The sequence below is a fragment of the Scleropages formosus genome, chromosome 2 (assembly GCF_900964775.1).
Source record: "Scleropages formosus chromosome 2, fSclFor1.1, whole genome shotgun sequence".
Classification (NCBI taxonomy): Eukaryota; Metazoa; Chordata; class Actinopteri; order Osteoglossiformes; family Osteoglossidae; genus Scleropages; species Scleropages formosus.
Window position 1 is genome coordinate 18,149,041 of NC_041807.1, and position 122,572 is coordinate 18,271,612.

The window sequence follows — 122,572 nt, forward strand, 5'->3', positions numbered from 1 at the left end:
TGTCGGCACATTAGCGCGGAGCCTCAGGCACATTGCGGGGATTAGGGTCAGATTAATGCGGGATTGTACCAAATCCACGGATTGCAGCGCCAGGCTTTGTCCATAATGTGACTTTACAAGTGCAGTGTGTGTGTGTACGTACACACGCTTCCAAATTTAAACTAAAGAAGCTGTCACTCCCTGAACCGTTCGCATTTAAGCAGGCGGCGCCGTTCCGACGCAGTTTAAATCGCTGTCGCAAGCATCACGCACAGTACTAAGGACGGTTACAATTTATACGATTCTGCACTGACAACTACATGCGCTTTCTCGAGGTCTGCGACCTGCCGGCGTGCCGCGCGCCAGTGGTATTCCTTACCGAGAATTCGGCCGCGCGAGGCTGGGAGGCGGGGCTCTCCGCGCATGCGCGCCGGGCGGTGGAGCCGCACGCGGCTCGAGCCCTGCGGTTTATCCGCTGGATGCGCAGCGTTAGCTGCACACACACATACACACACACAGCGAGCGGAGGAGTGCCGTAAACACTCCTCGTTCCGCCGCGTTTCCGTGCGCTCGGCGCGGGCTCTACTAGCTGAAGATGGGTTAGAGAGGCGCAGGAGGAGGACGAGCATGCCGGGATTTACAGTGTTCAGCCCCGTCGCGAGGACGGGGAATCGGACTCGCTGCTTTTGACAGCGGCTGAGGGATAAAATAGAGAGGGGGAACTGCGCGATCGGCCCTTTCTTTCTTTGTGTTTTGTAAATTTGTTTGTTTGCTTTTGTTTGTTTGCGGTTTTGAGAGATGATCGCAGAGCTGGTGTCCGGCGCCGTGGCTCTGCTCCTCCATCTCAACACGCTGGGCGCCGATTTCTGCTACGATGACAGGTAGGATTCCCACGCGTGTCGCCGTCCACACCTTTTGTTCGCATGCCCGCTGCCGGCGCACCCCGCGCCACCGACCCGTCCACATCTCTCTCCACGTGCGGCGCGTCTTCCTTCCTCGGACGCGCTCATCTCCGTCTCCTCGCGCATCGACCGTCACGAGGAAAGTTGTCCGAGGAGCTGCGCGGGACTCCTGTCACCTCTCGCGCTGCGGGTGGTCCCCGTGGCATCGCGCGCGCGCGCGGGCGTCTCTCCAGAGCACCGTCCGCGTGACCCGTCGCTGTCGCACGTGCACTTTCGCCGATTTTTCGCCTCTTTTCGCAGGTGGAATGAATAAACAGAAAAAAAACGGCTATCGGAGCGAGACAATTTAAAGAGGTTTTTTTTTTTTTTTCCCCCCGCGCTGTGCTTTAGCCTAGGATCCGGAGGAGATGAGGACATCGTTTTCACGGTTCCTCGCCAGTGGAACATTTCTTCGAAACGCGTCTGTGTTCAGTTTGCATTTTTTCCTGAGCTAACACGACCTGTCGGTGTAAAGATTTACTGGAAAGTCGATTTTTTTTTTTTTTGTACAAGCGTTATAATACTGAATCAGATCAGAATGCATGCAGAGCAGGTGATATTGTGCACAAAAGCCGTATTCGATGTGAGTTTAAAAAGACAAAAATCACAAAAAAACACCATTCTCCATCTAATAAATGCTAATTAACGCGCATTTTCCCTTAACATCCGATGAGTCTATAATATTTATTATATATAATATGTGTATATAGATATTGATATCAAAGAGGACGGATCCGTAAGTCATCAGCCAATCAGTAAGCGCTTCCTGTGAATAAAAAGTATAAATTGACCTGCACACATTCAGCTGTACATTTCTGTTGACTTTTCCCTGCAGTGGGCGGATGAGGAGCAGATCCTGGATCATTGTATATTGTTCTTAAAAAGAACAAATATTAACAGGAAAAAACGTTGATTTCCATATTGTGTTTATATAGACACATAGATCTATAACGCTTTGCTTGATTACTGTTGGTAGATGACATTTTAATTGATTTCTACAGTGGTTAACTTCTTTATCTTTACCAACATTTTTAATGGCTATTTGGTAAATAAATATTTGGCTTCATAAACCATAAAATAATGTTATTGGTTTTTGTAGCCATTAAGAGTACACTATATTGTTCCATATATACATGAAATATTGTATTTTTCTATAAAATATTGTGTATTCTGTAACATGGATGAACCTGGAAAAATGCCATGTAAATGTCATACACGTAAGTTTAAAGGTATAAATAACTTGAACAGTCATTTATGACTCCAAAAATGTGTTAATTCTGTACTGACTTGCAAAAAATGTAAACACTTTACTTTTGATGGCTGTCGATAAATTGGATATTTTGGGGAAACGGTGTAAAACAGAGGTACGGCTGGACTGGATTCTGCGTTCTTAGGTATCAAAGAGCAGTCCTCATCATTTGATTTGCTTGAAGAATAGCAGGTGGGGTAGCGGTTAAGGAGCCACATAATGCTGTGAAGAACCTGTCTCTGTCCACTCTTTTTCACTCTGTGTTAAGGTATTTTTATATGTAAAGAGACGCCTAGGGTAGCAGTGACAGAGGTAGATACTATGGCCTTGCTCCCGAAATATCTGGAGTACGTAGAAAGCCTTCAGTAATGCCACTGAACAGTGAAAAATATTCCCCCCCGATTTTAACCTTTAAGTTATCTGATTTATAAAACTCTCCTGTTGGATTAATCCCATTAAACCAAAAAAAAGAGTTAGAAAATCAAAAATATTTAATGGGAATTTAAAGCACAATTGAGTGCTTCTTTATAATTGACATCATTATGCAGCTTTAAATTTAGAAATTTTAAAATACACTGAAATATACAAATATAAAATGAAATATTTAGTGCATTTCACAAATTTTTCATGTGGTGCCTTGACACCCCAACTGCGGCTGTTGCAGCGCAGTTGCCGAGATGATCTGAAGATGCGTCATTCTCCCAGTGTATCGAAGACATGTATAATAATTGAGACTCTATGAACCGGTATGGGTTGATGCACTTTTTGCAGTGTTTTTAGTAGGAAGACTTGTTCAGGCCTGTAATTAGCAGGAGAAGTTTGAGTTCAGAAGGAGTTGCATTTCCTCAAGGGTGGAAAAAGTGAGCCTCAGGGGAGAAGACGTGTCAAAGGAGCCCCGTCCGTCGTGTTCGAGCGTTCAAGCTTGTTAAATTTGCATTGAAAAAGAGCAGATGTGACACTAAGCAGGGAAAGAAAAATGCTTGTATTTTTGTTGGATCGCTGATGCCGTACCCTGTTTTAAAACATGTCTCAATGTCATGACACTGATGACAGTTATGCTGCAGTAACACCAGCTGACAACTGGAAAAGTCATATGGAAAAAAGTAACGTACATTAAAATATACTGTATTTTGGAAAATGCCTCGACGCTGTATTGCGTGTACTAGAGAAATATAGAATAGTCGCTATTGCAAATATTTTAACACTCGGGCTTTCCTTTAAAACTTCACTAAGTGCGAATGGTCTGCGTTCAAATTACATCAAATTTATCAAATTGTCCAGCTTTCCTAATGCGGTGCAGGTTCACGGCAGTCGGTGTGAACCATAAGGGCATGCAAATCTTATCAGGATTAAAAAAGCGAGCCCCAGCACATTGGAATTATCGAAATGTATGGTCAGCGTTAGGGCTGCATCGTGAAAGTGCATGAAGGGATCGCAGCTTGTTCCAATTTGGACCGACGTTCTGCGCTCTTCTGTCTTTGCATCTCAAATTGAAGTCAAACTGCACTGTTGGTGTATTTGTGTCTATGCTACTGCTGCTCTGCGGTAAATAAGTGCCTTCAGATGTTTGCGTAACTCCTCCGTCTGTAACTAACTAACCTCGTTTCGGCATATCCCTGGGTTTGTGTGTGTCCTTTAAATGTGTGTGTATTAGTGTGAGTGGGCTGTGCATTGTCTATCCAGAGAGCTTTTTTGACTGACATTACCTTTTCTGATAGGGGGTGTAATTTGTTTATTATTTTTTATGATGCTTTCATAATTTGCAGCGAAAGCCTAAAATGCCACTGTGGGGAATATCTAACCCGGGTTTGCGTTACCTTTTTGCAGATTTCTTAGGGACGGGGATTTGTTTGGCTGTTCTGGACCGCGGCCTTATTTCCGCCTGCTTTAGTGAAACATTTGGCGGTTTATCGATCTCACGATTGAATATAATGCTGACCCTACCCTACAGATGTGAGGCACCCTCATCTGTCACGCTACTGAGAGCCACTTTGATATGCGGGAAAGCGCAGCTCCATCTGCACTCCTCCAGTGTGATGTTAAACATCTCCTGGAACAACAAGCCTATCAAGTGTCAATCTGGGGCGCATGACTGCTGTCCTTCCATCACCACACCTGTTTATATGACCCCTTTGACTTGTTGATCTGTCAGCAGTCCTGGCGCAAATATGAAGATGTGCTTTCCACTGCGTAATTTTTCTGAATAATCCACTAGAATTTGCCAAAATTAGGACCTATGAATTGTCATGAATAATTTACTACGAAGAGAAATGCCTTCAAAAATAAAATGTGTGCTCAGGATGGAATATTTTAAAGAGATTAAGTTCAGCACTGGGGACAGTAATTTAGAGACGTTTTCATTGTGCTCCGAGTGAATCGGAACCGGTGTGCGTAGGAAGAGGCTGACTGTAGACACACGTTTGTGTAAATTACACTGAGTCCAGGGAATTTTCCTGACTTTAGCAAACATGGCCTTTTCTGCATATAGCAATTTTAATCTTCAGACTTAAATATCAGACTTTAAATCTTGTGACTTAAACCCTTAAATCTCGCAGATGGATCTTGCCCTTTAATTTGCCAAATGTCTGCCTTTGTAGAAATCAGAAGGAGATTAATCACTGTGGCTTCTGGTCCAGCCTTTAGTCTCACAGCCTGATTTAGACTTTAATGTGATTGTGCAGGAGAAAATCAGACATATAAAGCACCACCAGTAGGTTTGTGTGGAAAAGCAAATGTAATTATGAATATCTTCTGGGATATCTCTTTAATTTAATGGTCATGATATCTATATAGTGTGGTAAATAACCACTAATGCAAACAAATTATCAATAAGAAATTGCACTTCGTGACACTTTTTTCCTATTTGTTTTTCTATCCTTGAGTCTGACAGCAGTGATTCCAGATTTTTCTCATAGACTAGACAGTCAAAAAGAAATTGCTCATCGCTGAAGACAATTGGCTTGGATGTCCTACTACCCCAAAGATGATTTTCATGCGGGTCAATGATCAGTTTTGACTGCATCCTGATTTTTTTTTTCCCCTCATTTCTCCCAGTTTCAGATGCTTTGTACGCACCCGGGTCGTGTCCATTGATTATGAATAATCGGATCATGTAGCAAAGATGATGTGTGTCACTATGTTGCATGGCTGCATTATTAGATGGAGCAAAGTGAATTTTGGGGGCTTTACGACGGCCAGTTTATCTGCAGACCTCGATTAGGGCCTCCTGATGTATAATTGACCTTTACTTTGCAGTAAGTGTCATCACATCGCGAGACTCTGCCTCAAGGCCTCGCGGGGCATCTGTCTGAAGAGGGCTGCTGTAAATAGACAGTGGGTTTCCTGCCCGATGTGCTTGGGTTGATGTGCCCCCGTGCGTGTGACCCACCCACTGGAAAGCGAAAGCCCCGGGTGTGCGGTGCGCTCGGAGTCAGGGGCGGCCTTGCGGTGTCTGGGTGCCCTGTTTGAGACTCCCATCCTGCCCTGTAATTACCCTTGTGGGAAGATGTACTGCAGGCTCTCTGCAGGCATGTAAGTGGTTCGCTCCTTGAGGCTGAACCTGATGGCCATTTTTCTTTTTTTTCCCCCTTTTGTCCAAATCACTCTGTATCATTCTGTATACATCAGCAGAGCTTTAAATATCTCTGTGTGCTGACAAATACTGGCAGCTCTATTACTGAGGTTTTTATTTGATATATGTTTTTAAATTTTTTATCACAACAACGGCAACACTGGGTCAGAGTGAAATACAGAGACGAAGGTAACAGCACAGAGTAGTATTAGAAACAGTTGCCAGCATGAAAATTCATCAATAAAATCCGCCCATGAATGAAGGGGAATACAATTCTACACCACACCTGCAAAAAAATGAATGAATGAATGAATAAGTAAATAAATAAAAAACTGACACAGGACTTTGAAAGATTTCAATGGAATTATGAACACACTGATTTTTCACTGCATATACTACTTCAATGTATTAAACTCCTCCAAGCTATAATTATATTAATATCCCAAGTGGTAGTTTTAGTTTTAAAACACTCGTGATTAACTTCAAGTACGAAGTAGGAATACATATAGGAAGTAGTTATCATCAGTGTTCTTTGCCACGGGAACATGACTAAAGGTTGATGCAGTTGACGTGCTCATTGTCAGCTGAATTTGAGTACTGCTTTTAAGGCCAGTGTCAGCGGTGGCATCGCACGGTATGCCTCCCTTGACTTTGGAATCTGACTCATATCTAAAACGCTGTGCCTTTGTTCGTTTACATCCTAACTGCAGGCCTCAGAGATCTGTATGTTTCCACCCACATGGTCCCACTTGACAGACGATGCTCCCCGTCTCTTTAGCTACACTTCGCATGAGATACGGGCGCCCCCCAATTGTATGTTATTTTCGCGCCGCAGAAGTACGATAGCGGAGGCGGAGGAGAAGCTCGCCTGCTACTAAAAATACTATTAATGAGAGGTTCTCATACGTGGTTCGCCGAGGCACTCCATCTACCGCAGGCCCCAGATTAGCTGGAGGCGCTTCAGTCCCAGACGCGGTCGGTTCATCTCTCGGTCACACTGGATGTTGAAGCAGAAGTAGTGCGCCGTTTTTCTTCCCTTTAAGATCACCTTCATCCCCGGAGAACGAGAAGGTTTGTATGAACTGGTGCTCCACCACCCATCTGTACTTGTCAGCTTTTATTTCCAATCATCCTTTGCTGCATTTGGCTGCTTTTTTATGATATCGTATACGCTGTAAGATTTTAGCCGTGATTACAGTGGGACCTGCTTAAGAACTGCTCTAGCGATACAATGAGTGCCCGCGTATTTTTCTGACCGACCGTGTTTGATCCTAATCCATTCTGACTGACTGCACCACACAGCAGAGTTAAGATTCAGGGTATATATCCAGAAGGGAGCACAGCTGTAAGCAGGCCTGGGGTTATTCTAGTTGCTAAGTCTTCTGAGTCATTAAATTCCTCCAAGTACATATTAGCTCCATGCTTTGCAAGTTGAATGAAGTACGTTAAGAAGCGGACTTCTTGAGCTGTTGTATATGAGATCTGCTTATAGGGATGACAAAATGACATTCCAGCCATGTGCAAGTGTTCTTGGGTATCGTAATTATGCAGATTTCAAAGAGTTGGAACCGTAGAAGAGAAATTCCGCATTGTCTCACGTTATTATTAAACACCTTTGAAGTGCTTGTATACGTATCACTGCGAACTATGGATTTTTCATGTTAAAACGTAGCAGACGTCAAGATAGCTACAACTTACTGTATTCCAGATGGCGTCTAGACAAAAGTTCTAGGTTGGGGAAAATACCTTTTTTTTTTTTTTTTGCCCACTTCCATCATCCCCACAGAAGGCGGCATAAACCTCAGGAAGTCCTGTTCACGGGACCAGTTAGAAAACTCCTGGGAGATCCTGCCCTCAAAGGCTCTGGTTTCAAGGAGAAGGAAACGCAATATGTCCACCAGCACTGGAAGGGAGGTGCTGTGAACGCCGTGGAAGTGACTGCATAAATTGGTGGGGTTTACTTCACTGTGCCTTCAGTGTGGAGAACCTTTATGGGAATGGAAGGCAGTGTGCATTGCTTGAGATGACTCACCTTCTGCTATTCACCATTCCACTTCCCTCCATGCTGTTAATTAAAACCAACAGATTACCGCTCTGCATTCATCCTCAAGTGCGTGTTTTTAATACGTAATCACCTGTGAAGCGGATAAGATTACTGAATTACTCTACTGCTGCCACAGATCCAGCATATGGTTGTCATGGGGTTTCAGCCTCTACCATGGCAGTGCCATTTGACGTGACACGGAGCCTTCATCTGCAAATAACAAATGAGCCTTCACTGAGCTCAGAAGTGATCCGAGCTGTCTTAAGTGGTGACGTGATGTCATTGCTGCTGTGGTCTCTCCAAATACTTTGAAACTGTGCCTCAAAGGATCGGGTGTAACGATTTAACATGCTAGTCTGGAGATGTTTTATTCCATTTTGGTAAACCAGTAATGGCTCTAGACAAGGTGCCTGATTTAGAGGGCTAATAATTGCTGATGGATTTAATCCCATGTCCATTCCTGTATCTCAGCTCTGTTAGCTAATGGGATTAACAGGGTTATGGATGAAGAAATGGAGGGTGAGGGTAGAATACAGCCCTTAGCGGGAACTTTCTTGCCATCAGTTCTGAATAAAAAGGATGGATACTGCATGTCCAATAAGCCAGGCCCTTTGTTCTCCTGACAATCAACGCTGAGATGACGTGTACCAGGACGTTGCCTTTGTCCACCGAGGAGGACTGTGTGGTTCCGCCATTATCCTCAGACCTGCAAAAGGAGCTTTATTCCCTCGCGGATGGAAAAGAAGGCCCTGTCTGTGCGGGCTGTTGGGGGGTGAAGAAAGGGCCGTCTGTGTGTGTGGGGAACAGGGATACAGTGTCAGAATCCATCCAGTGAGCTCTTTGTTTAGCGTGTGTGTGTGATCGTGCAGAAGTGAGCACTCAGAAGGTGGACAGACAGCAAAGTGTAGGGCTCTCTACCATGTGGGCTCGTGATCTCTGAGCTCAACGGTTTGTGGATGGTTCGCCCACCTTCGGTCATATCTATCTGTTAACTCTCCATATGTGCAAAGATAAAATCTATTCAAAACAGGCCATGGTCTTCAGAAGTCACTACGAAGTCACTAAAGTCATTAGTGTTGAAAATAACAACTGCCTTCTCTGGTTCATCGTACTTGACTAGAGGAAATGTTGTGTGTCCCCAGCAGGCGGACTACAGGAAACCTGTCGTAATCTGTCACTTTTTGGCTCCACGGCCATGAACGCTCCCCGAGGTGCTCTTTGCATGTCCCTCAGAGCGTGCGACCTTTTGTGTTTATTAGCAGTCTGCTCATTACTCAAAGCTGGAGGCACTGTCTTGTGCGCCAAAGTGAATATTGACTTCCAGCAGGGTTTTACTCATCAACATTTTGTCAAATTGCTGCTTTAAGAAAAGAGTGAAGTTGAATTTGCTCAAACACTACAAACTTATCCCTTGTTATGTAGTCCTCATTTGTTCCAGAAAATGGACAGAATGTCAAAAAAGGGTAGTGAAATTATTGATTCCATTATTTCTTGTTGGGGCAAAATCAAGTTGGTCCAAGCCCCTCCCAGCTTCACCCTGAAACCACCCAAAATTATTCAAAATATTATAAGGAAAAAACTGTGTAACATATTAAAATATAAGAGAGTGTGGTGGTGTGGCGGGTTCAGCCGGTGTCCGCTGTGTGGCAGGTCTGGGGTTTGAGCCCTGCTTGGGGTGCCTTGCGACGGACTGGCGTCCCGTCCTGGGTGTGTCCCCTTCCCCTTCGGCCTTGCACCCTGCGTTGCCGGGTTATGCTCTGGCTCGCCGCAACCCTGCTTGGGACAAGCTGTTGTTGACGATGGATGGATGGATGGATTAAAATATAATGAAAACAATTAATAATCTTATATATAATACATTTTAATGTAATTTCATGAAAGTTCTGTGATATTGTACCTGGTCTGGCTTAAGGAAGACAACAGCTGTGACTCATTTTTAAATGAATAATCTGAAAATGAAAGCGCAATGGTAGAAGATAGAAAGTTGAAGCAAAAACACTCGAGTATGCAGGCAAAGACTATAGAATGCCAGAACGCAACTGAGAGAATGGGTACACAGTTCCCACAATGCATTGCATCTTGCAGTCTCTCTCACCCGGCTGGGTGGCAGAGTTGTCAAATGTGGTCCGGTTTGTTGTGCCGGACTGAATCTTGCGGACCGGATAAATGAAAATCTTACATTACAGTAAGTGGCATTAATAATCATCAAGTGGATATGTGAGAAGCTGCACACTGGGAGCCAGAACACCAGGATGAGTAAAGTGATCTTTCTGATTGTGGGGAAATTTGAGGGGAAAGAGCAGTTTCCAACTAAAATCGGTGCTGTTGGTGCAATATCTGAACAATATAACAGTCTGTCTTAATGTTCTGTTGCAATGACAAGAATGCGTTTCTGCTTTTTGTCATGAAGTCAAGGTAACATGCTGTCCTGAGTAGAGAATAGCTTGCGTGTAATTTATACAGTCTATAATATTAAAGAGAAATTCCTGTGAATCTGGATGAGAGAAAGTGTTTTCCCAGTATTCTCATATCTCTTATAAGTCTGTCTTTGGCCTTCTGTTTACAAACGTTTAGCGCACAAAGAGATGCACATCATCCAGTGAAAATTGTGCAGGCCTGTCGTGTTTAATACATTTCAGAAATTTGCTTTTGACTTTTCATATTTCTTATGGGAGAAGCTCTCAGGTGTCTCTCTTATGCTTACAAGCATTTTCAACAATGTTGAGTAAATAAACTGCGTAAAAAGTTTACTAAACTTCTGGGCTCTCTTCATTATGTACACATTTCAGGCATCCCTCTCAAGTTGTGTTTATTCATATTCTCTTCGCATGCAGAATTTGGCATTGATTTTAGGTGTTTGGTAAACTGTAAAACCAACTCATTTTAACGTTGCGTGGGAGTCGGGTTTATATTTGTAGTCTGAAGGAGTTCGGCTGCCCAAAGTGCTGCACAGATGAGAGATGTCCAGACAGACTCGGTACACAATGAAATAAATATAGATGTGTCATTCGGGGGGTGTTTATGAAGCAGCGTGTGAACCGGGTGGTCTCGATAGCCTACTTATTGATGAATAAAATGGAATTTCCATGTTGGCTGTCAGACCTCGCAGGGAACGAAAGCCCTGGAGAAAACACTTACGAAACAATGTTCCATTCACTGTGAATCTGTAACTTGCTTGATAACGCTTGGTTTTCTCAAGTCACATTCAACAGTAGTGTCCTACAGTAGCGTGACTCATCTTCTGAAGAAGCAGTGTGTTGTCTGTCATATAGGTCCTTGCTGGAGGCGGCCTTTCTGCGATGACTGAATCAGGTGTTCTTTCTGAGAGTCTCCGGGTAATGACCGTTCAGCGTTCTCCTGCCGAAGAGTATTGAATGCAGACACTCCTCTCGCTGATGGGCCATGTGATGATTAGACAGTCACATTTTGATGAGATTGGAGATGCCATCTAGATTGCGTGATCTGTGACAAGTTGGAAGTCCTGTCCTTTTTCATCACTTGGTGTGAAGCCTCCTTTCCTGCAGTTCAACTATATTTGTACTGCCACTTTGTGTTAGCAGCCACTTGAAAGAGTTTTTAAAATGTTTTCCTAGCTGTTGGAATTTATTGTCTTATGATTTTTATAATTTTGCTTTTTGGAAGAGAGTTCTGTCACGCATCTTACTCAGGATGGTGAGCTAGAGAGTTCTCTCTTGCAGGTGCGTGTCGCTCAGTTTGAAAGTACCTGCTGTGATTCTGACTGGATGTTCTATATGGTTGTGTGTGAGAAAATAATTGAAAGTTTATGAGCTACTTGTTAATAGGAATGAGATGGTCTTTCTTGACTTTTGGACTCCTTCAACAAAGCCCATCATCATCATTTATGATTTTCAGACAGCTGGGGCAGAGAAGGTGACCTTGGACAGATATCAGTTTTGTGAAATGAATGCGAATGATTGTGAATAAGGGTCACCTGTCTATGGCCAGCTGGGACAAACCATTATCAGTCTCAGAAATCTGGAGTGACAAAAACCGAATTTACATTTAAATTTAAATTCATTCATTTAGCAGACTCTTTTGTCCAAAGTGACTTATATCTCAGTAAAAGTACAATTTATGCATTACATTAAGACATAGCTGCAGATATGAAAGTCTCAAGAAACCTAGTTTGTTACCTACCACTTGCTGCACGGAGGTTCATCGTTCGATTAGGTGCATAACACACAGGATAGACAAGTCCTGATATCCTCCCACCAATTTTTTTTTTTTTTTTTTTTTTTTTAGTATTGTAAGATATACAAACAAGCAAATACAATGCCAGAGTAGTGGCTGAATAAAGGCTATAAGAAAGTTACCAATACCATAAACACAAAACATACCCAGCAGGATCTTATGAAAGATTGACTACATTCACTGAATGCCAGTATATTGTGGACTTTTAAGGCACGCATGAAGACTATGTCTCAGTAAAGAGAAAACACTGTGTCCATTTATGTGGGCACATAATAATCTATCTAGAATACAGAAAAGATGTGTCTACAGATCACATTTAATGCTTCACATTATACTGTACTACAGATGCTTTCTTTAAAGCTGAAATGAACCTTAATGAGTCATAAATGTTTATAACTGTGATGGTGGGTGTAAAGAGCAGAAACACGGGAATATGCTATCATTCATCCACAAGGACTCTATTAAAAGTGTTCAGTTATAAGTATGATGTCTGTATGATTGATATTCTATGAATGAGCTTAATTTTGTGCAGGTCCCATGAATGTGGTGGGGTATGCTGAGTGGTACCGTGGGTACAGAAGGATATTTCCAGTTACGAGCAGACATTTCACAGCACACCGGACTCTGAAAGTGCTGACTCTTTTACATAAAGCCCCAGTGATGGATGGGAAAGGAAGTCCAGTTAGGGCATTGTTGAGCTGAGGTCAAGTTTATATTTCCCAAGTCCTCCCTGGAAAGGGACAAAGGAACTTCCATTGCTAAAGGGGGGCAATTTGTTGAACTGTTTCTCAGATATCAATCCCAGTTGTACCATTATGTTTTCACATTTTTTTTCTGATCCCTTAAGTGAAAAATTCCTCCGTACTTCCAGAACTGGTCTGAATGCCAGACAAAAAGGCCAGAGCGTTGTGTTTAAAATTTAACTCATTTAAAAAACTGCAATGCAAGGAGATGCTTACATAGTACAAATCCTGTGAATGAGCTGGTGGGTTATTCCCTTGGCACAGTTTCAGGCAATGGTGTTGCATTTAATGAGTATCTCCTTGTGAATGAAGAAGTCATGCCAAAGAGCAGTGCAGGCGTAGATGGAGCTGTGCTGCTTGTTGAATGGAGGGCTTCACTTCGATGGGCTCAGCTGTGTTGGTGCTCAGGCCAGAGGGACGGCTGAGATTGGGGCTCTGATGGGGAGCCAGGCAGGGTCTGTCCTAGAAAGACCCAGAAAAATGCTACTAATTAGCGTTGGACGTTGTGCGCAGAAGTCCGTCTGATGTAAGAGAGACTGATCCTCAGCGTTGCATGGAAGAGGAACATTAAAGCTGGAAGCCAACGGTGGCTTGGTTTAAAATGCACCATCTGGAAATTACTTGCCCGGAATTTAACATTCATCAACGGAAACAGTTCATTCTTCATGTTTGACAGTTGTTTTATGAAATGCTTTGTCTAAAACATTTGGCTGTTTTTACAAAGCATGAGAAGTAAAATTGGATGTAAAACATTCACCTTTTGTGATGTACACACTTACACCTATTTTGGATGATTAACCACCCACTAATTTACTTTGCAGCTCTTTGAGCTTTATTTTCCTGTGTTACATGACACTGAAGTGTGTGCAAAGAGTCATTGTTTCCTTCTTATAAAATAGTGACAAATAGTACACTCATCTCACTGTTACTCTGTATCCCAATATCATTGATTAGTGTAGATTTTCGTTTATCCAGTCTGCAACGTGGCCCATAACGGAGAACACATTTGAACACTGCGCTAAGCAGCTTTGTGAGAGAGACTGAGATGCACTGCATTGTGGGAAGGGTGTACCCATGCTCTCAGTTGTGGTCTGGCTCTCTCTAGTTCTGCTTCTCTACTTATGTGTTTCTGTTTGCATTGTCTTTTGCACAATTGTGCTTTAACTTTATCATTAAAACTGACATCATACACATTTTTCTTATGTTGACCACAATATTTTTTGCCCTCTGAAATATTTTTCTCATCAATCTATTTTTATAGAGTGCTCTTCTTGACAGGGTGATGCAGAACACTGTTTCCTTAATGGAAGATCAGGAGAGGCACGATCAATAAAACAATCTGATTGAAGCTTTAAGTATTTGCAGATTTCCAGACCTCATGGGATTGTAAGCAGCTTCCACTGTGGATCAAGCAGATGTTTCCTGACTGGGACGTTATTTGAGCAGATTAAGTGTTTAGACCTTGATGGTCTTAAACTCCAGTATTACATGATTTGTGTTGATGCTTAACATAACTTTTAGGGGTGTTATGATACTTTTTTGCAACGTGGAAATTTCTGTTGTTGTTACCCATCTTTGCGGATCCGTCCGCTTTGGTTGCATCATTAACAATGAGTGTTTCTCTTCTCCACAATATTTAATTAGGTATTTTCTTGCATCGGTACCACAAAACGGTGCGCAATTTTAAGTAGAAAGGTTCTTGGTGCTCAGAAGAAAGATGATCAAAACCCATTTGTTTGTCTTGCCGACACTCTCTGTACAGGAGTAGCTTTTTATATCTGGAGCTTTGCAGTTCTCAGACTATAAATATCAGCATTTTATTTCACACCATAGTCATTAGTGTAATTAGTTTAAAGCAGGAAATATAGAAGTAAACAGCATTGCTCCTTGCCAAGTCTCTCCCAGTGTGGGACTCAGAAGCTGTTAATGGAAAGACTCACAACCTGCCAATGGACGTCACAAAGATGCGGAGAGCCTCGCAAGTTGTTTGTAAGCTTTTGTTTTGTTTCATTGCTCATTATGGTGTATTCGCACCGATTCCTTTCTGCAGGCACACTGTAGTCGGGTTACTGTGATTACTGTGTTACACATCTTCTTTCTGTCATGAATTTTCCTCCAGCTGGAAGGTAGCAGGGTTCAGACGTTTATTTTGCACACAGTCTGTCTTGGTGCAAAAGCAAATATTTATCCTCGCTGTCCAGATCTGTTTGGGATGTCAGAGAACGCATGTAATCACGGACCGCTTCAGAGCGATTAAAAAAAGGTCTTATTTACTGTGGAGTGCTTCTGTGAGATATGCACAGCATATAGTAAATAGATAATGAGGGGAAACTTGTTAAGAAGATGTACACCAAACCAGTTTAGTAAGTGGTGATTTGGAATCTAGAGAAGCATTCTATTATTAGGGTGAGCTATGTGTGACCATAATCAACTAATTTCCCTGGTTAAATTGAAGTATATAATCTGTGCATCAGTCTCAACCATCCAGTCTAATAATTAGCCCAAAGGCTTCAAATGAAATGTATTTCATCCATTCTTGGCACAATGTCTCATTATTGTCCCCGGCTGTTGCCTTGCTCTGCCAGACACATTGGAAAGGACATGTCTCGAGATCTCCTAGTTGGAGACTAATGACATTTTGATGGTTGTGGTCATTCGACAGGAGCTGAATATCTGAAGGGGTTCATGTCATTTTTAGAACTCAATGGTCACAGCCACATTTTTGGCTGCTTGGTTTAGATTTTTCCCTAATGTAGAAAGACGCTGTAGGGTAAACCATATAATCTGTAGAGAACAGATACCGGGCAGGAAGGGAATGACAGAAAACAGACCCAAAAACACACTATCTCTATGTGGATGTTCTCCAATCAGCAGCCATGACAAGACCGATGTTTAACTGTGTCCTTCATCTTCTTTTCTGTGTGATTGAAGCTTCGCCTTCACATGCTGCTGAAGGTAAATGAATTCCACCCAGAGTGGATAATTTCTGAAATATGGAGGCTTTCTGTCCCTGCAGTATAAAAACAATGGAATAATTGAGTTGTATATTAATATTGTCTTGTAGACAGATTAACAAGGAGGTGGTCTGTGATAAGTCATCAGTTTGATGTCTGAAGATTACAGAAGTGATCCATTGTGCAATATTTGCAGAGAAGTGAAGATTGTTCAGTTGTGGCTCGTGGAAACACCAGAGAGCTTTGTTTTAGGGTTCTTTACACTGGGGCATATAGACTTGACACGCAGAAGTATGACATGATACCCTTCATGTGTTCGAGATTGTAGTAGGTGTCAAGCTAGGGAATGCATGATGAATCCCCGTCACTGACCATTAATACTATGAGGCTAGAGAACCATGTCAGAGAGGATTTCTGGATTATTGAACCGGGTGTGATGTGTTCTGACATGCTGATGTTATTCAGTTTCTCTTTTTTTGGTCACTACACAAAAACCCCACGTCACAAACAATTTCGCTCAGCAAGGATAGGTTGTGTAAGCAAGCAGTTTATATTCAAAGGGATTATGGAGCAAATTGAGGAAATATTTTATGCAGGCAAATAATTTTTGTCATAGTCCTGCAGAGATAATCCCATAAAGTGTCCAGTTTTCAAGGAGCCATTACTTAACAGTCATTATCATACTGTCAGGCACTTTCTTGATGATGTAAATGCACTTAGCAATTAATTTGTGTCCACGTGTGTGTATATGTCACAACTCGCATCTCGGTGTGCGGTAAATGTTCTACCTCTGGGTTTTTCTTCAACAGTTGGTAAGTGCCAACAATACTTGTTATTGCCAAAGCAAGTGAGGAAAAAGAATCTGTACAGAGCACTTTCAAAAATCCACAGCATTTCACATGTGCCGTTAGCTACATGAACATTACCCTCTTGCCAGAAAGCCAAATTAATCCTTCATGTAGCCTCCCTTCATTCTTGTGGGAACGACTGAACCATCCATCCATCCATCCATCCATCCATCCATCCATCCATCCATCCATCCATTTTCTTGCCTCCTTGTCCGGTGGCAACAGGGAGAGCAGAAAGGCCCAGCTGCCGCTGTCCCCCGCAACTTCCTCCAGCTCAGCCTGGGGGAGCCCCAGCCGTTCCCAGACCAACTGGGAGATATAATCTCTCCAGCAGGTCCTGGACCGACCTTGGGGCCTTGTCCCAGTTGGGTGTGCCTGGTACACCTCCAAAGGGAGGTGCCCAGGAGACATTCTTACTAGATGCCCGACCCACCTCAACTGGCTCCTCTCAATGTGGAGGAGTAGCGGCTCTACTCTGAGTTCCTCTCGGATGTCCGAACTCCTCACCCTATCACATAGAGCGAGTCCTAACACCCATCCGAGAGAACTCATTTCAGCTGCTTGTACCCGCGATCTTATTCTTTCGGTCATCACCCAGATATCATGACCATAGGTGAGGCTAGGGATGTAGATCGACCAGTAAATGGAGAACTTTGCCTTATGGCTCAGCTCCCCCTTCACCACTGCAGTCCAGTACAGCAACCGCATCACTGCTGCCGCTGCTCCCATTCTCCAGCCGATCTCACGTTCCCTTCTCCCCTCACTCGTGAACAAGACCTCAAAATACTTAAACTCCTCCACCTGGGGCAAAAACCTGGGTGTGATGCTTTTCAGGCAGGACTGAACCATTTACATCAAAAAGAGGTATCAATGATACAGGCATGAATGAAGGTGATACATTTGCTTTTACAGATATTAAGTCACAGTCAAGACCTTACAATAGGTTTGTGCATGAATATTATTTTCAGTTCCATAGCAATTCACCATTTTCGTGAGATACAGTAATTAATAAAAGCCAGTTCATTGCAAACTTCCTCAGCAATGAGTTTTCCCATTTATCCCTAACTGAGCATGTGCAACACTAAAACAGGCAATATTTAAGGCCACCAAAACGTCACTTTTGCTTTTTGCCAGAACTAAAAGCAAACAGTGCTGCTGGGTAAGTAACACAGTGAAATGAAACGACATTCATGCTTAACGGAAGCGTGGCTGGGGGAATGGAGTGCGTATGTGTTGAGTGTATGATGTGAAAATATATTGTGTGCACTCACTCAGTTGGCTTAACTGCGGAATGAATGAAAATGATTTTCCCCCCTGACAATAACCTGGGTCAGACCTGTTCTGTCACAGTGTGCTCGCAAGGTGCTCTTTATTTCTCCTCTCACTTTTCAACTTTTTCCTGAATGTTCAAAATTCTCTCGATTGTCCAAAATCCTTTCATCATCCATAGCCAGTTCTACAGTGTCGCGATGGTTCAGAGCCTAATGTGAAATCCTGACCAAGCCAAATAAAATTAAATAATTAGCAAAACTGTACAGTATCCGAGTGACTGTACTTCTGCGATGGTGATGGATGGTGTGATCGTTCTTCCCAGACACCGATGGCTCTGACATACCATATATTACACATGTGGCTCTCAGCTGGTCCTTCCCTTCCTGCTCTGGTGGCCTTGTCAGAAGGAGGGTGAATGGGTTTGGGGATGAACATCAGTTTGTACACAGGGGCGACCACGTGTCCGCTGTCCACCGAACCACTGTTACTGATATGCCAGGTATTTCGTGGAGAAATTATCCTCACCTCACCCCGGCCCAGGCTCAGCAAGCCGGCCGACTCGGCGCGTGTGCTGTGCGCTGTGCGCTGCCTTCAGTTAACCCCGGCTGCGTGACTTGCATTACGGGTACGGCTCCTAATCTCCCGGAATGCACTCGGTGAGAATCCCCACTCCCTCCCTGGGCAGTTTCATTATTCAGAGGTGGTGCAGACGCCCCAGCTGGTATTTACTGGCACTGACTGCTCGATTAGGGTTGCAGACGCAGAAATGTCAGCTGTTACGGCAAAGGGAGTACGATATGTGGTGGCCTGCTTGGACCCTGCAAAATGAACCCGGTGCTCTGTGTACTAATAGCACGAGTCTTTCGGTGTCCTTTCTGGTTTACCATTCGCTGCAGGGAATACAGCGTAATTCAAACCAGTTTAAAATCAACTGAGAGCTTCTTGTTTCACTTTGTTGTTTCCTGAATGTTCCAGTGTCCAGCTGTATAACTGTATAACAGCTAAAGTGTTCGTTGTTTCTCTTACTTTGGAGGCAAAGCATCTGGTAAGCAGATGAATAATAATGAAAAATCCTCTCCTAGTTGTTCCCTTTTCTCTTGATATGAAAATGATTTTACTAAGTAAACGCAGCAGAATTTTTCGATTTTTCCAAGAATCTGATATTCTGTTCTCTTTTGCAACTTGCTTATTTACTGTCGCATCAAAGTAGGTGATTTATTTACATTTGCATTTTTTTATTTAGCAGACGCTTTTTTCCAGAGCGACTTCCAATGAACTCTGTGTAGTGTTATAAGCCCACACACCTTATTCACCGCAGTGACTTACACTGCTGGATACACTACTTGCAATGGGCCACTCATCCATACATCAGTGGAACACGCTCTCTCTGTCACAGTATGTCTTTGGACTGTGGGAGGAAACCAGAGCACCCAAAGACTTTGCTAGATACACTACTTGCAATGGGCCACTCATCCATACATCAGTGGAACACACTCTCTCTGTCACAGTATGTCTTTGGACTGTGGGAGGAAACCAGAGCACCCAAAGACTTTGCTAGATACACTACTTGCAATGGGCCACTCATCCATACATCAGCGGAACACACTCTCTCTGTCACAGTATGTCTTTGGACTGTGGGAGGAAACCAGAGCACCCAAAGACTTTGCTAGATACACTACTTGCAATGGGCCACTCATCCATACATCAGCGGAACACACGCTCTCTTTGTCACTCACACACATTTACACAGAATCCTGTACCTGTTAAGTGTGCAAGATGCAAGGTAGAAAAATGAAAGCAGAAGTTCAAATGCAGCTTGCGTAACAAAAACTTTATTTGCTTTATTTATGTAAAATATTTAGCTTAGTATGCTTCTTAGCATCCTCCTTTTCAGAAAAACTACTGTAACTGGCTGGCAGTGAAAGCCCTCTGCGAGTGGTTTACTGCTTCTTAAGATCATACAGCACAACCACATCTTGGATATTGAAAGAATGTTTCCACCGTGTATAGTTTGTATATCATGCATCAGTGACTGGACTCAAAAGGCCCAGGTTTGAATCTTGTCTCCTGCTGTAGCACCCCAGAGCAAGACGCTTATCCTCAATGAATACAGTAAAAATTACCCGACTGTAACTGAAAGTAGTTTAACATTACGTTGCTTTGGAGAAAAGCGTCAGGTGAATGAATTGATGTAAATGTTAAGCTTTAAAGTGGAGAAATTAGCTTGTTTTGTTAGCTGGTCTGCATCTCATTAAATAAAAACACCTCTGGTTCAACCCAGTGCACACAATTATGTGACATTTATTGATAAAGGGATTATTTTTGTATTTGAAAATGCCCAGGTGGTAATAAGCAAATGGACTGAACACTCTTTTAAAGGGACTTTTTCTTATTTTTGATGATTGAGGTGAGTTAATGTATTCCCGCATGGTGGGCTTCCATGTCTTCCTACCATGCGTACGTGTTTGAAATGTTTTATCTCCGGCTAACTTACTTTCCTCTTTCCAGCAAACATTGTTTTGCCAATGTCCACAAAGAAAATGGAAAAAAAAAAATAATTTAATGTATTTTAAAAAATATTTTTAGATAGTAGTATATAAGTAGCTAATTGGTTAAATGCATTGTGCTTATGAGAATCATTTTCACTATAATTTGATATGTTGAGATCCCTAAGCGTGTGCAGAGTGCCTGTACATGGTTAGGAGTGAGAATAAATTCCCGCCGATGACATTTTTCCACAAGAATCGTTTTGAACAAACGGCAGAGACTCACAAATCTGCCATTTGCGGTCTCGTGAACCGAACTCTCGCTTTGGTGCATAAGTAATCATCCATTATATGGCATCTGCTGAAAACGGTTTAATTCATTATCGGGCGCTCCTCTCGTCCCTCCAGTTCTGCGGCTTAGTCGCCGAGGGCCTCAGATGGGGAAAATTCGGGGCATTCAGTTGTTGTAATCTCAGGTTCGTTTGTTTGGTTGGCCAGTGACATCGAGGAAGTCCGCGTGCCGTTGTTCGCGTTCTTGGGACTCGGGATCGATAAATGGTTCCGGAGGTCGCCGTCGCTCTAAGGAGGCGGTAGTGGATAGTGACAATCTGTTTGCCTGAGTGCGCTTTGATCACTTCTTATGTTTACTAGTCTGTGCGGTTGAAGATAAACAACCTCAAATGCCATGCAGCTACAGAGCAAAATAAAACAGGAACAGAAAATTCTCGATTGTATAATAGGAACAACAATTCTGGTTCGAGAAGTTAGTAGAGAATTAGCAGCGGCTGCAAGGAAATGGTTTTTCCTGACAAACGTTAAAACTTTAGTGTGTTGCTAGTTAGAATATTGTGTGTAATTAATGGATGTAACGGGGATTATTGCTTTCATCAGCTCAGTCATCATAAGAGGCTCCTTTAATTAGGGAAGCGGAGTGGTGGACTAGTGGTGGCGCCGCAGTGTTTACTGGGGTCCCCGGGCTGAGGACTTTGACGCGAACAGAGTTCATCGGCCTCCTGTTCTTGCGTTGTACCGAGTTGTGATTTCCGGCATTATAATATTATTCCATGTGCTGTCCAGTTTTAGCTTCTGTACTTAAATTTTTGACACAAGAATTATACAGGTGGTCCCCGATTTCCAATGGTTCGACTTTACGATGGTGAGTTGGCGATAGACATTCAGCAAAAGTCGTACTTCGAATTTTGATTTTTTCCTCGGCAAGCGATACGTGGAGCGATACTCTCTCGCGATGCTGGGCAGCGACAGTCATCCGCATTCCCCAGTCTGTCACTCAGAGGCGTGTATTAGGTGTATTAAATGCGTTTTCGACTAATGATATTTTCGACTTATGACGGGTTTCGGAGAACATAACCCCATCGTAAATCGGGGACCACCTGTATTTCTCTCGGCAGAATTCAGTTAAGTACACTGTGTCAGGCTTATACTGTTATGTTTAAGTTTGAAGAAGTGGATGACTGACCAGTATGTTTTATGTGTGTCTCAAATGGATTTTCAAATACTGTCAGACAGCGAACGAGAATACGCATTCTTAGTCTTCCAAAATTGTTGACGGCTTTTTATTATGCATTCTCTCAAGACTGGTTTTGCAAAATGTCCTGTAGGCCCGTTTGCCAAGAAAAACAGATGAGAACATATGTTTATGCTGTTAACACCCTTTCGCTTATTATTACTGATATACTTTTAAAAATATATTGGCCTGTTAAGTGTGCAGACAAATGTTAAAATAACTTTATGCATTTACGGTTGGTGCTCCTTTTTACTAAATGCAATTTCTGAGTGATTTACACACACACACGCACGCACGGACTGTCTGAAACCGCTTGTCCCGAGCGGGGTCGCGGTGAACCGGAGCCTAACCCGGCAACACGGAGCGTAAGGCCGAAAGGGGAGGGGACACACCCAGGACGAGACGCCGGTCCGCAGCAGGCGCCCCAAACGGGACTCGAACCCCAGACACACCGCAGAGCGGGCCCCGGCCAAACCCGCTGCACCGCTGCGCCACCGTGCCCCCCTTTTGAATGATTTAGACTTAATGATTTTTTTTTTTTTCTTTTTAAATGTGAGTGAAATACTCGTACAACTTGAAATACAATTCTTTGTCCAAATGAATTGATTTTTGCCCTGGAGCTGTAATTACTACTGGGATAAAATACTCCAAAGTGATACAGTATATGTAGGGGAGGGAAAAACAGTGAAAAATAGTGGCATATGCAAAAGAAACCAAGTGCTCCCGCTTTCCATCTGTCCTGTTGGCAGAGTGGGAATGCAGAGCGCGTGTCGGGGTTCGTCCCCGCGCTTTCCGCTCTTACCATTTCGCACGAGGTCACTCATATCTGTGTTCATAGCAAGTCTCGGGGAGCACCGGAGCAGCCGTTCGCTCCATCCCGAGTAACGTGAGTGATGGAACGTCCGTTGCCTCCGCCACTTAGTAAGCGAGAAGTGTGTGTCTGGTGTTGCGCCGTGCAATGTGATGTTTTAATTTTCGCCGTGCTGCTGACAAGCGTTACACAACTGAAGTTGAAGCCCTTCAAAGAAGTGGCCTGCCGGACAGCTGGTCACGCAGGCGTGCGGCCAAGCGCTGATTTCACACAGAATGTCTCCCTGATGGTGTCTGGAAAAAGGTGAAAACGGAGCTGTCACGGACATTCTTAAAAATGATGAATTGGATCAAGCTGTGTTTTTCCCTCCCGCGCCAGTGGCTTTTTTTTTTTTTTTTTTTTTTTTTTTCCAGGCTCGTTTTGTTTTCTGGTGTGCGGTTCCTGCTCTGCGAAACCGAGGCACGGCGACGACGGAACAAAACGCGCTATATCCTGCCCTCTTAAAAAGATCCTTTATTTAGACGGTCACCAGTGGAGAATTCCGCACCGTTCTTTGGCGCTGCGGTGTCTTGCTAAAAAAGAACCCCCAACCCCCAGCGATCTGATTAGAAACGTGGTGGATAATTTTCACAGGCCGCCGGATTTGTGGGTCAGTGTGCCGCACGCTTTGACTTTCGTAATGTGACGGGAGGCTAGGGGTGGAGTCGGAGCACGAGGCCGCTCGATATTCAGAGCTTTCGTCCGGCGTTTGGGGACAACGGAAGCCTATAATTCCACAGATTGAGCCGCAATGTCCCGCTTTCCTCAGTCACGGCAGCACGTGGTATAATCTGGATGAAAGAAAACAAGAAACACTTCACTGAACATTAGGCCGCTGTTGCCTATCAACTTATCAACGTAGGTTAGAATTCCGCACGTCGACGATGAAGAAGCGTTGATTTTGGGGACCGAAAGTCTATTCTTCACAACAAACATGTAATCTACTTCTCAAATGACAATAGGGATATATTTCTGTGGGACAGTAGGTCATTGGTCGTAAGAGTCAGAGGCAGGTTGTTATTTTATTAATCAATCTGTATTATATCTGTATTGTCATTGGGTTTTGTTCGTTTTTGAGTGGGGTGCAGTGGTGCAGTGGGTTGGACCGGGTCCTGCTCTCCGGTGGGTCTGGGGTTCGAATCCCGCTTGGGGTGCCTTGCGATGGACTGGCGTCCCGTCCTGGGTGTGTGTCCCCCTCCTCCAGCCCTACGCCCTGTGTTGCCGGGTTAGGCTCCGGTTCCCTGCGACCCCGTATGGGACAAGTGGTTCAGACAAAGTGCGCGTGCGTGTGTTTTTTATGATCAAACCCTGGTGGGAGCCATTTTTAGCATCAGCTAAAGAGTGTGTTCCAGTTCTGTGTGTGTGTGTGTGTGTGTGTGTGTGTGTGTGTGTGTGTGTGTGTGTGTGTGTGGCAGGATGTTGGTCCAGGCAAGGCTTTTATAAGCACTCTTAAATGACAATCACCCGCTCTGACCCTTATTCATCCACTCTAATGAGCACCTAAGACTGGCGACTTACTGAAAGTGGTCTGATGGACAGGATGACTCCCGGCGTACGGGCAGGGCCGGGGAGCGCGCGGTTCAGCTGTCCCTTCCGTTCCATCCCGGCAAATCCTTGCGGTCCCGGCCAGCTTACGTGATCTTTGCCTAAATCGTCACCTAGACCTGGTAAGATAAGCGGAGGCCGTTGTACAGTGGTGTGCAGGGACGGATGTTGTGAAAATTCCCTTGTCCTTTGTACAAGACAGTCTTTGTCCCAGTATTTGGATCTGTCTATTACGCAATGACCGTAGTGCCGTCATGTTAAAGGCGTCTTTGGTGAAAACAACATTACCGTCATACTAATTATCATATAAAGTGAATATGTAAAAGACGTGCAGATATTTTCTCGAGTACCTTGTGCCTGAATTAACATGATTTTACTTTATACCCAAGATGGGGATAAATGATAATAGCTTATGCCTCTGCTATTCCACTGTGCTCTTTTCCCTATTAAATGGGCATTTGTTGTGAAGCAATTTGTTTAACATAAATTCCTGTTATTGTTGTCTCTGCAGACCCTCTCTCAGCATGTTTCCTGTTGTAAACAGGCACCTTGACATCGCGACCCGTCTCTCTCCATCACAGCTGCACACCTGTCACTCACATTGTGTCCTCAAGAAAGTAAAACGCCTATGCATGGGGCCCTCGGAGGCCCTTGTTCCCATTTACTGTGACGGGGGCCACCTTTTGTCTTTGCAGCGAGGAGTGAGGGGGAATGCAGTGGCCCCACTAGCCGGGTGTGATAATGAACCCCACGTGGTTCTGCCCCAGCACGTTTGCGTCGGCAAACCACTGGCGCCGAACAAAGGTCATCTCCGCCCCCGAACGTCCCCTCGGCCGTTTCCCGTCCCTCCCCCTGGCGAGTCACAGTGCCGTATTCTCCGTTAGCTCTTTGTCTGAGCCGTGACTGGTCGGGGCTCCGGCGCCCAACCGCACGTCCCCGCCTGCGGTGCTCTGCCACTCCCAAGCATCTCAGAAATGCAGAGAACGTCTCAACCCCCTCAGCCATCCAGATCGACAAACGACACAGGAGGCCTGTGATTCCTTGTTGTTTCTGCTTTTCTTCTTGTCATTTCCAGACTAAGGAGGACTATGTGCATCCACACTAAATAGGAATGATATGAAAAAAACTGAGTTTCATGATCATTTTCATTTGTGGTGTGACACGACAGGCATACGTTCCAGAAAAGCAATGAAATATAATGCATCGCCCTTTAAAAGCCATTTGACTGTTGCAATATCCAAAATCTCAGAAATATTCCAACATGGCATATTTTGTATTGTCCTATCATTTTACTAGAAAATGCAAATCTGAGTGTGAGAATGGGTTCCAGTGTCTCAAGTGCAGAGGTAGTAGGTTTGGGTCCCTATTTACTGCCCCTCATAGTATGAAACACAGGAGAAGGGCCTCAGAAGTCTGGATACTGTAATAAACACGTCTCCTGTTTTGCAACGTAATATATATACCCGCTCGTTTCTTACTTTAATCATGGATTACATGGCGCCCATAAATCTGTGGACATGTGCAGGGCTCATAATGGGGCCTCTCTTTAGAAAGGAAAGCCATTTGATGTGTGCCCCACATGCAGGAGCTTTTTCCATGATGCTGGAGGCCACATTAATTTCTAAAACTGCTGTTGGGCTCTGCCGGCAGTACCTTTGTGTTATTTTTGTGAGAAACGTGTCTGCAGGAATGACTTGTGGCTGCAATGACAGCCGCAGGTCTCATTCGGTGTACTTTGTAGTAAAAATGTGGTTTGGGGGTCCCAAGGGCCTTAAAAGTCAGTGACTGACATTTTACCACGTTCAGCTTACTTGATACACTTTTCGAGAGTTGATCGGCTGCCGTTGATGTCAGGCTAACGTTTCGATATTTGCGATTCCCCACCTGGGTCTTATCAGGTGGACCATACGGTTACTGCAGAGCTTCCCAAACTGTTTTAGTGGTGACTCTAGATGCTAGATGCCGACCAATCATTTTGATGGATTGTGTTTATCGAATTAATTGCCAATACGATTTTCTCATTTACTTGGATAAAATGAAAAACGAATTTACATGAAAATGAAGACTTTATTCCACCTGTTCTCGGTGATTACCATGGCAGTGCTTCATTTTGTCACTGAATTCCTCCCTGTGTTTAAAATTATGCCATCGGTAATATGGTATTAACGGGCTCTTCACTGGTCTGCTTGATGCACAAGTTTTGGACATAGACTAATGGACTAAAACATTATTATACTGTATGATGGCTGTATGACTGTTATGTTGTCTACAGCTAATCTACATTAATTACTGTTTCAATAATCCTTCTCATTGTGCCAGTGAAGTGATCCACTTATAATGTTGCAATATTTGTTTTTCTGAGAGTGTCCCATGACCCTCATCTGGGAACCACCGGGCGGAGACCATGCAGGGAATTTGGGTCACATTTGTCGTGTGCTGTCAGTTTTGAAATTAAAGGCCACAAACACGTGCAGTAATTCATTTGCCGCCTCTCGAGGTCACAGCTTTACTGTTCACGCTTGCCTGCAGGGCTGCTGCTGTTCAGGAAACACATTCCGCGGGAACATCAAAGCGAGCGCCCTTCAACAACGGGAAGTGACGCGCGCGCTTCCGCCCGCTGCTGGTCATTCTGGAAGTCCTCTGCTGTGGGAAAGTGCTGAGATACCTTTTCCTGTTGCCGAGCCACGTCTCAAAAAATATGTACGAGGGGCAGGTGTTTATTTTCTTACGAACAAAGGAGATCTTGAGATCTTGGTCTCCAGCGTACATGGTCAAAACTGGAGGAAAGAGTTGACGTCTTCGTATTAACATATAAGGTATAGATTTTTTTTTGTGTGCTGATGGATTAATTTCTGTTTGCACTTTAGTTTTAGTGTCGTGGCTGTGTAATCTGCGTTGGCACTTGGCTTAATGGCAACGCACTGTAAATTATTGAAGGAAAAGCCTGCTGTATCCAAGCCTGCTATGGTGTGGGACCACGTCCGCTTTACACCATTTCCTCTATTTATATAGGGTTTCCCTGTTTACCTTAGCGGGAAGCCATCCTTGATATTGCCACTGGTAAATATTTCAAGTGGAAGGAAGGTTCCTTGGAGGATAGCAAACAGGGTACAGCTCAGTGTGTGTGTTTTTGTGTGTATGGCCGTGCATATAAGGGCAACGTCCAAATGGGTCAGCTACCATTGCAATCAAAAAAGTTACCAAACTTGGATCAGATCGCTTCGGATCACTTAATCACTGTGACATTTGTTCACTGTACTTTACCCTGCCTTGTACCCTTTGGCCAAGGACGGACAGTGGATTGTGGAAACATTGTATGTCTTTTGAATAGGGAGCTTTTTGCTGAGTTCCAGTGAGGGAGAGAAGTATGAGGACTTTATGGTTAGTTTTTGCTTTCTAAGTGGAGGGGAAATCCATTGCAGTCAATATATAAGTCACAACACGTGGTAAGAACTACAGTGACGGGTACCTGGATCCGGTGCCATTCTGACGAACCAGGTTCACTGTCCGCTTGAGCTTTCGGCATGTCAGAGGTTTAGTGGTTTGTTTACTGACAAAAGGCCAAAACACATTGAATGTTTAATGGCAGAAAAGTATTGGACAGTCGTACCAGGCCAGAATTATGGGGTCTCCGGTTGTGGTCTAGTTTATCACGTTTAATTTTCATAACAGCTCAATAGGGTGGCGTGCTTCAGGAACAATAAAAGAACCTGCAAGGATTTATGATTGGAAATGGACTCGTTCGGGACACAGGGTCCAAACCAGTGCAGTTCTGCTTAATGTAGAGATTGCAGAAGTTTTTGGTCTGTTGACACAGAGCCCTCTGTCATGGTTTGTTTGAAATTTGTGCTTCAGTAGCGGTTGGCCAGCAATATTAGAACCATATGAACTGGTTATAACGGAGCTGTAGGTAACGCCCTGTGTATTTTCTTTCCCAGTTACATGACATAATTTATTTGTATACAGACACCGTTATCTGTAATAACTCATGTAGGTTGTTGTTTTACACGTTTCACTTTAGTGTGTCTTCTGGAATGGTTTAAGTTAAGGACCTCCCTTAAATCTGGTGCTTAATTAGACTTATTTCCCCCCGGATGTGTTTTCATCCCCTTAATTCTCATACTTTACTTCTGGGTTTTTGGAAAAGGGACATATTGTTTTGGATTTTACAGAATTTCTTCCATTAAAAGTCAGATCGCTATGAAGTGTGTGTCTGCCCGAGTGTTTGTGTGTTTTTCTGTCTTAATGCTGGTACCTAAGTGCTCCTTAAGTTGTATTAGACATAAAACTCAACTGTTGAGTGTTAAAGTGATGTGGTTTTAGAGATCCGGGCACTGGTTTGACTTAAACTGCATTAATGAGATCCTTTCCAGAGACAGAAATGGAGGCAGTGGAGAAGACAAAGTGTTTAAAGATGGTTAAGTGATCTTTTTTTTGTTTACGAGGTTAGCATGGTTTTCCGTCTCACGCTACATGGCAGAGATAATGAGAAGATAATTTTGCTTGAGTGTTTTAAGCAGTGACTCTTCATTGAAGCCTATATTTAGTAGACATATTTGCTCTGCATGAGTGAGTCATGCTTTTAATTTTTTTATTTATTCCACACCTAATCTCATTTTCAGCACTGTAACTTTATATACTAAAACTACAATCCTCTATCACCGTATGAAGTTGATGTGTTCCTGAAAAACCCTTTGTCAAGTGAATTTTCATAAATAGTCTTATAAAATATATTTTTATAAATCAAAGACAAAATTAGAGCTCGTTTCAATGGTTGGTTTAAATTTTTTTTGTTCAGAACCCAAAATTGACACCTACTTAAGCAAAGTGCTCAGCTATCAGGAGGCACATGGGTTTTAAATTCAGTCTTTGAAAATGTTAATAAGAAATACCTTATTAATAGGTAGGTCCAAGGTGAGGTATTAAATGAAATACCCTGTAAATGTGAGTTCTTGTAATCTGAGTGGTTGTACAGGGTTAAGACTACGGTATATGTATAGAACAAAAATTAAGACCAAAACTTCTATTCGGCAGCAGGTACCATAGTAATTAGAGCTACCACTTCTGGACTTGGCAGTCATAGGATCAAATCCCACGTTTTTCTGTTGTACCATTCATCAAGATACATACCCTATAATTACTCCAGTAGAAATATCCTTGCTGTATAAATGTGGAAATCGCTGTAAATTGCTTTGGAGAAAAGTGTCAGTTAATAAGTGGATGTAACTGTTATTGAACTGTAGGTTGCGAGGAATAATATTTTGACTTTCAGTGCAGAACACAACACACAGAACAGGACCCTGTTTTTCCTGTCTCTTCTATTTAAAGATTTCATGCAACATTAAAAGACTCTGAAGCAATTTCAGTTACCACAGCTATTGCTTCCTTGGTTTGTTGTGCAAATCAGGATCCATCCCCCACCCTGATCGCCACACGACAAGCGGAGCATCGAGGAGGGCTTTGTACGATAGCAAGCGGGGGTCCTCCTCGCAGCAGGGTGGTGGCAGAAGTTTGCCCCAGCCCTGGCTGCATTTTCACCGAGTCTCCAGCTCGCAAAGAGTTAAGGCAGGAGGCCGAGACAGGCCGTGATGTGGTGGTACACGGCCGCAGTCCCAAACATTATTTGCGTTTTCACACGATGAAAGAATGTACGCAATAAAGACAAACACTTGATGTGGTGCAACAAATCCATGGGTCCAACAAAATAAAGTGATTTGTCTGGTATCTTTTACAAAATGCCCTTTTTGAAGCAGCGTAGCAGATGGTTTTCAAACCACTTGAAATGCTTCTATGTGAAATTTCTCGGATTTTACTGTATCATAGTTGATATATTCTCCACAAAATATTTTCACGTACGAATAAATTGTAAAATTAAATTTCTGGGAAACGGTCCATATTGCAACGTGGAATGAAATATGAAGTGTGGTAATGTACCAAGGACTACCGTGCTGTGTACCTTCTCCAGGGACAGATGCGACACATGAAAGTTTGATGTTGACCTCAAAACAGCAGAACGCGATGCATGAGGGCTGTGAATGAAGCTATGCTTTTAAAGAGCTTTAAAAATGTCATATTCCTGTGTTATGGATGTAATGTCCACACCTTTACCTTGTGATTTAATATTTCGCAAAGCCATGTATATTTTTTATTTTATTGTTTTATTTTTAAAAACCGTGCCTTACTCTTTCATTAAGAGAATGGGTCGATACTTGAACTTTTCGTCCTTTTTTAAAGCCTCATGTTGGATGCGATCTTTTTAGAAGGGTGATGTTTATGTTTAGTTGCCTTAGTTACATGTTGCAGTTCACCAATGGCATCGTGCACAGTTTTATACATAGTTTTCGTTTTCAACTATTTATTCACTTTGCTGACACTTATCTCCCAAGCGACTTACAATGATTTCCGTTTTTATACAGCTGGGTAATTTAATTTTCCTGGAGCAATTCAAGGTGTGTGCCTTGATGAAAGGTACTACAGTAGGAGGGGGTATTCAAAGGAGAGTTCTTTGCATGTAAGGCAGTAGCACTAACCACTGCACCACCTGCTGCCCTCACCTTCTCATAAAGCAAACTTCTTGTAAGGTGTGTCTTTAAGTGTTGGAGGTCTTGGGGAATGAATGTTTCTACAACACCTAGCCGTTCCTGTCCTGGTGGACCTTCCGCCTGGGGCTCGGGAGTCTTTTCAGGCCCCGTTCCACCCATCTGCTCCTTTCACAGAGCCCTACTGCCCCCTCGGCCCAGTGAAAGGCCACATTGACTCAACAGGGACCCAGAGGACATCTGCCATGTTCCGAGCCTGCGGGAGGGAGCCTAGCAAACAACGAGAGCACACTTGAACAAATCCACCATGTCCAGGAGGGTCACGGAGATGCACGGCCTACTCTGAGCACAAAAGGGAGGCTGTGAGAGCGGTGCGCCGTTCAAGGACGGACTTAAATAAATAAGGGGTAATCTTTTGCTGAAGGTTCTCGGTCTGTCAGCGATAATGTAGTTTGTCTATAACTATTAGGCTGATGTGTGCGATTGGTATAATCTTTTCCTCCTTTAAGCTTCCGTTAAGGATTATTTGATAAGTGATCTTTGAAGCGAGTAAGCTCTTAAGATTAATAATGCATGAAGTTGAATAATTCAGTTAATTTACTGTATTACAGATGTTTAAAATTTCAAGCATCTTTGGCTGTCTGCTCTTTCAGAAAGTAGTTTTCAGTTTCTTTAGAGAGTCCTTTGCCTGCACGATCACAGGACTGAGCAAACTTAATTTGCATTTGGGAGTTTATATGTTGTTTTTTTTTTTTTTTTTAAGCACATACATTTTCCTTTTTCCGGAATATTAATGCCCTTCCATCGCTTTGACGTGCTGTTAAAGGGAAACACTGAGTGCGTTAACCGTCCTCAGGAGAACACTGAGAGGCCACGAAAGGCGGCAGGAAGTCAGCTGACCTTTCCAGGGAAACAATCGAAGCCACAGCTGTGTGAATTGCTGACCCGCAGCTCCCCGGGGCGCTTTACCAGGAAAGGGGGGGTCGGGGTCGGGTGCCGCGGTAACTGCCCATGTACTCTACCAGCTACTGCCCTGTAGGCTTTCCTTCTTGACAACAAGTGCATAAAGCAGGGTGATCTCTGCATTATCCTGTTTTTTTTCGCCTGCTCTTGGAAATTACTAAACAAACACGAGCAATTAAAGCACAGATTTCAACACGATAAAGATCATACTTACAAGCTACAGTCCTGCTCACAGTGCTGTATCTGCGAAAGCTATTTCCATCGTTTCCAATTTAAAGACAGATTCAGATGAAGTTAAAAAAAAAAAAAAAAAGGTTGTCCTCCAAATTTCCATAATAAACACTGGGTTCAAGACTTTTCCTGCATCGCTCTGAACACTTTCGAGACAAATGGTATTTTCTTCGTGGCATCTTGAACAAGGGGGACACGTGGAGAGCAAGAAAGATGGCAAGTGAGGAGATCTACGAGACAGCTTAGGATGACTGAACCGATTCTCAGTTCAGTAACTCAACTGTCATTTTTTGGAAGTTATTTTAGCATCGCTGTCTTCCTTCCAACCACTATTTCTCTGTAAATTGCCCTGAATGCTGTTGGAGGGTCTCGGAGTGTTTTGATTTTGACTGGACAGAGGGGTTCTGGAAGAGATCCGGGCCTCTCCCAATCGATGAAACGATGCGTTGGATGGTTGCCCCTGGCAACGCTTCCTCATCACCTGCCTGTAAGGACTGATTTGAAGGACTCGAGCAATCTGGGCCTTTGCCGGAATACCAGTGTCCTGATGCCGATCGCATGTGTGGAGCTGTCCCACAATTTATTTTGCGGTTCTTGTGTGTTCTCTGCACTGTGGATGAAGTCTCACCTTCGCATGAAATAATGCAGTGTTACAGGCCTGTGGAAGGGAACCACACACGCTGGTGCTGTGTATGATTTGTGATGAGAGAGTTCAAAGAATCATCATTTATTTTAAAAGAATTGCGGACATTCATCATTTTTATTCGCTGTCCCCTTCGAAGTAGTCCGCCCAGATGATTTGCAATTGTCCCAACGCTCCCGCCGCTTTCGGAACCAGTTGGGATCAACGATGCGATTAAGTTCTGCCTTTTTTTGTTATCATGGGTGCTTGAATGTCATCATATTTACATTTTTGGGAACATAAAAATAATCATAATGGAGGGTGTGGTATCACCAGAATTATTTTATTTTTTTTTTTTTTCTTTCTGTGGGGAAAATTTGTCATTGGTTTCAACTCCAGAATAGTGCTTCTTCACAAGCTGCTGTCTCAAAGGAAGAATTTTTTGGCAAAAAAAAAGCATTGTTTCCACAAGTGTCGCAGTGCTGAGACAAATACATATCATCTGTGGCAGATCAGTTTGGAAGGAACAGCACATAAAAATGATTTATGTACACCGTTCTTTGAAATAAATGGTGCCTCTTCTTTTCCCATCGCACCTCGTACATGCAAACCGAAGCTAACGGCATCTGCGAGGGGGCAAGAGCTTCTCCTGTCGCCAGAATGTCATCAGGTTGGATCTCGGCCTCACCCGCTGCCTGGGACGTGGGTCGCGATCTGTTTCTGATTCGCTTCACGCGGGATAAAACTGGAGTAATTTGTCCCTGCAGAGATAACGTGGAATGTAGCTGCAGTGAATTTTTTTGGGGCCTCCTTCACTCGCAGGCTGATGAGATGTGATGTCTGAGGCGCTCTTATTGGATCAGTTAGGGAAAGTCGACGGTGTTTGTGTACAGACGGCGGAGCGCGATCCCACCACAGCGTGCCCACCCACCGCAGTCTTTACGTACGCAGCCGGTTAATTGGCTCGTTTGGCCTGACGCCTTGTTAATCACACGCGTCATCGGAGGGTAGGTGGTCTTCAGGGCGCTTCATCTGAGACGAGCATCTGAGGGTCAGCTCAGTTGCTCTTCCGCAGCAGGGAAGGCTAGGGCACATAATGTTAGCAGCCTCATGGCAGCATTTTAAACACAGATCATCATCGCTCATGCATTTCCATTTTTTAATTTAGCAGCTGTTTTTCTCTAAAGTGATGTGCAATGACTATTATGTTGTATTTGACACCTTTATCCAAGGTGAACTACAGTGGTAGATGCCCTGCAGTAAACGCCCTACCCTCATCCACCCATCCAGAGCAATATAACACACACTTGGGCGGTTTGTTTTGTATAAGTTTTATCAGCTGATCTGATGTAACATCTGTAAACATCTGCGGAAAGTTTCTGCTCCTTTCAGGGGTCTGATTCCTGAGGACTTTCGACTGTTTTTTAAGTTGAAACGAAAGCCGGTCTGCGAGGAGCTCGTAAAGATCAAGCGGGCTCATTGGCGGTGTTGGCGTGCGAGAGATCATGTGACATGGAGCCTGATAGTGTTGAAACGGTACGAATCCTCTGCAGCAACTCCTGATTTAAAAAAAAAAAAAGTTTCCTTACAATAAGCTTTTTCAGACTTTGCTGATTTTTTTTTTTTCCCCCCCCCCTTCTCCCTCTCCCTCCATAATATCATCTTCCAAGAAAGTAAAACTATTTTGTGACACCAGCAAAGCTATCTTTCTTGACAATATGTGCTTTTTAGCTGTGTATTGTGACTGTGCAGCTTTGGTCGCTGTGTTATACTTGTGATAAGAAGTCTTCCATTTCCCATGATTGTTTTACGGAGCTCAGCTTTTATTTCTTCAGGCTCTGACCTGGTCTTAGATGTATGTGAAGGAAGTTGGAATTTTCCTTTTTTTATTATTATTTCTGGTGTTTGAAATGCTTTACATCATTGTGTTTTGGATGTCTGGTTTGGGCGGCTCCTACTTTAGCAAGTCCCTCCATTGTATTTTTCGATGAAGTAATCTTTGAGGATGCTGCGGTCCCCATGGACAACCCCCTCCCCCCTGAGATTTGACAACCATTTCTCTTCATCTCTTGCTGATATAACTAATGAATAATAATGAATCAATGTAAATCAGCTTTTGACTTTTCAGTGAGGATTAGAGTCTAAAAAAAAAAAGGATTGAAAGACCCGACATCTTCATATTTTAATCACTCATGAAAATTTTTTCAATGAAGGTAATTATAAGCACACATATGTTGTGTGTAGGGTGCAAGTATTTATTCCACTCCAAAACATCTGCAGTCAAAATTAACAGTCGGGTGTGTGTGTGTGTGGTGTTCTTGTTCTTTCCCCAGTTATGTCCAAGTGAGTTAACGATACAGGAACAGTCCTAGTTGCAACTGTCCGTGAGAATTCATCTTCATCCTCCTGACCAGAAGATGACCCTGTCTGTTGTCAGCTCCATATTTACCTGGGTCTGGTAAGAATAAAGACAGGGAGTGGAATAAATTACAGTAAGACAGCAGCCTGGGGGGGTAACCTGAATTGAAATACCCTTGCAAACAGACACTTTGCGCCAAATGCAAAACGCTGAAAACAATCAATGAGTCCCACTTTCCTTGAAAAAGCCAAGGTATGGGGGGTGGGACTGCAAATGGGGAGGCCGTAACAGTGCGGAGTGGAAAGAGAGCCAAAAAGCCCCTCTTGAGGACGTGCTCACTCGCTACTGAGGAGAAGTACATGGCCAGAGGGTCGGAGGAAACGCTGACAGGACAAACCGAAGGTATTTTGAAAAATCCACACCAGCGGTTTTCAGACATTGAAGGCAAGCGATGACACATCCCTGGCGTGGCGAAAATCACGTCTCTCCTTCTGGCACCTCATTTTCCCTCCCTTTTCGCAAACTGGCATCAGTGATGGCCTGAATTATGATTTGTTTGACGCATCTGTTTTTTTTTTCTTTCTTTTTTCCCCAAGGCCTCCCCATGTGTACTGTCTGCTAGATGTAAACTGGCATGTACATAAATCATACATTATCTGCTTTTCTGAATAAACCGGGGATAGCTTGTTTAATCTCTGGAGCAAATCTTGTGTTTATAACCCTTAGATAAAGACTTTGGTGTTGACAGTTTCAGCTAGCCTCTTCAAGATTGCACCTTGGAAGAATATTTTCTTATTTGAAGGAGGTTCTTTGTGGTTGTGAATCACTCCTGTCCCCCTGTTATCCCCTTTTACATGTCAAATCTCTTTAGCAATAACCGTAGCGTTTCTGGGATTATACGTAAACCTGAGTAACTCTTCAGCAGATAGCAGCTAGGCGACGCGTTCTATCCTTTAATGTGCTGTGGCTGATACTGGAGTGTTTTCAGAGGTGCCAGTGAAGTTCCTGGTATCTCTGGGCCCAATAAATTGTAAGCAGCGCACACACACACGTTCTTCTGACTTTCCATAGCAACAGAGTTGTTGTTATTGCTAAACTGCATATTTGTTTGGGTTTTTTTTTTTTTTTTAACCTGAGCTTCCGCGATGGCCAGAAAACATGCAACGGATGGCAGCATTCCCGTAGCAGAAGGAGTACTTGCTTCGGGATGCCGTCTGGCAAAGCCTCGTGGCATGAAATATCTCTGGATGGGGGAAGATATTTGATGGGTTAACGCAGTGTGAAGATTCATACAGAATCAGAGCCGTTGTGCTGGGATCCAGATGTCCCTTTGCTGTCCACCCTGGGTGTTTGCAGCAAAAGAGAAATTTGTCACAACTCCTTCATAATATGATTTTAATTCTATTGTACCTACTTCAAAGCTAAATGTAGTGCTGATTGTATTGTTTTCTGGCTGCGGTTTCCTTGCTATGGTTACTCATCTCAACATGGAATTGGCCAGTGTTTCCTAGCACTAGCAAAGGTTCATTGCATCGTCCACAACCGCTCGTCCCAAGCGGGGTTGCGGCAAGCCGGAGCCTACCCGGCAATACAGGGCACGAGGTCGAAGGGGGAGGGGACACACCCTGGACAGGACGCCAGTCCACCGCAAGGCACCCTAAGTTGGGCTCGAACCCCAGACCTGCCAAACAGCGGGCATAGGCCATAGCCGGCACACCACCATGCCCCCCTAGCAAAGGTTCACTAACATTTTAAATGCTGCTTTAAAACATTGTGGGAAGACGTCATTGTTCTTGTATTTTCCGCTCTTACACTTGAATAATACCATATACTCTTCCAGTCTCTCTCAGTGCTCCTTGAAAACCAGGGCCCAGGACTTCGGATAGAGGGGTTGTTAGCCTGTTGGTTATGCATGGGGGATAAGGAAGAAGTGTGCTCCGTGGTTTGTTTTCTCCTAGGATGTCGTTACCCTGAGTATGCAAGCAGACATTTCAACAATGCAAATACAGCGGTACATAAATGCAGTATTATTCCCATCATATCTACATGGCAAATTTGTCATATGGTGCCAACTGTTGAAAGAAAGCAGTCGTTTTTGACAGATGGGTTTACGGTGTCATCTTCTCGGTTCACATAGTGGGTTTTTTCACCTGTTTGAAAACACATGACGCAGCTCTACCTGTTACATTATGCGAGTGGTGTGATGTGCAGGCTCAAACTAGAAGCAGATCTGTGTGTATTGGGTGCAAGGAGTCGTTTCCCGCCTGGTTGCGTTTACAGCTGTGCCAAGAAGCGAGTGAATAAGAGCGTTAACAAGAAGTCTGTTAGGCAGGTGTATCGTGATCAGCGTGCAATGTCTCTAATTGTAGCACCAAATGGAGTCAACTTGGGGTCCACCACAAGTTTCCTCCCCTTCCGTTTCCCATGAAGCCCAATCTTAGTGAAGGTCCCATCAACAAAACTCATGCAGTTACTGTATGAGAGGACAGAATCAGATGGGACCCTCTGGTGTGGACAAGGGGTTACATTTGCTACCAGGATTTTCCATTTTGCATTCATGACAAAACAGAAATGGTTTACAATGAGATTATAATGCAGTTTTATTGTCTGACCCTGAAAAATGATTCGAAATTACACTGTTCTAGAAAAGTTCTAGTTTCAGCTGTGCTCTGTATGGGAATTTTTTGAAGAAGTTCCCCCATCCCTGATCTAATGGGGTTAATTTGTTTTGCGAAATCACCTCATTCTGCAAATTCCCATAATTAGCACGTCACTCTGCCATTTTTTGTGGTAAGGAAACATGACTGGTTCCTAGACAAAAAATGTAAAATGTAAGGCTAAAGACTACACTGACTAGCAAAACCTCTCAAGATAGAAATATGCTTAGTAGATTTTGGTTTCACTTGTAACAACTCATTAACGCGCTTGTACACACCTGTGTTTCTCTTTAGTAACTCTTGTTAATTGCCCCGGGGACCAATCAGAGCCTCAAGTTCTCTGCATGACATCCATCGTGTCCTATGCATCATGGTTTTTTAATTAAATATCTGTATGTTATCCTACACCCTAGTGCCGTGGGCCTTAATTACAGCTGAGCTGTTTTCCCATTTCTGCTGTCACTCAGACCGCAAGGGGAAATAAGTGTCATGTCATCAGATCCTTGACAACTGTCTGACTGGACAATCTGTAGCTTCCCATGGGGGTGAATTTGCTTCAGCTACACATGGAAGTATTGTGCTTTTCAGAGAGTAACGCCCATCACAAAAAAAGTGGTGCAGCAATTTTGTGAGGAGCAAAAGGCATTAAGACCTTTCATGACCCTCGGATGTCGTTTGGTCTACTCACTCCTTGTCTGTTGGATCTGCAAACTTGCTCTTGCAGTATTAGGTCCCCACTGTTGCGCTGCATTGTAAAATGCAGTAAACGCAGCCTGAGAGCATGGCTTGGTCATTGTTGCGGCAGATGCACGCTGCCCCCTTTCACAAAGGAAACGGTCCGAGACTATGCTGTAAAGTAGCCTGCTTTTATATATTGGCTTCACAGGAAGTACTTTGACTCATTTGCACGCATACTGTGTGAAAAGAGTGATGGTTGACTTTTTACAGCATGGTGGTTCAAGGGCAGAAAAGAAAATTATATGCAATTTTTTAGTTGCGGGAAAGTCACAGTTTGCCAAGCACAAGCAGTACACTGCAGATATTAACTTTGGTCTCCTCTTTGGTTTTGTTTGCGGTAACAAGAGACCGTGTCTTAATTGGGACATTTCATCTAATGAAGTCAACGGTTGAAGTTTGCTTGCCACTGGCCCATATAAACCGTTAATGAGATGAATGCTCAGCTGGCCTCATCATGGCCGTTCTTTCCGTTTATGAGTTGCTGATGATCTCATGCAGTGTAGTGAATGGAAATGGGAAAACAAAGGTATCCCAAGTGTTTCTTGGCCATTTTCGTTTTGACAGGGAAGTGCTGGGCAGTGTTTACATTTCTATCTTCTCCTCCCACAGCCGTGCAATCAAAACCAACCAGGATCTTCTCCCCGAAACTCCTTGGGCCAACATCTTCTACGATGACTTCTGGGGAACCCTCCTCACTCACAGCGGCAGCCACAAGTCTTACCGGCCACTCTGCACCCTCTCCTTCCGCTTGAACCATGCTCTGGGTGGGCTGGACCCTTGGGGCTACCACCTGGTCAACGTGGTACTCCACTGTGCCGTCACCAGCCTGTTCGCCTACCTTTCCCGTCTTTTGCTGGGAGGAGGCTGCTGGAGCTTGCTGGCTGGTCTTCTCTTCGCCTCGCACCCGGTGCACACGGAAGCAGTAGCTGGAGTGGTGGGGCGGGCTGACGTGGGGGCTGCGCTCTTCTTCCTGCTGTCCCTACTGTGCTACACCCGCCACTGCACCTTGAGGCCTCACTCAGCCCGTCGCTGGCCCTGGTTTCTGGGCAGCCTGGCTTGTGCCGCCAGCAGCATGCTGTGGAAGGAGCAGGGCGTCACCGTGCTCGCTGTGTCTGCCGTGTACGACGTGTTCATCTTCCACCGCCTCAGGTTCCAGCAGATTGTCAGCCTCTTGTACAAGGTAAACCGTTTTTAATCCTCCCTTTTCCTGCTGCTTTCTTTTCCACGTTTCTAATTTCCTTCTCAGCCCCTCGGCAACCCATCAGCGAACCACGAAAAGAAATACATCCGTGCGGTTTTGCATGTATGAAAATAATGTGTTGTTTGCTTTTCATTAAGAATATAATTTGAAAAACATTAAAGTGTGTGTTCAGCTGTCTGAGGCTAAATGAACTGCTATTTATCCTAAATAGGAGGAGATATACAACTGGAATCGAGAACAATAGAACAGCCCTGCTCGCTCTATCCGTATGTGCAGAAATATGCTGCTGGAGTATGTATGTTCAAGCAAGCAGAGATCCAGTCCACAGGTTCATATATCATTAATGCTTGTTCAGTGTGTCTTTGAGGCAGCGCTGAGAGTACTGGACTAGACTTATTTTGATTTGAAAGTCACTGTTCATGTTATGTGTCTCATACACTGTAGCACATTTTAACTTAAAAACCCTAGTCCCTTTGTCTTATTATCTATTATATTAAATATATCTATTGTATATTTTAAATTTCCCGTTAAGGAAAAAAAATAACATGTGACTGAGAAACAGCTGTGTTGTTATATATTAATGAACTGTGGTGCGTTGTCCCCACATCAGTGCTATTGAGACAAATTATCCCCTTATGGTGCATAATGATGGGGCTGTATTGTTTTTTTTTTTTTTTTTCTTTCTTTCATTGAGCAGACACTAGAAGAAATCCATCCGGAGAAATCCGTTTTTGCTGCCAGTTCTGGAGCAGCGTGTGTGTGTGTGTGTGTGTGTGTGTGTGTGTGTGTGTGTGTGTGTGTGTGTGTGTGTGTGTGTGTGGGGGTGAGAGAGAGCGAGAGATAGGGAGAGAGAGAATGGGTTTAGCACACGCAGGATTCAGTTGGAAAGCCTTCGTCTGGATTTCCTGCATCCAGTGCGTGTCCACCGCTTGTAGAGCAAGTTAACAACTGAAGTTCCTCGGCATCTTCATCCGTCCAACAAAGTGTGGGGAGCAGTTGCATAAATGTACATAGCAGAGGAATGTAAAGGGTTTTCCAGGGTGCATTGTAGGGGTCCTGTGGCAAGAATTAAGGTGCGAAGAGCCATTAATTTACCTAGCGAGCTCATCAGCTGTCGAGCCCCAAACTCATTTTACCCCATCCCATCCTCATGCCACCCCAGTGGACCAACCTGCTCCTAATGCATTATCGTGAGAGGGGCAGCGCACCTGCCAAGCTTTCAATTCGCCGTCGCTGGAGCAGTTGAGCTCGTGGAGGTACCATTTCTCATATGTGAGATCCTCACATACTCACCGGAAGCCCAGCTCACAGATCCCCATGGCGACCCTCACCGCACTGATTGGTGACAGGATCAGAGAAGAGGATGCAAGGATTACAATGAACACGATGCTGCGGTTGACGAGCCACATTTCTCCAGGTCTTGCCCTTGTCGGTGTTGGGCTTTAGAAATTACGCCTCGGTCTGTGTTATCGCAGGCCTTCAGCTGTCTATAGAGGGGCTTACCGTAGTGACGGCTCCACGCCGATTGCGCCCATCCAGTTATCAAACATTTATGCTTTTGCTCCCCAGCAAAATGAAATTTTCATCCAGCAGAATTTCCAGCCTTCGGTCATGGTGCTGAATGTGGAGAGGCTTTCGAAGAGGAACGCTCGCCTGCTTCCAGCGCAACGTGGTACCACGGGCAACGTAAGGGAGAAACACACTGGTACGAATGATAAAAACAGCTCCGTACAGCGTGTCTGAGCTGGCAACCAGGGCAGCGATGAAAGGTGGACTGCTGACGTGAGAAGAAAGCAAGCCTTGGGTTTTACGTGGAAATACTTGCTGGCGGAAGAAGAGGAAGTCGGGCTAATTGGAGTGTGATTAAAGAAAAACAAGTTATGTAGGTGTTAAAGTGAAGCTGTCCCATTTAATAAATATCCAGATATCCCTTTTTAGACCAGCTGCGTTTCAGTGGGTTTTACAACCGCCTGTTTAAAGTAAGGAAAACCTTTGTGATCAAGTGGCATTTTAATGCGTCAGCAGTATTTCTGATTTTTTCTACATTTCGGGAACGGCACTATGATGAAGTGTATTCTTGCTCTCCGAAGTGATCCGGTCAGTTTAACTGCTTTTGTTTTCACAGTAAATATTTTACAGTAGGGCTCAGATCCATCACAGTTCCTTTGTCTGTGTGATTAATTTTGTGTTTTACGCGTTCTTCAGCCCGTCTCTGCTCTGCTCAGCTTGGTACCTGCAGGGTATAAAGAGAACGCGGCACAAGTCACCATGCCAGTGGTGTAAATTGCAAGAAGCAGCAGGAGAAGCAGTCTGTAGGCGATGTCTTGCGTGTCATGTTATCCTACCGCCAGAGAAAAATGCACGGGGCATTTCCTGAGCGCCAAAACTGACTCGCACTGATGCTAAAATATCACAAAATTCCATTAAAATAGACAGAGTTACCTAAGCGGTTGGCATTAGTTATTACCCAACATAACAAGGGAGTTTACCTTTAATTACACTATTATACTGTAGTGCTGTCTATCTGCACTTGTTCAGTTCTTTCATACCTGTTATATACTGTACACTTGGCACTCACAAGAAAGACACACACACACACTCACACTGTCCTCAGTGTCTATATGTTATTCAGTCTTTAATGAAGAAAGAAAAAAACAGAAGGGTAAGGATAAAATAAATCAATGACACAATGTAAATGAATTGACGCTCAGTGGACCTGGTTTGGACAGTCCAAATGGGGGCATGATCACTGACATTATAACAGGTGAAAGTAGCAAACAAGGGCTGATAGGGAGTGAAAACTGAACGCAACGCAACACAAACTATCATTGAGAAGAGGACTGCACGGTGGCTCTTGGTTCGTACCGCTCAGCTGCCAGGAGGTACGTGGAATCCGAATTCGGTCCCCGTTTCGTAAATTGAAACCGGATGCCATTCAGACCTGGTTTGTGTGAAACTTTGTGAAAATATTTGATGTTATAATGCATATATTTGATAACTGATACACACATAAGTTGCATTATAACCAGTATAAATTAGCAGTCAAGTGTAGTTGCCCCTACCCTTTAGAGGTAGGTTTGGGTGTGTGTGTGTGTGTGTGTGTGTGTGTGATGCACAGGCCTTAGTATGACTTTGAACTGTATGTGACAACGGTCACAGGTCTGAAAGGTTCTCCATACAGCCTGATTGTTACACTGCGACTGCACTCGTCTCTGTCCCTTTATCACTATCCCCCGAAAGTGAGAGCGCCACACATCACTATGCTTAACTTGCCAGCTTCTTATGTTTATTTGCCTTTTTAAAAGTGTTTCCTTTTCACTATCTGAGCCACTCCGGTGGCTGTCGGTTCACCAGCATTGGGCCTGTTTGCGGTTTCAGCCTGACAGCTTTATAAGCTTGGCTCTCCATTTCATGCCTCCAGCCAGAGCCCCTTTACCCCGAGCCTGTGTGTATGTGTGTGTGTGTTGGGGGACGCAGGTCAAAAGGTGGCCCACACATTCAGCTCTACTCAAACAGACCTGCCAAGGCCCCCCCCAAGACTGTCGAATTGAATCACACCTCCGTGTTCTGGCGATTTCCCTCTCAGTGTTATCGCGACGTGTAGATCTGAAATCGGATGTTTTTCGCGACATTTTGCTCATTGAATTTGTGATTTATTTTTTTTTTCTTTGTAACTCCCAACGGATCTGGCCTGCGCTCCCCAAATCCCCACTTTCGTTTCCCTTATTTGCCGGATCCCATATTCACATGCTAATGTTCCTTTTCAGCAGCAGCCATTGACGGCTGTGCCTTTCCATTTCTTCAGCACAATGAGCGCTAACCGCTGATTTCTGTTTTTATTATGCATTGTCAACAGCATCTGTTGTAAAGCTTGTTTCCCAATTGGAAACACGGTGGTCCGTCACGTTCTCTAATCACATGACAGTGAGAACTCTTCTATAGCCACATAGTTATTTTTAGCTAATTCTTTGTATGGTGAGTGAATGGCAAGTAGTGCGGAAGAAACATAATTGAAGGATTGAGAGCTCACTATTTTATAATTGTAAGCTAAGTTGTGTTCTAAATGTTTTCACCTGTCAGTGTAATTTAGCATTTACATTAATTCGTTTCTCTGAAGTGGCTTACAACGTTAAGATACTTACAATTATTTACCTGTTTATGGAGCTGGGTAATTTTTGCCGGAGCAGTTTAGGGTACGTACCTTGCACAGGGGTACTGCGGCAGGAGGTGGGATTCAAACCCGCAGCTTCTGAGTCCAAATGCAGCAGCTCGAACCACTGTGTTTTAGGTGTATATATGTGTGTATGCATTAGACATAAATGTGTAAATGATGTAAATGTAATGTGAAAAAAGCAAGTTGTATGTTAATGCATCATCTGTCCTGTGCTTTCATTCGAGCACCGCGATTCAGTGCACATCCCATTGAGTGAATGCTGGTAATTATTTTTTTTATTTTTAAATGTTTCCATTCATTATTATTTTTATAGTGTTTACTGAGACTAAAGTGAGTTTCCATTCCACCCATGTATACACCTAGATATTTTAGTGGAATAATTCTAGGGCAGCAGGTGGCCTTCAGAGTCCACCCCATGCTGTAATACCCTTGGGCAAGGTATTTACTCCAAAAATTGCTCCAGTAAAAATAACCCTGTAAAAATGAGTTTAGAGTTGTCAGTTGCTTTGGAGAGATGGCTCAACTAAGTGAATGAATGTGAATGTAATGCCAGGTAAATATCTGGCTCCGCAGCGTTACGGCAGGTCACGAGTGTGTGTGCCTTTAACCGCTCTGCCCCACACACTGGCTGCCCACGTACCTCTGCCAGCTTGTTCTCCGGCGCTAGTGAGGATTCCTGTGTGACTTTCCAACATTATTTGGTTCCAGTTCAGCATTTCGCCCTTCCTGTGCGTCACGTGGACCGAGCACGGTCACAGCTGACCCGTGACTTCTGATTCCCTCCCATCTGGGCTTGGCCTGCAGCTCTGTTATACTGTATTCGCTCGTCTCGTGACTGACTGTCTTGCGCTGCCAGGATGCTCTGGACTCGGCAACTTGCCTGGCAGTTCCCCTACATGTGCCAAGCACTACGATGGGAACGGCTCCTGTTATGGCTTATATTAATGTGTTAAATTACACACTCGGCGATTGTGTATTTATAAACGAGTTTGCATATATTTCCAGCTTTTTCATACCTCACTCTCTAGGAACACTCTAGGAACTCCCACAGTGTTTGTAAGCCTTTCCACGAGTTTCTGTTGTTGTTCATATTTATATTTTAATCACAGTCAGTCGAGAGGGAAAATTGAATTTAATTTTGTAACTGATTTATATTCATTCAGCATTGTTTTGTGAGGAGATAGTTTTAAATAAGTGCAAATATGAATAGATACTGACAGGTTCATTAGTGAAATACTGTATATATGTTTTGAAATTTGATTTTATCTATGGCAGTCAAACACATCTTGTTGCAGAGCTATAAATATTTATATAGCATATGGATATAACTACTGTATGTGAACATGCTGACAATGAGACCAGCAGAGGACATGTAGAACTCACACACAGCCTTTAAAAGAAATATGCAAACAGAAGATTGCCGACTTCTTGTCCGTTTGCGCTGTAGTTGGATTTCTCCCTACGTGAAAAATGCATTTTATGGGCAAATTTTTACTGTGGGTCGGGTTTACAGGCTCATTTCGAATAACAGTCCCCAAGTCAGATACAATTAATGCACCTCCGTTGGCAGGCTTGCTATTGTTTTTCCAATTAAGTTGGGGATGTTTTGTTCGTTAAGTTTGCAGTAAATGTCTAGTCCTGAGGAGTTGGCTTTCACTTGGATTTTCCACAACAAAATTTGTATTGTTGCTTGGTCATTAAAGAGAACATATGGACAAAACTGTGACAAATAATTTTTTCCAGAGGTTTGCGAAAGGGAGTGAAATTGGACGAACAAGGGGAATTTTTGTGCATGCTCAAAAGAACCGTTAAGGGAACGTCGGCCGCGTTTCAAGGCTGACATTAGTTTCATTTTCTGAACACTCACAAAACCTGTGTTGTGTGACAGTAGAAATCATAACAATGACATGTTCACTCCCTAAATTGTCCCCATCAGATGAATTTACATCCAGATCAGGTTGCGGTCATGGTGCTGTTTCCTTTCCGTATTCACTCAGCATTGAATGATGCTCTGTACAGAACAGTGAAGAACATCATCACCGTAAAAGGCTTCAGGATATGTGTGCATCAAATATGACGGAATATTATAAGGCATCACGTCAATACGGTTGAGATTTCAGGTTTTCTTTCTTCACCGAAAAATTCCTGTCTGATTTTAGCAAGATATTTAACTCAATTTAACTCATCCCGGACATGATGGATGTATCAGATGCATTTACAAAACGCTGAAACAGTTTCACATTATTGCTGCGTATTTAGAGACTTCATATCACTTTGAGTCTGTTTGGAAAGAATCTGCAGTGAAAAGTACCCTTTATTGACTGCGCGTTTCTTTGAAATGAGCCGAATCGCACGACACGGTCTTGTCAAAGGTTTCAGGTGTCTAGAGATGCTTCTTTGAGGATATTAAATACCAGCAATATTATGCCTTTTATAATCTGTCTGTAATGTCACTCTCTACTTTTAATTTCTTTTACTTTAAATGTGTTTATTGTATTTCCAAAGGAAAAGATATATTTATGACTTTTATAATCGTGGCCTTCATTTTCTAGAGGACTGGGCAGCAATTTATCATACAAATTAGAACTGGCAGTAATTTAATTAGCTTTTTACAATAGGCGTACTTAATGGATTCAGATTCGACCTTGACCGGTGGACAGATTAAAAAAAATAAATAAATAAATAATTTTTATTAAAAAAATCTACTGAAAGCTGTGAATGCATGTGAATAGGGAGTCTCTGTGTGAGGTTTTTTTTGTAAATTCTGTGGAGCCGAGGCAGGTTGTTAGATTGTGCACATGGTACAGTACTTGAGAGGCCACCTATTCAGTCTTTTCCTTTCTTACGCCTGTGAATTTTCCTCATTAAAGCACCTATTGTCAGTTCCTGTTAAAGGGGCCCTCGGTCTTTACATTTGCTGCATGTGGATAAAAGGCACTTTTAAAAGATGTCCTCCCCAACAGATGCTTTTGATGGGCTTTTGTGCCTCTGTGTGAGATGAAGTATGAAGCTCCTATCGGAACAAGCCTGAAGGCACTATGAAGATGTTATCGGAATGTGTCGACTGTTTGTATATTCTTGTCTGCTTCTGGGCGAGGTTGTTTGTGTCCGTAGACCTTGCTGGGAGGTCATGGTAGGTGGTAATCCTTCATGGTTGTTTTTTGGGTGTGCCTTAAACAGTTCAGCCTTTTTGAGTGCATTTTGTTTTCTCTGATGGATGGTGGCGAACTAGAAGAGGATGTGTAACAGTGGCTGTGCTAACAGAAGCAAATCCTTATACCAAATCTACACCTTTGAATTTATATGTCATTGAACAAAGAAGGTTCTTATTTTTCTTACCTTTTGGCTGTCAGCAAGATGTCTATGTCTTGTAGTTGGGGTTTAACTTATAAAGAAAGCCACTGCTACCATACTGAACCTCAGGGACAGCTGAGGCTGTTGGATTTTCCTCTCTATTTAGACCTCCTTTCTAAGTCATGGGATGATTATAAGATCTGGGTGTCTCTGTCAAGGGCCAGAGGTTTGCAAGTTCTTCGCCTTCTTCAAACCCAGCTCTCCTCGTGGAGACCTTGTTTTTATCCTTTCTGGACTCTCTCTTCATGGTGTTTTGATTTTCAGTCCATGATTAGGCCTGTTTCATTGGATTCTCTGATCCCACTTTTGACAGTTTAATCACCCCAGAGCTGCTAGGTTGCTGACCTGCTTCTTGACCGAGATCGTGATCAGACAGATGCATTGTCCTTCCCATTAACAGAGGCGTGAAATATCCCATGATGCCTTCCAGCTGTTTTCCCTAGTCTCGGAATGGTTTATTCATGGAACCTCCGTCCACGTCGTCTTACTCTTCCTAACGGGGAGAGATCATTGTCCCAGTGCTGTTAACCATTTACCCTGCAAGATGCCTTGCAGCAATTATCACAGCAGTGTAACAAAGCCACGTTGTGGGAGGTGCTAGTAAAACTTGAGAGGCGTCATTGTTTAGCACGGCTGGTCTGTGAGAACATTCTCCCCAAAGCCCCACTGCAGTGGAAATCTGGAAGCTGCAATATCAGCAGTATAGAGACCACTGTAATTAACAGTCTCCCATTTACAAAATTATACTGTATAATGTAATACTTGGGTGACTCCTATAAGGCAATTGTACAGTAAATGTTCATATTGGTGTGGGGGGGTTAATTGAGTTTGCCCCGTTGCTTCACTGGAACAATATATTATCACACACACAAGACCCATTATTTTATCATGTCAGTCCACTCACAGGTTTTCCAGTTGCTGCACCCTTCAGAACAATAAGGTGGCTCAGTGCAAGTGTAATCACTGACATTAATTACAAAGAGAGCATTAAAGGAACATTTTAATCAAGCAGCCTATAGTTGTTCAGCCATGCGAACTGTCAAGTGCTGTGAATTCAAACCCGTTCACTGGGCTTATTTATTCCTCTCTCCGCTGGATGTGTCTATTGGATAGAGGCTCGCTTCGTCGTGATGTGTCCTGCCCATCCCCAGAAACAACAAACTCCAGTAATTTACTCGAACGCTAGTGGGTTCACATGCCCAGTGCCTGGATCTCCTGCTGGAACATCTGGAAATCTCATAAGCTTTTAATATATTCCGGTCTTGTTTCATTCACTTAAAAACTTGAAGAATGTTGTGTTGCATGCAGGGACCACTGAGATGTTTTTTGCAGTCCAAAGTGAGTCCGTACAGGAGTTTTGAGGTACCAAGAGCCGGCAGGCGTTTCTCATTTTGTGGTGATCCATCTTTAAAGTTTTCTTGTCAGTCGTTGCTGTGACGTCTTGTTTGCGTACTGCGTTTATTAATCACGCCTTGGGGCAGCAAATTGTATCACTTATAAATGAACGATGTGTCAATTAATCCATTGCATCCAAAACTGAAATGCAGATGGTGAATGATTGATGACATTGATATTCCTTCAGGGCAGTAGGCAGCAAATGGAAGGTTTCTGTAATTTGATAATCTGACTTGAATTTAGACTGTTTGACCCCAATTTACCAGGATACTTCCTCAATGTAAGTGCAGAACAGCAGGTTTCAAAAGTTAGTGATTGAAATTTTAAATTGAATGGCAGTGGACAGCTATAGTAATAATGATGAAGGTCCCGGAATGAGTGATTCTATACAAGTGCTTCTGTTGAGCTCATTGCAGAGGGGACCCCCCAAGGGGCCATATGACTGACAGCCAATAAGCTACCACTCTTGGCTATACTACGGTACAATGTCCCTGGGCTTGCACCTTGCAATGCTGCAAGTAGGTTTTCTTCAGCTTTCTGACGAGGTTTGACAGCATTCCACAGAGTGCCTTAAAATTCATTTCTTTGGTTATTTGATATTTCAAAGGGCTGTGTACAACTTTCCCAAAAATCTTTGCTGTTTGGCTGCTGACTTACTCCTGTATTTCACTGCGGAGTTAAGCAGAGGGGCTGTTTTTCTTTTTTGTTGCCTAAAGTGGTAGGATCTTGTGTCCTCTTTAGATGCATTACTAGTGAATTTTCATTTATTATATTTTAGAACTTCTGCAATCAATAAAGGTCTTTTATTCGTTGGATTCAATTTATCCAATTTAACTGGCTTCCGGAGTTCCAAAAATTTACAGAAAAGTCCCATAAGCGCATTTGTGGGCTTTTTCTTGGCACCAGGCAACAACCTATTACAATTTGCTGCCGACTGTCGAAACCACAAAGTTGAGCGGTGGCAGAGGGCTCAAAGACCAAGGCGATCTTTCCCTCGATTTGAAAAGCTTTTGCTCAAAAAACAGTTTTATTTAATTTTCTCTCTGCTGGTTTTCCACCTCAGCTGCTCGGAAGAATGGACTTTGGAATCCTGAAAGCATCCATAATTGGTCCATTTGCAGCTCATCTTCAACGGTATTTTCCTCACATGCCTGCTTCATAAAGGCAAAGCCGTTTCAGGTCTGAAGTGAATTAGGTGGCAGGGAAAAAAGGCTTTGGCCTCCTGCTAGGTTCACATTAAACCGTTTATTAAGCTAAAATGGATTATAGACAAAGACACAAAGCTCGCATTCCTCAGCTTTGAGCTCAGACGTGTGCGGTCACCGAAGACCCCTCACCGATTCCTAATTAAACGTATACTTTTGAATGGCAGGCGTTTGGCCTCCAAGCATATTGGCATTGCATGTTTGTTTGCTTAGGAGATAATGGTGATGGTGTTGTGGATGTTCAAAGGTAGTAAATATCTTCCGTTAAAACAATAAATTGTGTCAAAGGTGTTTTGTTGAGATCGGTTTACCTCTACAGTTACCTTACCTGTTGGCCTAGAACACGTGGCAGCCATAGATCTTGTACAAATAGCATAATGTCATGAAAATGGTGTAAGAACAACTCTGTAAAGGAATCTGTTTCTCTTGCTGTCTATCCACTGAGGTAGAAGCCCACATGACAATGATGGGATGTAGATGTGAATAACAAGCTCAAGTAAACATTAGGGTACGTTTGATGTGCTGTTGGTGTAGAAGTTGGGGGAAGAACTCTTACTTTCATGGGCTTGGGGCTTCGATGTCACACTGAAGTTTTTGGTGTATTAAAGTGAGCCATCCCCAGGGAGGTGGAGTTGGTCTCAGGTTATCTTTATTATGCCTTTTACTGGCTTGGTTCTTGGGCTTGTCATCAAACAGTGGCTGCCGTTGCTTTTCTGATGTCAAGAAAAAATTTTAGACAGTACGTTGCAATCGATAATCTCTAGCTGTCTGTGGGTGAAGCTGAAGCTATTCAGAGACTAATAAAGATGTGGTAGAGGCACAGCATTCAGGTTGAATTACTGCAATATGTTTTGTTTGAATTCTGACTTCAAGATGGTCCTGAAGACTTATATTCATTCATTTAGCTGATACTTTTCTCCAAAGCAACTTATAGTGTTCAGCTACCTTGAACTATTTGCTCATCTGTACAGCTGGGTAATTTTACTGGAGCAATTCTAGGTAAGTACCTGGCTCAAGGCTACTAAAGCTGGAGGTGAGAATCAAACCAACAACCTTTGGATTCAAGGGCAGCAGCTCTCACCACTACACTACCAGATATCCCCCACTAGTTCATTGATGCTGCCCTGTCATACAACCATATGCAGCCAGGTGCTTTATTTATTTATTTATTTATTTATTTATTTATTTAATACATTCATCAGGTTGGGTTGTTTGTAGACCTGTCTCCTTCACTTTTTTCTGTCCATCTAACTTGAAAGCCAATTTGTTCGCTGGTGAATTTGATTGCGTGAATGTGCTCGGTACATCGATACTCCATTAATCTGATGGGTTGAAATGGATGCTGTCTCTCCATCGAGATTCCCCTCGAGAACGTGCCATTGGTCTTCACCGGATCCTCCCAGGATGATTAAAGATGGAGGGGAAAAAGATCAATACTGGAACTCCAGGCTGCAGTTATGAAGTATAAGTGCAGAGGCTCGAAGTAATCACTTTGTTGGGGATAGTTCAAATGTCAGTTCTAATGGAACTTAAGAAGAACCTTGAGTCCCAGCACAGATCTCAGCCAAAGCTTTTCATTTAGATGGTAAGGCATGACCGAAGGGCGCCACATTTGTCTGAGGAGATGGTGGAGGAGATTACGCTGACAGCAGCCTTTTGGGGTGGCTGTTTATCACTAACACCCTGCGCTTCTGAAGAACATTATATTGACTTAAAAAGAAAGGAGATGGCAAGTTTCACTTTTATCGACCTGCTGTCCTTGTTTGCAGACATAATTATTTCGCATTTCTTAGTGGTTTGGAAGCCATTGCCACTGTAGATGATTTTGATCAATAGATGAAATGAGCCTTTTAAGATTCTTTCCATAGATTCTTCCAGTCCATTCTTCTTTCCATTCTAGTTTTTAAGGACTTTTTTCAGCTTCTGTTGCAACCGCTATGTCTGGCCGCTCCAGATATGACAAGAAATATGTTTTTGCATACTGGTTAAAATGAATAAACGTGAGGGAGAAATGTTTCATGCTTCTGTAGATTTATCCGTAAATACCAAAGTTTTGTACCGTGACTGAAAGAAATTGCGTTTTTTAATGATCTGTTATTATCTGCTCATCAAACCTAAATCTAACTAATTGAGCAATTTTGCACTTGGCTGCTCAGCAGCCTCAGTGTAACGTCATTGTGCCATGAAGGCCGTTTCAACCGAACGCCGCGCACACGCATGAATAAACATGGTGTGTTTTCTATTTCTGTTTCCTATTTCTTGCTGTCACTGTGAAGGAAAGAGGATGCTCATTGTGTTTGGTTTCCAAAAGAGATCAATCCCGTAGAAAGCGAGGGGAATAGAGCAGGCGAGTTGTTTCCACTGTAATCACATGAATGTCTCAGCTACCTAAACACTACATAAATTATATTTATGTTCTCCTGTTCTGTTATTTAGTTTGGTTAATATCAGTCCTAAGATGTTATTTGAACACAGTTATATCCATAGATAAAAACAGTCTGCTGTAATCTGCCATTCTGTCATTTCCCAGTGTTGCAGAGCAGCTCCGACGGCCTGTGTGTTTATTTTTTCAATCGACTTGTTAATACTGCGTAACGTACTTGGCAGGCACGGTTGCACATGAATATGGGTTGAGTTACAAATGGCGCTAACGAACACTCCCATGTTTTCATTCTTCATTTACTAAACACAACTTTTTTTTCCAACCTTTTCTGATGCAGTACAGGTTCTGGACCAGAAATTGTCCTTAATTCTGGTGGCACAGTGAGTAGCGCTGCCACCTCACAGTACCTGGATGGTGCAAGAGGACGTAGGTCAAATCCTCACTCACTCAGCCTGTGTGGTTGAGCCTGCATGTCCTTCTCGTTTTTGCCTGGGTGTTCCCAGCTCGGCTTTCTGGCCAGTACTTCTGAGATAGGCTCTGGTTGAGGATGACCCTGCTTAAGACAAGTAGTTATTGCAAGTTGGTGGATGGGTAGTGGTAAAGGCATGACTTGGATTAAAACCCAGCTGAGAAGTCTTTGACTCATTGTCCTAAAGCCAAGTGAGGAAAGGAGGAACTTTAATATGAACCTGTTTTATCCTTGCAGAGAAAGAATCTCCACCTACTGTTGAGTGTGAGCTTGCTGGCCATCGGAGGTGCTGTTCTGCTGGCTGCTCGCCTCTACTGGATGGGCAACAAGCCACCCAACTTCTCGAACTCGGACAACCCAGCCGCTGACTCGTCAAGCCTCCTGACCAGAACACTGACCTTCTTGTACCTACCTGTGGTCAATGTATGGCTACTGCTGTGCCCGGACACGCTGAGTTTTGACTGGTCAATGGACGCTGTGCCGCTGCTTAGGAGCATCGCCGATTGGAGGAACCTGCACACGCTAGCGTTCTATGCGGGGTTACTGCTTCTAGCCTGGATTGGACTCCGCAGCCCTGCCAAGGTCAAGGAGACCAATGGGAAAGCACATGTAGTGGATGGGAGGTCCAGCATGAATGGGCACAGCTGTCACACCAACCCTGGGTACACAGACTTGGAGCTTGAGTCTCCAAGAACTTCAGAGAATGGTGCAAAGAACCAACACATCCCAAGGACTCAACTTCCAGCTACGGAGAATGTTGTGATATTTGCCCTGGGGCTCATGTCCATTCCCTTCCTTCCCGCCACCAACCTGTTCTTCTACGTGGGCTTTGTGGTAGCGGAGCGTGTGCTTTACATCCCCAGTATGGGCTTCTGTCTGCTAGTGCCGGCGGCAATGAGGGCCCTTCACCTCCGGCTGTGCAGGAGGCCATCCAGGACTCTAGTGCTCTACTGCGCCTTCAGTTTAGTCATCTTGTATGGGTTCAAGACCGTCCTAAGGAACCGGGACTGGCAGAACGAGGAGATGCTCTATAAATCAGGGATAAGGGTGAACCCTGCAAAAGGTACATTCCTACTTCCTTTTACTCCTTTGAATTTCACAACCTATTATTCACCATTGATTAGAAAAGGAAAAAAAAACATTCTTTTCTTCCTCAGTCTCTCATTGTAATCATTTCAGAAAGGAATGATTTGTTCTGTAGCTGAAATGAGTCATTATAATCATTTGAACTCTGCTGTTCGTTGCTTTGATATGGTACTAGGTGAAAAGACAAGTTTAAATGTTACACTATCTTGTATGCATATTTTTAACTGAATATTAATGTTTAACTATGGGTGGCTCAGTGGCGCAGTGGGTTGGACCGGGTCCTGCTCTCTGGTGGGTCTGGGGTTCAAGTCCCACTTGGGGTGCCTTGCGGCGGACTGGCGTCCCGTCCTGGGTGTGTCCCCTCCCCCTCTGGCCTTACGCCCTGCGTTGCCGGGTAGGTTCCGGTTCCCCGCGACCCCGTATGGGACGAGCGGTTCAGAACATGTGTGTGTGTGTATATGTGTGTGTGTTTAGCTATGTTTGAAGTTAGAAGTATGGTCTCCTCATACTTCTAGATGGATGGAGTTAATGTTAGCTGCAGAGTCCCTTTTAACTGATTCTAAAAAACCCGTGGTGTGCTCTTTGTCCACTGCTATTACAATCTAGGAGGCAACAGTAAAATCGGACTGACGTTTCTTAGTGATGCAGTTCCTTTATCTCTTGTGTTCTAGCCCCAGGGCTAGTAGGAATACAATTTTCATGACAATAAGAAAGATCATATAAGGAATCTTGGCAAACTGTCACAGGAGAGGGAACACCACCTTCATTTTCAGTTGTTGTGTTTGTTGCAGGAAATGTTTGCGAAGCGCATTTCTTTCCCTAAACCCAATTCACCACTGTCAACATGTCGAGAATAAATTTACACCGTTTTGACGTAAAGTACTTTAAACGGTACACAGCATTGTTCTCAATGCATTTATACTGTATATTTCTTTACAAGTCCAGTATTCACATGATCATATTCTAAGAGCTTTGTCTGCCACAGCAGTAATAAGTTCATTGAAAGCAGTTGCATAAGTCAGTTACTTTTGCATAAGTTAGTTAAATTCCCGAGTTGTAACTCAAAGTAGCTTAACACTAGAGTTGCTTTAGAAAAAAGCAACAGCTAAATGAAGAAATAATAATAATAATACTAATGAATGTGCTGTTTCAGTTGTGATATTAGAATCGATGGTTGTGATTAGTTCAGACTGTCAGTGTGTCTGTCTTTGTTCTCCCATGTTGCTTTACACGAACCATAATTGAGGTTCTGTACATACTGTAGGCGAATGAATTTATGGTGTTCTGTAATTTTCTTAAAAGTTCCTTTTGAGTGTTCATTCCATGTTTACTTCTGTCTGGTGGTGTTGAATGGGAGCTCTAAACCAATAACCATCAACAGGAGTTGTGCTGTCGGTGATCACCTATGGAGCGTTGACCACGTGGATGAGTGGTTCTGCCGTCTGCTGTGTTTTTGTCAGTATCAAACCAAGCACATTTATGGAAGGAGAATGACCACATAATGGTTGATAATGCCTCTGCACTGAAGATGTTAGACCAATATATGAAAAAACAGGTGTATGTTTTTCATTGGGTCGGACCCAAGCTTGTGTGGCATGAGCATACACACACACACACACACACACACACACACACACACACACATTTTCAGAACCGCTTGTCCCATACGGGGTCACGGGGAACCGGAGCCAACCCGGTAACACAGGGTGTAAGACCGGAGGGGGAGGGGACACACCCAGGACGGGACCCAAGTCCGTCGCAAGGCACCCCAAGCAGGACTCGAACCCCAGACCCACCGGAGAGCAGGACTGTGGTTCAACCCACTGCGCCACCGCACCCCCCATGAGCATACATTAATATGAAAACTTAATTCCGATTACTGAACTTAAAAAAAGGAAAAAGTTGTCTCCCCAACCTGCTATTCAGTCCTGATTTCTCAACGATTTGTCACATAAGCTTGTGGGTTGAGAGCTTCTGGCCACATTCATCTTATCTACACAATCAGTAAAACCTTAATAATATAGATATCCCTCAGTGTGTTTATGTGGAAAATTCTGTGAAGGTATTAAATAGTGATAAGGAAAATACTTTTAAAACTTTTCATTTTAACATTTTTATTAACTTTGAGCTACATTAAAATTAACAGTGACTGAGTAAAAATACCTTCTTTCCAAAAATTCCCTTTCAACACCAATTGTTGACCAGTTTATTCCATTAATGCACTGTGTTTTTTTTGCTATTGACCGTCAGCACTTGGGAACACTTGACATGAGCTGTAAACACTGTGGATGTAAGTTGAATCAAGTCCTGGATTCCTTCTCCAGGTGTGTTTCTCTGCTAAGTAAAGGCTCGATGTATATGTAGAATCCCCAAGAAGTCCTCCCACGAGCTACAGGGATCCTTGTTCAGTTGTCACAGAGCTACGGGTCATTTCCTCAACCGGCAGAATCAGCTGCTCCAGCTTTGAGCTTTTGCATGTCGAGGGATGGCTCTCCCCAGCCCCAAACTAATAAATACTTATGTGTTCATGCATAAACCCCCTTGGACGAGAGTCAGTCAATATATTTCAAAAACAGTCCAACCTGAATGACTCACTTCTCAACCCCCCCCCCCAACCCTGTTATTGCCGCTGAGAGAGCAAGAAGAAACATCTCGGAAGGAGAAGCAGGTCCCCATCTCAGAGACAGTACTGTGCAAGACTCCGGCACCATGGTGCGAGGGTTGTGACGCAGGGTTCGCAAGAGCAGGTGATCCGTGTGAAACGGTTGAGGATCCCATCTACGCATCTTAACCGCCTTTTGATTTCGTCACCTAGACAATATTCTGATCGCAGGCACAGCAACAAATCTTGTGGGTTATGGACCCATGGTTGGCTGTGGAATAACTCAATAATTCTCAACATGTTATCAGTACAGTTGCCTCACACACACATGCACACTAATTAGAAGAAGCTGAAGTAGCACAAAGATAATAAACATCTTATTTATGGAAAAGTGTTTTTTAAATTAATGTATCCAAGGTTTTTACATAACTTGACCCATAAATAAATCAAAGGACATCTGTTTCATTTGAATTTAATTTAAATAGCTAAGAAATGGGTCCAAACTGATAAACATTAGCTGCTCTTACGTGAAGTTATTGAATGGGTAGTTTTGGAAATTTTTTTTTTTTTTTATGAGTCATTTTAAAATGAGTTTTATACATTTATTTTTTTTTATAGTTTATAGGTAATAAGGGTTACACTGTGATGAACTGTCCAGGGTGTGCCTTTTTGCTTACCCTGTTTCTGGGCTATGACAACTCGCAGTGACTCTCAGCTGGACAAGTAGTTATTGATAATAGATGAATGGGGAATGTGCATAGTACTGAGTACTTTTTATTTATTATCTCTTTGTCTGAGATTATTACAGAACCTGACATGTTGATAAGTCAAATGACCCCTGTGTTATTCAGCAATTATTGGTTGTGACTCAATGGTAAAGGTGACTGTGGAGTTAAAAGCACTTAAAGCTACAAACAGACTTCCGGTCCCAGTTGCGTTCGTAAGTTGAGGACCCAAAGCTTTATTGCCGCTTTGTAATTGTTTCTCTTTAAACAAATCTTGATGATTTTTCTTCCTTCACAGAGGGATTGTTGGGTCTGTGTATGGCCTACAAAGCCCATGTTGATGTTGGTGAGAATGAAATGTTGTGAAAACTGCCTGACCTCACTTCCTTCCTCTCTGCCAGCATGGGGCAACCTTGGGAACGTCCTGAAGAACCAGGGAAAGATGGCGGAGGCTGAGCGCGCCTACCGAAACGCCTTGTACTACCGGCGGAACATGGCTGATATGCTGTACAACCTGTGAGTAGGATGGCCTGCTATCGATCGCTTCTGCTTTCGGGGGAGGGGGACAGATAATGGTGTTCCCGAGAGCCCTGTTTCCGTGGTGACACATGTATTAATCATGCTTTGGAAACAGCATGAAAAGTGCAGAACTTCTGATATCACATTAACCTCAGATGGCAAGGGTGCTGAACCATAAAACTGCCGCCTACTTAATTTTCATTAGTTTTTTCCCCCTTTTCTATAATGTGCTACATGCTGAATTTTTGTCCTTTTTTCATGCAGGTCAAAGTAATCTCATTGTGTGTTGGAAGCAATAGGATGAGCGTATGAAGATGATTCATTCTTTCCTGTAACACCTGGAGAAGTTCCAGATATCGGTGTTCGCAGCAGATCGTTGTCTCTAATTTTACGTATCTGATCCAACACTGATGTATTCTCATAACTCAGTGCTGGCAGTTGTCCATCAGAAATCCAGTATACATAACTCTGTATATTCCAATTACTTTACTGTCCTCTGAGGTGAAATTTTTAACAATGTTTTTCCTTGGCTGACACTTGTACACAGAGACTTACAGTATTTGACACCTTCATATATCTGGCTAAATACCTCATTCAGGGGGGTTACAAGTCCATGTTCTTACCTCTTACACTACCTGTGTCCCCAGTAATTGTGTCCAGTTATTCTATGAGAAAAGGCCATGTTATTCAGTATTAAAAATGGTCCTAAGTCATTTGTGTTCACGGTATTCTTCTATGGCTTTGAGATGAATACAGCATATTGTTTTTTTTCCCCTCATTCATGTGTGGGCAGTTTGGGCCTACCACCTTGACTCGCCACTGTGTGTGTGAACTCCCTCCCAGAAATCCTGTCCTTTTTTTTTTTTTTTTTCTTCTAGGGGTTTGCTGCTCCAGGAGAACAACAGGCTGTCTGAGGCTCTACATTACTACAAGCTGGCGATTGGGAGCCGGCCAACTCTGGCCTGTACGTATGGACAGGCCTTCTGTCCACAGGCTAAGGGGTGCTGGATAGCCGCAGGTCCGGAAGGCAGCTCTGACACATCACCGAGCAGAAAGCCTGCTGAAGCTTTGGGTTTCATTTAAAAGCCCCCTGCTATCCTAGTGGTTAACAGTTATGCATAATTTGACCCATAATGAATTGAGCCTAGAATTACTCCTTGTCTTGTTTCAAAGTCCAGTCATGCTCATTTCTGCCTTTCGAATTATTTTTACTTTCCTCGGGTCATGTGGTTAATCAGTTTGCATTGTTGAGTGTACTGGGCTTGAAGATGAAGCAAGCAAAGTAGGAATGTGTAGAAGGATACAGACAGATAAAGACTGAACATAAAACTTTGTTTAATTTGAGAGTTTTAGATTCCTGAAACAGACCTGGAAATAGATGTGCTTCAGTGTTTCCTGCTTCCCCCCCCCACAGCTGCATACTTGAACACGGGGATCATTCTCATGAACCAGGGTCACCTGGATGAGGCCAAGCGGGCATTCCTCACTTGCGCCGACATCCCGGATGAGAACCTGAAGGACCCCCACGCCCACCGCAGCTCAGTGACCAGCTGCCTGTACAACCTGGGCAAGCTGCTCCACGAACAGGGCCGCCAGGAGGTAGGTAGGGGGTATACCTCTTAAGGAACGGAATTAATGGTTTAAAGGCTGCCTTTTGAGTTTGAGAAGGAGCTGTACCCTTGAGCGAAGTCCTTAAGGTTATTTTTTTTTTATGTGTATGGATCACCTGTATGCTTTTTAGGTTTGTTCGGATAAAAGCTTCTGCTGAGCAACTACATAATAATTATGGCTGTGTGTGTATGGCTGTGTACCTACTCGAGCGATGAACATCGGTACATCAAGTGGATAGTAGCAAACAAGGTTTACTTAAGGTTCACACATCTTCAGCTACGTCTCTTTCTCTTAATGTAATGCACAGATTGTATTTTCGCTGAGACGTACGTCGATTTGGAGAAAAGCGTCTGCTAAATGAATAAATGTAAACGTAATGTAAATGTATGTGCCTAGATGCATATGTACACAGTGGCTGCAAAATCCCTAATATTAATTAAACTTTGTTATGGATTGTCTGTATTTTTAGAATATTTGTACAAATTTTACTCTCTTCCTGTGTTCTTCTGTAAATCTTCTTTCATAAAGCAAATGAAACATAAAACAAAAATAAAACAAAGAAATGGTCAACAAAGGACACAAACTCATGCATAAGGGATTTTGTGGCCATTCTGTATATGCATACAATACATACAATAGATACGTTACATACATGCATATAATCAGCTCCTCAGTCCTCAACTTCTCTGGACAAGTCTCCCACTCAATGTTACCGTGGTGACGGAGTGATCACCATGTCTCATTTACCAGCCTTAACAAGTGGCGAGAGCAGCAAATCACTGGCAATTCAAGACGAGGCCTCCATGGCCTTTCGATTGGCTGTTTCAGAGATGCCAGCTTCTTTTCTCCTTTTGTGGTGTAAACCATCACCTGCTTTGCCTTCACTCCTTTTCGCTGAATGGAAACAATGAAGCCTCAGGACAACAGCTTGTTACCGTTGGTTTTCCCTTCTCCTCTTGCTAATGCTGGAATCTTTTTATTTGCTTCCCTTTAGGAAGCCCTGCTGATGTATAAAGAAGCAATACAGAAAATGCCAAAACAATTTGCACCTCAAAGTCTGTACAATATGATGGGTAAGCGCAGCTGAACTTTAACAGTACAGTCACATGTTGCTAATGTTCCACACTTAATGAGCAGAGAGAAAACATTATGCAGGTAATTGTAGTGTTAGCAATTTCCCCAAGAGTGTTTTATAAATTACGAAGCTGTTAACATCTCAAAAAGATGCTTCTCACTGCTGAAAATGAAAGCTCATTTGTTCAGGTGGAAGAGAGCTTGAAGCCATGTGTGATGTTATGTGACATGTTCAGTATTTCAAGTATTAGTCGAGGCATCGACACCGTGGTTTTTCATCATCTTTCCTCCATCAGCTGCACTGGGGTCAGCAATCCTAACACCCGAACCCCTGAGGGGGATTAACTTGCTCTGATTAAACTGTGGTCGCAGCTGCCTTGTCTATCCCCACATCTGCGCACATACTGTACGTAGAATAACATGCGGTAATGTTCTCAAAATAATTATGCTGCTGTTATTGTGACACACTGTCTGTACAGCAATAAGGCTTCTCTTGGAGGTAGTCTTCTCTTTACTGCATGTGAACTTCAATCTTTGCAGTACTACACAATGCCCCTTCCCTCGCAGAACAAAGAAAAAGTGCTTATGGAAATATATACTGTTTCTTCATACAACGTCCTTAATATTCAGCACAGCAGCATTTTCCCCATTTAATCACGACCTACTATGTTTCACGGTGCAAAGCCTGCAGATGGTAGGAAAACCCAGGATACTACTGTATATGTTCTTCCAGCTTCCTGCTTGCTGTTACATGGACAGTGTCCACCAATCACAGTCTCGATTATGGAAAAACTAACTCACATAATACAAATTTTGAAAAATAACCTGTATAAACATTTCTCAATTGTTCAACTCATGCAAACAGCTTTCATAACACTAACACCCTTACAGTGTCATAAATGTTTGAGTCCAAAGGTGACACTGATGGTGTAAACGTTATTGATTCTCTTGCACAGTTCATGGTACGAATTTAAATAATTTGGATAACAAGTACTAGAATTCCATGTTATTTTATTACAGATGTAGTGAAATATATTGTTGTCACTGTTATGAAAACAACTTTTTATTTTCAAGACTCAGTGTTTCAAATGACCATTGTACCCATGAGATGACCAGTTTGCCATCAGTTTATTTTGCATTCTGCTTTTACCTTTTACATTTTTTACACTCCGTAGCAATAGAGTGTCCATCAGGCCTCCATTGCCAGGTAAATAACAGTTAAACTGAGGTATGCTGTTTTGTAACCCCTGACCTGACCTGACCTGACCCACTGCCTCCCCCCCTCCAGGGGAAGCCTACGTAAGGTTGAACAAGCTGCCTGAGGCAGAGCACTGGTATCGAGAATCCCTGAGGGCCAAGCCTGACCACATCCCCGCCCACCTGACCTATGGCAAGCTCCTCACCCTCATGGTAAGTCCCGCCTTAGCTGCTTTACTTATTAAAACGCGGAGGCAGTGACATCAGTTAAAAAATATACAAATTGGCAACTGTCGAATGTTAGCAGGAGAAGAAAGGATTTGATTTCCCCCTTTTGCTATTTCACCCTTGATCATGGTACCTACCCTTGAGTGTTACACTAAGAATACCCTGGTGAATAAATGGGCAATTCATTATGAGTAGTTTAATGTACAAGGTCCCGTAATGGTCAATAATATATTTTAATGTTGCCATCTCAATGTTTTTTTTTTTTTTTCTGTCTTCTACTTGAGCTGTCTTTCCTGGATGTTTGTTTTCTATACCACAGACATACACTCCAATATTTGTTTATGTAAAATATTAGCAAATCGCAGCTGTAATTACCATTCTGTCTCTTGGGTGTTTTGTTAGAGCCAAAGTAAGGAGCAGTGTACTCATAAGAAGCACTCTGAGACTGACGTCTGTTCACTGTAAACTGACTTTTGGCATGTTTTCTCCAACCTGACCTTCCAACTGTTAGAGCAGAAGAGCTGCGATAATTGTTCAGGGTCCCTGAGGTTCAAGGCCCACAAGAAGTTACATTAAGTGAACATAAATTATTTTCTAGTAGTTCTTTGTTCCATTATTTTCCTGTCTTCGTCTGGCTTGGTGCGCAGAATTAAGAAGCTGCACTGTTTGACCCAGAGTGTGCTTATTGAAATGCGCACAGTGAAAGCAGAACTCACTGGAAAATGTTGCTATGAAGGAGGAACTGAGAACATTTCAAGTCTGGGCTTGAAGCCCTGCTCATCTACTCAGGCAGGAATAAAAGAAAGTAGAGATGCCAAGTCTCTTGTTAGCCCTTGGGTGTAAAAGATAGCAGCTCTGAGGCAGCAAAGCGTGCAACTCCTTGACCTTGGTAAAATTCAAACATTTTATCTAAACGTGAGTGACAACAGATAGGAACTGAGTCTTGCCGAACTTTCCCTGCCCCGTGAGGCTCTGCTTCAAGGCTGTGACCACCTGCAGCTATGAAGATTGGAACCCCACTTGAGTTTTTTGTGAGGCTGGATGTCACAGTGACCTCCTGCTCACTCCCCCTCAGGGTTAAATGCCCTGGTGACACCGGATACGTCTACAGCTGGGTCACACACTTGCGAAGGACACCTGACTGTACCCCTCTTGAAGGGCTAAGCCTACGTAGCTTGTGTGTCTGAGTGTTTGGGGCACAGCCGTTGGAAATCTGTCTTGTCCTCTCATTCCCCAGAGTTACCCCGATACCCTTCTTCTTGAAACCTGATGGATGCGTTCCTAAATTCGTCATTTCCTCACTTAATCCCGTTTGAGTCTCACTCACAATTACCCAAGTGACACACACAGCTGTTGTGAGTCTGATGTCATAATGTAATGGATTTAGCAAGAAGAGTTGTAACAAGGTGCCTCTGAACAGGATATTGTGCCTCGGTAATGACCTGTGCTGAATCGACTCTTAATGAACAATTTGGTTTGTGCATCCTGACCGTGCTCTGTTAATGTCATAGAGAGGAGTACAATTTCTGACACACTTATTGGAAAGAAGGGCTTGAATAAATGCTCTGAAAATGAATTCGTTATAATGTATGTCTGGCCTTAAGGGAATGATGTCACCTTTTCATCCAGTGCATGGACTTCATATTTATAATTATGAATAACACTTTATATAGGTCTGATAAATTTACATTTACAAATCTATCTGGCACTTTTCTCCAAAGTTACTTTAGGCTCCCAACAATTTTTTTCCCCATTTATACATCTGGGTAATTTTACTGGGGCAATTTAGAGTAAGTATCTTGCTTAAGGGTACTGCAACAGTAGGTGAGATTCAAACCTATGACCTTTGGATCCAAAGGCAGCAGCTCTAACCACTACACTCTCAGCTGCCCCTGTTTGTGTTTTATTGCCTAAATTTGCCTTTATGGGGGAAAAAATCTAGATTATAAAGCATCCCTCCGTAGATTGTCCATACTTGTTTTATGCAAGGTTGCAGTGGTCTGGAGCATACGGCAGGGTGCAGATTAAAAATACCACTAAATAAAGTCTTTCCTGCTTAGCTGTTCTTGTAGTGTCCTTATCTTTGCTGAGGTCAGTGTTGGGGCGGAACGGCTTCTGGTCTCTTAATGAGTTGAAATGTTAAACAACCTCTGCACTTTATCTTGATGTTTCTGTGCTTGTTTGACTATCTTAATTAGAGGAACACCATGCATGTGTGTTTATTATGCTTTACTTGACTTCATTTTCTGTCTTCATTTGATTGGTGAAGGAGCTTGGAGGATGATGATGCTTTTTTCTAGTGTATATATACCTATATTTGTTTGACGGTTGCTTGAGGCACTGTACGACTTCCTATCTTTGTCTGCACAAAGTATTTACCAAATTGGCTACAAGAGTTGTTTTCTTCCACATTTCAATCATTTGCTTTTCAGTTTGATTGCCATGTACATTCTCAACATAATTGGGAATGTAATGCTCTTTTTGTTTTCCATCAGATGTGGAATGGCATTGCTTATGCTGCCGTCAGCCAACCATCCATGCCCAACCAATAAAAACCTGGATCAGCAGCAAAATGCACAAGCAGCATCTCAGGTTCTCATACATTTCTAATGCGGTGCACACTTTGAGTTTTTGTTTAAAGTTGTGGAAAAAGATTTTTTTCCCCTGTGCTTTATTGCTAGGCTGTTCCAGCTGGTTTTACAGCGGGGCTGAATCATGCTCCCATCTGTCTAGCGAAGCATGAAAACCTATAAAGACAATGCATCGCAGACACCAGCTATTGCAATTACCCTCATGCCCCAAGCTACGTTAAACATTTATTCTGTATTAGTAGAGCAGTCTGGAAAATCCTTACAAAATACGGCATGGTTTTAACAACTAAAAATTGTGCTGGAGATTAGCAAGGTTTTGGTAATAAAATTAGCAAAATCAACAGAATTTAATGCTGTATTGTAGTGCTCAGTGAGTGGTTTATTCTAAAAATGTCAGTGAATTTACATAAACCGGTTGGCTGGTGAATAATTGGACATTTTGGTCAATTAATAAGTCGACATTGGGACTAGTCGATGCAAGGACATTAGGGCAGTCCGTAAGTGGTCATTTGGGGGAGTTGGTAAGTAGACCTCGGGGCCATGTTTTGAATAAGCTTCAGGTTCGAACCCCGGAGGGAAAGCTTTTGTCCTTCAGCTCTACTTGTTTGCAGGCTGTATAAAGGGATGAATTTATAATGTGGGTCTAAACTGGTGAAGTGCGTTGCTCTGGGTAAATAGTCCAATGATGTATCTCCCTCGGAAAGCCGCCTGTCAGCACTTGTTCACTTCGGCCCCCGGGAACAATCTGTCGAGGCCAAAGCAGAGGTCTTCATCGTCTCAAGGAAACAGGGAATGATGGGCACCATGGTCACTATGGCCAGGGCTCTGGAGATGATGAGATGGCCTCTTTCTTATCAGATGACCAGGTGCAGGAGACCTGTTTCTCCACCAAAGTGGCCTTGTGACCCCTCCCACTGGCACCAGTGTGTGAATGGCAGTGAAGCATTTCCACTGACCTAATCCCTTGCACTTCCCACCCTTGCATCTCAGTATGGCCAGGAAGCACTGTTAGAGGTGAAAAATACATCTTCACTTATCCCTGGTTATCCAGTCCTAATATGTTCCTGAAAATAAACTAAATATTGAAAACCTATTAATGAAATTACATTTTCTTTTAATTTGCTTGAAGTCCATCCAAAATTTACCTCAAACTCAGCATAAACGATGCATAATATAACAAGAAAAAAAGCTGTGTAACATATCAAAATATAATAAATCACAATTTATAACTGGATTATATATTCAAAATAAATTTTCAAAAGCAATTACTTAATAAAATAAGTTCTGGTGTGCATGGACTGGCTTGAGAATAGAATAGAACAGAATAGAATAGAATAGAATATACTTTACTGTCCCTTCCAGGGAAATTTGTCTTGGACACCATGACATGGCCAGTGCACAACACTGGACTCACATAAAACAATACACACCCTAACATACAGTTTAAAAAATTAAATAAAAAAAATAAATAACAGTCAAAGTTTAAAATCTCTATATACCAGTCTAAAACCTCAGTTTTGGAATTCCCTGTTTAATAATTTCAAGTTCAAGTTAATTTAACTGCAGTTGGCACAAAAGAATTCTTATAACGATATAATTTACACATCAAGATTCTAAATCGTCTCCCTGAGGGTAACATGTTAAAGTTCTCATGTAAAATGTGTGTGTCATCAGCCACAATTTTTTAGCTTGTTTTAAAATAGATGCCTCGTACAATTCCTGTATGAGTCTTTCCTCTTCCCACCCAATAATTTTTAGGGCAATATGTACTAGTCATCGAAGTTTTGATTTTAATCTGACAGTCAAGTTTCCGTACCATGTTGTAATACCATATCTTATCAAGCTCTCAAAAACAGATTGGTAAAACAGAAATAGAACCTTCTGGTTTATCCCAAACACTTTCAACCTTTGCAAAAAATAGAGTCTCTGCTGCAATCTAGAACACAGACCGTTTATGTGAGCAGACCATCATAACAGATTATCAATATAAACACCCAAGTATTTATATGAAGAAACCTGTTCAATAGTCTTTCCATGTATTATTACAGGACTATGATCCCCCACAGATTTGGGGTTGAAGATCATTTCAACAGTCTAAATTTCCTTTAAAATCAAGGAGTTGTTGTCACACCACCCCACAAACCTGGCAACTTCAGAAAAGTACTGTGAACGTGCGGTGTTCCTGTCCAGTAAACTCAATATTGCAGTATCATCAGAAAATTTGATGAAGAAGGTATTATCCTGACTAGCAACACACTCATTAGTGTATAATGTAAATAAAACGGGTGAGCTAACACAGCCTTGCGGGACCCCCATATGAGTAGTTTTCACCTTGGAATAGGAATTATTGACCCTGACTTGCGTTCGATTTGTTAAAAATGAATAAAACCACTTAATGCAAAAAGGGGTCACTTTTAACTCTGTCAGCTTCCTAATTAGTAGCTGGGGTTGAAGTGTGTTAAAAGCCGAACTAAAATCTATAAAAAGTAGACGTGCATATGCTTGGGTATCTTCTAAATGCCTATTCACCAAATGAGTGATGCAATTAATGGCGTCCTCAGTGCCCCGTCCAGTCTTATAAGCGAACTGAAACGGGTCAAGGGATAATTTAACCTCGTCCTTTAGAACAGCTACTACAAATCTTTCAAAACATTTCATAACATTTGAAGTCAAAGCCACAGGTCTAAAATCACACTTCCCAACTGGGCGAGGATCAAGGATATTTGTCATTTAAATAAATCAATACTTAGAAAGTTTAAACTAAATGATGCAAAAGAGAGGATGTGAAGATAAACACACGAGTATGCGAGTGAAACTGTAGAGTGCCAGAATGCATCTGAGAGCATGGGTGCATGGTTCCCATAATTTACTGTCTCTCAGTCTCGCTCTCACAGCAGTTTGACACAATTTTAAAAAGAGGTCTCGGTTTGTCACACTGCACTGCATTGAATGATCCCGATTTTCATTTATCTGGTGTGTGACAATTAATGATAAGTCGAAGGCAAATACTGAAAGATCAAATAATGGGGATGGAGTTATTTGTTTCATAACAGCAGGAAGACGCACACACACACACACAGAGTCTGAAACCGCTTGCTGGGGTTACGGCGAGCCGGAGCCTAACCCGGTAACACAGGGCGCAAGGCTGGAGGGGGGGGGTCACACCCAGGATGGGACGCCAGTCCGTCCCAAGGCGCCCCAAGCAGGACCCGAACCCCAGACCCACCAGAGAGTGGGACCAGGCCAAGCCCACTGCACCATCTCACAGCAGGAAGGCGATAGATAGAATTCAAAAACACCAGAAGGGATTTTATTGGTCTATAAAAAGAAGTGTCCAGTTGGTGTATAGAATCCTTGTTGCTCCACCTGCCTCAGGTGCGCAGGTCTGTATAAGGTAGGCCACTGTCCAGGGTGCTGAAATCCCTCCGGGTGAAAAATATGCTGGATGGGCAGATAGTAACTGCTTCTCCGCCCTGTTCTCCAGGTCACATCGTACAGCCCCACTTAAAGTTGAAGAGGTGGTGGAAAATTTTGCTGTGTGTTCCGAATGTAAGAAGGACAGTACATGCTGTGTAAATGAACATTAACGAAGGTAAAATGGACAATTGAAGAATAAGCTGCTTTATTTGTGTTTAGGGGCAGAAGTCTGAAGCAGAGCGGTACTTTCTGAAAGCAATTCAGCTGGACCCCACAAAAGGAAACTGCTATATGCATTATGGTAAGGACATATTCAGTTTTCTTGCTCAAGTCTGAAAAATAGCAGATAGTCTAAGAGCTTGAACGTGCAACCTTTCGGTAACAAATGCAGTACTTTTCCTGGAATTTACCTACCTGTTACAGTGCCAAACCAGCGATGTGGACATTTAAGTTTCAGTAGAGATGACCTTCCTCCCAAGGAATAATGTGTGATTTGTTTTGAAAGCCTTAATACTGACATATTCTCATTCCTTTATCATACAGTTTGTTTTAAAAAATTAAATTAGAATTACAGGTGATGTATTAAACACACACCACCGTCTCCTTAAGTTATCAGTCTCTTAACTAAGTGGAAAAATCAGACAAAAATTATTCTTGTTTCTTGATGTAGCTTCCAGATTCAGCTGTTCTTCCACTGGTCTACAATGTAAGCAGCTTCATGATGTTGTCATCTCTAAGCTTGTGGTGACTGAAGTAAATGTGTAAGGGATTGCTGGTTGGTTCATTTTATTTCATCCATCCATCCATCCATCCATCCATCCATCCATCCATCCAAGCCAGCCATCCAAGCCAGCCAGAGTCAAAAGGAGATATGTTTTACTAACTCTAAAGTTCTGGAACTCTCCTTTTATACTGTTGCGCTCCTTCATTGGTGTGGTTTTGCAGGACAAGTTTGAGTGTAACAACCATTATTTCTCATCAGCTTTCCACTGGTAAAAATGTCTCCAGGTCTCAGTTTGTCCCTCTGCAGCAGGAGGAGCCGGTCAAAGACTTTGTGAGCGCAAGGGAAGACATTCTTGCCCCACATCATACAGTAAACACTCCCTTCATTTCCTCCGTGTAATTGACAGGCCAGTTCCTCCTGGAAGAAGGTCGCTTCACGGAGGCTGCTGAGATGGCAGAGACCGCTGCCCAGCTTGAGAGCGGGGACTTCGATGTGGTCTTCAATGCGGCTCACATGCTCAGGTAGGAGGGCAAAACACTGCACGAGAGTGAGAGTTTAAGGGGTGCAATAAAAGCAGAAAAAATATTCTCTCCAGGTTTGAATGTTGGTGCTATTGAGAAGCTCGTCATATAGTGCAGCTAACGATTTGTACATATACATGAAGTAAGCTCATTTCACTGAGTCCTGATTCCGTTGTTGGTATGAGCTCTGTGGTGCACAAAAATAGATGTAATTCAGCCACCAATATGAAATAGTGCTGTGTGATTTTCAGATCAAAACAATGTGCCAGTTCAATTTTAACAATGTTTAGCAATTTAACAATTTTGTTTTGGGTGGAAAAAAGTTTAGATTCATGTGTACTGCCAGTCGTTTTGAACATAGCAGATTTTTAACAAATCAGCAGTTAATTTAAACCTCATTTTGGAACTCTCATAAATGGGAAATTTGAATAAAAATTTGGTCAGTTTTACCTTTTAGTCCATACATCATTCCTATAGCCAGGGACATTAGTAACTATATGCACTGCAACAAAAATATGGCCTTCCTGATTAGCAGTACATTTAACAACAATACATTTTGAAAAATCATTTTTTTGCTGGATCACACCGCAGTAGCGTGAAATACTGCAGAAAGGGCAGTTTTCATGGAATTAGAATGCAAGGTAAATTCATCATAACCGATATGTTTTTATGTGTATGTGCTAATCAGTCAATGAGTCAGTCTTATTTTATTTGGTATAATGCCTTTTTTCAAGCAATCGTGCTGTTACAAAATTTCAAAGAGCACATTCTACACAGCAAATAAAGGAACTTCAATGAAAGCGTTAAGTGAAAAATTCTGATTGCCAGTGCACATCTACAAAAAGGCAGTCAATTAAGACAACATTTAATGTAGTGCCTCATCGCTATACACAAATCATAAATCTGTGTTTGAAGGCATATGCAGAGAATGACCATGTGTCCCTTGGCTGACCACTGGGTGAACTGATCAATAGTTCAGGTGCTGGACAAAGACAGAGTCGAATGCAGAACACTGTAAGTGTGAGTGTGTACGTTTCCCCGCTGAGAGTGCGCTCTGTCTCTACATCAGAATCTCCCCTCTATTCACAGCTGCTGTGTTACTCTACGAGCCGAGACAAGCGGAACACACAAACAAAACTGACTGTATCATACAGTCGGAGCTGCGTAAACATGCTTTCTGTTTCTTCCATCAGTTCTCTGACATTGAAAAAAAGGCAGTGAAGTGCAGGTAAAGGCTGTCAGTAAGCCTGCGCGTCAATCTGCGGTAGTTTTAGGCGGTTTATACTGTACGAGTTTATGAGTGTTGATGTAAGTATTTATGTGCAGATCAACAATTTGTGTTTTGTACTTCAAATGAAAACAGATTTAAATTAATTTGTTCTGGAATCAATTTACACTTGCCTTAATATTTTGTTTTGCTCTGTTAATAAAACTAGCTCTTAAACCAGATGCCAAGAAGGCAGTTTTTCTCCCCTCCATTGTGGGAGTTTGAGATGAAAATGATTTACAGGCAGCTGAATTCAAGGGCTGTTCCACATTGTTCACCTTGGCCCTGACTATTGCATGTGTGTGCTATCCTTGGAGTAGATGTCAAGGGCTGTACCTGGCAAGAATATGACCCTGCCCCTTCCTGCAACCCTACACCCAGGCCCATGAGACAAGTTTAATTAATCGCTACCCATTTCTGGTCTCTTTCATAACAATCAGCACCCTAGTGCAGGCATCAGCCTGGCCTATCAGTTACTGCCAGGGTAAAAAGGCAGAAATAGATGGTCATGCAGGAGGGCAGCACACACTCTGTGTTCTTTTTTCTGTTTTTGGTTTTATAAGCAGCACCAAGTCACAGCAACATCAACAGAAACACTACACAGAGGAATCCACACATATACATACTGTATGTATATATATATATATAAAACAAGGGCACAAGTTAGAGTTAGAGTTAGATTTCACAGGCATGATGACGTAACATTATATAAGTTCCACAGCGATATTCAGACATTCCAGAATTTATTTAAAATCTCATTTAGGTCATATGTTAATTATTGTAGACACACAAAGTTAAAACATTTTGGTCTTCCATTTATAGGGAACTTTAGGTGAAGACCATAGCATTAAAATACATTTTCTTGCCAAGTTTGTAAGACTTATCAACTTGCATTCCATAACACCCTACCTATTTTTAACACTTCAGACTGATCAGGTACAAGTGCGGCAGAGCATCCTGTACAGTGATTGCGGGGCATTATGTGATCCCGTTTGGTATGGCAGCAGCACCGCTGCTTGGCCTTGAGCATCACGTGACACACACATGCATTGGCTGAGACCGGGGAATGACCTCTAGTACTCTCAGACATATTTTTCAAACCATGGACTCTTTTATATCCTTTGCATTCCACACTAAATTTTCCGTTTAATAGTGCAGAGAATTGACAGAACAGCTGGTTGAAGGAAGAACCAAGAGATATATTCCCTTCTCCATAGGTCAAAACCAAGCCGGAATCCATAATAACGTTCATGTTTCCGAGGTGCGGCCAGAGAGAGGCCGCAGAGGGGCCTTGAACAGAGCGCAGAAGGGTCAGAGAGGGCTGTAGAGGACCAGTATTTTTATTGAACCCCTCTTTGTATCTCCTGTACAGAGACCTTTCCTCACAATGCACCACCCTGCACCTGTGTTTCTTCACTATTTACCCATGAGATGACCCTTAATACTGCTGTAGGTCAGACAGACACAGTGAGGCTAGACATACAGTAAGTGCACTTATCTACTCAGCAATAATAACAAACAGGGTGGAAACATGACTTTCCCTCACAGCTCTGCTTCAGATCCAAAATAGTCTTTACAGACCAGTCTCAGTTGGGGAAATGGTATAACACGGCTCACTGTTTTGCAAATAGAATCCACTTAGCAGCAGAGCTTCTTTGCTGTTTATTCTTTTGTAAAATGCTACCTCCAACATGGTATTCTTGTGATGTAAATCACACACACATTGACTGAAACCGCTTGTCCCAAGCGGGGTCGCGGCAAACCGGAGTCTAACCCAGCAACACAAGGCGTAAGGCTGGAGGGGGAGGGGACACACTCGGGACGGGACACCAGTCTGTCACAAGGCCCTCCAAGGGGGACTCGAACCCCCGACCCGCCAGAGAGCAGGACCCGGTCAAACCCGCTGCGCCACCGCACCCCCTGTGATGTAAATGTTTATGTCTAATAATTTTGTGATTAAGATTGTTGAATAATGGATAAACCTTTATACAGCTGCTCATGCAGTACTGGTTCATATGGTGGTATGTGACAAATTAACTGTACTTTAGAGTCACATGTCTGCATCCAGTTCTCTCCTTCTGCTAATGTAATGCACTCTTTGTGTTTTTCTCCGAGATGTTTGTTGCTTTGGAGAAAAAGCATCTGCTAAATGAATGCACGTAAATGGTAGTGAGTAAAATGACACACACCCTGTAAATGCTGGCACATGTGCAATCTGCATTTAAGCTCAGGGCTGACCAACACCACTAACAGCACAATGTCCAAGACCCGCTGCGTGTCTGCGCTCCTTTCAGAAACATACATTTTCCACTGGCCTATATTTAGAGGCACCACGTGCTGGTTGTTGGCATGGGCTGAGTGTTAGATAAAGTAGCAAAGGTCAGTGTGTCCTACACACTCTGACAGACAAAACAAATTTCTGAGACCGGTTTTAGCTTTCCACTATTTTCTGCCTGCAACTGTAAGACACGCAGACATATTGTAGTTATGCTACAGTGCAGCGTAATACTTCTCGAAGAACATTTGCACACGTGTCCCTCAAAAACAGATGGTGGAACATCCCATGGAACACCAAAAGTGGCATTAAAACCAAAGATCAGTTGTCTTAACGCTGCCAACTGTACAGCAGCCAAAAATGTACAAATGAACAAATATGTTTAGAAAATTATATATATAATAGCACCATAATTCCAGTGTAAGAACAGAGTTCAAGCCATTGTACCATCTATCACTTCAGTATTGTCTTCTAGGGTCAACTGTCCTTGACTGTGTCCTTGAATATCGATGGAAATGCAGGTTTAGGCCATTAACTCTTTTCAGATTTATGGCCAGATTTGTCAGGGGAATACAATTTGGCCAGAGAAAGCACTAGCAGGCAAAATGATAACTTAAAACATAACCTTTAAGTATATAATAAGCATATGGAATAAATTGATGTTTAGGCTGTGTCTGAAGAGAAAAATGATGTCTGAGCTCTTGGGACATGAACGCGAGTGCTCTTGCCAGAATCGTTTAAAGATGTTTAATAGTACTGATGTTTAATGGTACTCTGTATTTTGTGATTTTAACCTCTGTGAACATAATGGAAGTGTAATAAGTTGTGGAAATTTTATTGATGTTCTGAATAATTTGCACTTATGTTAAAGCATAACTTAACAGTTATGCTTTAATACACAGAATTCCAAAGAACCAAAGCAAATTTGGTTTGTACTGAATGCTTTGTGGTGGTTTGTCTTCCTCTCTGTGAAATTATTAGCCTTCGGGCCGTTTCTGTGTTTTTGTTTCAATGCTTAATCAGATTCATTGCATATTTTTAAAACCGTTTTAATGAGATGCAGATTAAATTGGCTGAGGACACGAATCCTAGTGCCCTTTTGACACTCGGGCTCTGAAGTCTGTTTGGGTTACGATTAGCCAGTCCCCGAGGTTCCAAACTGTGGACCTGTTAAGCGTGATGCCATCGTTGGTTTTTTTGCTCTGTGCAACAGATGAAATAACTGGAACTGTTTCTTCTGTGGTACATAGACAGCTGCCACAGGCTTCCTTTGCTCTTAATATCGTCTGAGGATCCTCAGGCGCTAAATGGAAATAACAAAAGGAAGTATATATATCTGTTTGTTGTAAGACAATGGGTTGGGTTTTGTCACTGTATCATCCATTATGAGTATTAGATTTTAACTGGTCTTTTCCTCTCTTCCACCCCACTGCTCTGAGTCCTGGATTTCTCTCTTCCAGAATTTCGTTTTTGTATTTAATGCCTTGTTCGATGAACGGCGCCGTGGCACAGCAGGTGCCATTGCTGCCTCAAAGCTCCTGAGCTCTGTGTTCAGATACCGGTTTGAATGTGACTCAGTCTGCGTGCAGTTTGTATGTTCTTCCTATCTCTGTGTTGGGTTTCTCCAGGTGCTCTGCTTTCCTCCCACAGTCCAAAGACTCGTTTCAGGTTCTCTGGTGACTCCAAATAGCCCATATTGTGAATGACTGAGTATGTTTTTGGTTACCATGAGATGGACTGGCATCCTGTCCAGGGTTACCCTGCCTTTTAGGGTTAGGGCCCTCACCTCCATGACCTTGCTTAGGACAACCAGATATTAATGGATAGATAGATTGATGAACATGGTTTTAATGTTACATCTCATCTGCCTCCGTGTATTTTCCTTACAGGCAGGCGAGTCTCCACCATGCTGCCGAGAAATACTACAGCCTTGCAGCAAACCTGAGACCTGACGTGAGTATCGGCATTGCAATGACCACCGTAACACCACAGATGTGTGTTTATTATTCGGAAAAGCAGGTACTGATCTGCGCCAAAAGCTGCTTTCGGTCTTTTGCTAAAAAATATCTTACAGTATGTGACATTTTATAGTGCACGTGTCCAGCCATCGTAGTTTGTCTGAGTAAATATCAAGTTTGTCCATAACAAGTTAAGTCATAGCTAAGATTTTTCCAGGAGGTTTCTTTTAAATACTCGAAATTCGTCATTCTCTCAAGATGGTGATACTTTCTATCGCAAAACTTTAAATAGCAAAAAATTGTCAGTTACTCTCAGAGTCTGTACATTTGATAGAAACAAAGTACTACCTGGAAGTTACTGCAGGAAACCAATGTGACATGAATATTTACTGCACTTAGGTAATAAAAGCAGCCATTGTTTTTTTTTCTTCTTCATAATTAAGGGACATCCTTTAATTGGTGCAGTAGCCGTGATTCCAAATGGAATCCCCTCAGCTGTAGCTCCGGCTCTGCATATCTCTCATTACTGGCAACCAAGGGGATCCAGGGTACATTAAATCAGAAGGTGAATTGCGGAGCACGATTTCCATAATCTGGTGTTTATAGTTGAGAAGCGCCCCCTCCATCCGCCTGTCCCCTGCTGTGATGGATTCAGCGATGCGGTGGCCGCTGGGACAGGATCGCTTTCGCGGCAGTGTCCAAGCGGATGGCGAAGAGGCCACGTTAACCTTCGGCAGGATCCTGCCACAGCTGTAATACAACGTTCCTACGTTGCGTCCGTAGAAAGTAAACCGCCTCGCTCCAGCCAGAAGGAGTATGTTTCCAGACTCCTCCGCTCCACATTATGTGGCTTTCTTTCTGCCAGAATGTCTTTTATTTTTTTATTTATAAAAAATCTAATCAACAGCATACAATCCCTGTAGGTGGGTTTTCTCTAAACGTCACCTGCAGTTCGTCCTGCAGATTTAGAATAAACCGACGGCACTTTACGCTGTAAATCTTATGGCCCGGCGGAAGCCGAGTGTTGGGAGGAGACGAGAGGGGCCACATTTGTCACTGTCAGATTTTCCAGGGAGCACCTGTCACGCATCAGTATGCAGACGTGCAGTCTGGGTGACCTTTGCGGCAGCTTCCCCTGCCATTTGTGTCTTTTATTACCCCCCGATCCTGCTCATCAGCCCTGTTAAGACATCCTTCAGGGTCTGGCTTACGTTGCGCTAACTGCTGCGCTACTGTTTTTTTTGTGCCTTTTTTTTTGGAAAGTAGCGACATTCCTATCGAGGGAATGTTTCCTTACTCTGGTAGCACACGTGGGCGTGTGTCTTAAATCCACTGGATGCTCTTTCTCCATCTCTCCGGCTCCCCTGCTCTGGAAGCGACTATCTTCTGCTTATTGCCGGAAGATAATGACAGCTGAAACTTCTGCTGTTCTGTTGCAGGCCATTAAAAATTTTTTTCATTCTCTTGCGGACTAGTTACCGCAGCATCAAACACAGAAACTCTTCTTCCTTGACCTTTAGCAGCTGTTTCTTCATAGGCTGTCTGATTGGTTGCACATCTGGCAGGGTCTCTTTACTACACGCCAGAACTGTGTGGGGGTTGGGGGTCTGCTTTGAAGTGTCTGCTTGAGCACGACTGAAAGAAAAACCAGGAGTGCCGCCAGTTCCAGGTTCTCTCCGCTGCCCTTAGATTCGGACTCTAGCCTGAAAGTGTCTCGTCTGGGATTGAAATGCCAAGTTGGCTGATGGGAGGTGATTGCTCTTTACTGTGACTGACAGGTATTAGAGCCACGGGGAAACACCCCCACCTTCTTGTGCTCTGTCACAGCCAGCTGTTTTCTCTTTAATGCCCCAAAGGGACGGAGAAGTGCCAGCGTATCTAATTTCCGTCCCCTTGGCCCTGCCAGGCAAGCAGGCTCTTTAGCAGAGCCAAGTGTCTCAGGTCGTCATCTCAGGATGTTTGATATGATTCCCATGCCTTATCTCTCGCGAATTGTTGGCTGAGATGCGCAAGTGGTCAGCCGAAGCGGGTCGGAGCATCCCTCTCTAGGCTCTAAGTGTTTGTGGTTTGCGGCTGGATGAGTCAACTTCATTGCTGTTGGCAGTCTACATCCAGCAATGTCTCGTTGCACTCAAGTCAAATCCAAGAACAGCTGAACAGCAGGAAGTCCCAGTAGCAAAGGAAAAGTTACGCAATTTGACTAAATTGTGAAGTGAAGTTACACGCTGAGCATATCATCACAGGCTTCGAAATCCCTTTAAATTCAAAAACTCTGCGGCACCTTTAATGGAGCTGGTCTTGCATGGTGCACCAGTTTAAGGATCACATTTCAGAAAAAAATGATTTTTGATCTTCATTATTTTATTACAGGATGCGTATTTCAAACAACTCCCGAATTTAAAAAAAAAAAAACAACCAATGATATTTGTTGAAGCATAGAAACTAGCTAATTTCATATTCTTGCAAATTGCTGCTCATCTTAAAAATATACTGCATAAATCAGAACCTCAATTTTTAAATGAAGGCAAACCTAAATTATGTATCAAACTTTATGTAAGGCCAAATATTTCCAGAATATTCTTTGAAGCTGGATCTTAAACGCATCATGCTGGAAACTCAGCGGTTATGTGCACCAGTGTGAGCTGTAGTGGGAAACTTTGCTACGCCAGGCTTTATTTTGGCTGCAGCCACAGCAACAAATGTGTTTTCTTTTTGTATGTCAAGGGGCATTTGGGCCCCACTGAGGATTATTCCAGAAGCAGTTTGATTTATTTATGGACCCAATCCCCCCTGGAGCAGGAAGGTCACGCTGGTTGAGCATATTGTTCCCGTCGAGGTGCTTGAGCTGAACGCTTGAGTTGTCTCACCTTCACACTGGAGGAATCGCGATATAGAGGGTGGCAGAGGATGGCCAGGCTAGAGAAAGACTGATAGGCCATTGAAGGCATTGTTTTCTCTGCAGGGAAAGCCAGAAATCCAGGTAGGGTTCAGAGGGGCCGCTCTGTGGTTGTGAGGTTTTACAGTCCTTCCTTGTGTATTCCCATCGTTTCCTTTACCATATAGAGAATATTTCCACTTTCTTTTCACGCTCACAAAGCGTCTTCCACGTGTCTAGTCCGCTGCGCATGGAACTTCACGAGTCACCGAGCCAACTTCCAAAATCTGTTTTTCATTCGTTTCTGAACCCTCAACAAGTCACAATTTTCATGTTAGATTTGCAAAAGTGCTGATGCGTTTTCAAGTCAGTCTCGTCAGACAAAAATAGAATCTCTACTTGATGCCCGAATTGCTTCTCGCATGATGCACACAACGGGTTCTTTTTTGAAGTACGTCTTTCACCTGGTTGTTGTTACTAGGCCCTTCCTGCCTGAGGTTTTTACATCTCACTGTTCTTTTTTTAGATGCTCTGTACCTTTTTATTATATTTATAGCACCCTACGTCATTGTCTTTCAGTCTGCTGAAACTCAGCGTGGATCTCGGCCGCGTTTGTCATTTACATTCTTGGTTACCGTTCCCCTCTTTTTCCAAAGGGATCTGCAGTATTCGCAGCGACATCACTGCCGAATGCTTCTCGCTCCTGAGGGACGAAATCAAGGCCATTTTATATTCTCTCTGCCCATTTGTGAAATGTCAGACCAAAATGACATAAACAGATGGCATTTGATGAAATAGAGACCTGTGGGTGATAATTACTCATAAATCACACAAATAGCATGCAGAAAGGAGAATATGACCTCACCATCTATTACTGGGCCTCTGCTCCATGATACCACATTGTACGGGGTTTTACTGCTGTGACAACGCATTGCTCTACTGATGTGTGAAATTGGTTGACTTTACTTAACACACTTAAAACTTTCAGATTAGCGGGCTTCTGTTTCTCATTTCGTTCTTCATACTTTTTTCTTTGTGGCTTGCAAGAAATAAAAAAATAATAGCATAAAAGACAATGAAAAGTGAATATTTGACTTACTGAAACAGTAAATTCATGTCACCCAGGAGGTCTGGTCTTCATGCTGTCAGGTTAAGTACCAGGCACATGAGTAACTTTAGGCTTTGAGCTGTGTCTCCGTGAGATGACTGGATGGTCTAGATATGGAGTGCGTATTGTCATGGAATCCCCTATGTCGTCATATGTGTGTCATGCATATGAAAAATATCACTAAAATTAATCTTAGGGAGACTTACTGATTTACACCTGCGCGTCCGAGAAAAAAGCTGTTCTGTTATTTTTACTACAAGGTGGATTTTTCCAGCAGCTCCCACACTGAAACTCCCCCATCGAGGCGGCTGTGCAGGAGATGACTCTTTTACATGGGCCGTAGGCCTTTGCCCAGCCATCTGGTGCCCTGGTTTATCATCTCCAAAACTAGAATTGGGACTGATAAGATCACAGACACATTGGAAATGGCCTTATCTTTAGCAGTTTGACCAGAAGGCCACAGAAGAGCTTGGGTTTTTTATTTATATTTTTATTCTTTGAAGCTCTCCCAGGCTAGCTCAAAAAAAGAAGACCTAATAAGACAGGCAGAAAAAAAATGGAGTGAGTTTGTATTAGTTGATACACGTGTTAGTAATAAAATTTGAGTGCTCAACTATGGCCTTGTCCCTCACCCCTGTTCATTACAGTATTTCATTACTGATTAATGACAGCTAACAATGACTACAAATGAATGTGTGCCAACTTTGACTTCAGAATATAGCCCTCCGGTTGTTTTCTACGGGACATGATTTTGCTTGTGGCTTTGTCAGGAAAATGCATTACGCCACAAAGGCTGATATTGGCAGATATCTGGCGTTTTAGAAGACGAGAAGCCAAGTTGAGAAATTTGAAATCAGAGCCAGCATTCCATACAGAATGCTGTGGCCTGAGGTCTGGGGTGCTGCCAGAATGTTTCAGTGGTGTAGAACACAGTATTTTGTAAGGTACGAAATGCAGGATTTCATTCGCCCACCTGCACAGCAAATAAATGAAATTACTTAAATACTTAAGAATATTAAGACTTGCCATTCATTATTTTTACACCAAATTAAATTCTTACTGTAAGTTATTGCTTTAAAGGATAATTTTCTATTGAATATATTCTATAATATATACAAGATAGGATATGTTATTTTCATTGTATGCAATACAATGAAATTTTGTGTGGCAACCCTCAGAAAACAGCAGCAGGAGTAACACTTAAACTAAATAAGAATTGGATTAAAACTTTGAAGTCCTCAGTCCTTAGCAGCCTTGGGGGTGGATGTGGGGGAGTGATGGAGGCTGCGGTTAGCTCTTGTGATCAGCTCTCTGGTTGGGCAGGGAGGGGTGCAATGGAGGCCACGGTTCTGGGAGAGGAGCTGTTCCTCAGTTTACTGGTTCAGGATCTTATTGTCCTGAACCATTTGCCAGATGGCAGCGGTTCAAACAGGGAGTGGCCGGCGTGTGTAGTGTCCTTCGTGATACTGCCAGCCTTCTTCTTCAGCAGACTAGGATATACGGTTTATTATAAGACATGCGACGCTATATCGAGGACCTGAATTTTCACACGAAAAAGTTTTGCTTGTTAATGTGCAGCGGGAACATGGGACAAAGACGTTTTATTTCAGGAGTGAAAAAAGATAACAGCAAAGCGTAAGAATCGTTTCGTTGTGCCAAACTCAAAGTCGAGGAAAAAAAGGAGGGAAAACTCAGTGTTTCAATTGTACAGTAGGGAATGGCCTTCTGCTCACAGCAACAGAGGACATATAAATAGGTTCTTACCATGGCGGCAGCGGCATTTACATGGCCATCCATCCTGCTGTCCACCCAGGGCCAGCCTTATAATTAGGACATCCTTGGCAATCTCCTCAGGGTGCTAAAATCTGAGGATTCCAAATTTCCAATATTGTAATATTGGAAAAAATTAAGTAGACATACCTTGCTTAATAATAGATTTATTAGAAATATATTAGCTAAATGTATGATGCATCGCCACATCATGTCTTTGAGCTGAGATGTATGTTGTTTTGGACAAAAGCGTCTGCTAAATGAATAAATGTAAAATTCATTAAATTTTCTATTATACAAACGGTTGCTGTACCGAACAAAATGTTTATATAATCTTTTTATTCCCTAAACAAACTTCAGTCTTTTAGAAGTAATTATAAATTTCTGTTGTTATGAATTTGTGTTCTGCGCGCACGTAAAATTCCCGTGTTATTGTATATAATGGCAATAATAAAAAATAGAAAGTACCTTATTTGCAAATTGACATTATATTTTGCTTTCATGATCTATTTGTATCTGTATTTAAAATAAAACGAAATGTTATCATGTATGTGTCTGTACCTTTACTAATTTGGAGATGGAAAGGGTGCCGAATTGATTCTTGCCTAGTCCCGGCCCTGCTTCCACCATCACGCTGTGACACGACGACTTGTTACCAGCTGTGTGAAAAATACCCTTCTATAACCCTAACAATAGATCTGTAGGAGATTCTTTCCCAGCATGCACTGTTGTGGAACTAATTTTACAGATGCTGTTTTCCCCCAGTATCCAGCTGCCTTAATGAACTTGGGTGCCATCCTGCACCTCAACGGCAAACTGCAGGAGGCCGAGGCCAATTACCTGCGAGCGCTGCAGCTGAAGCCGGATGACACCATCACCCAGTCGAACCTGCGCAAGCTGTGGAACATCATGGAGAAGCAGGGCCTGAGGACTAGGCGCCCGTCGCCGTGACAGCGGCTCCCATGGGACCTCTGCCAGCGGGAAGCCGACGCGCAAAGCCAATAAACGGTTTCGTCCTCGTTACCGAGGAAACGAGGGATCCGAGCCGCCTATTGCGGGACGCCGTTCCCTCGGAGGCGAAGTGCATTGTGGGAAGCGACCAGCTGTTTGGGGCCTACGCTGACATGCTGACAACTAGTCCAAAAGCTACAAGAGCCATGTAACCAGAGCACTTTGTGCGGAACATGCCCTGTTATTTTTAAAGTGCTAATCAATGAGTCTGTGTTCGCTTTTCGTGAATTGTGCTCGGGGCGGGCGGGCGGGCGGGGGGTGTCTGGGGGGAGCAGCCATGTGAAACGGTTACAACTGAAGGGAGTTTTAAACTAGCAGCCAGGGTTAGTTGGTATGATTAATTTGGAAACGGGAGCAGTTAAGATAGACATCGCGTGTTTACTTACATTTGACAGCATCCTGGCCTCGTTGCCATTCCGTGATGATGTCGCAGCTCGGTGGCGTCTCCGCTGCAGTTGCGGCGAACCCTCAGATCCTACAACGTTCGAGGTAACGGGAATGAGAACGGCCTAATTGCGCCCGTCATTGCGGCTCAGCTCTCATGCGGCGGTACAAGAAATGGAGAAAAACTACCGTACTTGGATTTCGGCTACGTAACCCGGTGGCGTGCTGAAGATATTTAGCGAGTTATGTATTTAAACTTCTCGCGGCTCCATTCTAGCATTCAACTTGAATTCGGTCCGGTACTCATTTGGACTGTGTGTGATTTTCTGCGTGGCGCGCGCGTGTGGATCGGATGACGGGTGCTGTGCGTTAGTTGGACGAACTGGATTTTAGAGCCCTGGCATAAACCTAAAGCTAAACGGAAGTAAATATAGCGACTGAGTAGGGTTACGTACCGGGATTACAAGCGCTGAAAGTTTGACTCTTCCAGGCCTGTACGCTACAAAGGACATATTTGAACATGACACTGGCTTCGGAATACCGTACAGTAGAGTAATGGACTTGTCCTTGACCTGACCGCTAGATTTCAGCTGTTTTTTCAAGTATACAAATGGATGCATAGTATTTATGCCAAAAATCGTTGCATTAAAATGTAATAATGACTGCTTTGAAGGGAACGTTGAATGAGAGCTGACATCTCCTTGGAAGGGAAATGTTTTTTGCCAAGGTTCAGTTTTGCCTTATTGTATCTTAATATTTCACGAGGGGGGGGTAAGAAATGTGGCGGTTGTAGCAGTGTTCTCTCCCTCTCGTACTTCTCCATTACCCAGTCTCATCACGTCAGTACTGTACTGTAACGTAACATGAAAGGGACCGGCCGCAGACCAGCCCGAGGTACCGAATCCTGTCTTTTGACTGGGCTGAGGGTTTCGGGTGCAAAGCACTCTCCCTACTTTCGTCTCATAAATGTGTGCGAGTAGAACAGTGTGTGATGGCAGTAGCGTCTCACTCTGTGGCTGACAGTAACTCTCTTATCCAAATGGATGTTCAGCTGTTGCACTCCTTTTAACCATGGACAACCATAGAGTTATTTTATATTTATGAAGGAGCTTGTAAAGCTTCTGTTCGTTTTGCTCATTGCTTTTTTTATATATATATATATATATGTGTGTATATATATATATATATATATATATATATACATACAGTATATACTGTATATACTCACACACACACACTGTCCGAACCGCTTGTCCCATACGGGGTCGCGGGGAACCGGAGCCTACCCGGCAACACAGGGCGTAAGGCCGGAGGGGGAGGGGACACACCCAGGACGGGACGCCAGTCTGTCGGAAGGCACCCCAACTGGGACTCAAACCCCAGACCCACCGGAGAGCAGGACCCGGTCCAACCCACTGCACCACCGTGCCCCCTACTCTGTGTGTGTGTGTGTGTGTGTGTGTGTGTGTGTGTGTGTGTGTGTGTGTGTGTGTGTGTGTGTGTGTGTGTGTGTGTGTGTGTGTGTGTGTGTGTGTGTGTGTGTTAATATTTTAAAATGTTCTGCTGCAAAGAGGAAAGGAAAAAGGGAAGGGAAACGCTGGCTCTGTGCTTATAGTCGTTGTCAGACCATTTAATTTCTTGCTTTACTTTTGCCCCAGTCCATATAGAACAGTCTATTGATACATAAAGGTTTGTTAAAATAGAGAATAAGGTGGTATTAATCTAATTAACTGCCCTGAGATGTATTAATTTTTGCGCCACCGAGATACTCCTTTAAATAAGGGTGACAGTGTAGTATTATTTGTCTTTCCCTTTTGTTTAACATTGTTTAACTTATTTCTGTGTGTTACATTGGCTAGTAAACCAGCTGGCACTGCGTTGTATTAAAATGTGTTTTTCTTTTTTTTTTTTTTTTTTCTTTCTTCCCCCTTTTGTGGAGATGAGATTATTTTTTTGCTTCCAAAAATACCAGTAAATTAGTCTTTTGTGTAGAATGAACAGGAACATTGAATTTATGTTGTAGGATACAGCCTTCAGACTTAGCTGGAAAATTGTAACTGAAGTCCGTACCCTTTTATAGGTAGTTCATTTTGCAGCCACAGTAAAATAATAAGAAAAAAGGTAAAAGTAACATTCAAACACAGCAAACATGGCTGCGGATGAATATATAATTAAATAAATGTTTATTTTAAAAATGATGGAAGTTTTATTTGTGTAAATTTAAAAGATGTGCTTTGTGTTAAACGTGTATCGCATTTGTTAGTGGCTAACCCTGACCCTAATCTCATTTCCTAGTCTGTATTATAGTTTAGTTTTATACGTTTAGCCAACCACTGAAACAGGTTTAAATTTTGAGATTTTCAAAAAATAAGTTAGGTAATATGCTGTACAACATTGCTTTTATACAGAAAAAAAAAAATGTTTCCCTGTTGTCAGCAGCTACAGGCTGTTTTATTGATCATGAAAGCTTATTGATGACTTTACAGGAGCTTATACACAGTACTGTAAACCATGATTGCCATTATTGCCAACATACTTTAATTTGATTTATGCCATTTTCCTGCTCGGTTCTACGCAGTTTATGGCCTCACTTGCTTTTTCTGTGCAGCAACCAGGTCAAATGAGTCAGCACTGAGCATCTGAAATGGTCTTGTGCTGGAATGACTGTCAGCAACGGAACACACAAAAAGTACTGCACATGTAGTTCACTTGTTCCTAGTGTGTGTATAAAAAAAAAAAAAAAAAAAAAAGACAAACAAAAAAAATGTTTAAAAAGCTAAAAGATCTTAAAAATATGTCATTATGTGTCAGCTCAGGGATTTAAAAGGGTGGGCTGTTGAGGAACCGTTCTTACGGGGACATCAGCGCATGGAGAGTTTACTAAATTAAATTTTTTATTTTTTGAAAACAGTTGTATTTGTATAAATTATCAATATGTAACCTCTTCTGTTTTTTTGTAATGCAGAAGGCATTTGTGTGACAGATGCGGCTCTCCCAGATGTTTTTTCCCCCCACAATAAAGTAATGGTAACACACCTTCGGTACCTGACTGAGTGTTCTTTCTCGCTATGTCAGAATTTCAGAGTAATTTTTTTTTTTTTTAACAAACATTTTGTGTTATTAGGAAGAATGTTAAGTACTGAAAATATTTTTGCTTCTTTAATTTGAGGAAAATGTCACTATGGCGGGGGGGTGCGGTGGTGCAGCAGGCTTGGCCAGGTCCTGCTCTCTGGCGGGTCTGGGGTTCGAGTCCCGCTTGGGGTGCCTTATGATGGCCTGGCGTCCCATCCTGGGTGTGTCCCCTCCACCTCTGGCCTTGCTCCCCGTGTTGCCGGGTTAGGCTCCGGCTCACTGTGACCCCCCCTTGGGACAAACGGTTTCAGCCAGTGTGTGCGTGCGTTACTAAGAGGTCATAAAGCTCCTTCCTCTTTCTTTTAGAGCCCTGCATCATCTTTGTTTCAGCAGATTGCTCATCCAAGATCTTTTACAGCTTATTTGGGCTATATAAGGTTTACCGGGTGTGTCTCAGGGGAGGTTTCCTGGTCAAAGGTACACGTTTACACAGGAGCAATCCTGCATCTACAATACTTTCTTATATCTTAAATTTGGATACTGCTTCACTTTTGAGTCCTTGAACTAGTTAAACAAGAACAAGCAGAACTGTCAGTCCTCATTGGTTTGTGTGCACACATGGTTTTTAGACAATTTGAAATGGATCGCAGAAAGTCTAGGTCTATGTTGAGCTGGTGGAGGAAACGGACAAAACTGGTCTTCATAATTTAGTACAATATTGAACTGTATCTGAGAAAGCCAATTTAAATAAATCCACTGTAAATGGGCATTTAAGTGTGGGACTCATCTTAATCCCTGTCTGGGAAACGAGCCCTTAATGTATGAAATTTCAAACTTTGGGTAGAAGAGCTTTCATCAAGGAAATGAGTGTAACAATTCAGTAAGCGTAGACATTGTTCCAGCGCAAGGACCATTAGAGCTAACCCTTCCCTACGGTTCCTACCGTTCCCCATCAGTACCTAATGGAGCGTTCCCTGTGAAACGGCAGAGCTGAACACACGGTCGAGACATTTCCTCAGCTCTCTTCCACAGCTGAACATTCTCCTGTGCGCCTTTTAACATGTTAAGTGTTTATGCGTAAATCCTTCTCGACAAAGCCTCATGGCAGATGAGCCAAGCGCCATACAGCAGTCATCTCACCCCATTTAAAGTGATTTTTCCAAATTAAAAAGTGATGAAATTCATACTACGATGAAGACTTCTGGAATATTCTGTGTTTATTTGCATAAGCAGAGGATGTATCATGTTTTTCAGTTTTTTTTTTTTTTTTTTAACAACTGCTCATTGTGAAGTAGATCTGCATGTCCTAAATGGGGGGAAAAAACATCTAATTATATAGTGAGACATGCTAATTTAGGCGCGGTACAGAAAGGAAGGCCTTTAAACTTAATTGTTTGGAATTTGTGCTTATAATATTGGCACCAGCCAAAGGATTACAGACTAAAATGTTTCACATTTAATTAAAGCATTTAATTAAAGGCTAGCGGGAGCTGTATTTAATTAAAAGGTACTGCAGACTGAATAAGATCATTCAGCATGTGTCGATGAGCTGGAAAAAAGGAGGGGAAAAAAGAGCAAAGTTCACAACACAGCAGAGTTTTGTAGCTGCAGGAGCTGTGAGGCGGTGGGATGTGTGCAGCTCTGAGGGGTTCCTCGAGGCTTTTTTGTCATTTTTGGCATGCTTGCATTTTCGGCATTTACTATACCTTGCTACGTCAATATTTTATTTACTCACTTTTCGAGTTGCTTTTCTCTAAAGGCACACACAAATCAGGGTGAACAAAAGCGCGCCTCATAAGAAAGAGATCCGGATACCGATGAAGGATTATCAAAGTACAGTTCTACTCATATGACAGTTTTTGCTGCGACACATTACACTAGTAACTGAGACGGATGGAAAGCACAAAGACTGTGACTGATTGTGTGACGCAAATGTATCGATTCATTGTGTATCAAATGACAGCAGCTGATTGTGTGATGTGTAAATACATAAATTTATGTAGTTCATAGGGGATCAGGAGGGGAGTGAGTCTGAAAAGGATGTGTTTTATGACCCTTCTCGATTGCAGGAAGGGTTTCAGCAGTTCTGAGGAGGGAAAGGTTCTTATTCCACCACGTTGGAGCCAAAACCAAACATCTATAGGACCTTGATTTTGTACCATTTGTGAGTGAGACCATCAGCTGCGAAAGGCCGAGGAGCACATACCTTGTGAGGATCAATCTAATAGGCAGGACCTTCAAAGCCTTTCAGTGCTGTTCTTTTGATTCCAAGCTGTTCTAACGAGAAAAGTAGGATCTGGTAGTTGACTCTTAGCTGTTCCAGAGAGGTTGAGGAGGATGCTTTAGCCGACCAGAGAGTTTCTGGCAGTACAGGGAGGGCACACGTGGTGGAATGGTCAATCTTGAATCCACATTGATATCCATAAAGGAGATTGTTCTGCGTGAGGAATACAGATAAAGGATTCTAAGCTGCATGTTTCAAAGTATTTTAAGGAAAAGGGCAGCTATTTTCCTCCCTAATTGCCAGTCCGTCCAGCATCTATTCTAACATACACAAAATAGGCCTAATTCACTTTCATTAACAAACCATACATGATACATTTGGGATTAAATGATGACTCATGGACTCCTTACCTTGAGCATTCAAGGAATCAAACATCTGTCTTCTATTTTGTGACCTACCTCATTTTATATTCCTGACAAAAGCTACTGACAAAGCCATCTTGCCAGTTCCTCATGAAAGCATTTTCTTTGAATGTTGTTTTAGGGGAAACCTGCCTGGTTCTATCCAGAAAATATTGGCCAGAAATGGCAGGGGGTGACTTGGAATTGATTGCTTGGGCACCTGGACCAAGTGTGCAGCTCTGATTTTGTGCTTGGTGTGTGACACAAAAGCCCTTCTGGAACTGACTTAATATTACTTTTAACAGAACGAGTATTAGAATTGTACATCAGTGCTGGATTGTGCAGCATAGCACAGTGCACCAAACAGATCTATTTATAGTACTTGCTGCTGAAGGACAGTTTGGTCCATGCAGGGTTTCTGCTCCCACATATTATTTCTGTGGCAAAATACACTAAGACAAAGAAAAATAACTGGGTCAATTTAAGGTATTCAATATTATTCAGTGAAAATTTAATGGGGAAAAACATTAAAACAGAGTAAATAATGATGAAATCAGGCCATAATGTCTGCTTCCCTTTGTACATTTTTTTCCTAAAGTACTTTTTCAGTTTTAAATATGTACTGTTTACTGAGCCTAATGAGAATCATATATCAGTATAGGTGCAATACCGCCATTGACATACCCACAGTGCAAAAATGGAGTTCTTAGAATTTCTGCGGTCGAGTAAATATTCATACCATATAAAATCCCTAAGAGTGTATTACCAAAGCCAGAGGCTTTATGTGAGTAATTTCCTCAAATACAACCTGGAACAAGAAACAAAAGGTTTAAAATTGTAATAGGCTGCAGTGCAAGACAACCTCAAGGAATTTTTAAAATGTAATTCTGTAGTGAACACTTTTAAGTTTCATGAGAGTTATGTCATGCCATGTATCTTGGAAGCCCAAAGTTGACTCAATCCCTTATCATGGAAAAGTCAGTAAAATAAATACAAGACACCCTTTAAGACTTTTCTTTGCCTGCCAATTTGCCTGGAACTGTGAACTCTAAAGACTGAGGTTATTCCAAACCTACATTTAAGGGAATGAGGGGACAGAGTATTTGATTGTGATGTAATTCAGAAGCCTGGGATGTCGGACAGAGGATGCTGTGGAAGAGGGCTGCAGGAACCAATCAGGGTAATTGAAAGCACTTCTTTCGAGGTTAGATGCTCACTCTCCAAAGTGCGCTCAGGAGACAGCGATTACTGCTGTATTACTATAAAATAGGCCATGTGCATTCAATCTTCCAAAACGTTTGCATTTGATTTACTGCAATAACGTTTCTGTGCAGCCTAATCAAATGTTGCTAAATAGGGGTGAAAAAGTTAAACTTGAGTTCTCCTCTATGGAAATCCCAATCAGGAGAGTGAGGATTGAAAGCACTTTTTAATCACCCAAGTGCCTTTTCAGCATAGTGTTAGGGACATTTCTGAAAGGAAAGATATTTTGCCCTTAAATGTATCTGTGGGATTTTTTTTTTAATCAGTTGGCCTTTTCTTTTTTTTTTCACTGGACAAGCACTCTTTTCTGCATCAGTTCACATTCACTTATACCCATGTATAATTTAACAGCTGCACATGGAAACATCTTCTGACTGGTAATGCATGCAATCGCTGCCTGTGTTATTTATTTTCATACACTATGTGCGTGAGAACACACCTCCTGCAGTCAGCAGTCAGCAGCATAAATCTGCAATCAAGACCGCTGCAGGATCCAGTGGCGTGTGTGTGTGTATGTGTGTGGACAGCTGGAGTTCACTTCACAGGAATGGCTGAAAACGGCCTCTGGGAGCCATCTTCAGACAAATGACCTGCTCAGCATCTCAGCTGATGTTCAGCACTGGGGATAGAGTAGTGGCTGGGAGACTGACCACCTGTCAAACCGCAGGGTGGTCGCCAGGACTGGGTGGGCTTCTATTGCTCTCTGATGACCTGCTCTAATTTGCACTGGTGTGATTTTGGGGCCAGTTTCCGGAAATGACTGAACACATGTGTGACCATAAACATGTGGGAGGTGATAGGAAGAGCAGACGTCGTCTTTAAATGCTGTGCTTTAGGTATGAATTTTTACAACTTTTCCACAGAACATTATCACACAGTCTAAAAGAGTTTCTCTTGCCAAGTTACTGCAAGTCAGCTCCTGAAGTGTATGTAAGTACGTAGAAAAGCCTGCCCAAAAATCTTCCTCTTCCATAGGTAGACAGTGCAATGTAAGTAAATGGTCATGAAATCTCACACCCAGCCAGAGCTCTTATTGTGCCAGCAGAGTACCATAATCTGACTGAGCACCTTACTCTGCCCATCAACATGGATTTATATTTTTATATATTTTATATTATATCACCCAGCTGTATAAATGTGTAAATAAGTGTAAGCTTGCAATAACTGTAACCTTAACATTGTAAGTCGCTTTGGAGAAAAGCATCAGCTAAATGAATACGGTAAATGTCAATGTAAATGTGAAAAATTGACTGGGAATGTGTTCTCCTCAATAGGCGAGTCCTGATTTACTTGCCCATGTGCATTCCTAGGCTATATCAAAGTAGAGCTCTCCCTTTACCCTACCCTCTACGTCTATTGCCAGTTGAAGGCATTCCTCATGTGCAGATGGTTACTCAGGGTCCAAACGAACAGAGCCGTGCTCTTGCTGTTTATCCACCTCACTGCAGTTTACCAGCTGCGATCCCCAAGAGAGTGAGCCACCTGTCCCATACAGCCCCTTGTCTCATCCGTCATGCAAATCAGAAAAGGTGCACTCATTCTGTCCGTGTGTATACATACGTCACAAGAGACCTGGCGGAGAACCAAACAAATGCAGAAAAAGTGCATGCTGGCAGTCCCAGAAACACTGCTAGGAGGCCTCGGTTTATGTAGCTCTCCCATAGAACGTCAGAGTTTGATTCTCACCATGGACGGTCCCCAGCAGGGATTCTGTTCATTTGTTTTGTGAAATCACCCTGTCTAGACAAATTTCTGTTATTAGGATGTTGCTTTGCCATTATTTCTCACGGAAAAAAAAATTTGTTCCCAGATAAAAAAAAAAAATTCAGCTAAAATTACATATTAACCAAAAAACGCTGTTTTTTGTGAGTGACAGACGACACAAACACATTTCATAACATATGAAACAAACATCACTTAATTATATCACGTCTTAACCAAATTATTACATCTGTTACCATGAATTGTGCAAAACATTTCACTTTCAGACAGTTGATTGAGTCACCTTCAAACTCTGATTTTTAAAGAGAAATGCTTTATTTACAATAGTGTAAGAATATTCATGATATAAAAGCTCTTAGCATAATTTAAAAAGCTGAGGTAACATTTCCATGTTTATACAGTTTATTAAAGTATTGAATCAATCTCAAAATACTGAATCTATTCTTTTAGCGCTGAGTTAGGTTTACCATAATCAATCCCGTGATTGGCTGAAACTGTCCATGTGACAGGAAATAGGAAGTAGGAAGTATATACACTGGTTGGTTTTTTTACAAAAGAAGTTCATGAGTGAAACATATTAGTCAGTGAATAAAATACCTATTGTGGACTTTATATCTAGTTATGTCTTCATTACACTCTAGAGTTTTGTAGGCTTTAATTGAAAAGTTTCTTTGGAAATTCTACAGCATCTGTAGCTGTGTTCTGTTAAAGGGCAGAGGAGAGACAGAACACTTGTAGTGTGAGACACAGATATGGTGTGTAAAGCATTCGTGCTCTGTATAGAGTCCACCCTTAAGTCCTTGAGATGGAGACCATCAATGGTTGAGAGCAATGTCTGAAGTGGGAGTGGAGCACATGTGAGCCATTCTCCCTTGAAAAAACAAGAGCGAGTTTGAAAAATTTCAATACTGTTCTGGATTTCGTTTGGGAGGAGAAATTCTGGATTAAAAATATATGGCTGAAATAGTATACCATGGAGCACAAAACTGTTTCAGTCAAGTTTGTCATTTTCAGTTAACCCACACTAGTTAAAGTACAAAGCTGGCACATTTTTAACTGCCAAATGAAATGGAGCAAGAAAAAGTAGGATGTCATGTTCAGAACTTTTTTAACACATGAAATCTTAAGCTCTTTTTAAAGCGTCTCGGGCAATTTGCCCAGGTATACAGTTCAGTATAGGCTTATTATGTTTAAGAAAATGTCAATATTAATTACAATAAAGTTTTAAAATAAGACAATGTGACATAAAGCAAATAATGCTAGTGAAGTATTTTGTACTAAATATGAAGAAATAAGAAATAACATGACCTATAATAGTGCACCAGTGTAACCACCCTACAATAACTGTAATTGGCATTGGGGAGTTATTGTGTTAATTAAATTCAGCTTTGCCAGAATTGGTGCCTTATGATGGGTTTTGGGGTTGTGGATGGGGTTAAATTTCTCAGGTATTTCTTTGAGGTCTCATTTTCCATAGTGAATATAGCAACGAAAGAAGGCCTCACCTTGATAGTTCATGGCCAGATGTGTTTAATGTAAAGCACTTCTACACCTCTCCTCCCTCCTGACCATCAGTTCACTTGACTCACTTCACTCATACTTTTCTTCTCATTGATCCACTTCTTGGTCACATAGCAATTTTTTAATATGCATTTGGAGAAGCATGTTCTCATTTGTTATGTTTCTTATTTTGTGCTCTGCTTCTCACTTTCAGTTTTACATTTGATATTGGGACATGCCTGTGATAAAATTAGCTAGGAATTCTTTAGACTTTACTACATGATGTGTTTTGAAATCAAGAACTTCATAAGTGATCTAATACTGGTCTTCTATCAATTCATGATGGCTGTGGTGGGAGCTTCACAAGAATTCATTTTCAGCAGTTTATACACATATATAACTATTGCTTAATATCTGATTCCCTGAAGAGCCTCTTTAGTTAGTGTCATTTTTATGCTGTAATTCTGTAATCGTCTTTAACTGTTTTCTCCTTTAAGTAATCATGCTGCTACAAGGCTGGAAAGGAAGAGGCCTTTTTGAGTAAGCAAGTCCTACATTTGTAATTTAATTAATGCTTACATCAGTTTTCAGTAAGTGGTTATTCATTCAGGACTGTGTGGTCTGGGATCCATGCCAGGAAGCGTACGATATTAGTGGGGTTTTGCCATGGCTGCATTTACAGCCCAGTGCATCTCTCAAGAGCCTGTTTTGTATACCATGGTAAGAAAGCCATAACCCCACATTTATGAGGCAGTGACGCTACCTGCTCTGCTGGTGCGCTCAATGCATGCAGTTCCTTTCATATGAAGATACAGAGAGAAGAACAATTAAGGCCAATTAATTCCAAGAAAAAATTATTTTAATTTTTTAAGAATCAATGAGTTATGTTCATGTAAATAATTATGGAAAAGTTCTAGAAATGTGCATCAGTTTTGAAGTAACACAAGAATCCTCTTCATCCGTGGTGTTTGCTCTTACCGTTTGAACTCTGAATGTCCTTTCATCCTTAGCTATATTTACACTTCCTGCTAAATTCATGGACTTTGATGACTTTTCCATTTTACTCCCTTGTCAATATATGGTTCAGTGTCACTGACTAGGTGGCATCAGTTTCTTGATCTCTTCAAAAAATGGACATTGATCCTTCTTCCCTCTGTGTCTTCATGTATTTTATGTCTTATAGATATTGATATCTGGAAATAGTGGTGTTTTTTTTTCCCCCAAGATATAGTTTGCTTTATGATCCAGAGAGAAACATTTAGACTTGAGCTTGACCCCTCTCTTCCACTGGAGTGAAGCTGTCAGTGCGAACAGGTGATATTTTATCATTAGACTGAGAAAGCTAAATGTGCTTTATGGGGCTTGAAGGCCCTTCGCTTGACATGAGAAACTGGTCCAAAATGACTGCTGTCTCTATGAGCCACTGGCTTCTCTTTGTCCAAGCTTGATGGACCGCTTAAGAAGGAATGCAGCCTCCATTTATACCCACTGCACCATGTTTGGTGAGGTGTCCATCATTCTCTTTCCCATTCTCAACCCATGTTAAACACTTTTTCCCATTTAAAAAGATCACCCTCCTGTATTCAACCACAGCATGAAGAATTGTCTCCTGAAAAAAGGCCAGTGTTCTTTGTTGCGTTCCATTTTTGGGACCTCATCCTTATTCTCCGATATGTCCCACAAGCTTTAATATGGACAGTATTGTTGGATATCACACCAAACTTGGTCTTGACAGTCCCTTCCACATATAAATTCATAGGCCTTCAAACATCCTTGCTAGCAGCTTGGTGGTTGATGAAGGTCAGGTGTTTCTTCCAAGCAGTATTCAAAGCTATGCATCCAAACATCTGTTGTCCAACACGGAACCACAGCGGAGGTCTCAGAAAGTCTTGTGAACTTTACCCTGCTTTCAGTAGAAATATCCACTGCCTTTCAGTTTCAAATAATTACCACCAGTGCACTTTGGTTTGTAGCAGCAGCTCCCACCCAAATGCCAGCAAGCCTTGAGTTTGTGCATTTTTAACAAAAGCAGTCAAATGGTTCTGGAGTTCAGCTGAAGTTCACAAGGATCTTCCAGAATGTCACCTTGGTAATAAATACTTGAGGTGGTCCTGCATCTCGCTGTGCCAGACCAGTTGTGTGAAAGTGAAGTTTCCAGGAATCTGCCAGCCATTAGGCAGGAAACCAGCCGTACAGAAGGCTCTCCAAACATTAACAACACGTACTGCTGACCTGCAGGCCACTCTCATCTGCTTACTGCGTGACCACAGTATGAGCTCAAATAACACTGATCAATCAACTTAATCTCCTTATTTTTACTAAGTTGTATACCCTGAACTCAAATTCAAAATGTTATGTAATATTTTTTCTGGAATGAAATTTTAAATTTTTATCAAAAAAGTACTTAAAAATCATATTTAATGCATTTTGAATATCTATCAATGCTCGGGGCATATAGACATGTGTTTTTAATTGAAAGATACAGATATAATTTATAATCGGAGGATGAAGCCATCAGTACTTTTAAAATGAAGGTGTCTTGTCTTTTAAGGCAGAAGTATATTTTGTCTAATTTGAAGATCAGGAAAAACCTACACTGCATTCATGTCTCTGTGGGATTCCTCAGGGTGCTCTGGTTTCCTCCTGCAATCCAAAGACATGCAGCTTGCGTGAAATGGTGACGCTACTTTCTGTGTGTGTCTGTCTGTGTCTGTGTGTATGTGTGGCTAGCCTGACTGGTGTCCTGTCCATGCTGTACCTTCCCTGAGGCTTGTGCCCTTTGCTTCTGGTATGGCCTCCAGGTCACCATGACCCTACTTAGGACAAGAGGTTATTGAAATTGGAAGGATATATTAATGGTAACCCTGTTGCTGTTATTATAAGATACTGACCATAACCTCACTTAACCCTTTATGAGCACTGTTTTATATATTTTATGAATGAAAGAAAACCATGTTAATGCATGGACTCTTTTCCATAAACGGAAGAGTGGGATGTAAATCTCATGGCTTCAAAGGGTAGTCAAATGTGTCTGTATGCAGCCCCTATGGAGATAGGAAGTAAAGATTTTCTATATTCTCTCTGCGTGTTGCCCTCTGTGTCGACAGTTTGTTTTCTTTTATTGTAGGGGTTCCAAAAGCGCGGCTGTTCGGCGAGAAAGCTGAGCTTTGATGCGCTGCATCTCTCTGTCATTGCGGATGTTGACCCCGCAGAGAGAGGCTCAGAGGTCAAAAGTGTTCAAGAGTTCCTCTCAAAAAGTCATCCAGAAGGCTTACTTATTCCTCTTGGGATAAATACATGCTTCTCATAACCTTTTCTCCAATATAAAAGAGGGTCATTTCATTTCAGGGTCAATTCAGTCACATAACAGTAATCAAACAGCAAAGGTGAAAAAAGGAGCGAAAAAGAAGAATGAACAGGCCTGTAATGATTAATTTTGTATTTCTTGGTAATATCACAGTATGGTGTGAAGGCTGTGGAGCATCCTCTGGTATAGCTGGTGACAGAAATGGGTAAAGCTGCTGCCTATAGAACTGAAGGTTGCTGGTTCACGTCTCAGCACCTGTTGGGTTACCCTTGAGTAAGGTACTTAAGCTGAGTTGATCTGGTAAAATTGCCCATCTGTGTTGGTAGTTTAATGTTATAAGTTGCTTTGGAAAAAAATGTAAAATGAATGTGACACTATCTGTGGCTACTGTGCACTTCACCTGGAAAGCAGGTTGAGATTGAAAGTGCTGTATTTCTGAATTGCTCCACTAAGTGACTCGAGGTCTAGTACAAGAGGAACTGGTTATGTTTTCTCACTGCCTGTCTTTCACTTAGAGAAGCACTTTATTGCTATTGGTGCTAGTGGATTGCACTGATTTGTGCACATCCCCCACTTCCTGCATGTGCCCAGAGACATGACATCCTTGTGGGCTTGTTTGGTTCAGTACAGCCTGAACAGCAAGTCGTACTCTCCTGGGATACATGTGAATGCCAATTCTGGTGTTCTTTTCCATCAGGTCTCCATCCTATGTAGACAGCATCTATGTGATGTACAGCAGGGATCATTGGAAGCACTTTGGGATGTCATAGCAGGGAGCATGGTGGCGCAGCAGGTTGCACTGGTGTCTCACAGCTCCCGGACGGTGGGTCGTCATGTGGGCTCGAATCCAGTTCACTTCTCCTCATGTCTCTTCGTTTTCCTCCAGGTGCTCTGAAGGTGAAAGAGTGGACCAAATGAGATGGAAGAAAAATGATAGCAGCCAGGACAGGTAGTTGCACTTGTGTGAAGAAACGCTTGGCATCATAATCCATAACCCTGTTATTAAAGGGAACACACGGGCAACCAGCTGTTTCAGTTTATCTCCTTTTCCATTGTACTATGGAGCACATCTACAGCGCACGTGTGAAACACAGCTCTTAATCCCTTACATACGCAAATCACAAGAGTAAATATAAATTCTGAACTTAGTCTCCCTGCTTTGTGCATGTGGAAAAACGGCAGAGGCAGGAAGAGGTGCAGCGGACGTGGGGCTGTATAGTGGCGCGGCCATCTGTCATAACAGCTGCTGTTCCAGCAGATGTGGTTGTGGTTTAGATGACAAATAAACCAATTACAAATGCTTGCATCAAGGGCAAAGAGACTTGAAGCTCCTTTGGCACATCTGAAGGATTAGGCCTGGACTGACGGTCCCATAGCTTTGCTTTTATTGTGTAATCCATGTAAAGGTTTATTTATTTTATTTATGTTCTCCTTTATCTGTGATTAGATTGTGAAAAGGAAACAAATCAGTCTTACTGTTGCATAATTTAATTTTAATGTAATCAACATGTAGGTCTACTGTTGTTTCAAGCTGATGAACTGGAATGCTAAGAAAAGTTAGTGTATTTGTGTTTATTTGTCCAAAGTGAAATTGTGTGATTTGTATACAGGCATTAGTCAAGGCATTTTCAGAGAGAATAAATGTTAACCCATAGCAGGCCACGTAAAAGCTGCTGTTTTTTACAGTACATGGATGTGTGACACTTGTTAAGTATAGCAGTGATTTATGAGTCTCCTGTGGGAGTGTGGCAAGCAGCCTTACCCATTGGAAATGAGGTTCATTACACTGTTGCGCGCAGGCAATTTTACAGTAACGTTGTTGTGCGTCCCTTTTTCTGCAAGCACACAAACAGTTTTTTGGTGAATATAAACAGCCGGAGCGGAAACAGTTATGTTGGAATTTCATCCTGTTTACAAATGGAATAATTTGTTTGTGACTTTCCAGTTTTATATTATCCTAAAGTAATTTGCCCCAACTGAGTGTTTTCATCAAGTGAACATAAACGATTTAATTTAATCACTGTGATTTGTTCTCTTTTTGTCCAGCTGTCCAGTATTCTTAAAAAAAAAAATAAAAATCACTTTATAATCCGTCGTTTTATCCTGCTCTGGAAGCCTGTAATCTGGATTTATAACAGCCTTGTTTAAAAATCTATTTAAAGGGAAAGGGGGAATAAAGCCCTGGTTTTGCCATCACTTTCTCCCAGATGTCCAGGGCTTAAACACAACACACTACAGGTTGAGGAACAAATTCAGCCGATGGGTTTAATAGTCTCCGGCGGAAGGCAAACTGGGGCTTTTGTAAACACTGAACCCCTGAAGAGGTCATTAAGCCACGTGAAGTCATTGCTCGTGTCCATGAAACTCAGGCCGTGACCCAAACGGACCACAAATAGATTCCTCTTCCCATGTGTTCTGTGCTTGCGGAGATTTCGGCGGAACAGTCAAATAGGTTCCAGGGAAGTCGTGTCCCATGTTGGCTGCCTGGAAGACTAGTGCTAATCCCCCCTGGGAACAGCTATATCAGTTCATACTTTTATTTCCGCTGAGCCGCCCTTGATAAATAAGCATAAAAAACATGTAATTCATCACTATAAATTTTTCGCAGCAAAGAAATATCCATAACCTTATTCACCGCTAATTCAACCTCCTGTTTTAGTGATGGTAGAAGGCAGATGTTTGGTCAAAGATTTCAAGGTAACTTAAATTTCAGATTTTTTTTTTTTTTTTAAAGTCTCCCAGTCTGTGCCAGAATCCCGGGCCATTTCGGTGTCTATGTATAATGCCTTAAATATTTGAGGTATTATGTTTCCTTTGAAGTTTGTCCTGTTTTCCCTGCCAACTAATTATGAGCCATTAATTACCATTAACATTTGTTGTGCCATTGAAAAAGGAAATTCTGACTTGAAAAAAATCCGTTATAAGACAAATTTGTGCACTTGCTTAAACAGTAGATCTTTCCGAAATCATACTTAAATCTCAGTGACCAGCACTACTTTGAAGACAGGGGTACAAATTGTCAGTTCACTCTGATTCGTGGTCCAAAGAGGAACGTGAAGGAAATGCATTTTATTATCAAGAACCATGTGCAAACCACAGTGCCAACATCCAAATATGGTCATAACATGTGTGTGTTGGGGGAAAAGGGTCAGATTTGTACCTGTCCCTCTCCCGGCTCTGTGGATTTCTCCATCAGGTGTAGTGACGCAAAAGGGGTTCAGCACTGACTACCTTACACTGGGTGTTGCATCCCACGCATCTGGAGCCTGGACACATGTGTGGAATGGAATCCTGCCTATTCTTTCATCATGGCTGGTGATTATGGCACTAATCAATAGAGGAAAACCTTCAAACAAAAAGGGACCGGGCAACAGCTTATGTTCTATAGCAATAAAACCTATTTAAAGCACTGAGGCCCTGATGAGATCAAGGCCAGTGCTGCAGTCTTCACACTTGGAGGCTTGGATCAAACAGGGAGCTAAACCCAAGAAGGCACCTACTCTGGGCAGCTTTAGTCTGCAGCAGGAGGTCTTGATCTCCATTCTGCTAGGAAGGTGCATACAAAATTATTTCTGTTGTCAAATGCAGTGAGATGTGAAGTAGGTAGCTTTTAGTCTTTATACTCTACTTTCTTTGTAGCACCACTCCTTTATTGCTTTTATTATTATTCTTGTTCTTTTTTCAGTTGACACCTTTGCCAAACTCAACATACGATGCCGGGTTTGTACGACATGTGCTTTCAGGAGTACAGGGTGAAAATTACATGATGACTATCAAAGATGAAGTATTGTAATGCAACATAACGAGCAGCAGGTGGTGTAGTGGTTGAAGCTGGAGCCTTTGAATCCAGCGATTGCCAGTTTGAATCCCACCTCTTGCTGCAGTAGCCTTGGGCAAGGTACTTACTATGAATTGCTAAAGTAAAATTACCCAGCTGTGGAAATGAGTAAATCAAGAAAGTAGCTTAATATTGTAAATCGTTTTGGAGAAATATCTCGCTAAACAAATAAATCCAACACAAGAACTACCCCTGAACAAAAACAAGTCATTAAACATGTCAAAATAAAGCTGTCTCCAAATTTAATTGTCAGTTTTATTTTAGATGACAACCAGTAAATGTTATTAGAGCCAGGTATACAGTTCTAAAAATAATTGGCTACAGGAATATTCACAAGCAGGGGGAACTAGGTTACAGGTCCAACACTGTGTAGACAAAGACCACACCAGCATTTCTTTAAAAAACAACTCTAATTAAGGCACATTTCTATGGCATTTATTTGTGTATCTGACATATTTCCGCAGCACCTTGGAATATTAAACAATTTAACATTATGTACTTATTTAAACAGCAGAGTCATTTTCACTGCAGCAGTTTAGAGTAGAGAGAGTAAAGAAAATTATAGCAATAGGTGGGATTCAAATCTGTGACCATCATACCCAATGGGAGTAGGCCTGACCGCCATATGCTAGAGCACACAGCTGTCTTTTATCTTCAAGGCACTATCCCTGGATACTCTGTCTTATTTTTCTTATTACGTATTTCGTGAGTTTTTTAAAGTGCTTGTTAGTTGCCTTTTTTAAAACATAAAGCATTAGCAGAATTATCAGTGACAAAAGTACACATGAAATATTAGATGTTATAGACACCTCATCACTATAAGTTCGCAGAACAGCTGGTCATTGAAGGGTAGATGGCGATTGGAAAAGGTGCCACAAATTTAACAGTCATGTCAGCTGCTTCATTTAGACAGCAAATGTATATTTAATGCCTTTAATGTAAAAAATGTGGACAAGTGCAGTTTAATATCAGTGTATCCCACAGCCACAAAAAATCCTAATTAAAATGATGACGAATGACTTCAAGCGCCACAGATGATGTCCAGTTACATCAGAATACAGTTTTATTTTCCCGTTATAACTTTATTTCTACCATAACTAAATAACAAGCCTCAAATAAATAAAACGAGTTGAAATTCATAATGATCCTGCACTCTTCACCTCTGTCAGGGATGCAGCTCATTAAAGCGGAATCTGGCCACCGGAAAATGGAATATGGGACAGCTAACAAATTATGATTGTTCTTTATATGCGAAAGAGGGAGAATTCTGTCCACCTATGGAAGCATCCAGTGACTTATTACCTCATCAAGTATGCAGATTCACTTAATTACGAATTATTATCGTAACCCTTAGTCATCCAGATAATTCATGGAACGATCCTAATGACAGCAGTAAACAATGTTTGCTGCATAGAAACAGAACAGCTATCGGATTTTTTTCTAGAAAATTCTTCATCTTATTTCTGTTTTTTTTTTCCTCTGTATTTATATATTATTCATATAAAGTATTTGTTCATATATTTGCCTGTAATACACAAGGATAAGTCAAAAGGTATCAGCGATAATGTTTATAAAAACTTATTTAATAACTGTATATATTTTAATTATTACAAATTATATATATATATTGATCCTCCTCAACCTTGAACTCGGTGCTGCCAGGACAAGTTCCTGCTCACTGTGGCCCTGCTCAGGACAAGGGGTTATTGAAATTGTATGCATTGTATGCCGTATTCTATTCATCTTATAGAACGAAACAGCAGAGGAAGCCCTTGAGACCTGGTCACCTTGGAAAGCTGAACAGGAGGACTCAGGCTCAAGCTGCCAAGCAGACATGTGAGACAGTCAGTCTTCCTTCCAGCTGCTGAAGGCAGGACATCCAAGAGCCATTAGTTGCCCAGGGCTGATGACTTTCTCGCCTCCACTGGGGTCCTTTCCAGATGAATGCCAGAGGTGATCCAAAAAGCCAATCCATCAGCCTGGAAGAGGAGAAGAGAGAAAAGGTATCGCCTTGCTGGGACTGTAAATCTCCCAGTGAGGCTGTGGTCTGGAAACTGATGGGAAATACTGAGCAAGACACACAAAAACTGCCAAAATTCAGATAAAAGCAGTAATGTTTATATGTTCTTTTGCCCATTTCTGATGTATTCAAAGTATTTTCTTTGGGGCTGAGTTTGCAAGACTTCTTTATGGTAAAAGCACTGTTTTTAATAGATGTCATATTAAAATTGAATTAATTCATTCATTATAAGGCGCGGTGGGGCAGTGGGTTGAACCACGGTGCTGGTCTCGGGTGGGTCTGGGGTTTGAGTCCTGCTTGGGGTGCCTTGCGATGGACTGGCGTCCTGTCCTGGGTGTGTCCCCTCCCCCTCCAGCCTTACGCCCTGTGTTACCGGGTTAGGCTCTGGCTCCCCGCGACCCTGTATGGGACAAGCGGTTCTGAAAGTGTGTGTGTGTGTGTGTGTGTGTGTGTGTGTGTGTGTGTGTAAGTAATATACCAGTTGCTTTAGAAAAACATCTTTGTCTGGATCATCCCTTCACTTTGTCACGTGGAACAGGACACAGGGGCAGCTGGACCCAAGTGCAGGATCGGTCGTCAGGAACCAAGGGATTAGGCAAGTTCTCGTAGTTGGGGACGGGCAAAGAGTCGGTCGATCGGTGGTCATTGTGAGAGCGAGGATCCATGGACGTGGTTAGGGGAGAAGGCAAAGGGTCGAAAGCCGGGGAATGGAGACAGGAAGCAAGTGACAAGGAAGAACAGGACAGACGGAATGCACAGATGGGATGGTTGTCTCAATGAGATTCGGCAAGGGAATGGGAGCTGAGGAGAGTCTTTTAAGGGTGCGTGTACTGATTAGTGTCTGGTGTTTCATTGGTGTCAGGTGGTGTCAACTGTGATGCGGGCGTGGACGTGACACACTTCAGCTTTAACTGTATATATTTATCTCCAGATACAACAAACAGTGGGATATGTATACACAAAATTGTGCACGAAACATGACAAAAATATCCATACCATATTGTTTTCAAACAGACCAATTTTTAGCTTCAATAAATGCTTTTTGCACAAAATTTCAAAGCCGTCACATAGAATCTGAGATTTATTTTGGTTGAAAGCTTCCAAGGTCACTGAAATTAGACAGATCGATACAGTGAACACCGTGGTTTGATTTGGCAATCTTTGGACTTGGCCTCATACTTCACTGATATAAAGGAGTTTCAAAGAAATAAGATACCAGAAAAAAATGATTTACATATTTTCCATGGCCTCTGGAATCCAGCAAGAAATCTTCTGTTGATTTTAAAAGGATAATGAAGGCTTGAGAATTATAGCACCTAAATTCAGGAAAAAATGTGCAATGTGTTATAACACTCTGACAAACTCTGGCAAAATATATATCTACAGAATAAAATAAAAAATTTCTTCGGTAGCTCGTTGTGTGGTAGTTAAGGCTGCTGCTTTTGAATCCAAAGGTTGCAGGTTGAAATCTTACCTCCAGTTCTAATGCCTTTAAATAAAGTACTTCAAATTGTTATAATAAAAATTACCCAGCCGTATCAAAAGTTAAGGAGATGTCGGGTATCTTAACATTGTAAGTTGCTTTGTAGAAAAGTGTCAGCTAAATAAATAAATGTAGCTATGATTATTAAGATTATTAAGATGACTTGGCCTTAGTTCTCCAGTGTTTCTGCTGACAAAATAAGAAATTGGAATGTGAAGGTTTGACAATGCTCAGATTTTACTAAAGGTTTTATGCAGGTTTATTCTTTATCTTGGATCTTATTTCATATCTGCTGGGACAGAATAACAAATCGAAAGAAATAAAGGGAGTGATGACCGAAAACACTCATATAAATCTCTTGAGTCTCAGAGCTCATCCAGCTGGATCGATTCCGCAGATTAAAATGAAAAGAAAGCACAAAGTGTGAGAAGAGTCCCACAGGAACACGCGGACCATGTACTGTGGTGTTGTCTCATATTATTCCACCTGTCAACATTCCGCTCCCTTTAGTAAATCTCATTCTATATACTGTGACATGTATAGTGCGTAATAAAGTTTTCACTTCACTTGATTCACAGAATTAAACTAAGCCAGGTGTGGGCACACAAAAATAAAAACTTTTAACACATTTGGCAAAAGCAATTTTTTAAAGGAAAAATTGGTCTAATACAAATACTTGTGTTTTCAAGGTTAAATGATTTTTTTAACATAAATACAGTATATGGTAAAGATATGTTTACATGTGTTACGATACGTTTTGACTTTATTATCAGAATTGTTTGTAATTTGAATCTCGGCAGTTCTGTCTATCAAAAACACTGATATATTACACGTCAAGGGCAAAAACACAAAGATATGTGGGGAAAAATGAATAAATAAATGAATAAATAGATAAATACAGCGCACTGAGGCATAGTGGCACAGTGATTAGCGATTAGCACCGAGGTGGTTTGAATCCATCTCAGTCTGCGTGGAGTTCGCATGTTTTCCATGTATTTGTGTCGACACCTTGGAACTCTATATTGTCTGTTTGGAGGCATCACCAGGTAACACATGTGTACCACATGTGAGGGATCAGAAGAGATGCTGTGTGTGTCTTTCCGTTCTCTTCTGGTAAACTGGCACAAAGCACTGTGCAAGGGGCTGGTCCAGAGTATTAGAACAAACAAAGAGAAAAGACAGCTGTATGAAGACTGAACACAGAACTGCAAGACACTCCCAGCTACTGATGTGAAAAATGGAAATAGCATCTGACTTCTGACCCAAAAGGATCCTATAAATACCATGAAAAAACCTTTCATTTATGTTTAACTGTTTAAATCAATAAGTCTGTTTAAACCCATTGCTCTCATCTTTAATTCTGCTCATTATAAACAGAGGTTTACTTTTTGTGCAACCTTCTTTTTTCAGTAATGTCGCAAATCAAAAGATCCTCTTTGAGTCGCTCTTATCTTTCATTTATACATATACGAAAGCTTTGTCAAGATGACATTCGTAATCCCCATGTTTGCCTCAAAGTGTGGTTTGTTTTATGTATTTTTGTAAGGATAAGGTGCAGTCTTGGATTTCAGTGCCGGTGTGACCTTCTAAGTGCCATCAATCTCAGTGTTGCCATAGCGATACAAGCAAAATGCGTAGTTCAGCAGGAGAGTTAAGTGCAAACCTGAAGGTGCAGCGGAAATTGTTGCAACCTGTTTGATGGATCCCATCTTGCAGCACATTCCTACAACCTCGGATCTGGTGCCACCTGCTCTGCTGAGAGACGTCTGTTAATTGATATTCTGATGTCACCGGAGGGCTGTGTACATGTAACCCCTGTCAGTGGGGGGGAATGGGTGGTGGAGGTTGCCATACGGAAGGTGTCACACCTCTCCTCTGCCAACAGAGCTGATTCACAGATGGCATCAACAACAATAAGATAATAATAACTATGATTATGATAATAATTATGGGGTTCTGGGTATTTGTTTTTCATCAAGAAAATAAACTGTTATTATGATGCAGTCACATATATGTACTGTATGTATTTATACGTGCATGTATGATTGCTTAATTTTTCTGATATGATTCTGTATATTTTTAATGTTGAAATTATTCAACATTTTTTCCAGTCTGGCATAAAATGCAGAAGTGCTGTTTGTGTTACTTTGAATGTCACACATCGTAATGATGACACTCAAACATGCATATCTAAATTAAAAATGGAGAAACAATCAAAATACCATCTATAACGAAAAGAGACTAGTGATACCATGATTTACAAGAGACAGAGTCCCACAGGTTGATGTGGTCCCACAGGATGTCTGGGGCTCTGAGTAGATTTTGATACCTTCTGTTTAGCTCAAGACCCATTAAGACCCAAAGCAGGACAAAGGGTGTAGTTTTTTTGTGATATACTGAAGATTAATGAAACCCTTTTTATATCCTAGTTCTGGAAACCTTCCAAATTATACACTGACAGCAATGGAAACTGCACATTTTAATGGCAGAAATAAATATTCTTATTTAGATTAAAGTAATATTTTAGAACAATCGTCTTTAAGTGAATCATTTTTCAAAAGACTCCATGAAAAACACGAGCTGTTCTCCACCACTAATTTCAAATAAAACGTGTCACATGGGCTTGTTTCTTTGAACTTTTAACCTTATAAACTTGCATTTTGTGTAATATATCTTTGGGTAATATGTACTTAATCTGTTCGCATTTCAAAAAAAAAAGCTTTCTAGGAGTTCACAGAGTTTAATATTTTTCACTCAAAACATATTCTACGCTGTCTGACTTGATTTAGCGAATTCGTATTAATTCCTAAGTACATTTCAGTTAACAAAATTACATATTAGGTTGCAGTATTAGAAAACAAAATTATAATTCAGACACATTGGACTGAACATTAGAACAGATGATAGAGAGTAAACCGTGATTCTTCAACTAAATATCACTTATGCTGCATGTTCCCCCCTAATCCCAGTATCTCCATACATTTGTTTTGCTTCAGTGTATTGAAGCAAAACAAACTAAACTAAACTATCCACAACTAATAAGGAAGTCTTTTTGTTTTGAAAACTGGACTGTTATTTTGAAATTCCTATTCCCATATACAAAGAGTTTTTACTTTTAGAATTACAATTATTCTAAAGCTAATTAAAATATTGCGTTTTTATACTAATCTGCTGTTTGTAGCTTTTCTCTTCGCTCTTTTATACACTTGGGTAACTTGAACAATTCAGGGTAAGTACTACACTCAAGGGAAATACAGCAGGGATGGGATTCCAAGGACCACGTGATGACATGGTGACAGCTCTAAGCACTCTCCCGCCTGCACTATTACACTGTCTTTTTCCATTATTCTTTGCACCTGTCCAGGGGAAATGATGCTATGTTATAAATGTCCATCAGTATGATCACTGCAACAGTGGCAAAGTGCACAAAAGAAGTGAATAAAGTGCCCCTGTTGTTCTGCGTCAAACCACACCCTTTGTCCCAGGCATCCATCTGACAGACTCTTAGATTTGCTCTCCTTTTTTAAATAGATAGAAGCCACTATGAGTGCCATTTTTTCTATTGAGCTCATGCTTTCCTCCAGAACAACCTGTTTACCCATTTATACAGCTGGATTATTTTTACAATAGCAGTTAGTACCGGTTAGTACTTCACTGAAGGGTATGACAACAAGGTGCAACCTTCAGATTTCACGGAAGCAGCTCTAGCCACTATGCTACCAGTTGACTCTGCCTTGTAGGCTGACCACTTTTGGATTGACATACAACTGAGATTAGGTAGAGGAAAACCAGGTTATGCCACTATTAACTCGAAAGTACATTTACATTTACATGTATTCATTTAGCAGATGCTTTTCTCCAAAGTGACATACATTGCACAAGTAGCAAAATATGATTTTTTTTAAAAGAGGTAACATAGTACATGTTTATCAAGCACACAGATGATCAGAGAGAAGTAAGTCTGAGAAAGGTGAGTTTTGAAACGCTTCTTGAATGTTGAATGAGGTTCAGCAGGTGGAGGTCCATAGGAGTCTGGTTGGGATGTAGTGAGTGATCAGGTCTTGTAGATATCGGGGAGAACAAATGATTTGATTCTGAGAACTGCTAAGTTTCAAAAATGTCCTAAAAACAGTAAGAAAAATTATGTTCTGTGAGTGCGATGAAAGTGGCAACATAACTTGACTGGATCGATCTATTGTGTGCATGACGGCCCAGGGTTCGGGCGCCAGCTTGGTGGGAACTTAGTAGCTGCTTTCAGTACAAACCCCCGAACTGTGGGCGACGACTCCTACCAGTTCCTGTGTCTGGAAGTGAAAGGAGAGTACAATTAATGGCGTGATTATGCTAATCTCATGTCGGTGCTGTGCGGCTGCTTTCACATTCCAGAGGCCTGGTTCGAATGAAAGACGCGCCTGGTGAAAAGGGCTCCTCGGTGCTGAGGAACAAGCATTCAGTCATACCGCAGGGGATGTGCTTTAAATCTACTTCACCTTGTGGGAACATCAAGCAAAAAAGAAGGTAAAAAGGGTCAACCGTTAGGGAGTCAGTTCTATTCCCTTTTTTAAGCTACTCTTCCGTGCACTTTTACACTTTTGGAAACTGTATCTTGGGCACAGGAAATAGCAGGTAATTTATTATGTTAATGTAGTTCTGCTCAGCATTTGTTATTTTAAAACATATATAGAGAATACAGTTTGTTCAAATTGACTTTACTGTTAACTTAAGTTATTGTGAATCACCAGTTGCCCAGTGACCCCTCACACAACGATAGGGTATTAGGGCTCATATTTGATGGCTGTCTGCATTCTGCTTCTCCAAAGAAATGCATCACTTCCCATCCTGACACTTTCCCAGTTCAGTCAGTGGAACTAAATTAACTTGCCACCTCTTATGTGAGCTCCAGCAAGCTGTTTTCTTTATATCATTGAAATGGAACAGCGGGACATATTCACATGACTGGCAGGACTTACGCTTTTAACGTCGCAGGAATAACACTCTGTCATTATCAATTGTCCTGAACATTTGGCACACTTTGTGTCTTAACAAATAGGTGTTCGGTGTTTGACTGCAGGTTCCCTGTAGGGTAAGAATGCACCAGACCAACACCTTTTCTATGTCACATGACAGTGTATATCAATATTGTGTAGATAGACTATTCATGGGATATGCAAAAAAGTCTTTAATGTACACGGGTTCTTTTACCTAAACTCTTGTTTTTACACCATAAAAAATATTTAAATAGTGACACATCCGGCCAATCTAGCTTCAACATAGCAAGTGTGTTGTCTGATTATTGAAAATATGCTGAATATTTTACAGTATGTTCACTTTCCACACATTTGTTTGGTCACATTCTTTTTCCTACTGGTACATTACCATACGGTAAAGTGAAAACTGCTCTTATTCATCGACAGAATTCCACATTACTTTTTGCCATTTGGGTTATTTTTCTATTCAAAACAATATGGTTGTGTTACTGATTTAAATCTGTTTTTCTACCTCGTATATAAAACAATGCAGGGAGTCACTGAAAGCTGTACAAATCATGGGCAAATTTGTAAAAAAATGAAATGAACTTCAATTTATGATTTTTGTGTTGCTACACCGGAGAAAAAAAATTGCAGTTTGATTATTTTTCCCAATAACATTTCAGAGGTATTTTAATCATAGCCTGTGCAGTTTTTTCTATTAAAACAGTAAAAGATTAAAATGCAAGCATGCTGACTCAAATGGAACAGCACAAGCCATCATACTGTATCAGTGCCAATTTTTGACTTTCTTGCTGTCGAGGAATCAGATTCACTGGAATAATCCAATGTTTATGATAAGTACAGTGTCAAGTTGAATTGACCAACACAGTTCAAAATGCTTTTTGGTGGCATGCAAGTCAATTGCTGTCAGTTGACAACTTACCCCAGCATCACATCTCTGCCGGTCCTTCTTTGATTTCCCCTGTTATTAATATTATTATTATTCATTTAGTTGACGCTTTTCTCCAAAGTGACTTATAATGTTAAGGTTATAATTATTTACCCAATTACACAGCTGGGTAATTTTTTTTTAGTGGAGAGATTTAGGGTAAGTACCTTGCTCAAGGATATTATTACTGGTGTCTATCTGGGTGTATCCGCATAGCCTTAGCTATCCACAATTAATGACCAATTTATACAGGTTGGCAGTTTTTTTTTTTTTAACTGGAGCAATTCAGGGACTTAAAGGTACTGCAGCAACGAGATTCAAACCTGTAACCCTTAAGTCGAAAGGCATCAGCTGTGACCACTATGCCATCTGCAGTAAGTTTAATAAATTTTCCATGTGACCTACAAAAAGGTGAATTTTTTTTTTCTTTAAACAGTTTGTAGATTGTTCTATTGGGACTGCTTCACATTGCTGCCTTAGCCTTCAGTTTCATTCTCCCAAACTCCCAGCTCAGAACTGTATCCACGTAGAATACAGGGAGATGACAGGTGTAGTAATTCTCATCCCTAATTATTTTGGGAATCGTTCCTTCATCTGACTGGCAAACCGGCATAATAAACATGAATTCCTTGGCACTGGGATTTCATTTTAAACAGGAGACCCGAGGCTCCTGACAGTGATGAATTTTAGTGCACCAGTTCTACACCAGTTCTTCCCCTGTTAGTAACTCCTTCCTTTGCTTAAGAACATTACTGGCCAGACCATGTGCCTTGGGGGAAACTCCTGCATGGATGACTTGCGGCATGTTGGGATTGACCACCAGTTTCACGCAAGTGTGTCACGGCACATGAGTCCGTCATTTGCAGTTCTCCAGACTGAAAGAAGGAAATTCTGGCCCCAAGGTAGAAACCTGCTATGAACCGTTTCTGTCAGAAACCAGTTATCCTGAAGCTATGAGCTTGGAGAATGCTTCAGGAAAAAATTCTTACACAGGTTTAACTTTGGATCATTGATCTCGACACAAAATCATTTTAGTTCTGGAACTGTTGAGCACTGGCTGTCGACACTGTTATTATGAAGAGTGCAATTTTTAGATCATGTCTTGGACAGTGATCCCCTACCTTCATCTTACGCCTAACAACATGGAAAACGAACTACATTATACGTTGAATGGGATACTGGGCAACATGGTGGGGTATCCAAGGGCAATATATTTATACATCATGAAGCAGTGGAAAAGTACACAAAGCAAGACTCTTGTGAAGAAATAGGATGGCAAAGAGTCAAGCACTGGTGGTTCTTCAACCTAGAGAGTGAAGCAGGACTCTCCAATAAGGCAGTGTTGAAGTTTGTCCGATCAGGTCCTAATGAGGCTCCTACCTGCAGGAATGGGCCTGAGAATAGGGATGTTAAAATTGCAAAATACCTCCAAAAGCACATCACAGCCACCTTTGTGATGAAGTGGGTATTTCAAACACCCAAACTCCAAAAAGAAGGCCTCTCAAGCCCCGTTTGTATTTGTGAAGAGAAAACCTGGAAGCAGTAAAAATCCCTAGCAAGTTCAGTTCTTCATCTCCTTTGCGCAGGTATGACCCTCTTGGGGGCTGTTGGAAGTCACTGGCCCCAATTCCATGGTTTTCATTTTGCCAGCTTGAGTATAATCACGTTCTTTCCTCTGCTTCAATTCACTGTATTTATGAAGTTGCTTCAGTGCCAGAATTTTTTATATATGCATAATAAATTATTGATGTGACTCAATGCAATGCCTGCCAAATACTGTGTCCTACTGTTCATTGGGAGACTCTTTAATGTTGATTCTGGGCGAATATAAGCACCTTGTTCAACTGCTGAAAGCTTGGGTTAACTGCCCCCATTGCCAATTCTTCAGTGTAATATGTTCTTTCCAAATAATTTCCACCTGAGGTATACTACTTTAAAAGTATCTATTATTAGTAGTGTAAATGGAGTGTTACAGCTGAAGGCTATAGAGGTCAGGGGTCTTGCTTAAATCCTAACAATGTTTTAATCTGGAAACCAACTGTGATGACATGTTCTCCGTCATGGTTCATTGCAAGAAACAGAACCAGCAATGGCCTTGTTGCATACGACTATGCTGCTCAGGAAACAAATTCCACCTTCACTTTCCAATTCAATTAGCTTATCCAACCAAGCTATTTCACGCAGAAATTTTTGACATCTAGCACTCAAAAACAAAAAAAAAAAACAATGAATCCATTGTGAACAAATAGTGCCCAAATGTGTCTACAGTAAGTATCGACTGATTGACAGGTTGTCAGAACAAATCTCGGTCCTCTTAAAGAAGGGAGCCTGCAGGAGCTTTCCTCATTCTTTCTGCAACCTATTCAGAATGCAGGAACCCCTCAAGGGTCATTCAGATGAGGCTGCAGTGGCCTTCCCCGGTCACTGGAAACCACTTTAGCGTTTCGGTGTTCTGCGTTAGTGTCTGACAGAGGAGCCAATTATAATGGAGAAATCTGTCCTTAGAGAAATGCTAGAATGGGAAGCTTGTTCCAAGCACATCAACAATGTCCTATTCTTCGGGATTCTTTTCCCAGGCTGAAGTGGTTTGTTGACTGACATATTGTATAAAACGTTGGTATTTAATTGTTGTCTGTGGGTCAGGGTGAGATGATGTGCAGTGGTTTTTGGTTGCTGTGCTGCAGACTGAGTTCTATATGCTTTCCCAGACCTATGTGACTACTGATTCTTTGAGTAAAACACTGAAAAAAACTGACTGTTTTATGGTTTCTGCAACATGTTTCATCAGATTCCAAATTACATTTTTAAGAGTGTCTAATGTATTTTTTTTCTTTCTTAAATTTATCACAAAAAAAAATATTGGCTGGAATGAAGTTTTCAGGCACAGGTGTAATGAAGTATGTTGTAGCTGGAACAAATCTCTAAAAAAGAAAATGTGTTTTGAAAAATAAGTAAAACGTAACTTGTAAGCATTTGCTTTTGATGATTCTTTTTTCTTAAGACCATGTAGAGTCTGGTCCCACGCTGCCGTCATGTAATTCCTCTGGGTGTTCAGCTAGTTCCAGTCGACTCACTACTTCTTTAATGTCTTCTGGATGGGGAAGAAATAAACAAATGAATAAAACAGTGTTCTACATGCTTGAAATGTTTGTAAGTAATGAAACCAGATGCGGTTGTCAATTTCCCTGCAATGAAAAGAACACTTTCAGCTGAAGAGAAATGGCAAAGTCTTGGATTGCTTTACATGCAGAGTTTAGGATGTGTCACCGTGATCATCTGGTTTATCAGTCAAAACATCAATCCCGAGGTTTAAAAAGCGTCCAGATGCATTTGCTTTCTACATCAGACAGGAGGATACGCAGTGCCCCAAATGAATTAGTCACTCGATCACAAATGAATATCACTTGCTGAAATAGCGAAATGTGAGGTGACACATTGAGGCCGACAGAACTGGAGAGGTGGAGTCTGGCTGGAGTCCAGTGGTGTGATGGCTGCGCAGATACGCACGGTACGCGTTATTGCCTTTTGAATTTGACTGATGAGGTGCTTTGCTGGAAGGAACGTCCAAGTAAACCCTCCCCAAGCACCCTTTCCCCATTTTGGCTATTTAGAAGTGCTCATCTGTTTCAACCACACGTTTGCAGAAGGTGCCAAATGTAATTTGGCAGTCCCCGTATGGGTGTCCAGAGGCCTATGGCAGCATATCCTCATCTTAATGTGAATTACTAATGACCCATCTTTTTTCAGAAGTTGTTCAACTTTCTTCATTGTTAACTATCTTAAAGTCTGAGACAAAGCTTCATCTCTGTCTCTGAACAGAAGTGGAGAAAAGGGTGGCAGTGAAACAAAGATTGTATGTAATGTTTGGATTTAAGGTAATCATCCCTCATTATTCAATCACCCAACATCCAATTTTTCCCTTTTGCAGTCTACGATTTTTAATACATTTATTAATACTTGGATTTTCTGGTCTGCCACATCCAGTCTGGGCCCGCTACTTTGAGATGGATATGATTAGCTGAGACTGCGTTTCAAAAGTGAACCCAGCAGCTGGAGATACTGACAGATACACTGTGATTTAATTGTCTTATTATTCATTTATTGAAATCTGACATATAGCCTTTGTCTTCCTCAAGTCAAGTCCACACACAGAGTAAGTTTACTTTGTTATTTTTTTCAATGTATTTCATATGCATGAACATTCATGAAATTTCTGCAAATAGTTTGCCATAACCTTGTAGACCCAGTAAATCTTTAAAAAGTAACTAGAAAATAATGTCTTTATTTATAATAAATGATCCCGCACTGTGACTTCCCTTAAAGACATTGTATGTTTCAAATGTTGGCTGTGGCTCGTCAACTTCTCAGCAGGCTCTGTCACAAGATCTACGGCCTCTGGGCAGTGATTGATGGAACTTTCAGCAACACAGAGCTCCAAGTCCTGTCCTCTTTAGGCCATGTGACCTGTCTCACACTTCCAAGACCAGGTGAAATTATTATCAAGCAACTGTAGGTACAGTACATCTTTCTTTTGTTGTTGACATTTTCTTCTTCTTTATTCCAAGTGAGCTGTTTCAAACAGCAAGTGTGTCCCTGTGGAAGGAGTTCCGTTTTCTGAACTCTTGTCCAGAGGGGTTCCGGAGAGGATTAGTACGTAATGCTCAAAGCCAATTGGCGTCATTGAAACAAATGAGCATGTCACTAAACCTGGGGCAAGGGCTTGGAGGAGCCTCTCTGCTGTGTGTCTCAGTGGCTGACGTGAGGAAACGAGAAGCAGCTGTGGCAGAAGCTGGAATGAAATGCGTGTTCCTTGGCATGAGAAGTACACTGTTTGTAGAGGCAAATAGGAACTGGTGGGGCAATGTGACTCAGTGGGATGGCACATATGGATATGATGGCATTGGCTGGCGAAGATCAACATGCGTAAACTCCCCACCACACTGTTCTGTCACCATCCCAATTTATTACTATGTTGACTTTCTATGAGACAAACTATTCATTTTAGGTTTTCATAGGCTTCTTCAGACTCGTGGAATTTTAAAGTGTTTTCACAGTCTTTTCATGGACAGTGGACAGTACTAATTTATGATACTGACTTATGATACTGAGAAACAAGTTGCTTTTTCCACAAGAAGCTAAATCATATTATTGAACATGGTACTTAATTTATATTTAATCTAATACACAAAGATCAGACTAATCTAAATGTGCCAAATGGAGATGACTCATACCTCATCCCTAGCGACACCATTTCACCAGAATCAATTAAAAATAAATGAAAAAGTGGAAAACCCCATAATAAATTAAAAGGATAGGAAAATCTCTTAAAAATGGCTCACAGAAAAAAAAAATAAATTAAAGTCTATCTGAAATACTTACATGAACCATTCTCAGTTCTCCAAAGTTGCCAGAAAACTAGACACCAGGCAGTCAAAGAGGCGCATCTTCCCCTTACGTAAACATTTCAGTCTGGTGGTGTAAGCTAAAACACAGTAACTTCTGCACCGGGCGAAAGATTTAGAGACCCCAGAGGTTTGTTTTCTGCTCTTTGTCTTGACTGTGAGTTTTCATTTTCCTCTCCTCCATGGTCAGCTTGGTCTGCTTGTCCGACTCAGCAAAATGTCATCTAAATTTGTATAACTATAATAACCACCATTCGGTGCTCTCCATCACTCCACTAAGGAGTGCTTCATTGCAATAAATGTTACTGCATTAAAGTATTCCAGTTTGTATCATAAAGCAATTTGCCACGTGAATTTTATTGCGCCCTCCTTCTAAACGACCCTCACGCCTCGATGTACGCTCAAAAGCCTCTCGGTATACACTGTGCTGGAGTACTAATCACTTCTGCTTGCATCTGCTGAACTTCCCCTGCTTTTGAGCATGCACTAAATATGTGTAAAGTGTCTAACCACTCTTCAGTTTCAGCTACTTAGAGTCCACCAAGGCGCTGAAAAGCCTTGCTCAGCGACATGGGAGAGCTCTGCAGTGGACTCTAAGCCCCAATAGAAAGTGCATCAAGCAATCGCTCAAACACACAACCAGTCTGATACCTCTAACTCCTGAAATAAACTTTACACCACACTAATATGACAGGATGGGCAAATTATTACTTGCAAAGTAAAATATATAATAATAATTCAGCCCAGTCATAATTAGAAAATACTATTGGTCATAATAACATGTTTTTGTTCTTTACATATAATGTCTGAGCTTCAAGCACTTAAGTTATTTTGAAAGGTTAGAAACAAAACAGGAAAATGTTTTTGTCTTTTTCATGCATTCATGTCTTTCAGAAATGTGCTCCACACATTTTGCCTGGTCTAGTTTCACAACGGTTTATTCAAGGTCTTTATGCCAAAATTGCTGATTAATTTTGATGGAGGAACGTGCAGCAGGATGAAAGTAATGCCACCTGTGAACGTTCCCCCTTTCTGTGTGCTACCCCCTCATGAATCACACTGAGCTCCCTATCAAAACGAGAGTGTGCGAGAGGCCTGCGCTGTTTTTAAAGCAATCAAAACCACATGTTTCAATTAAAAGGAAGGAATGGAGGAAGTCCTTGTGCTTTTACTGCCTCCCTCCTACCCTGGAACTCTGTCACCCACAGCATCGTTCTTGAATGGTCTGTGATCATCAAAGCTGCCGGTCATTTAAGATGTAATAAAGACATTCTCCTTTATTGCTGACATATTGCATAAGTAAAAAAAAAAAAATCTATTTTTTATGTGCAGTCTACCTATAGGATTGATAAAGCATTTCCCTACAATACTTTACATGTATAACATACACGTATGTATAACATGACTGACATAGTCAAATGACGGAGGGAAGTCTGCTTTAAACAATATTGTATTAGTACAAGAATTAAGTTACTCGATATGCAAACTGCCGTAAACTGGGTTGCACTTCCCACAATGTAACATAGTGCTGCACATCTGCACAACTTTATTATATGATAATAAACTCAAATAAACAGAAATACGCAAAACTCATAATGTAGCACTGGATTTACAACATCTAAATTTGTGCAATTTAAAATTGTTATACTTGTTTGTATTCTTGATTAAGGGTTATATCAGATTTTCAGACATCTCAAGGAATTATTCCAACCCAACTGGTCATTTTGAGATCCGTAATTGTTTCGATCTGTACGTTTGTTCTAAAATTACTTTATGGTATTGCATCCTTTGCATTGCTAGTGCATCGTTCAGAGCCAAGGCCAAGCAATGTACAGGCAGCTCACCTGCTCTTGGCAAGTGAGTTGCTAAAACAAGTCTCACAAATCATGGTAGAGGTTTTTCTGCTGACTTGCGTTCTTTGTTATCGTTAATGAAAACAATAGAGATGACCTAAGCCAATGGCAGCGCCTGATATGAACACAGAACTTTCTGGAAGTCCTCAAGTCCTCAAGCATTCTGAATGACATCATTAAGTTAGGTCTTTTAATGTCTTTAAGGTAAGAATGCCAGATGTGTTCCCTCTGTTTCGACATTAAACATACAGTATGGATGATCGGTGTGCGTGCGAGCCAAGGAATATAGGTGTTTCAGAAAACATCTCAGTGCTGGACTAACTATTTCTGTGAGGATGACCCTTAAATTTATGATATACAGGTGGCCCCCGACTTCCGATGGTTCGACTTACGATTTTTCGACTTTACTGTGGTGAGCTGGCAATATACATTCACTAGAAAGCATACTTTGAATTTTGATTTTTTCCTGGGCAAGCGACACGCCGTGCGATACTCTCTTGCAATGCTGGGCAGCGGCAGTGATCCGCATCATGCGGTCGCCAGTGTATACAGCCGACACTCTGCAGCGTTCTGTGTTTCCAGCATTTTTCTTGATACCCCCCGTATCTACGTTGTGTTTTGTGCATCCATCATGTCTACGAAATGCTCATCTGTGTCTCTTGCTACTGGTGAGAAGAAGAGGAAGCCAATTACTCTTGAGGAGAAGCTCTAATTAGTATGTTATCTATAGTATTATCGTATTTATTATTATATTGTAATATCTTCTGTTTTTTTTACTGTGTTTTTGTTTCTTGTTTAATAATTACTGTACTTTCTTGTGCTGTTTGCACACGTGCACTTTATGTAGTCTTGTCTAGGTCACTGTGTTGTTTGATGTAGCACCATGGTCCTGGAGGAACGTTGTTTTGTTTCACTATACACTGTACCAGCTGTATATACATAGCTGAAATAACAATAAAGCCACATTGACTTTGTCAAAGGCGGCAAGCCCGTAATGGCCATCGCACGTGAACTGGGACTTCTGCAATCGACGATCTTGACCATCTTAAAGCATAAGAAGCGATTATGTTCGGTAAGTTAGGTGTGTTAAATACATTTTCGATTTATGATATTTTCGACTTACGATGGGTTTCGTGGAACGTAATCCCATCGTAAGTTGGGGACCACCTATATCGTCATCGCTTACATTCAAATCTGTGCTGCCAGTTACATAAGAACAAAAAGCATAATTTTATACAATATACAACATGTACACGCAGTATCTGTTTGAATATGGAACATCTGACTTGATTCACATAGTCTGGTGGTAGCAGCAGTTGTTCCAAGTGTTAAATTCAAACCTAGAGTAGAAAACACAGTTGCTGTCAAGTTGCACTGAATTAATTTGGACTCTTCCCACTCATACTAGGATACACTTTTGTCCTAGGGCAGATTTTTGAATTTCCTTGCAGGGAATAATAAAGAATTACTCTATCCTAATCTATTCTGCAATGTCTCAGCTAATAATGTGAATATCTGAAACATGTACTTTGTGTGGATACCACGGTCTACACTGAAGCAGTGAGGACAACCAAGAAACTGCATTTTTCTTTTACTAGTGAAATTTTTCATAGTTCTGTATCTCATTGAGAACTCCAGCCATGTTTATGATGCCTCCTGTGAGAGAGCTCATGGCTCTATTCACTTTATATCTCTGTAAAAGTCCAAAAGTCTCCTTGTTTAAGTTTAAAACATTACGACAAGGTCACTACTCCCTCACAGTCTTCATGATAACAGTGGCCTTCCCCACATCCTGTATTCCTCTGGTGTAACTAAGTGCCTATTTGTCTGTGATGGCCAGTTCATAAAGCATTTTTTGTGTCTTTAGATATGGGGTGTATGTGCCGAATTAATAGTACATTTAAGGTAAATAAAAAATGTTGTGCCTGTTCATTCTGGAACTGTCTCCCCCTTTAAGAGACCCCTTATTTCAATGTTATACTTTATTTAATGACAATATGTGCTGTTTTCACCCTCTTACCTTAATTTCAGGACTTGATATGTTTTAATTATAAAATTATTATAAAAACAGAGCATTGGCTTCCTTTTGAACATGATTACTCCTCCAGGTCTACTTCATATGCAACCAAAAATCATAGGGATGGGCAGTGAACTAAATATATTTCCAGTGAAAGGGTTGAAAAGTAGTCATATACAGCATAAAAGACATACAGTGTGACTTGTGTGTTTAGCTAAACTGTAACAGGTGCTGCGCTGTTCCCAAACACAGTCCTCAACACCAGACCCAAATAACACACATTTTCCCAAATCACCTATACTGAACTTTACTGCTACCAGTGTAAGGCAAAAAAATTTGGGTTTGCTATGACTGTGAGAACAAGGAATGCAAAAGCGATTGTAGTGGATCTTCCTCAACATTTGTGTCAGCAGAACTGTTGTCGAAACAAGGGTTCATTACTGTGTTCAAAAAGCCTGCTTGACACAATCACTGTGATGATTTCATGGTTTAAAGTCTTGTTTTTATTCAATAGTGAAACAGCGCAAATAGCCCAACATTCATATTTATCCACTTCACACATGTATGGACAAATAGATGCTCTAAATGTTAAAGTGTGAATAATAATAGATTATCTTTTTTTGTACAGTAACAGCTCATAAGTCACAGTTTTTTCACTGCAGAAGAAATATTCTTTTTGGAGACAAAAATATCCAAAATAAAACATCTTGAGGAATTTTACCTTGTAATAAATTATTTTATAGAATGACAATTATCTACTAAAGGTCTTTACCTACATCCTTTCTTGTTATTTTGTTATTCTCAAAGAGTTCCGTGTATCTGCATATATTCAATATATATGTTTGTTTTTGTCTATTTTGACCACTTTCTATCCAGTTTCACCAAAAGAAATAATGCAAAGAGTAGAATTATTATGGTGTTAAGTATGAACATATCACTAATTTGCTGGATTTGGAAGTGTGAGTAGGATTGTTATGCACGGTTATGGTTCTACAAAATGACTCAATTCAGTTTACCACATTTAAAATATTCAGTAGCTGTATCCACTTAAGTTTTTATGCTTTTTATGAGAATTTAATGTGTCGTCTTAGGATGCAGTAAACAATCAAGTAAATTGGAAAGTGCATATACTAATACACATGCAAATGAGTTGAACACGTCCACAATTCAGCCTCTGCAAGGAGCCTTGGCTGGTTCTCTCCTTCACTTTCCAGTGTGTTTCCATCACAGTGTTCCTACATCCTTTGCATTTTAATGTTTTAAAGAGTGAGCTTCACTTTCGTGTCAGTTTTGAGTGGAACTTTGATTACTTTTTGACTCTTAGCTTTCCTTTAAGGTTACACTCTAGCTGTAGTTTAAACAGATGTTCATAGAGACATCGTCAAAATTAAAAATAAAGTACATTTTATTCAGTTAGGAAACAGGTCATAGTTCAAATTCAACAACTCATATGTTAAGACCTGGGGGCATGGTGGTGCAGTTGGTTGGACTGGGTCCTGCTTTCTGGTGGGTCTGGGGTTCAAGTCCCACTTGGGATGCCTTGCAACGGACGGGCATCCCATCCTGGATGTGTTCCCTCCCCCCCAGCCCCACGCCCTGTGTTGCCGGGTTAGGCTCCGGCTCCCCGTGACACTGTATGGGACAAGTGGTTCAGACAGTGTGTGTTAAGAACTGAACATATGAAGCCCTTGTCTTTTGGGAATTATTTCAGTATGGTATTTAATTAAATGCATTAAAAAATAGAAAGCGGACACAGAATTCTATGTCTTAACCAGAGCAGCATAACTATGTTTTAGTTAAATTTTTTTAAACCTGTAATGTTTAAAAGTCATATCTGCACGGAAAAACAGGGAACCTTCAGATCAACACTAAAAATTTATCTCATAAAGTAGACACTGCTTTCTAACATGAACATCAAAACCCACTACGCTATGTCTCATGAAGCTCTCGGTGGTGTGGAGACAAATCACTGTGTACCTTTCAGGGGTTTATGAAACACAGCACATTCGGTGTAAGTAATGTCCTGTGGAAATACACTGAATTCTCTTGATGAAGAAGCATCAAATAAGGACTTTTACTAAGATACCAATGGAGTGTTCATGGACTGCAGAAAGGACAAAAATAACCTATTCCTGTCATTGACCCTCAATTAAAAGGATATATTTTTCTTTTACTTTGTGGGTATATGATCATATTTAACACATTAAAAGATCAGCTGCACAGCTACAGATGGACACACAGAGATGATCTGTAATTTAAATGTTCATATCTGTGGTCAGCCGCTTTTGCCAAAAGCTAACAGTTTTTCCCAGACTGTCCTGGCCAGATGAAAATTAGGTAATTATTTTCCATATGTGCAGGACAACATTGGTTCTCTCTTCTTGTCATGTCTGGTTGTTTTCAAGTTCTGCTCTCTGCCTGCAGCTTTTTCATAGCGCTGTAATTTCCCACGGGTGTCCCGTAGATGGCTGTCAGTCCACAGTGGTGCTGGGAACCCGGCCATGCTTTCATAGTGACACGGCTTTCCTTGCCTCCGGTTGCTGGCAGTTAGTTCTATACTCCTGCTTCCACGATTCCCTGGAATAACAAGTTCTGGTTTAGTGTTGAGATGGTAACAAGGAGATTGGCAGCTTCAGAGATGGGTCTTCTCTGACACTTTTCTCCAACTTGCAACTTGCAACTTACAATGTTAGGCTACCTACAATTATTTACCCATTTCTACAGCTGGGTAATTTATATTACTGGAGGTCAGGCTCATTAATTTTCCTAAGGTATGCAAAAAGGAAAGTCGTCACGTAATCAATTTGATGGAAATTTGTAAAGATTTTGAGCAAGGATTTGAAAGGGTTCACCTTTTGAAAATGTACTTTCAGGGGCACAAAATAAAGAAAAATCTATGAAAAATCTTTCAGTTGCACAGTACACTTTTACATTTTCTTACTGTTGAGGACAAGAACTATGAAAGCGGGGTTGTCTTTGTTCCATTTACTGCCCTTCTCCTCACAGCCAAGTTTTCATTCCCATACCAGTCCATTGCTCAGAGTCCTTGGCTTAGCTCTCATATCTGCTACGAGGGTTCCTCAAGGCTTCCAGATGTGATCTATCATCCACAGAGGCATCCAGCTTACCTCCAAACTCCTGCTATCAGAACTGAAGGAGTATGTGGTGAATAGATATTTATCCATCTTCCACCAGTAGTTATCCATCGTACCACATTGAAGACAACTGGAGATCAACTTTGGTACAGAGCATAACACCACTGAAGAAAATTCTATACTTTGTGTCTGACGTAATCAGTCTTTTTAAACATGCTATGCTTTGCTGGGGTCCACCCTCATGACTGAGGGTTGGAAACCATTTGAGCACTTGACCCAAAATCAACGTGCTGGTTCTGGGCCATCATGACTCCTTTGGCACCACAAGAGGGACTCAAACCATCATCAGGTGAGAGCTATCTAAGTATCCACCAGCACTTAAAGACAATATTTAGTGTCAACAGCTCACTTGAAGCTATGGAAAATTTAGCATCATAAGTCACCTAAACTGCATGTCTTGGCTCATACAGACCCGAGGAGAACGTGCAAACTCCACACAGACTGAGTCAGGATTGAACCTATGTTCTCTCAAACCACCTAGGAGATAGCATGACTAGCTGCATCACTATGATGCACCAACAAACATATGGGAAGTCTCATGTCCAGTGTTAAGTACTTGGAGACACAATGATTCACCTACACTGATGCAGCAAGAAGAAATGCATTTCTGAATTCCAGATGTTAATAGTGCAGTGGAAATATTATTTATTCAGCATCAACTAGTCAAAAGTGCCCAAACTCCCTGGAGGACAGTGGCCTATGCTGACCTAGTAGACAAAAAAGATATACAGCAATACCCCGTTTATATTTTAAAGGTTATGAGGTTGTGAGAAGCATTAATGAAGTTTATGGGTCTATTTCTCTCTTGGGTATTGTGGTCTTGCATAGCTGGGAGCTCATTTGTTACTGAAGCGTTCAAATCTTATGTGACAGATCACTGGCTAATGGGGACTTACTTTTGTACGACATGAAGTGTAATGCAGCAAATGTTACAGAATTTGGATGCCTGACAGGACAAATTTATCAACGCGCAGAGGCTTTTCGATACACCCATGTGCAGAATGTGACTTTGGCTCTTTGTTTTTTACCGTAATCATTGACATTTTTGTGGCTTGGGTGCCTCTTCCGCTTCACCACACCATAACTCACTGTCAGACACATGTTCCCAGAGTCTGACCGCTGAGTCCATGCCATTTTGGGGGAGGAGAAAGCAACGAGAGTGTAAGAAAAGAAAACTGGCTGGGATCACAATGGATGTAGCAGTGCAGGAGTTTATGGTGATGAGCATATCTGTTTCGCCATGTTGTGGCTGCAATTTTTGTTGGCCTTTAACTATTGTGGATTGAAAGCAGCCACCATCATGTTGCAGGTTCAAGTTCCCAAACACTCAGTTACTTGCGACCCCGAAAATACACCGTCTTTATATCGGGGTGTTTGTTTACTCTCTAGAAATGGTAACTTTCTTATTAGAACAATCAAAAGAAAATCAAAAAGACCCACTATTAGTGATTCCATTACTCAGTGATGCAAGTGTCTTTCATTGCAATTGGACCTTACTCTAGAAAATGTAAAATATTCTCCTTTTTAGGGAACAGTTACTGGGACAGCTATTAGCAAAGTGGATAGAGTTCTGCTTTTGGATCCAAAGGATGCCGGTTCAATCTCTAGCTGTAGCACCCTGGCGCAAGGTACTTACCCAGAATTGTTCTAGTAAGTTTACCCCGCTGTGTAAATGGGTAAATAATTGTAGGCTTGTAACTGTAACCTGAACGTTGTAGGTTGCTTTGGAGAAATGTGTACCGTAAATGTTTCTTTTGGTCAGGGCCATAAACAATATCTTTTGAACTGTGGAGTTCCAAGGAGAATTCCAAATTTTACTATAGCCTATCATCTCACAACAATTATGGCCATTTTTAGAACTCCAGATTATCTCTTCTTTTCTCTGTTTTTTCACTCTCGGCATGCTGTTTTCTGCCCTCCATATGCAGTGCTTTGGAACAATGA

General features: G+C 41.9%; 1 protein-coding gene across 1 annotated transcript; it reads left to right on the top strand.

Moving 5' to 3' along the window:
- Positions 1-386: 386 nt before the first annotated feature.
- LOC108931415 (protein O-mannosyl-transferase TMTC2-like) lies at positions 387-81,301 on the top strand. The gene is made up of 12 exons (XM_018747168.2): positions 387-860; positions 38,938-39,508; positions 52,747-53,572; positions 57,324-57,438; positions 58,320-58,405; positions 58,856-59,040; positions 60,047-60,125; positions 61,415-61,536; positions 67,779-67,860; positions 68,690-68,804; positions 74,236-74,299; positions 80,823-81,301. Exons 1-12 carry the CDS (start codon positions 778-780, stop codon positions 81,006-81,008), a joined length of 2,514 nt encoding a protein of 837 aa, XP_018602684.2. The 5' UTR covers positions 387-777; the 3' UTR covers positions 81,009-81,301.
- The last annotated feature ends 41,271 nt before the right edge of the window (positions 81,302-122,572 follow it).

Coding starts and splice junctions, on each gene's coding strand:
- LOC108931415 (XM_018747168.2), top strand. CDS start 778: ATGATCGCAGAGCTGGTGTCCGGCGCCGTGGCTCTGCTCCTCCATCTC. Junction 57,439..58,319: donor GCTGATATGCTGTACAACCT/GTGAGTAGGATG, acceptor TTTTTCTTCTAG/GGGTTTGCTGCTCCAGGAGA. Junction 68,805..74,235: donor AATGCGGCTCACATGCTCAG/GTAGGAGGGCAA, acceptor TTTTCCTTACAG/GCAGGCGAGTCTCCACCATG.